Source organism: Lycium barbarum, chromosome 6 (assembly GCF_019175385.1).
Source record: "Lycium barbarum isolate Lr01 chromosome 6, ASM1917538v2, whole genome shotgun sequence".
NCBI lineage: Eukaryota > Viridiplantae > Streptophyta > Magnoliopsida > Solanales > Solanaceae > Lycium > Lycium barbarum.
Genome location: NC_083342.1, coordinates 38,344,289 through 38,488,467, shown reverse-complemented (window position 1 = coordinate 38,488,467; position 144,179 = coordinate 38,344,289).

Sequence of the window (144,179 nt, the reverse complement as noted above, 5' to 3'; positions counted from 1 at the left end):
TGGACCCCTAACCGCGGTATGTCGGGTTTGGGATGCTAACCGCTGGACAGTTGGTCGCGGTATGTGTGATAGTGACCGCTGGACTTTTGGCCGCGGTAATTGTGTGTTTGATTTTCTGTGTGTATGAGACGGAAACGTTTTTCAAAAGAAAGCAAAGTATTTTGGCATTTTGATTGCCGTATTTGTCTTCCGGAACCTTTTATGTATAATTTGTATGTCAGATGCAGCACTTTGGTATTCTGGCTATTGTGCTCACCTTCTGTACATTTTACTTCGGTTATGTCTTCGTTTTCTGTACTTCATGCTTTGCATACTCAGTACATCTTTCGTACAGACCCTCTTTCTTCGGGTGCTGCGTTTCATGCCCGCAGGTACAGATTCACGTTTTGGTGACCCACTGGCGTAGGATTTCCCTTTTGCGGTTCGGAGTGCTCCCTTTGTTCCGGAGCCGACGTTTTGGGTACATACTCTTCCGATGTATATGTTTATGTTTATTCAGGGTACGGCGGGGCCCTGTCCCGCCATCTGATTCTGTTGTTCCGTGTTAGAGGTCTGTAGACATAGACGTGGGTAATGTACAGTTTTGTTTGGGCGCGTTGTGTGAATTGTGTTTGGGCGGCCCATCCGCCGTGGCAGCCCTATCGGCCGCGTGTATGTATGCTTTGGTAAGTTATGTATAGTATGATAGCCTTGCCGGCTTCTGTGCAGTATATATGATTGTAGGCACCAGTGTGGAGCCACGTCTGATATTTATTTGTGTACGAGTCATCTGTATGCTGGATCTGGTAAATGAGCGCATAGGGGTGCCCAGTTCGGGCACTAGCCACGACCTACGGGTATGGGTCGTGACAGCAGCCCCCGAAGAAAGGGGGTCAGTATGAAATAGGTACTGAGTATGTAAAGCATGAAATATACTAATCCAAATCGTAATTGAAGTAAGGAGTATGGAAAATGATTACAGAATCAGTATATCAAAGCCTGTTCTGAAAACATAAGTAATGCAAATAAAAATCATGCATATGGCTCAAGAACGTGGTCGCCACTCCGACGCTGGCGCCACAACACATCATACTCCAGAAGGTTTCAAATCTCCGTACAGCTCCGACACACATCATAACATCATAACACATCATACGCTGTAATACATCATAACACCATATAAAGGTGGTACCCGGCCCTTTAATAAGTGGCTCGGCGAACCGTAACACATCATACTGCCGAATATAACATAGTGCGCACGACAATAAAACCGGCTCGGGACCCGGCGAACGATGTCATAGTAGTATGCACGAGCAGAGTAGTGAGATACCACATGCACATAAATCAAGACTCAATGGATATACATACTTACCGACCCCTGAAGGCTCAGAAACAAGTTTCGGGTCGATCCGACCTAGTATGAGAAAGTTACGAACGTTTGAAGTACAGAACGTTCTATAAGCGTTTCAGAAGCCATTTATAGAAAATCAAAGCCATAATCATGTCAAAAATCTTTTGGATATTGTTATGGATCAAATCAAATAGAACTTTTGGAGTCTTATCTACGTATCGAAACATATCAAAGGCTCGATGGAGCAATCGAATGTGTTAACATTTGGAAGGTCAAAACTATAGTCATATCATTTGTTTCTCAAATGCTATTCAGAATCATATTGGCCAATCTTCGGACATCATAGATACACATCATCGGACATTATGGATACATATCAAAACCATACGGAACAGCTTATGGGAAATCAAGAACGTTAGCCATCCTAGTGGCTCTAAGAATAAGAATCTTTCCGAAATCATACATATTCATCATATACCTATTTCATAAGGATCATGCCAAAGAAGAAAAGGTTCAGCTTCACATACCTCGCTCGCCTCCTAAGCTAATGGCAATTCAATTCTCGGGCTCCCCACGATCTACAATAACGTTATTAATTACCTAACATTAGCTAAAAGTATTTAGAAATTCGATTCTAACTAGCACTTGTCTACAGAAATTTCGGCAGCATCTCCCCTGTAAATACAACAATCCCGAGAATTTAACTCGGCCAAATTTATCAACAACCATACCCACAATCATTCCAACAATACCAACAATCAATTTAAAACATTTTCTAACACTAGTAATCCGCACAACATTTCAAACGATCCAACCAAGCTCTAATCCACCCGAAACTCTACAAATTCAACAAAACTACAACGACGCATTTTCTTCTTTCAAATTCATAAACTACAACAACAATGCACACTTTAGCAACTCCATTTCCACAATTACATAAAACCATATTAAAATCACATTAATTCCTACAACAAATTTCAATGCCGACTTGAACCATTAAACCTTCATTTACATCATAAAGGCCATAACAACACAACTAACATGCTAAATAAAATTAATTCAGCTTTTCTCCACCAAACAACACCACACGACCACCATTCTCCACACACACCCACATGGCCCACACACAACACATAATATTTCCATGCTTTTCATGCATTTCTACATACTACAACATACATAAACCTTGCATAACATATAAAAGAAGAGAAATTCTTACCTTTTTCCTCAATTTTCCACTTGACTAGAATTATTGGACTTGTCACAAAAGTAGTTTTCTTGCTCTAATAATTATATCACGTTGAAGAGGACCTTTCAATTAGCAAGAATACTAGAAAAATATAATTTTTGGATCAAAGATTGAAGGCTTCAATTTTTTTTTCTCTCCTTTCCTCTTGGCCGAAACCCTTGTCTTTCTTGCTCTCAATTTTCTTTTTCTTGAAGGTTCTTGAAATGTGATGACTAAGTAGTGGCCCTCTCTTTTATTACTTGGATTTAAATTCTACTTGGGCCTTGGCCCATTTCTCCTATGGCCGGCCCCCCCTTGGGCCTCTTCTTCTTTTTTTTTTTTGATTTTTTTTCCAAGTCCAATTACTTATGACTAATATTTTGTAATTCATGAAACTATTTTCCAAATTTCCAATTTTGCCCTTAGCCTTCCTCAATATTTCCGCATCAATATTTTTCATGAACAACTTATATATTAAGTAAGATCAAACTATTGCCTTATCTCTTACTAGTCACAGTTATCTCAAATTATCCGAATGTGCAAAATACGGGATATAACATCCTCCCCCCCTTTAGAAAATTCATCCTCGAATGTTAGACTCGTCTTACAGGGTCTTACAAGCATTTCGGGGGAGTTTCTTTTTATGGGCAGCACATAAAATTTATTCACTAATCAATATAACCAATTAACGAATTTAGATTACCTGTAGGAATAGGAAACAAGTGGGGATACTTCTTCGTCATTTCATCCTCCGCTTCCCAGGTCATTTCCTCTCGATTATTGTTCCACCACAAGACCTTAACAGAAGGCACATCTTTGGTACGCAGTCTCCTCACCTGACGATCCAAGATTGCTACAGGCTGTTCTTCGTAGGACAGTTCCTCTGTTACCTGGATATATTCTACGGGAAATATTCTTGAAGGATCGCCAATGCACTTACGGAGCATTGATACATGGAATACCGGATGTACTGCTTCCAGCTCGGATGGTAAGTCTAACTCGTAGGCGACCTTGCCTATCTTTCGAACAATCTGACAAGGCCCAATATATCTCGGACTGAGCTTTCCTTTTCTGCCGAATCTCATTACACCTTTCATAGGTGAAACTTTCGGAAATACCCAATCGCCAATCTGGAATTCTAAAGGTCGACGTCGTTTATCTGCATATGATTTCTGTCGACTCTGGGCTGCTAATAACCGCTCCCGAATGAGTTTCACCTTATCGACTTCTTGGTGGATCATATCTGGACCAATCAATTTAGTTTCACCCACATTGAACCAACCAATCGGAGATCTGCATATTCTACCATATAAGGCCTCATACGGTGCCATCTGGATGCTGGAATGATAACTATTATTATAAGCGAACTCAATAAGCAGAAAATGATCATCCCAGCTACCTCTGAAATCAATAACACAGGCCCGTAGCATATCTTCGAGCGTCTGAATAGTTCGCTCGGCTTGTCCGTCAGACTGAGGATGGAATGTTGTACTAAGACTCACCTGAGTCCCTAATCCGTCCTGAAATGACCTCCAGAAGTTAGCTGTAAACTGTGCACCTCTGTCGGATATAATAGATGTAGGAACTCCGTGAAGCCTTACTATTTAGTTAATATACAACCGGGCATAATCCTCAGCCGAATAGGTGGTCCTGACCGGAAGAAAATGGGCTGATTTTGTCAGCCTATCAACCATAGCCCATATAGAATCATACCTTCGTGGAGTACGTGGTAAACCTATAATGAAATCCATATTAATTATTTCCCATTTCCAAGCTAGAATTTCCATTTCCTGTAACAATCCACCGGGCTTCTGATGCTCGATCTTAACTTGTTGGCAATTTGGGCACTGAGCGCCGAACTCTGCGATGTCTCTTTTCATACCATCCCACCAATATAAAAACCTGAGATCATGGTACATTTTAGTGGATCCAGGATGAACAGAATACCGTGCATAATGTGCCTCTCCCATAATATGTCGCCGCAGCCCTGCAACATCAGGTACACAAAACCTGCCTCTATATAATAATGCTCCGTCAGGTGAAATCTCGAACTGGGTCTTCTCCTTATCAAGGGCCGCATCTCTGTACTGTACCAGAATAGGATCCTTGTACTGTCGTCGTTTTACTTCTTCCATAATAGACGATTCAGCAACTTCTCGAACAGAAACCCCAATATTTTCAGAATCGGCCAAACAGACTCCAAGACTGGCTAGCTGATGAATTTCACGAACTAATTCTTTCCTTTCTAGCTGCACGTCGGTCAAACTGCCCATGGACTTGCGGCCAAGTGCATCGGCTACCACGTTGGCTTTTCCAGGATGATACAAAATGTCAACATCATAATCTTTCAAGAACTCGAGCCATCTCCTCTGCAGCAAATTCAGCTCCTTTTGCTTCAAAATATACTGAAGGCTTTTGTGATCCGTATAAATATCAACATGAACCCCATATAAGTAATGCCGTCATATCTTCAAAGCATGAATTACCGCGGCTAGTTCCAGATCATGAGTAGGATAATTTCTCTCGTGCGGTCTGAGTTGTCGGGAGGCATAGGCTATAACTCGACCATGCTACATCAATACACAACCTATCCCAATACCGGAAGCATCATAATAGATAACATACCCATCTGGCCCCTCGGCAAGAGTTAGAACTGGAGCTGTAATCAATTTTTCTTTCAGCGACTGGAAACTGCGCTCGCAAGCATCAGTCCACTGAAATTTTGCTGTCTTCTCAGTTAGCTTCGTTAATGGTGATGCAATCGAAGCAAAATTCTCCACAAACCTCCTGTAATACCCTGCTAATCCCAGAAAACTGCGTACCTCAGTAGGTGTCGTAGGCCTAGGCCAATTCTTTACAGCTTCGATCTTCTGTGTATCAACCCGAATACCATCTGCTTCGACAATATGCCCCAAGAATGCCACTAAGGTTAACCAGAATTCACACTTGGAGAACTTAGCATATAATTTATGTTGCCGAACTGTGCCAAGTACTGTCCTCAGATGATCTGAATGCTCTTCTTCTGATCGTGAATAAACCAAAATATCATCAATATTCACGATCACAAACATGTCTAGAAACGGCCTGAATACCCGATTCATCAAATCCATAAACACTGCTGGAGCATTAGTTAGCCCAAAAGACATTACTCTGAACTCATAATGCCCATATCGGGTCCTGAAAGCAGTCTTTGGAATATATGCCTCTCGTACCCGCACCTGATGATAACCCGAGCGCAAATCTATCTTCGAAAAATATTTAGTACCCTGCAACTGGTCAAATAAATCGTCAATCCGGGGGAGGGGATATTTATTCTTTATAGTCACCTTATTTAGCTATCTGTAATCAATACACATCCGCAGCGACCCATCCTTCTTCCTGACAAACAGTATCGGCGCTTCCCAAGGTGACGTACTGGGTCTGATGAAGCCTTTTTCTAATAGATCTTTCAGCTTCTCCTTCAATTCCTTCAGTTCTGTAGGTGCCATTCTGTAAGGGGGAATAGATATAGGCTGAGTATCTGGCAGCACATCTATCGTAAACTCGATCTCCCGCTCAGGGGGAAGACCTGGAAGTTCGTCCAGAAATACATCTGGAAATTCATTGACAACCGGGACTGACTGGAGAGTAGGTGTTTCTGCTTTAATATCATGCACACGAACTAGATGATAAATATACCCTTTCTGAATCATCTTCCTGGCCTTGAGGTATGAAATAAAGTTACCCCTCGGCGATGCTGTATTTCCTGCCCATTCTATAACTGGTTCCCCTGGAAAATGGAAGCGAACTACTTTTTTTCTGACAGTCAACATTAGCATAACAAGAGGCTAACTAATCCATGCCCATAATAACATCGAATTCCATCATATCTAATTCTACCAAATCGGCCTTGGTGCAACGGCCACATATAATTACAGAACAATCCTTATATACTTGCCTCGCTATAATAAAATCCCCGACCGGTGTAGCTACCTCGAACGGCTCTATAGGATCAGGTGTTATCCTAGTTTTACTAGCGACGAGGGGAGAAATATATGATAAAGTAGAACCTGGGTCTATCAATGCATATACAGCTCGAGAGAAAACCAATAATGTACCTGTGACTACATTTGGCGACGCCTCCTGATCCTGTCGGCTAGCAAAGGCATATATGCGGTTCGAGGGACCGCTAGAATCAGAAACTCCGCCACGACCTCTACCGCGGCCTGCTTGTGCTGGTATACCCCGCCCCATAGGGCGCATAGCAACAGAAGTGGAGGATGAACCCGCAGCTGATCCCGTCGGCTGAGCTACACTACCGGAACCACCCGCCAAGGGACAATCTCTCATAACATGGCCCTGGCGGCCACAAGAAAAACAGGCACCCGTAGCTCGATAACACTCTCCTGGGTGAGACCTCCCACAATAAGAACATCGAGTCATAGGTGGGCTCGCCTGGCTGGAACCTCTGTTCACCTGCGAACCTGAAGCCCTGGAGCTCTGGCCCGCTCCTGAGTGCCCTGCACCATCAAATCGTCTGCTTGTAGACTGTGGATGTATACTCCGGCCTGACTGAGGAGGATATCTGCTATACTTGTCACGACCCAGCCCCGTAGGCCGTGACTAGTGCCCGATCTGGGCACCCAAACCCATCTATCAAATGCATTCAAGTATATAACAGAAGCCGACAAGGCTATATTCTAAATTTAGATAATTTCCAGAAAAATTTTGGCAGAGTTTCCTTTGTTTTACAAGCTATCCAAAATAACCCTGCGCACAGAAAATACCAACAAAGGCCACACCGGCCAACAAGGCAACATGTAAACATATGCGGACCGGCCGCGGCGGCGAATGGGATCGCCCAAACACATCATATACACACATCCGAACAGAAAGACCCAAACCCACAAACATGTCCACAGACCTCTAAACAGACCGACATAATCATATGACGGGACAGGGCCCCGCCGTACCCAAATATTCAGATATACAGAAATATATACATAACAAAAGATGTATGTACCAAAAGTAGACTCCGGATCAAAAGGGAGTACTCCGAAAATAGGAGGAAGTGGAGCCTACAGTGGTGGATCACCTGTGTCTGTACCTGCGGGCATGAAACGCAGCCCTCGAAGAAAGGGGGTCAGTACGGAAAATGTACCGAGTATGTAAGGCATGAAGTATAGAACGAAGAAACATAGTCAGAAATGGAAACTTTACAGAACCAGTAAAACTGTATAAAAGTATCATTACGTTTTCTCTTAGGTAACGGAGTAATATCTCTCAAGTCATGAATCATATACATATACATATACATACCTGCATATATACGACGTGTTCCGGCCCTTTAGTAAGGGACTCGGTGAATAAGGTCAGACATATCAACATCCCATACCATATATTCGTATAACGTGTCCCGGCCCTTTTGTGAGGGACTCGGTGCATAGGATCATGTATGGCAGAGTCATATATCATATGTATACATAACGTGTCCCGGCCCTTTTCTAAGGGACTCGGTAGATAGAATCATGCATGGTAGAGTCATATGTCATATATATCTACATAACATGTCCCGGCCCTCTATTACGGGTCTCGGTGGATAAAGTCATCACGTGCCATCCTGGCCACCACCCCTGTATCATCATATCATCACATGCATATACATATAACGTGTCCCGACCCGCAAGTGGGAGGGACTCGGTGAATAATGCAAAGAAGTACGCACGATAACATGTCCTGGCCCGGGCTCAGTGAATAGACATATCAAGCTTGCACGAACAGAATAGTACGAAACCATATACTTGTAAATCAAGACCCGAGATACAACATACTTATATACAACATACTTATCGACATATGAAGGTTCAGAACAAGTTTCGGGTCAATCAGAATTAGTATACAAAAGTTACGAGCGTTTGAAGTACAGAACGCTCTACAATCGTTTCAGAAGCTCTTCTTGGAAAATCAAAGCCGTAATTAGGTTGACTACCTTCTAGATATGGTTATGGACCAAACCAAATAGAACTCTTGGAATCGTACGTACGTATCAAAGACTGTCAAAGGCTCGGTAGAATAATCGACGTGCTAGCATTTAATAGTCAAACTTTAGTCATATCAATGTACTGACATCATATATCATATACATATGTAACGGATTCACACATACATACTCATAGGATATCATACAATGTGTTGCTGCGGAACGTACTGCCCGATTCACGGATATAACGTATTAGTGCCGAAATTGTATACAAAAGTTAAAGACATTAGTACTTACAAGATTATCTTAAGGTTATGAATTCTTATACTTAGCTTATTACTCCATTATGCCATAATCTTAACCGTACTACGTATGCTCGTATCTATAGACCAATAGGGATCGTGGACAAGCTCGGAACTTACTAAATAGAACCTTTGAAGTACGGGGCCTCCTAATAACATCTCGTAAGCCGTGTTTGGAAATTCAAGTAACAAACATATTTGGTAACTTTCTGATATCATTATGGGTCAAACCAAATGGAGACTTTAGTACCATACGTCCATATCGAATTGTTTATCCAAGACTTAAGTCATATCGATTTGTTTTCGAACCACGTTCGGGAATATACCAACTGAATGCTTCGAACATCATCGTATATATATACATATCAAACCATATGGAATACGTATGAAAGTCAAAGACGATGGCCATCCTAGTGGCTCTAAGAATGGAATTTTCTTTAGGGACATACATATACGTAAGTTGTTCATTACAAGGATCATGCCGAAGGAAAGAAAGGTAAGCCTTACATACCTCGCCCGCTTCCTACGCAAGTTCGAATTTAGGCCCTTTGCTCCACAAAATCTACAACAACATTAATGCGCACCAAATATTAGTTACAAACACCTAAGAACTCAATTCCAATCAAACACCTTATTTCTACAGAAATTTCGGCAGCATTTCCCCTGTAAATGCGCCATCCCCGAGAATTCAACTCGGCCAGAAATACAACAACAAATCCGAGAATTTAACTCGGCCACAATGTCAGCAACAATACCAACGATTATTCCAATGATACCAACAATCAATTTAATACATATTCTAACATTAGTAGTCTTCATTGCTACATAATCCATTAACATTCAATTCACTACATATTTTCAAGCCAATTCCAACGCTCACATATTCATTACTAATCCATGATCAACCAAACACAATTCATAAGCATTTCATTCAATCCACACAATATTCACACCATTCCACCAACACATACTTCCCCCGAATTTCCCACCAGTGCGACAAAACAACGACGACACATTTCCTTCTTTCAATTTCACAACTAAAACAATACTTTACACATAACAACTTCATTCCCGCAATTAGATAAAATCATATTAAAATCACATTACTTTCCTACAACAACCTTACTACAAATTTCCGCACCAACTAACACCATAAGCCTTCCATTTACATCACAAGGTCACAACAACACAATTAGCATACTAAATAATTTAATTCTTGCTCCTTCACTAATGTGATTCACACGGCCACCACACACAACACCCACAACACACAAATTTTCATACTTTTCATTCATTTACACATACTACAACATATATATAGAATTCTCCCAAAATAAAAGAAGTAGAATTCTTACCTTTTTCCAAACTCTTCACTTGATAAAAAAAAAATACTCTCTTGCTCCCAAATTTGTATCACAATGAAGAGGACCTTGAGATTAGTAGTAATTCCACAAAAGATGATTTTTTTTGAACTCAAGATTTGAGCTCCAATTTTTTTTTCTCTCTTCTTTGGCCGTAGGCCTCTCCTTCTTGTTCTCTCTTCTCTTATTTTTCTTGTTTGTTCTTGAAACTTCTTCAAATGGAAGACTTGGCCTTGAGGTATGAAATAAACTTACCCCTCGGCGATGCTGTATTTCCTGCCCATTCTATAACAGGTTCCCCTGGAAACTGGAAGCGAACTACCTTTTTTCTGACAGTCAGCATTAGCATAACAAGAGGCTAACCAATCCATGCCCATAATAACATCGAATTCCATCATATCTAATTCTACCAAATCGGCCTTGGTGCAACGACCACATATAATTACAGAACAATCCTTATATACCTGCCTCGCTATAATAAAATCCCCGACCGGTGTAGCTACCTCGAACGACTCTATAGGTTCAGGTGTTATCCCAATTTTACTAGCGACGAGGGGAGAAATATATGATAAAGTAGAACCTGGGCCTATAAATGCATATATAGCTCGAGAGAAAACCAATAATGTACCTGTGACTACATTTGGCGACGCCTCCTGATCCTGTCGGCTAGCCAAGGCATATATGCGGTTCGAGGGACCGCTAGAATCAGAAACTCCGCCACGACCTCTATCGCGGCCTGCTGGTGCTGGTATACCCCGCCCCATAGGGCGCATAGCAACAGAAGTGGAGGATGAACCCGCAGCTGATCCCGTCGGCTGAGCTGCACTACCGGAACCACCCGCCAACGGACAATCTCTCATAACATGGCCCTGGCGGCCACAAGAAAAATAGGCACCCATAGCTCGATAACACTCTCCTGGGTGAGACCTCCCATAATAAGAACATCGAGGCATAGGTGGCCTCGCCTGGCTGGAACCTCTGCTCACCTGCGAACCTGAAGCCCTGGAGCTCTGGCCCGCTCCTGAGAGCCCTGCACCATCAAATCGTCTGCCTGTAGACTGTGGATGTATACTCCGGCCTGACTGAGGAAGATATCTGCTATACTGCTGCTGAGGCTGCCCGCCTCGAGACTCCCCAGAATAACCAGCCGACATAGCCCTCTTAGGCTACCTCCTGTCACGGTCTCTATCGGGCTAATGCCATCTATGCCGGTCCTCCATTCGTCTCGCATATGTCTGTAATCGGGCAATGTCCATACCAGTCTGCGATGCCATCGCCATACAGCTATCAACCAAGTAATGATCCAAACCCATCACGTACCAGTGCATCCTGTCGTCCATATCAGTTACAATGGTGGGCGCATATCTGGCCAGAGAATCAAACTCTAAGCTGTACTCTCGGACACTCCTGCCTCAGCTGTAAAAATCTGTCAACTCTCGCTCGCCACAGCTTTGGAGGCAAAACGTGGCTGAGAAAAGCTGCTGTAAACTCATCCCACATGGTTGGAGGAGCATCCTCGCCTCTAGACAGGTCCCAGGACTCATACCAATTAATCGCTACATCACGCAGTCTATGTGAAGCCAGCTCCACAGACTCAGTCTCAGAAGCCCTGACTAATCTCAGCGTACGCTGCATCTGTCGAATAAAATCCTGGGGATCCTCCTCGGGCTTAGACCCGTGTAACTCTGGGGGATTACAGGTCAAGAAATCACGAACCCTCAAACTGTCACGTCTATCCACATCATCACCCCCTAGTCCGCGTCTGCGAGCCTGTCCTGCTACCAATCTCGTCAATAACTGCACAGCATCCCTCATCGCCCTGTCCTCCGCCCCTGGCTGAGGAGCTGGAGGCTCGGGTGCTGGGGCCTTCGGAGCTAATGGTGGAGCCGCCTCCTGATCCATGGTGGCAGCGGCTGCTGCTCCAGGCTCCTCTAATGGTGGGGGTGTAGCAGAACCCGCCGACTGGGGTGCAATATCGGGCATAGTCTGAACTCGAGCCCGAGTGACTCTCTGTACCTGACTGGTCTCTCCTGCCACTGCTTTGCCCTTCTGGGCCGCCGTCGCCTTCTTCGAAAGCATCACTGTAAACATAACAATCGGTCAGAAAGAAATCATCTTAATGGCACAGCTCTATCGCACGATCTAAGATCGAAAGGAAGGTAACACCCTAAATGTCCTGTAGCCTCCTGTTTATAGATATGGTGCCCAACACACCGATAAACAAGACTCTACTAGACACGGCCTGTAGACATTCCGAGGACAAACCGCTCTGATACCACTTTTGTCACGACCCAACCCCGTGGGGCGTGACTAGTGCCCTAGCTGAACACCCATACACACTTACTTACCAAATCGATATATCTAGGACTTATCCATATTTATCATACATTAGGTCGTATAGATACTGAAGTCAGATATCGCTATAAGCGGTCATATATAGCAAATATCATACCGAAGCCGGCAAGGCTGGCGCAAAATACATCGCCCAAATATACACATCCATACACACACATATGGGCCGTTTCGGCCATCACAGTAAATGGGACCGCTTAAGACACCGATCACAGACAGAACCATACAATAATGACCCATGACCCACATATATGTCTACAGGCCTCTACAAACCATAACAGAAACATATGACGAGATAGGGCCCCGCCGTACCCCAAATAGTCAAATATATATATATATATATATATATATATATATATGTACAACGAAAGATATGTACCAAAAATATGGGCTCCGAATCAAAGGGAGCACTCCAAAGTAGTAGAATATGTATCCTACACTGGCGGGTCACCAGAACGAACGTCTGTACCTGCGTGTTATACCCCATAAGAGTCCGTGCTATTTTAATTAAGACAAGAAAGAATGAGTTAAGAAAGTTCAAGGAAAGTTAATCGAGTTAGTAAGAATATCGTTATATATATATGGTTGCCTTAAGTATCCCGAGGTGACATCGTAACCTAAAGGATTTGAAATCGAGTTATGAGCGTATATGAGTATGTATATGTATGTATAAGAGGTTACATGAGGGTCGGAAGAGGATTAGAAGTTAACGAAGCTGAACGAAATGAATCCAAACAACTTCAGAAAATATCTCGGACCAGATTTTAGCCCATATTGTTGGAGGCATATCTCCTAGTATATGAGGAGTTTTAAGGTGTTTCAAAATTCTAAAATGAAGTTCATCGAGTATAGTTTCTAACCCAACAAACCGCTCGTCAAAACGATATCCGGATAAGTAGATATGGACGATGCAAGTTGGGCTGGCGGGGCAGAAAATTGTGACCCGATCCAAACATTCACATTTCGGCCCATGAGGCCCATTAACGTCAAGTATATAAGGAAAAATTATTTGAGGGCTTTTCATTTAACATAAAATCTTCCAAGAACATTAGAGAGAGAGAGAGAGAAAACTTCAAGGCTAAGAAGGTCATTTTGATCAAAATCCGAGCCCCGAATCCCGAAGCTCATGAAGAGAAAAGCATTGTACGTTGAGTTGCCTTCAATTTGAGCTAAATATTGGTCTTGGGGAATGAAATTTTCGTGTTTGAGCTGCTTCTAAGGTATTTATAAGATTCATTTTATGTTATTAAAGTGTTTATTTAGAGTTTTAACGAATTAGAACGGAGAAAACAACATTATAAACTCGTTTGTTGTTTTGTTGAGATTTATGGATTAGGGGTTGTTTTAATTGAAATTGATGGACTGATTTGAATTAATATTTTGGTTGTTGTAATCATAGATTATGTGATGAGAATGAAGGAATTTGAAGGTTAGAGTTGGAGTTAAAAATTGTTGTGGGTTGTTGTAAGGATTATAGAGATAATAATGTGGTTTAGTTGCATATGAATAGATGATGTGGGGTCGTGTGGCTGCTGTTGTATTTCTCAGAAATTTGCTGAAAATATTGCATGGAATAAGGTATAAGAAGTGCATACGGGCTGCTTGGTGTATTGCAAGTGTTCGTTAGAATTTTGGGCATCGTTATGTTATAGTTGGGGGCTGTTTTGATATGTTGTTGTTCTTGTTGAAATAAAAGAATTGAAGATATGGTTGTGTCCATATGTTATTGTTGGTATTTCTGTGTCAACAGGAGAGCAATTGGAAATTCGGATAGGCGAGTTTATAGGGGAAATGCTGCCGAAATTTCGGTAGGCAATTATGTGATTAAGCTTAGATTCTTGAAAAGCTTGAAATTGACAATTGGTAAACATGACCATTTGTAGATTCTGGACGAAATTGGAATTGAAGCCAAGCGAGCATAAGGCGCAATCGAGGTATGTAAAGCCTTCCCCTTTGTTCTTTGGCATGTCCTAGGTGTGCTAGGTGGAGATTTTAGCCTCGGGGGAAATTCTGCTCATCGGAAACCGAGATTGATTTCTTGGTACTATTCATTCAATTCAATTGAACTTCAAAAGCTGCTTTTGTTGAAAAAAAAGTGGTTAAACCTCCATAACTTTCACAAATGTAATCCAATCACTCCGAAACTTTCCTGGATGACTCTGTAGAGTCTAATGGGCGTGATTCATGTCCGCCACCCCGACTTGACCCAAGGTGGGCCCGTTACCCCCGGCGCCCCTCCTATGGTTTTGTTTGTCTCACTTCGGTGCGACAAGTCTAGGGACTTATGGCTATTGTCCCGACTACTAAACGGGAGATATTTTATCTATCCTGAGACAGATTTTAATTATTATTGAACCAACTGCGGGGACTGAAACCCTGATATGTGCTGTATGGCTTTAGCCAATGTACTCTTGTCCGGAGTTCGCAGGTAACTCCTGGTTATTATGTTGTTTACTATACGATAGGTGTTATGACCACCTTCATGAGCGTTATAAAATGTTTTTGACATCTAAAGCGTTTTGAAAACCTTACCCTGATAATTTGGATAAACTACTTATCTTCTGTATTTTCTAATATATGATTTTGGCATACCTGAATCTTGTGTGATGCATGATCCTGGCACGTGTGATTTATGTTTGGTAAGTAGTGATTTGGTATCCTGTATGGTTGTTTTCTGTTTCACTGAGTCCCGGGCCGGTTATGTGAATATGCGCATATGTAATATTGGCCGCTGGACCCTCGACCGCGGCGTGTCCGACATTGACAGCTGGACCCTTGACCGCGTCATGCTGGACGTGTGGCATTGACTGCTGGACCCTTGACCGCGTCTGCCGCACTTGTGATTGTGCCTGACATACACCGCTGGACCCTTGACCGCGGTATGTCAAATGTGTGATTGTGACCGCTGGACCCTCGACCGCGGTATGTGTGATTATAACCGTTGGACCCTTGGCCGCGGTACGTGTGATAGTGACCGCTGGGTACTTGGCCGCGGTATGCGTGGTAGCGACCGCTGGACTTATGGCCGCGGAAATTGTGCGTTGATTCTTTTATATGTGTGAAACAAAAATGTTTTTCAAAAGAAAGTAAAGCATTTTGACATTCTAACTGCCGTATTTGCCTGCTGGAACCTCTTGGGTATGACTTGTGCACTAGAGGCGACCCTGTGGCGACCTGGTTATTCGTGCACACCCCAGTGCACTGTCCATTGCGCCCCTCACTAAAGGGCCGAAACCTGAGGTAAATGTATACTACCTGTGCTTGTGTAATCTTATGATTCTGCATGCATGGTTCTGCCTGTTACATTTCTGGACAGCGGATTCGGAGAATGATTCTGTTGTTGTTGCTTCTGCATGATTGAGCCGGACTATGCTTCAGTCGGCTATAGTTCTACACCCCTAGCTTCGGTTGCGGGTATGTCAGTCGCACTCTGTGCCCCGATCCGCACGATGATCCTGCCAGTTAGGCTTTGTACCTCTGTTTCATATCACGATTCAGACGGCTACACCCCGTGCTTATGATATATATCGTGGTCCTAGCCACACACTCTGTATTTCCGTTTCGGACTCGGATCCGATACTACCTGTTCTATTTCTATACTTCTGGCTCGGTTTTGCTTATATTGTTATATTTCCGCTTTACATACTCGGTACATTCCCGTACTGACCCCCTGTTCTTCGGGGGCTGCGTTTCATGCCGCGCAGGTACTCCCAGTTGAGTTGAGGACAGATGGAAGATGTTCCAGTGCAGATGGCAAGCTCCATTTGTTCCCGGAGTGCTGCCGAGTCAGATTCTGTAAGTTATGCTTTTGGGATCTTACTAGAGACTTTGCAGACAGTGTCGTGGGTATTGGTTGTCGGTCTGTGTACGTAATGAATTTTGTATGATCACAAATTTGTTCGGCTTGAAAGCCACGAGAAAGAATATTTCTGAAAGAAAAGTTTTGCTATGTACTTTATTATTTGTTTGAAAGAAAAAAAAAGAGTTGACGTGATTTTATGTGCAGCGAGAGTCTGAGGGTTCGCTCGGCCCTAAGTAAGGGTCGGGTGCCCATCACACCCCAGCGAGGTCGGGGTGTGACAGAGTGGTATCAGAGCAGGTCTGTCCTAGGGGTTGTCTGCAAAGTCGTGTCTGGTAGAGTCCTGTTTATGGTGTGTTGCGCGCCACATCTATAAACAAGAGACTACGTGGCATCTAGGGATTGCTGATCTTCTTTGAATCCTGGATCGTGCGATAGAGCCAGCTGTAGGAAAGGAATTTCCTTTTTAGTAACCCTTCATTTCAGCTGAAGAACGATATCGACAGAAGAAAGTGGCCGATGATATTGGAAGCTACACTGTACACAGGTAAGCAACGGTGCGAAAGGGGCATGTTGGATAAGGTAAGAATATTGAGATATGATTGAAAAATAAGGTTGAAGAATGAAAGATAAGGTAGATAGGAAAGTAAACCGGAAAGTGTAACAGGTGCAGTTTGAATTGGACATGTGAGGTAAGTCTCGACATCTTTATACTTTTACTTGAAATTGTTAGGCCTGTGTGGCTATGATACGATATGATATATATACGTATATATGTTGGCCCTGTGAGGCATTGTTGGCATTTCCTGCGTGCAAGTTTTGGGATAGTAAGAAGTACAGAAGAACCTCTACCCAAATTTTCCCAGAAATATAAAAAGGGTAAGAATTCAATAACAACAGTGCGGTTGCAATATTTTGGATATGTCAAAGAAAGGTGTAAGGTGGTTTAAGGCAAAACTACAGAGACATCATTAGTACGGAGAGCAAAATCCATAATTAGGCCCCGATACTATTGGAAGGTATGAAGGAAGAATGTAAAGTAAAGCATAAAGACTAGTGAGACAACGCTAAGATATTTTCTGGGCTGATTTGAGTACCTACACATACTCGTGTAAAGCTTGCAATAAGATGCATGATAGGAGAACTAAGAGCAAATCTGAGTAAAGAGGCAATAGAAGAGTTGAGTCAAAAATAGAGAAACGACACGAGATAATATGCTTAAAATGTTATAAGTGGGATTAAGGGAAATTGCAAAATGACTTAAGTGAGATGGTCAGAACGAGCTAGTTACAAGAAGACAGTGAATTTAAAGAGGATGATCAAGAAGAACTCGACTTAAGCTTCAAGTGTAGATGGACATGGTAAGTTGCAGTCGATTACAGAGGTAGCTAAATAGTGTCTACTATATTTGGAAGATCAATATTAACAGATGTCAGGTGGAGAATGGAATTAGGCTAAGTAAAGAAAGGCACAGCATGATAGATGAGTTCAAGTTACAAATGATTCGTTATAACATCACCAGAAGCAGTATACTTATGTAGGACTAATTTGACATTCGGGGACGAATGTTCCTAAGGGGGGAAGGATGTTATATCCCGTAAGAGTCCGTGCTATTTTAATTAAGACAAGAAAGAATGAGTTAAGAAAGTTCAAGGAAAGTTAATCGAGTTAGTAAGAATATCGTTATATATATATGGTTGCCTTAAGTATCCCGAGGTGACATCGTAACCTAAAGGATTTGAAATCGCGTTATGAGCGTATATGAGTATGTATATGTATGTATAAGAGGTTACATGAGGGTCGGAAGAGGATTAGAAGTTAAACGAAGCTGAACGAAATGAATCCAAACAACTTCAGAAAATATCTCGGACCAGATTTTAGCCCATATTGTTGGAGGCATATCTCCTAGTATATGAGGAGGTTTAAGGTGTTTCAAAATTCTAAAATGAAGTTCATCGAGTATAGTTTCTAACCCAACAAACCGCTCGTCAAAACGATATCTGGATAAGCAGATATGGACGATGCAAGTTGGGCTGGCGGGGCAGAAAATTGTGACCCGATCCAAACATTCACATTTCGGCCCATGAGGCCCATTAACGTCAAGTATATAAGGAAAAATTATTTGAGGGCTTTTCATTTAACATAAAATCTTCCAAGAACATTAGAGAGAGAGAGAGAGAAAACTTCAAGGCTAAGAAGGTCAGTTTGATCAAAATCCGAGCCCCGAATCCCGAAGCTCATGAAGAGAAAAGCATTATACATTGAGTTGCCTTCAATTTGAGCTAAATATTGGTCTTGGGGAATGAAATTTTCGTGTTTGAGCTGCTTCTAAGGTATTTATAAGATTCATTTTATGTTATTAAAGTGTTTATTTAGAGTTTTAACGAATTAGAACGGAGAAAACAACATTATAAACTCGTTTGTTGTTTTGTTGAGATTTATGGATTAGGGGTTGTTTTAATTGAAATTGATGGACTGATTTGAATTAATATTTTGGTTGTTGTAATCATATATTATGTGATGAGAATGAAGGAATTTGAAGGTTAGAGTTGGAGTTAAAAATTGTTGTGGGTTGTTGTAAGGATTATAGAGATAATAATGTGGTTTAGTTGCATATGAATAGATGATGTGGTGTCGTGTGGCTGCTGTTGTATTTCTCAGAAATTTGCTGAAAATATTGCATGGAATAAGGTATAAGAAGTGCATACGGGCTGCTTGGTGTATTGCAAGTGTTCGTTAGAATTTCGGGCATCGTTATGTTATAGTTGGGGGCTGTTTTGATATGTTGCTGTTCTTGTTGAAATAAAAGAATTGAAGATATGGTTGTGTCCATATGTTATTGTTGGTATTTCTGTGTCAACAGGAGAGCAATTGGAAATTCGGATAGGCGAGTTTATAGGGGAAATGCTGCCGAAATTTCGGTAGGCAATTATGTGATTAAGCTTAGATTCTTGAAAAGCTTGAAATTGACAATTGGTAAACATGACCATTTGTAGATTCTGGACGAAATTGGAATTGAAGCCAAGCGAGCATAAGGCGCAATCGAGGTATGTAAAGCCTTCCCCTTTGTTCTTTGGCATGTCCAAGGTGTGCTAGGTGGAGATTTTAGCCTCGGGGGATATTCTGCTCATCGGAAACCGAGATTGATTTCTTGGTACTATTCATTCAATTCAATTGAACTTCAAAAGGTGCTTTTGTTGAAAAAAAGTGGTTAAACCTCCATAACTTTCACAAATGTAATCCAATCACTCCGAAACTTTCCTGGATGACTCCGTAGAGTCTAATGGGCGTGATTCATGTCTGCCACCCCGACTTGACCCGAGGTGGGCCCGTTACCCCCGGCGCCCCTCCTATGGTTTTGTTTGTCTCACTTCGGTGCGACAAGTCTAGGGACTTACGGCTATTGTCCTGACTACTAAACGGGAGATATTTTATCTATCCTAAGACGGATTTTAATTATTATTGAACCAACTGCGGGGACAGAAACTCTGATATGTGTTGTATGGCTTTAGCCAATGTACTCTTGTCCGGAGTTCGCAGGTAACTCCTGGTTATTATGTTGTTTACTATACGATAGGTGTTATGACCACCTTCATGAGCGTTATAAAATGTTTTTGACATCTAAAACGTTTTGAAAACCTTACCCTGATAATTTGGATAAACTACTTATCTTCTGTATTTTCTGATATACGATTTTGGCATACCTGAATCTTGTGTGATGCATGATCCTGGCACGTGTGATTTATGTTTGGGAAGTAGTGATTTGGTATCCTGTATGGTTGTTTTCTGTTTCACTGAGTCCCGGGCCGGTTATGTGAATATGCGCATATGTAATATTGGCCGCTGGACCCTCAACCGCGGCGTGTCCGACATTGACAGCTGGACCCTTGACCGCGTCATGCTGGACGTGTGGCATTGACTGCTGGACCCTTGACCGCGTCTGCCGCACTTGTGATTGTGCCTGACATACACCGCTGGACCCTTGACCGCGGTATGTCAAATGTGTGATTGTGACCGCTGGACCCTCGACCGCGGTATGTGTGATTATAACCGCTGGACCCTTGGCCGCGGTACGTGTGATAGTGACCGCTGGGTACTTGGCCGCGGTATGCGTGGTAGCGACCGCTGGACTTATGGCCGCGGAAATTGTGCGTTGATTCTTTTATATGTGTGAAACAAAAATGTTTTTCAAAAGAAAGTAAAGCATTTTGACATTCTAACTGCCGTATTTGCCTGCTGGAACCTCTTGGGTATGACTTGTGCCCTAGAGGCGACCCTGTGGCGACCTGGTTATTCGTGCACACCCCAGTGCACTGTCCATTGCGCCCCTCACTAAAGGGCCGAAACCTGAGGTAAATGTATACTACCTGTGCTTGTGTAAGTTTATGATTCTGCATGCATGGTTCTGCCTGTTACATTTCTGGACAGCGGATTCGGAGAATGATTCTGTTGTTGTTGCTTCTGCATGATTGAGCCGGACTATGCTTCAGTCGGCTATAGTTCTACACCCCTAGCTTCGGTTGCGGGTATGTCAGTCGCACTCTGTGCCCCGATCCGCACGATGATCCTGCCAGTTAGGCTTTGTACCTCTGTTTCATATCACGATTCAGACGGCTACACCCCGTGCTTATGATATATATCGTGGTCCTAGCCACACACTCTGTATTTTTGTTTCGGACTCGGATCCGATACTACCTGTTCTATTTCTATACTTCTGGCTCGGTTTTGCTTATATTGTTATATTTCCGCTTTACATACTCGGTACATTCCCGTACTGACCCCCTGTTCTTCGGGGGCTGCGTTTCATGCCGCGCAGGTACTCCCAGTTGAGTTGAGGACAGATGGAAGATGTTCCAGTGCAGATGGCAAGCTCCATTTGTTCCCGGAGTGCTGCCGAGTCAGATTCTGTATGTTATGCTTTTGGGATCTTACTAGAGACTTTGTAGACAGTGTCGTGGGTATTGGTTGTCGGTCTGTGTACGTAATGAATTTTGTATGATCAGAAATTTGTTCGGCTTGAAAGCCACGAGAAAGAATATTTCTGAAAGAAAAGTTTTGCTATGTACTTTATTATTTGTTTGAAAGAAAAAAAAAAGAGTTGACGTGATTTTATGTGCAGCGAGAGTCTGAGGGTTCGCTCGGCCCTAAGTAAGGGTCGGGTGCCCATCACACCCCAGCGAGGTCGGGGTGTGACACTGCGGGCATGAAACGCAACCCCCGAAGAAAGGGGGTCAGTACGAAATAGGTACTGAGTATGTAAAGCATGAAATATACTAATCCAAATCGTAACTGAAGTAAGGAGTATGGAAAATGATTATAGAATCAGTATATCAAAGCCTGTTCTGAAAACATAAGTAATGCAAATAAAAATCATGCATATGGCTCAGGAATGTGGTCGCCACTCCGACGCTGGCGCCACAACACATCATACTCCAGAAGGTTTCAAATCTCTGTACAGCCCCGACACACATCATAACATCATAACACATCATACGCCGTAACACATCATAACACCATATAAAGGCGGTACCCGACCCTTTAATAAGTGGCTCGGCGAACCGTAACACATCATACTGCCGAATATAACATAGTGCGCACGACAACAAAACCGGCCCGGGACCCGGTGAACGATGTCATAGTAGTATGCACGAGCAGAGTAGTGAAAGAGAGATTGACTACGCCATTGATGTGTTGCCGGATACCAAGCCTATTTCCATTCCTCCTTATCGAATGGCCCCGGCGGAATTAAAAGAGCTAAAGGCGCAGTTGAGAGACTTGCTCGAGAAGGGACTCATTAGACCCAGTTCATCACCGTGGGGAGCACCGGTCTTGTTTGTGAGAAAGAAAGACGGTTCCCTGCGAATGTGCATCGACTATAGGCAATTGAATAAGGTGACGATAAAGAACAAATATCCTCTCCCAAGAATTGATGACTTGTTTGACCAGTAGCAAAGTGCCAAGTGGTTTTTCAAAATAGATTTGAGGTCGGGTTACCACCAAGTGAGAGTTAGAGAAGCAGATATTCCTAAAACAGCCTTCAGAACGAGAAATGGCCACTATGAATTTCAAGTGATGTCGTTCGGGTTGACTAGTGCTCCGGCTGTGTTTATGAATTTGATGAACAACGTATTCCGACCTCTCTTGGATCTATTTGTGATAGTATTTATTGATGATATTCTGGTGTATTCTCGCACGGAATCGGAACATGCAGATCATCTGAGAATTGTTCTTGGTATTCTTCGAGCCCGAGAATTGTATGCAAAATTTTCAAAGTGTGAGTTCTGGCTGAATTCTGTGACAATCCTTGGCCATGTCATTTCAAATGATGGTATTCGAGTCGACACCCAGAAAATTGAAGCTATGAAGACTTGGCCAAGACCTACGATGCCCACAGAAGTCTGTAGTTTTCTGGGTTTGGCAGGTTATTATTGAAGGTTCGTAGAGGGATTTTCGTCTATTTCAGCCCCATTGACGAAGCTAACCTAGAAGTCAGCAAAGTTTCAATGGGATGATGCCTGTGAGCGCAGTTTCCAAGAGTTGAAAAACAGGTTGACCTCAGCCCCAGTTTCCAAGAGTTGTGTATTGTGACGCTTTCGGTGTCGGATTGGGATGCGTATTGATGCAGCATGGTAAGGTTATTGCATATGCTTCGAGACAATTACGGAAACATGAGAAGAATTATCCAACTCATGATCTCGAACTAGCTGCGGTCATTCATGCCTTAAAAATGTGGAGACATTATTTGTACGGTGTGCACGTTGATATCTATACAGATCACAAAAGTCTTCAGTATATATTCAAGCAAAAAGAGTTGAACCTGCGACAGCGGCGGTGGTCAGAATTATTAAAAGATTATGATGTTAACATTTTATACCACCTCGGGAAGGCGAATGTAGTAGCCGACGCACTTAGCGGCCGATCAATGGGCAGTTTATGTGAAGTCCCTCCGGAAAGGAAAGAGATGGTTCAAGAACTTCATCGATTGGCTAATCTTGGAGTGCGTATAATTGATTCGGGCGATGCCGGGATTAGTATAAATGATTCCACAATTTCGTCCTTGGATATGGAAGTTAAAGAACGGCAGTGCGAAGATCTGCAGTTATGTCATTATAGGGACACATCTCATGGGAAAGAAAAGTCTTCGTTTGAAGTTTCCATGAATGGAATTCTTAGGTACCGAGGCAGGTTATGTGTGCCGAATGTGGCGGAAATGCGCCGACGAATTTTAGAAGAAGCACATTGCTCTCGATATTCTATTCACCCAGGTGCAACCAAAATGTATCATGATCTCAAGATGATGTACTGGTGGGATGGCATGAAGAGAGACATAGCAGAATTCGTAGCACAATGTCCAAATTGCCAACAGGTAAAAGCTAAACACTAGAAGCTGGGAGGCTTGTTGAAAGCAATGGAAATCCCTACTTGGAAATGGGAAGTGATCAACATGGATTTCATCATGGGATTACCCCGTTCCCGTGGCTGGTATGACTCTATATGGATGATCGTGGATAGGCTGACGAAAGCAGCCCACTTTCTTCTAGTCAGGACCACGTACTCAGCAGAAGACTATGCAAGGTTGTATCTCAAAGAAATTGTGTGACTCCATGGAATCCCATTATCTATTATTACAGATAGAGGAGCACATTTTACAGCCAAGTTCTGGAAGTCTTTTCAAGAAGGTTTGGGCACGCAAGTGAAGTTTATCACGGAATTTCATCCGCAAACCGATGGGCAAGCCGAGCGCACTATTCAGACCTTGGAAGATATGCTACGAGCGTGTGTGCTAGATTTCGGTGGTAGTTGGGATGATTATTTGCCACTAATTGAGTTTGCATATAACAACGGCTATCATTCTAGTATACAAATGGCCCCATATGAAGATTTATATGAAAGATATGCAGATCTCCAATCGGATGGTTCGAAATAGGAGAAGCACAATTAGTGGGCCTCGAATTGATCCAACAAGTGATAGAAATAGTCCAGGTGATCCAAGATCGGTTGTTGACAGCCCAAAGTCCCCAAAAATCCTACGCGGACAACCGCCGACGAGACTTGGAATTTCAAATTAATGATTGGGTGTTTTTGAAAGTATCACCCATGAAAGGGGTGATGAAATTTGGTAAGAAAGGGAAGCTAAGTCCCAGATACATTGGGCCCTACAAGATCATCCGCAAGGTCGGGCAGGTAGCCAATGAATTGGATTTTCCTTCGGAGGTTGAATCGGTCCATCCAGTCTTTCATGTTTCGATGCTCCGCAAGTGTGTCGGATATCCCACAAAGATTGTCCCGATAGATGATGTGAAAGTAACGGAAAGGCTAACCTATGAAAATGTGCCTATTGCCATCCTAGATAGCAAGTGCGAAAGCTTCGAAATAAAGAAGTAGCGTTAGTCAAAGTATTGTGGCGAAATAACAATCGGGAAGAAATGACTTTGGAAGCGGAAGAGAATATGGAGTCCAAGTACCCACACTTATTCCAACCCCCAGGAGAGATCCAAGATGAAACACCAACAATATAAGGTATGTATCCTTTATCTTTATGCTTTTGGTCGTGTGTGGCCATAGATATGTCGATGTTGTGATGTAGCCCTGTGAGGCAGTGACGTGATATTATGGGTTGTTATGGCAGGATGGTAGTACCATATTATAAAGGAAACTTTGGCGAAATTTTTCTAGAATCCCCGATGATCTAACATTCGAGGACGAATGTTTCCAAAAGGGGGGAAGAAACACCTCGGAAAATTTTCCGTGAGCATACAATGAATAGACCAACGAAGAGTATGAGTGTACGATATTTTACTAAGAAGGGAATGACTGCCAACGAGTTTTGAAAACGCGAAGGTTGCAGATTTGCATTGCGATCCAGTGGTCGTAAAACACAATACGGCCCGTAAAGTGCCATCGTCCTCCAACTATCAAAACTTTAAATTTCTGTCAAATGTTGAAATGGTTAAATACGATTCAGAATACGGACCATAAATCGAAATACGACCCGTAAACTGCGACCGTAAACCACCATGGCCTACAACAAACCTTTCTGTTTCTGATATGCTTAAATACGGTCGTGGAGGACGGACCGTAAACCAGAATACGGCCCGTAAACTGGGTTTACGGCCACTGTGCATCCCGACTATTGTTCACAAAAATCAGATTTTTAAGTTAAGTATAAGGAACCCCAAGCTCATTTCATTTCATTTCTCATCTTCACAATTCAAGAATTCTTTAGAATACTCCAAAACACTTCATCTACAAGAGTTCAACAGAATCAAAGGAAAATCAAGATCAACAACGCCAAATTCATGAAAACAAGAGTGTAATACCTAGCTCAAGTTCATCTTCCTCAAAGAAAATCAAAAGAGGTGAAGTAGGGTTTTGGTGCTAGAGCAGAGACTCCACTCAAGGCTTGTTCTGCCCTCATTCAAGGTATGTTTTATGACCATTTCATGTTGTTTAAGGTATTGGAAAGTTAAGATACCCGAATTGTAGAAAAACATAGCAAATGGGTCATAAATGAGTGAATAGTGCCATGAGTGAATGGTAGTTGAATTGAATCATGAATGTTAGTGTGTTGTGAGTATGAAAGCATTATAAACGAAATGTAGACCATGAGATAAGTGTGATACATTAGAAAATATGATAGCGAACCCAAAACCATAAAGGTGGTAAAAATGAAGAGAAATGGTGGATCATGGTCATTGTATATGAATGATGATTGTTGATTGCTATATTGTAGTTGTTGTTGTGGGTGTTTGAAGTTGATATGGAATATGGGTAAAGTAGTATAAACAAAGGAAGTGCCGCCCAATTGTCTCTAGAAATAGTAGTGCATTCTTATAGTTGATTAACTAACATTAGTACGAATCCTCTTTTGAAGGTAGACACATGACATTGAAGGAGAATAAGCGAACGCTAGATTGCTTAAACGAGAAAGGTATGTGAGGCTTAACTCTTCTTTCAAAAGGCATGAATCCTTCAAGTTTTCTATAATCCTTCTATAAGATGAAGCTTATGAGTCCTTCTATATATTGAATCACCTATAAGCATGATAATAATGACAATGAGCTAGAGTATAGATGTCACACCCCGATCTTACTAGGGTGTGATGGGCACCCGACCCCATATTCGGAGCCGACCGAACCCGCTGACTCTTATTATATACATAATCTTGTTGGACTCTTAAATCAAATAAGAATGAAATACATAGTAAAGCTTTCAGAAACATCCTTTTCATCATTCTCAGATCAAGTGAAATCTGTAATCATATGAAATTTATAACATAAAGTAAAATGACACATCGGCTGACGGAGCCGCTCACAAGACTGACATTCTATACCTACGACTCTGTCTGCAAAGTCTCTAACATTAATCAGAAATCATAACATATGTACTCTGACTCGGCAACACTCCGAAAGGAAGTGGAGCTCGCCAATCCAGCTGAAGCATCTTCTAGCAATGTCCTTTACTCATCTGGGTGCACCTGCGTGGCATGAAACGCAGCCCCCGAAGAAAGGGGGTCAGTACGGAATATGTATTGAGCATGTAAGGCAGGAATCACAGTAAAAGGATCATAACTGATATAAGGAGTGCAGAAACATGTACAATGTCCAGAATACCAAAACTCTTACCTTTAAAACATAAATCATGCATATATTTATCACATACCGTACCCGGCCCGTTATGGGACTCGGTGGATAAAATCATATCATCATACTTTCATATCATCGTGCATGCATATACATATACATATATATACCGTACCCGACCCTCTAGTGAGGGACTCGGTGAGTAGATTCTTGCATGTCAACATCATATATCATATATATATACCGTACCCGGCCCTCTAGTGAGGGACTCGGTGAATAAAGTCATGTCATCATATCAGCATGCTGTCATATCATCATGCATATACATATATACATACCGTACCCGACCCTCTAGTGAGGGACTCGGTGAATCAAATCATCATATGCCCTCCTGGCCGCCATAACACATCATCATCTCATCATGTCATCATATACATATACCGTACCCGGCCCTCTAATGAGGGACTCGGTGAACAATGCAGTGGAGTGCGCACGATAACATACCCGGCCCGGGACTCGGTGAAAGACATATTGAGGCGTGCACGAGCAGAATAGTGAGAAACTATATGCATATAAATCAAGAGTCGATAGATAGGTGCGCAAATCGACACTTGAGGATCATAAACACGTTTCGGGTCAATCCGAGTTAGTATGAAAAAGTTATGGACGTTTTAGCACAGAACCTTCTACGAACGTTTCAGAAGCCATTTTTGGAAAATCAAAGCAACAATCATGTTAGGCACCTTCCGAATATCGTTATGGATCAAATCAAATAGAGCTTTTGGAACCATATGTACGTATCAAAATATATCAAAGACTCCATGGAATAATCAAACGTACTATCATTTGAAATCAAGACATTAGTCAAATCAATTGTCTCTCGAATGCCATTCGGAAACATATCGAACAGAACTTCGGACATCATAGATACGCATCAAAACTATATGAAACAACTTATGGAAGTCAAGAATATTAGCCATCCTAGTGGCTCTAAGAATAGGAATTTCTTTGAAATCATACATATACCTTGTCTGTTCGTTTCACAAAGATCATGCCAAAAGAAAGAAAGGGTAAGCCTAACATACCTGTCCTACGTCCTATTAGCTACGCTTAATTGTCCAGCTCGCTATCGCTAGTCTACATTCAAGAAGATTTGCATAATCATTAGATTCATCATCATATACTTGTCTTAGTCCTTCAAATGAATTCATTTATAATCTGCCGAAATTTCGGCAGCATTTCCCCTGTAAATACACCATCCCCGAGAATCTAACTCGGCCAATTTATCAATGACAATACCAACAATCATACTAAAAACTTCAATCAATCCAAAATATATTCTAACATGGTTCAAGAACTTTCAAACAATTCACATAATGTTCAAACAACCCAACCAACATACCACTTCACCCGAAACCTTCCAAATTCAACAAGAACAGTAACAACACATTTCTTCTCTTCCAAGTTCATGAACTACACCAACAATCTACACACTAACAACTTCATCAATTAATCCAAAATACATTCTAACGTTAGTAACTTCTTTTACATAATCCAACGACATTTTTCTTATATTCAATACAATCACAACAACCTAACTTACAATCTTCCAAACACATCTCTTGCTTCCAAATTCATGACTTGTATCCACAACCCACACATTAACAAATTCATTCATACAAATATAAGGAATCGTACTAATATCACATTAACTTCTTCAATAATCCACAAATGATTTCCAATTCATTTCAAACCATTAAATCTTCATTTAACATCATAGAATCCACAACACAACAACCAAGATACTAAGTAAATTTAATTCATTCCTTCTACACAAAACAGCCCACTCACCGCTACAACATCAACACACCTAGTTTCAAGAATTTCATCCATTTCTACACCCAAAAACATGCATAAACCATCCATAACATATAAAAGAGGATTAAACCTTACCTTTTCTACTTAGCTTTTCAACTTGGCTAGATTTGTACCTTGCAAGAATGAATGGTTTGCTTACTCCAACTACTACTCCACGTTATAGAGGACCTTCCAGTTGGTAGAAAAGCTAGAAGAAAATATTTTTTTGGACCAATTTTGCATGGCTCCAAGTTCGGCCAAAAATGGCCGAACCCCCTCCCCCCCCTCCCCCCTCCCTCTCTTCTTTCTTTTTTTCTTTTCTCTCCAAGCTTCTTAATTTAGAAGATAAATATGCCTTATTTTGTGTCACGACCCAGCCCCGTGGGCCGCGACTGGCACCCTACCTGGGTACCCAGACCGAATCACACATTCATTTTCAAATCCAAGCTCATTCCATAATTTTTCGAAATCATATCGAACATAATTTATATCAAATATGTCTTAAGCGGTCGTGCCAAATCAAAATATCATATCAAATACAAACTGAGCGGCGGAATGGACATCGCCGGTCAAAAGTGCAAATATAAGCATAAGGGCCATTTGGGGCCGGCATAACAAACAGACCGCCTTAAGACCAGAAAACGGAATCAGACAAACATACATAGGACCCTCGCCCCACATATATGACTACAGGCCTCTACGAACTCAAAACAAAGACATATGGCGAGACAGGGCCCCGCCGTACCCAAATAGTCAAATATACCGAATATATACAAAGCAAAAAGAGTCTGTACCAAAAGTGGACTCCGGATCAAATAGGAGTACTCCGAGATAGCAAGAAGTGAAGCCTACTGCGGAGGATCACCGATATCTGCACCTGCGGGCATAAAACGCAGCCCCCGAAGAAAGGGGGTCAGTACGAAATATGTACTGAGTATGTAAAGCACGGAGTACAGAAATATGGATCAAAACCGAAAGCAAATCAAATGTCAAAGTGGAGTACAAATGGGTAGATCAAAATCTATATCGAAATCATATACTTATACATAATGCAATGAATCATGCAAACGCTTAGGAACGTGGTCGCCACTCCGACGCTGGCGCCACACACAGCATAACACCAGAAGGTTTCAAATCTCCGTACATCCCCGAACACAAGCATAATCATAGGTGAGCGTATCGCATCACGAGCCATATCACAGCATAACTCCAAACGGAACCCGGCCCTATGGCGAAGCCTCGGGAACCGTAACACAGCATACGGCCGAATTATCATAAGGCGCACGAATCAAAACCGGCCCGGGAACCGGTGAACGAAGTCATAATAAGGCACGAGCGGAGTCGTGAGCAAACCAATGCAATTCGTACTTCAAAATAGTTTTCCAAAACGAAGTAAACCCATAAGTCATATCATAATGCAAAATAGTCGGATACTTAGCCGATATAAAGTTTCATTTCACAAAACATTTCCAAATAGTACGTATAGCTCAAAACTTAACTTAGCGTACCATAATATTCAAAATACATCTCATAGGAGGGAGTTTCACAATCGAAAGTATCGTATCCAACTTTATTCACAGAGATAGCCCAATAAGGCAAATAGGGCGTTTCAGGGTAGCGGACCCACCTCGAGTCAAAGTGAGGTGGCGAACTTATCTTTACGAACATTTATGTGCCAAAGGTCATACATGGTCGTTTCTAGGTTACCCGACCACATTTCGATAGGTTTCGGACGAGCGGTGGCATTCTAGCCAAAATAGAGCCCTTAGGCTTCAATCGACTTGAATGAATAGTAACTTTTCTGTGGATCGGGTTTCGAGGAGCAGAAATGCTCCGGAAGTTCTCATATTCGTCTAACACACTAAGATATGCCAAATGAAGGAGTGGGAAGCTTTACATACCTCACAGACGTCGTATGCTCTTCCAAAAGTCCAGTCCCGTTTCGTCAAAAATCTGCAAATGGTCAAAGTTACCAATTGAGATTCTTAGGCTTAAAAATGCCTTTAACTTCAATTTTGCCTACCAAAATTTCGGCAGCATTTCCCCTATAAATCTAACATCCCCGAGGCTTAGCTCGGCTCAAAATACATCAACCACAACAGCCCACACGTCAACAAACAACAATCAAACCATTCTAGCTTCAAAGTTCTACTTTGTTATCTAAGTTGGCAACTTTCATTCAAACTTTCAAAACTCCAATTCTAAATCTACAAAATTGTATTCATTTCCACATTCAAACTTATACAATCACATCCTAACTACAATCCAAGCCATACACGAAACTACACCAAAATCCATTATTTTCTAGAATTCTTTAAAATATCAAAATTCACGACGAACATTCTAATTTACGTCGTTTCATTCCGAATTCATTATCATCAACCATAAATCATATTTAGAGTCCTTAATATCATAAATATACTATGATATACACAAATATACCAAAGGCATACACTTTCCGATAACGTCCGAAATCATTTTCTAACACCAAATCAATTCTTCAAACATTCATTTACGATACAAAGGTTACAACGACACCTCAAACGACTAAACGGAATCAACTGCACATGGTCTTGCACTACATACAAGCCACGGCCAAACACACCCTTTCTACACACACACACCATGCACAAACACAACCCCATCCCATAATCTTCATACTAATCCAATCACTAACACATACATGTCCATTTCATAACATCAAAACATAGAAATCTTACCTTGTTCTTAAAATTCCGATTTGCCGCAAACGTCACTCTTTCACCAAACAAATTGTACCCCGTTGAAGAGGGTCGTGAGTACTTCACAATATATGAAGAGCAAGGATTTTTAAGGCTAAGATCAAAGCTTGCCAATTTTTTTTTATTTTTCCCTAACCTCTCGGCCGAGAGCTTGTTGATGCCCCTTCTCTTTTTTTTTTTGTTTTTGATCTTGCTTCTTGATAATTCCAACTCAAGGCTAGTATATATCCATTATTTAGAGGTCATGTGCATAGCACATGACCTTAAAATTTGGGTTTGGGCCTCTACAATGGCCGGCCAACCCCACTCTTTGGGCCTAATTTTATATTCCATTTTCTTGGCCCAATTCATAAAACGTCCCGTTTTGTAATTCCCGAAACTAATTTCCGAAATTCCAAATTTATTCTCGGCCTTTCCCGAGGTCTTAACATTAATAATTCCATAACCAACATAATCATATTCACTAAAATCAAATTATGTCCTTATAACACACAAGTCGTAATTATTTCTCGATTTCCAATTATACGAAAACACGGGACATAACATTCTCCCCCCCCTTAAGAACATTCGTCCCCGAATGTCAAATTAATCTTATAAGGTCTTATGATCAAGGCAGGAGTGTCCCTTTTTAATAATGACATACATAATTCATTTTATCAATCAACACAACAACTGAAAAAGAAATTAGATTACCTGTGGATGTCGGAAACAAGTGGGGATATTTCTTTTTCATCTCGTCCTCCGCCTCCCAAGTCATCTCCTCCCGATTATTGTTGCGCCACAGGACTTTGACGGAGGGCACTTCTTTAGTGCGTAATCTCCGCACCTGTCGATCCAGAATAGATACAGGCTGCTCGTCATAAGATAACTGCTCCGTCACCTGAATGTCATCTACTGGGAATATCCTGGCAGGATCACCAATACATTTCCGCAACATAGACACATGAAATACCGGGTGTACGGCCTCCAAGTCGGATGGTAGGTCTAGCTCATAGGCGACCTCGCCTATCTTTCGCACGATCTGATACGGTCCAATGTACCGGGGGCTCAACTTACCCTTTTTACCGAACCTCATGACACCCTTCATGGGCGACACCTTCAGGAATACCCAGTCGCCAATCCGGAACTCTAACGGTCGACGTCGTCTATCTGCATAAGCTTTCTGTCGACTCTGAGCAGCCAATAATCGTTCTCGAATAAGCTTTACCTTATCTACAGCCTCCTGGATCACATCTGGGCCAATCAACTTAGTCTCGCCCACGTCAAACCAGCCAATAGGAGACCTGCATCTCCTGCTATAAAGGGCCTCGTACGGAGCCATCTGGATGCTGGAGTGATAACTGTTGTTATAGGCAAACTCAATAAGCGGCAAATGATCATCCCAGCTGCCCCTGAAATCAATAACGCAGGCCCGCAACATATCTTCGAGCGTCTGAATAGTGCGCTCGGCCTGGCCGTCGGACTGAGGGTGAAAAGCTGTACTGAGGCTCACCTGAGTCCCTAATCCCTCCTGAAATGACCTCCAGAAATTAGCTGTAAACTGGGTACCTCGGTCAGTAATAATAGATATAGGGACTCCGTGAAGTCTGACTATCTCTCTGATATACAATCTGGCATAGTCCTCAGCCGAATAAGTAGTCCGAACCGGAAGGAAATGGGCTGATTTCGTCAGCCTGTCAACAACAACCCAGATAGAGTCGTACCTGCGTGGAGTGCGCGGTAATCCAACAACGAAATCCATATTAATCATCTCCCATTTCCAGGCTGGAATTTCCATCTCCTGTAATAATCCACTGGGCTTCTGATGCTCGATCTTAACTTGCTGGCAGTTCGGGCACTGACTAACAAACTCAGCAATATCTTTCTTCATGCCGTCCCACCAATACAAACACCTGAGGTCCCGATACATTTTAGTGGAACCAGGATGAACAGAATACCGTGCATTATGGGCCTCGCCCATAATCTGCCGCCGTAAGCCCGCAACGTCCGGTACACAGAATCTGCCGTCATATAATAATACTCCGTCAGGCGAGATCTCAAACTGAGTCTTTGATTTACTAAGGGCCACATCTCTGTACTGAATCAAAAGAGGATCCTCAAACTGGCGCTGCTTTACCTCCTGAATAATAGATGACTCAGCAACTGGACGAACATAAATCCCAGAATCTCCAGAATCTGCCAAACGAACTCCGAGGCTGGCCAGCTGATGAATATCACGAACCAAATCTCTCTTATCAGATGGGACACCGGCCAGACTGCCTACGGACTTGCGGCTCAGCGCATCAGCTACCACGTTAGCTTTCCCTGGATGGTACAGAATATCGACGTCGTAATCCTTTAGTAGCTCAAGCCACCTCCGCTGCCGCAAATTTAGCTCCTTCTGCCTAAAAATATACTGGAGACTCTTATGGTCCGTATAGATATCAACATGGACCCCATATAAATAATGCCGCCAAATCTTCAAAGCATGAATCACCGCGGCCAACTCAAGATCATGAGTGGGCTAGTTCTTCTCGTGCGGTCTGAGCTGCCGGGAAGCATAGGCTATGACTCGACCGTGCTGCATCAATACACATCCTATCCCAATACCAGAGGCGTCACAATAGACAACATACCCGTCAGATCCCTCTGGAAGAGCCAGAACTGGTGCTGTAATCAATCTCTCCTTCAGCATCTGAAAGCTGCGCTCGCAAGCATCCGACCACTGGAATTTTGCTGCTTTCTGGGTAAGCCTCGTCAGTGGTGCTGAAATAGAAGAGTAATCCTCCACGAACCTGCGGTAATACCCAGCCAATCCAAGAAAACTACGCACCTCTGTCGGTGTAGTAGGCCTGGGCCAATTCTGCACGGCCTCAATCTTCTGCGTGTCGACCCGAATACCGTCTGCGCCGACAATATGGCCCAAGAATGCCACAGAAGTCAACCAGAACTCACACTTAGAGAATTTAGCATATAACTTCTGCTGACGGAGGATGCCAAGTACCGTCCTCAAATGATCTGAATGCTCCTCGGCTGATCGCGAGTAAATCAGAATATCATCAATAAACACAATAACAAACATATCCAGGAAAGGCCGAAATACCCGGTTCATCAGATCCATAAATACTGCTGGAGCATTAGTCAGCCCGAAAGACATAACTCTGAACTCATAATGCCCGTACCGAGTCCTGAAAGCAGTCTTCGGGATATCTGACTCCCGTACTCGCACCTGATGATAACCAGAACGCAGATCTATCTTTGAAAAATGTCTAGCACCCTGCAGCTGGTCAAACAAATCATCAATCCGGGGGAGGGGATATTTATTCTTAATAGTCACCTTATTCAGCTGCCGGTAGTCGATACACATCCACAATGACCCATCTTTCTTTCTGACAAACAGTACTGGCGCTCCCCAGGGTGATGTGCTGGGTCTAATAAAGCCCTTATCCAGCAAATCTTTCAGCTGCTCTTTCAACTCCTTCAACTCAGCTGGTGCCATTCTGTACGGAGGAATAGATATAGGCTGCGTATCCGGCATCAACTCAATAGTAAAATCAATCTCCCGCTCAGGCGGAAGGCCAGGAAGCTCGTTAGGAAATACATCTGGAAACTCACTGACGACCGGAACAGACTGAAGGGTAGGTACCTCCGCGGCAGTATCGTGCACACGAACCAAATGATAGATATACCCCTTCTGGATCATCTTCTTAGCCTTGAGGTATGAAATAAACTTACCCCTCGGCGATGCTGTAGATCCGAACCACTCTATGACTGGTTCTCCTGGAAACTGAAAACGGACTACCTTTTTCTGGCAGTCGACATTAGCATAACAGGAAGACAACCAGTCCATGCCCATAATGACGTCAAACTCAAGCATGTCTAACTCTATCAAATCAGCCTTAGTGCTACGATCATAAATGGTCACAGAACAATCCTTATAAATCTGTCTCGCTACAATAAAATCCCCAACTGGCGTAGCTACCTCAAATGGCTCTATAGGCTCAGACACTATCCCAATCTTACTAGCAACGAGCGGGGAAATATATGATAAAGTAGAGCCAGGGTCAATCAATGCATATACAGATCTGGAGAAAACCAGCAATGTACCTGTGACGACATTTGGCGAAGCCTCCTGATCCTGGCGGCTGGCCAAAGCATATATGCGGTTCGAGGGACCGCTAGAACCTGAAGTGCCACCGCGGCCTCGACCGCGTCCTGCCGGTGCTGAAATACCTCGCCCTCCAGGGCGTGCAACTGATGGAGCAGAAGAAGAACCGGCGGCTGACCCTGTCTGCTGAGCAGCACTACCAGAACCGCTAGTCAAAGGCCAATCTCTCATAAAGTGGCCCTGACCACCACACGAAAAGCAAGCTCAAGTTTCTCGATAACACTCCCCGGGATGAGACTTCCCGCAATGAGGACAACGGGGTCTGGGTGGTCTGGCCTGGCTGGGACCCCTGGGTACCTGTGAACCTGCCACTCTGGAGCTCTGACCAGCCCCAGACGGTCCTGTATTATCGGATCTCCGGCTGCCTGACTGAGTAATCCGGCCGGACGAAGGAAAATGCCTATCTGACTGCTGCTGCTGAGGCTGTCCGCCTCGAAAATCTCCAGAATAACCTGCGGACCTAGCCTTCTTGGGTGGCCTCCTATCTCGATCTCTGCCAGCAGGATCAGACCTGCGACGGTCCTCCATACCCATCGCATAGGCCTGAAGTCGGGCAATGTCCATGTCTGCCTGCAATGACACTGCCATACAGCTATCAACCAAATACCAGTCCAATCCCATAACATATCTGTGCATCCGATCGGACATATCTGCTACCACGGCCGGTGCATATCGGGCCAGAGAATCAAACTCAAGGTTATACTCGCGAACACTCCGACCCCTCTGCTGCAGACGTAAGAATCGATCAGCCCGTGCCCGCCGTAACTCTGGTGGCAAAAGGTAGCGGGTGAATGCTGTCACAAACTGATCCCAAGTGGCTGGAGGGGCACCCTCTCCCCTAGACAGCTCCCAAGTCTCGTACCAGTGGGTAGCCACATCTCGAAGCCGATGCGAAGCCAGCTCAACTGACTCGGTCTCTGAAGCCCTGACCAAGTCCAGTGAGCGTCGCATCCCCCGAATAAAGTCATGGGGGTCCTCATCGGGCTTAGACCCGAAGAACTCTGGAGGGCCACATAACAGAAACTCCCAAACTCTCAGGCTGTCCCGCCTGTCATCATCATCATCGTCCCTCCGCCCGCGTCTGCGAGCCTGTCCTGCTACCAGTGTAGTCAGCAACTGTACAGCCTCCCTCAGGGTCCGATCCTCCGCCCCTGGCTGAGGAGCTGGAGTCTCAGGTGTGGGTACACGGACCTCTGGAGCTGCTGAAGGTCCTGCTCCAGGCTGTACTAGTGGGGGTGTAGCAGACCCCTCAGAATGAGGCACATCCTCAGGCAAATCATAGAAACGAGCCCGGGTAGCTCGCTGTGCCTGACTAGTCTCTCCAATCCTCGCCTTGCCCTTCTGGGCCGCCGTTGCCTTCTTCGGAGGCATCACTGCAAACACAAAGGCGAGTCAGGTCAAAATCATCCTAATAGCACAGCTCTATCGCACGATCTAAGATTCCAAAGAAAGTGACATCCGAAATGCCCTGTAGCTTCCCGTTTATAGATGTGGTGCACAACACATCGATAAACAAGACTCTACGAGACACGGCCTGTAGACATTCCGAGGACAAACTGCTCTGATACCACTTTTGTCACGACCCAGCCCCGTGGGCCGCGACTGGCACCCTACCTGGGTACCCAGACCGAATCACACATTCATTTTCAAATCCAAGCTCATTCCATAATTTTTCGAAATCATATCGAACATAATTTATATCAAATATGTCTTAAGCGGTCGTGCCAAATGAAAATATCATATCAAATACAAACTGAGCGGCGGAATGGACATCGCCGGTCAAAAGTGCAAATATAAGCATAAGGGCCATTTGGGGCCGGCATAACAAACAGACCGCCTTAAGACCAGAAAACGGAATCAGACAAACATACATAGGACCCTCGCCCCACATATATGACTACAGGCCTCTACGAACTCAAAACAAAGACATATGGCGAGACAGGGCCCCGCCGTACCCAAATAGTCAAATATACCGAATATATACAAAGCAAAAAGAGTCTGTACCAAAAGTGGACTCCGGATCAAATAGGAGTACTCCGGGATAGCAAGAAGTGAAGCCTACTGCGGAGGATCACCGATATCTGCACCTGCGGGCATAAAACGCAGCCCCCGAAGAAAGGGGGTCAGTACGAAATATGTACTGAGTATGTAAAGCACGGAGTACAGAAATATGGATCAAAACCGAAAGCAAATCAAATGTCAAAGTGGAGTACAAATGGGTAGATCAAAATCTATATCGAAATCATATACTTATACATAATGCAATGAATCATGCAAACGCTTAGGAACGTGGTCGCCACTCCGACGCTGGCGCCACACACAGCATAACACCAGAAGGTTTCAAATCTCCGTACATCCCCGAACACAAGCATAATCATAGGTGAGCGTATCGCATCACGAGCCATATCACAGCATAACTCCAAACGGAACCTGGCCCTATGGCGAAGCCTCGGGAACCGTAACACAGCATACGGCCGAATTATCATAAGGCGCACGAATCAAAACCGGCCCGGGAACCGGTGAACGAAGTCATAATAAGGCACGAGCGGAGTCGTGAGCAAACCAATGCAATTCGTACTTCAAAATAGTTTTCCAAAACGAAGTAAACCCATAAGTCATATCATAATGCAAAATAGTCGGATACTTAGCCGATATAAAGTTTCATTTCACAAAACATTTCCAAATAGTACGTATAGCTCAAAACTTAACTTAGCGTACCATAATATTCAAAATACATCTCATAGGAGGGAGTTTCACAATCGAAAGTATCGTATCCAACTTTATTCACAGAGATAGCCCAATAAGGCAAATAGGGCGTTTCAGGGTAGCGGACCCACCTCGAGTCAAAGTGAGGTGGCGAACTTATCTTTACGAACATTTATGTGCCAAAGGTCATACATGGTCGTTTCTAGGTTACCCGACCACATTTCGATAGGTTTCGGACGAGCGGTGGCATTCTAGCCAAAATAGAGCCCTTAGGCTTCAATCGACTTGAATGAATAGTAACTTTTCTGTGGATCGGGTTTCGAGGAGCAGAAATGCTCCGGAAGTTCTCATATTCGTCTAACACACTAAGATATGCCAAATGAAGGAGTGGGAAGCTTTACATACCTCACAGACGTCGTATGCTCTTCCAAAAGTCCAGTCCCGTTTCGTCAAAAATCTGCAAATGGTCAAAGTTACCAATTGAGATTCTTAGGCTTAAAAATGCCTTTAACTTCAATTTTGCCCACCGAAATTTCGGCAGCATTTCCCCTATAAATCTAACATCCCCGAGGCTTAGCTCGGCTCAAAATACATCAACCACAACAGCCCACACGTCAACAAACAACAATCAAACCATTCTAGCTTCAAAGTTCTACTTTGTTATCTAAGTTGGCAACTTTCATTCAAACTTTCAAAACTCCAATTCTAAATCTACAAAATTGTATTCATTTCCACATTCAAACTTATACAATCACATCCTAACTACAATCCAAGCCATACACGAAATTACACCAAAATCCATTATTTTCTAGAATTCTTTAAAATATCAAAATTCACGACGAACATTCTAATTCACGTCGTTTCATTCCGAATTCATTATCATCAACCATAAATCATATTTAGAGTCCTTAATATCATAAATATACTATGATATACACAAATATACCAAAGGCATACACTTTCCGATAACGTCCGAAATCATTTTCTAACACCAAATCAATTCTTCAAACATTCATTTACGATACAAAGGTTACAACGACACCTCAAACGACTAAACGGAATCAAATGCACATGGTCTTGCACTACATACAAGCCACAGCCAAACACACCCTTTCTACACACACACACCATGCACAAACACAACCCCATCCCATAATCTTCATACTAATCCAATCACTAACACATACATGTCCATTTCATAACATCAAAACATAGAAATCTTACCTTGTTCTTAAAATTCCGATTTGCCGCAAACGTCACTCTTTCACCAAACAAATTGTACCCCGTTGAAGAGGGTCGTGAGTACTTCACAATATATGAAGAGCAAGGATTTTTAAGGCTAAGATCAAAGCTTGCCAATTTTTTTTTATTTTTCCCTAACCTCTCGGCCGAGAGCTTGTTGTTGCCCCTTTTTTTTTTTTTTTTTTTTTTTTGATCTTGCTTCTTGATAATTCCAACTCAAGGCTAGTATATATCCATTATTTAGAGGTCATGTGCATAGCACATGACCTTAAAATTTGGGTTTGGGCCTCTACAATGGTCGGCCAACCCCACTCTTTGGGCCTAATTTTATATTCCATTTTCTTGGCCCAATTCATAAAACGTCCCGTTTTGTAATTCCCGAAACTAATTTACGAAATTCCAAATTTATTCTCGGCCTTTCCCGAGGTCTTAACATTAATAATTCCATAACCAACATAATCATATTCACTAAAATCAAATTATGTCCTTATAACACACAAGTCGTAATTATTTCTCGATTTCCAATTATACGAAAACACGGGACATAACATTTTGTAATCAATTATATATATATGGCTTCTACCAATACAAAGTGGACACATGTCCCCTTCGCCCTTTTTCTTGAACTTTCTCAAAATAGACAAAGATGAATATTTGTCTTGTTATGTAAGCTTTGGTCCATATATATTTATAATTAGCCCCATTAAATAAAAATGTGGACATATGCCACACGACCAACATGGCCCCTTCAAGAACCTTCTTGAATATTTGTGAAATTCCCATTTTGCCCCTAGCCTTCCACAATATTACCATGAACCTTCTTATGAATTTCCCTTTTTACCCTTAGCCTTTCTCAATATTTCCATACTAATAAACAACTTGTATATTAAAATAACTTTGGAAAATAGTCTCGCCCTTAACTTACCACGATTATCTTGGAATATCCGAATGTACAAAATACGGGCTATAACAATAGAGATTCAAGAAATTGTGGCACGATGTTCCTATAATGCTAATGATGTTATTATTGTTACCACTCCCCTTATGCCTTATTTCTTTCAAGGCGAGGCATGATACCCATGAAATGTCCATAATACAATCGGGGGTTCACGACCTTACGTCACCCCAACATTGTGTGGTTGCCTTAAAGCCTAATGTATGCTCCTAACGCTAATGTATGCTATGACAATAAGATGATAAATAATGCTAACTTGTAACACGACCATGGGATGCATGGAATACCAAGAAATGATAACATGATGCTATGGTATGAGATGTGTAAGAGTGATGTGTTATGATTGATTTTGTGATGATATAATTCCACCACGTCACGATTGTCGGGCATGTCACCGCTAAGGCGGGCTGCATATGATTCCACCGTGCCTAGATGGCCGGGCATGTCACCGCTAAGACGGGATGTGATGTTACACCGAGCCTAGAGGGCCGGGCCTGATCACCACTAGTGGGCGGCATATGATGGTTACCCGGACGTGGGTTAACGACGAGGACAATGATGAGATGATTTATATGATGTGATGACATGTATACTATGATTATGTAAAATGCGATATATGTAAGTAATGTGATTGCCTATGACACTTGTGCAGGTTATACCTTTGCCTCTCGACTCATGATTTTCCTATTATGTTTGTTTATTTCATTCCTGCCTTACATACTCAGTACAATACTCGTACTGACGTTCGTTTTCTTTGGACGCTGTGTTCATGCCCACAGGTAGACAGGGAGGAGATCTTGCTCTAGATTCTTAGAGGCTGTTAGCTGACTGAAAGCACCCTATTGTCCTGGAGGTGCCTATGATGATTCTTTTGTGTACAATTGTAAATGTCATCTCATAGAGGCTCGTAGATACTCAATGTGGGTCATGTGGTCTCATGGCGTGGTCATTGTGTAAATATATACATATATATTATTTTTCTAGCCTAAGGGCTCATGTGTATAAAAACATTATGTTCCTAAAGGAAAACGGGTTTTCTTATAAATCGAGCATGAATCCGATAAATGATTGTTAAACAAGCCTAAGGAGTACTAGTAAGAGCGGTGCTCGGCGGTTAGCCCCGGGTACCCGTCGCGGCCCCTAGCTGGGTCGTGACAAGAAGTCCTACTGAGCTGGACCACCTGTCTGTCTACCTGTACCTGCGGGCATGAACGCAACCCCCCGAGCAACGGGGAGCCAGTACGGGTAATGTACTAAGTATGTACGGAATGCGAACAACATATAAGCTGAAATGACTATCTGCATGCACTTGTATAAACTAGTATTTGCCTGTATCTGCATAAATCTGTGTAACTGACAGTGCCACTGTGGGTGCATAATATGCATGCTCATGCCTATCAATGAAGGTCATACATCTATATATGTGTGCGTATATAACGCTTGATATATGTGTGTATATAACGCCTGTCTCTTTTCTCATATTATATCGGCCTCTCTACGGCCATCATCATATACATTGATGCGGTACGTGCAACCCGATCCTTATATCATCATCATAGTGCACCAGCTGATCAGGTGGTAATGAGTATATAACGCTTATCCATTTTCCGATACCCCATATACATATAATACTTGTGTATATAACGCCTTCTGGTCACGGGTCAATATACATATATATGAATGAATGTAATGCATGAATGACTTTATAAATAGAACTGGACCTATGAACAGAAGGAACCATCATAAATGGGGTACATGAACATCAAAGTTGTATTGCATTACGCCCATCATTACGGCCCATAACATGAGTTATGGACCGTCCTTCTGAGCCGTCATATTGACAATCCTTCAGCATATTACTGGAATTTCCCTTCAGGTTACGGTCCATGTTACGGCCCGTAATATGAGTTACAGACCGTCCTTCTGAGCCGTAACGTTGATAATCCTTTAGCACTTCACTGGAAATTCCTCTCAGGTTACGGATCACGTTACGGTCCGTAACACGAGTTACAGACCGTCCTTTAGCTCCAAAGTTGTCTGTTTTTAGCAATTTTCTTCATTTTCGTTCCTTAGTCAACCAACCCTACAAAACATCAAAATAACATAAGAAATGATATGAAAACACTTAAAAACAAGTAAAACTTCTAGTAAAAAGACATCAAATATGCCGTAATTTCATGACACATCAACACCCCCAACTTAAGGCTTTGTTTGTCCTCAAGCAACTAAAACAAGACTCACTACTAACACACGACATCTAGCAAAACAAGAATGCCTACGGTGGTTTTGGCACCCACTTCTAGCACATATTTTTCAATCCAAAACAAAATATTGGGCTCTTATCAACATCCTAATTGTGACACAAGATGTATATTTTAGAACTATTGCCATTCATTATGCAGCCTCAATCAATGACATAATCATAATATGGGAACCTCTATGCATATGAACCTCAATTTCCGGAAAGTCAGTCAATTTCACAACCTACAATCCTTACGCCCTTACATAGACCAAAGAATGTCTCAACACACATATTTACAAGATAATTGGGACAAGAGACTAAAGAGAATAGAACGACACTCACACTCACAAAGAAATTTGTATACCATACTTGCACATACCGTAGGCTTGCCTTTATTTTCAATGCCTTCAACTTTGGACAGTTCGATTATGATCACATTAGGACTTTTGTGGATTGTAATGTAGGCTTAATGCTTTGAAAGACACAAGCCATGGAAAGTACGTAACAACGAAGAAAACGGGTGAATTACGATCTCGTAAGTCGTAATCGGGAAAAAGTACTTTGAAACACGAGAACATGGTCATTATTAGTGTAATAAGTGATAAATACCATGTATGGATAATTTCAGAATATTTCGAGATCGAGCAAATTGAAGAAAATAAGTTCGACGAAAATTTGAGAAACGCGAGACGGGTTTTAGTCAACTTTGGAGGCGCGTACCTCATAGTATATGTGGAGTTTTAAGGTATTTCAAAATCCTAAAATGAAGTTCGTTGAGTCTAGTTTGTAATGCAACAAACCGTTCATTGATAGGACATCAGAATAGGGAATTATAGACGTTACAAACTGAACTGTCGATGCAGAAACAGCATTCCCGCGGTACCGCCACAGTACTGCAACAGTACCGCTACAGTACTGCCACAGTACTGTAGCTACAGTGAACCGACTTCAGCATTCCTTTTTAAGGGACAACAATCTCATTTTTTTTCAGCACAAAAGTTCCCAATATTTCCAGAAAAATTCAGCAGCAAAAGATCATTTTTTTATCTTGTGGATAGAGAATTGAGAGAGATGTTCGGGCCACTGTTCACGGCGAACTGTTCACGGGCTACTATTCACGACGGGGTACGGTTCACGGGGTCACTATTCACGGTGCTACTATTAAGGTAAGGTTTAATATTTTCCTACATATTTTAGAAGATGATTAGTCTTTGTATGAATTGGTGGATGTGGAAGAAATTGCAAGAGTTGTGTATGTTGATATGGAAGTGGAGTTTGAGCCGTATGGGGCCAATTTAAACTAGCTATGGTAAATGAAGTTTAATTAGTAGTGTGGTTGTTATTATCATGGATTATATGCCGAAAAGATTAGAAAGTTAAAGTTGGAATTTTGTTGATGTGAATATGATGTTGTTTTCGTTGAATTGAAGGAATTGAAGATATGATTGTATCCATATGTTGTTGTTGATATTTCTGTGTCAACAGGAGGGCGATTGAAAATTTGGGATAGGCGAATGTATAGGGGAAGTGCTGCCGGATTTTCACTAGATATTTAGATAATAAAAAAACCCTAAATGGGGATATATAAACTAAAATATAGGTTCAATAAGAAATGGGTTATAGAATTGTGGACTAGAAAATATAGTTACTAACGATAACGTTACTTTTATATAAATAGGCTAAAAGGGCGACGAGGCGAAAAGGATCCACGACTAAGTCACTGACAGGTATGTAGAGCCTACCTTTCTTTCTTTTGGCATGACCTTTATGAAATGAACAAATAACGTATATGTATGATTCTAAGGAAAATTCTATTCTTAGCGCCACTAGGATGGCCGATGTCTTTGATTTCCATAAGTACTCCATATGGTTTGATATGTATATACATGACGTTCAAAATTTTTAGTGGGTATATTTCCGAATGTTGTTCGAAAGAAAATTGATATGACTAAAGTCTTTGATGAATATTTTGATACTTAAATATAATCTTAAGGTCCCTATTTGATTTTGTCCAAAACATTATTCAGAAGTTTCCTAATATGAATAATACTTGAATTTCGAAATATGGCTTATGAAATGTTTTTAGAAGGTTCCGTACTTCAAAAGCTCGTAACTTTCGTAGACTAACTCGGATTTACTTGAAACGTGCTTGTGGTTTACTAATGATTTCAAGAAAACTAGTTTTGTACTAAAGGAAACATAAAGTCGATTTTCAAAACCACTCCGAAGGGAGTGCGATATTTTATTATTTAGACTTTCCAAAAACCACTCCGAAGGGGGTGCGAGATTTTCAAGCCTAAGTCACTAGATGACTTCATGACATAGCTAAGTGTGCTATATGATATATGGCCTCAGCTCGTGCCTGAGTGAGCTATGGCCTCAGCTTACGCCTGGGTGCGCTATGGCCTCAGTTTATGTCTGAGTGTGCTATGTGACACGTGGCCTTAGTTTATGTTATGGATTTTCTTTAAAAGAGATTTCCATACATTTGCATATTTGCATTCATGCCCGAAGGGGCCATTGTTGATATAGAGCCGGAAGCGGGTGCCCGAATGGGCCACTATTGATGTTGAGCCGGAAGCAGCTGCCCGAAGGGGCCATTATTGATATAGAGCCGGAAGCGGCTGCCCGAAGGGGCCATTATTGATATAGAGCCGGAAGCGGCTGCCCGAAGGGGCCATCATTAATTTGCCGGAAGCGGCACGTGTGTTGCATTGCATTATTCACTTAAAGGAGTTAGATTACATTACTTATTTTGAAAATGTTAGTTAGATTGCAATTATTTACTTGAAGCCTGCTTGAGATTTGCGTACATAGTTACGTTTCTTCCAGCGAAGGCTGCATGTATTGGGTTGGTTATGATTTCTTCTTTCCTAAATTATTCGATGGTTATCATTTATTCCCGCTTTACATATTCAGTACATATTCCGTACTGACCCCTCTTTCTTCAGGGGCTGCGTTTCATGCCACGCAGGTACACCCAGGTGAGTAGAAGATTTTGCTAGAAGGTATTCCAGCGGGATTGGCGAGCTCCATCTCAGTTCGGAGTATTGCCGAGTCGAGTACCTTTGTTATGGTGTTTTGTATGTGTTAGAGACTTTGCAGACAGTGTCCTGTGGATAAGGCGTCGAGAAGTGCGAATCATTTATAGACGTTAAAAGAGTATGTCTTTTTAGATGATTTCAGTTGGTAAAAAGTACGTAATTGATTGAAAGTTTTTTTATAATTTGTATAAAGATAATGACCTCTATTTGGAAAAGTTTCATGTGTTTAAAAGTTTTTGAAATGACAGGTTTTCGTAAAGCGAATGTTTAAGGGTTCGCTCGACTCTGAAGGGAGTCGGGTGCCCATCATGCCCTATCAAGATGAGGGTGTGACAAAGTGGTATCAGAGCAGGTCGTCCTAGGGGTTGTCTGCAAAGTCGTGTCTAGTAGAGTCTTGTTTATCGGTGTGTTGTTCACGGCGAACTGTTCACGACGGCAAACTGTTCACGGGATACTATTCACGACGGGGTACTGTTCACGGCGTCACTATTCACGGCGCTACTATTAAGGTAAGGTTTAATATTTTCCTACATATTTTAGAAGATGATTAGTCTTTGTATGAATTGGTGGATGTGGAAGAAATTGCAAGAGTTGTGTATGTTGATATGGAAGTGGAGTTTGAGCCGTATGGGGCCAATTTAAACTAGCTATGGTAAATGAAGTTTAATTAGTAGTGTGGTTGTTATTATCATGGATTATATGGCGAAAGATTAGAAAGTTAAAGTTGGAATTTTGTTGATGTGAATATGATGTTGTTTTCATTGAATTGAAGGAATTGAAGATATGATTGTATCCATATGTTGTTGTTGGTATTTCTGTGTCAACAGGAGGGCGATAAGTGCTGCCGGATTTTCGCTAGATTTTTAGATAATAAAAAAACCCTAAATGGGGATATATAAACTAAAATATAGGTTCAATAAGAAACGGGTTATAGAATTGTGGACTAGAAAATATAGTTACTAACGATAACGTTACTTTTATATAAATAGGCTAAAATGGCAACGAGGCGAAAAGGATCCACGACTAAGTCACTGACAGGTATGTAGAGCCTATCTTTCTTTCTTTTGGCATGACCTTTATGAAATGAACAAATAACGTATATGTATGATTCTAAGGAAAATTCTATTCTTAGCGCCACTAGGATGGCCGATGTCTTTGATTTCCATAAGTACTCCATATGGTTTGATATGTATATACATGACGTTCAAATATTTTAGTGGGTATATTTCCGAATGTTGTTCGAAAGAAAATCGATATGACTAAAGTCTTTGATGAATATTTTGATACTTAAATATAATCTTAAGGTCCCTATTTGATTTTGTCCAAAACATTATTCAGAAGTTTCCTAATATGAATAATACTTGAATTTCGAAATATGGCTTATGAAATGTTTTTAGAAGGTTCCGTACTTCAAAAGCTCGTAACTTTCGTAGACTAACTCGGATTTACTTGAAACGTGCTTGTGGTTTACTAATGATTTCAAGAAAACTAGTTTTGTACTAAAGGAAACATAAAGTCAATTTTCGAAACCACTCCGAAGGGAGTGCGATATTTTATTATTTAGACTTTCCAAAAACCACTCCGAAGGGGGTGCGAGATTTTCAAGCCTAAGTCACTAGATGACTTCATGACGTAGCTAAGTGTGCTATATGATATATGGCCTCAGCTCGTGCATGAGTGAGCTATGGCCTCAGCTTACGCCTGGGTGCGCTATGGCCTCAGTTTATGTCTGAGTGTGCTATGTGACACGTGGCCTTAGTTTATGTTATGGATTTTCTTTAAAAGAGATTTCCATACATTTGCATATTTGCATTCATGCCCGAAGGGGCCATTATTGATATAGAGCCGGAAGCGGCTGCCCGAATGGGCCACTATTGATGTTGAGCCGGAAGCAGCTGCCCGAAGGGGCCATTATTGATATACAGCCGGAAGCGGCTGCCCGAAGGGGCCATTATTGATATAGAGCCGGAAGCGGCTACCCGAAGGGGCCATCATTAATTTGCCGGAAGCGGCACGTGTGTTGCATTGCATTATTCACTTAAAGGAGGTGTGTTAGATTACATTACTTATTTTGAAAATGTTAGTTAGATTGCAATTATTTACTTGAAGCCTGCTTGAGATTTGCGTACATAGTTACGTTTCTTCCAGCGAAGGCTGCAGGTATTGGGTTGGTTATGATTTCTTCTTTCCTAAATTATTCGATGGTTATCATTTATTCCCGCTTTACATATTCAGTACATATTCCGTACTGACCCCTCTTTCTTCGGGGGCTGCGTTTCATGCCACGCAGGTACACCCAGGTGAGTAGAAGATTTTGCTAGAAGGTATTCCAGCGGGATTGGCGAGCTCCATCTCAGTTCGGAGTATTGCCGAGTCGAGTACCTTTGTTATGGTGTTTTATATGTGTTAGAGACTTTGCAGACAGTGTCCTGTGGATAAGGCGTCTAGAAGTGCGAATCATTTATAGACGTTAAAAGAGTATGTATTTTTAGATGATTTCAGTTGGTAAAAAGTACGTAATTGATTGAAAGTTTTTTATAATTTGTATAAAGATAATGACCTCTATTTGGAAAAGTTTCATGTGTTTAAAAGTTTTTGAAATGACAGGTTTTCGTAAAGCGAATGTTTAAGGGTTCGCTCGACTCTGAAGGGAGTCGGGTGCCCATCATGCCCTATCAAGATGAGGGTGTGACATGATCTTGGAAGGAGAGCGCTTAGTCGTTAAGGAGAAATAAAGGTATGTAAGGCTAGTCCCCCTTCTTTCAAAGGCGTGACTTCTACATTATTATTTCTTTTCTATATTCCCATGATCTTTGTACATCCCAAAAGATGAAAGCTAAAGATTCTTAAAAGATTTTATGAAATAGAGATGAGATATGTTCTATGATAATGATGATAATGATGCTCTCATGAGTATGATAGGTCTATCACTATGATTTCATTGATGTTACTTCTTATTGTTGTCTCACCTCATGATAGTAGTTCTTCCAAGGTGAGGCATAGAGATGATTATTATTACATTATGTAATGGGAGGTTCCCGACCTTACGTCACTCCGATAGAGTTATAGCTTTTACTTGAGCTCTCATACATGCTTCATATTATATATATGTAAGATTACACCATGCTTATTTGGTCGGGCAGTCACCACTACGATGGGCGTAGTGGGCAGCTATGATGACGATTACACCGTGCCTATATGGCCCGGCAGACACCACTAGTGGGCGGCTTGAGATGTTTACCCCGGGAGGCCTGGACGCGGGCTAATGATGATCACACCGCACCTATATGGTCGGGCAGTTTATATATATGTATGCATGATATGATGTGTGTTGTTAGCATGCATGATTTTGCCTTAGGAGGCATTCAGTTACAAGTTATCTATTCATCTCCTGTTCTCTTACTTCTTTGTTATGTTTATAGACATGCTTTACATACTCAGTACATTGTTCGTACTGACGTCTTTTTATTTTATTTACGTTGTGTTCATGCCCACAGGTAAACAAGGATACGGTGCAGACGCTTAGAAGCTTACTCAGCAGATTTACAGGAGCGCCCCACTACTCCGAAGGTACAGCCTATTCATATATTCTTTTGTGTACATATTAGGGCATGGCGGGGTCCTGTCCCATCCCTATGATTTCAGTACTCTAGTTAGAGGCTCGTAGATACTTAGGTGTGGGTTGTAGATGCTGTGGGACCTCTTCATTTGTATATCCTGTACATCATTTTTGTAGCCTTATGGGCCTATGTTTACATATATGTTTTCGGGAGGTACGTAGTGATTATTCATGGTAAGTCTTGTGAGAATGATATATGCCTAGGTTGAGTATGATGGATAGCGTGATGAGTGGTTCTCGGAAGTCAGCTCCGGGGACCCGTCATGTCCCATTAGTTGGGTCGTGACAGAAGTGGTATCAAAGCAGTTACGTCCTAGGGTGTGTCTACGAGCCGTGTCCAATAGAGTCTTGTTTATGGGTGTGAAGCGCGCCACACTTATAAACAAGAGGCTGCGGGGCATTTAGGAATAATGACTGTCTTTCTTCTTCATATATCGTGCGGTAGAAAAATGTTATAAGATTTCTATTGTCACGACCCACCAGAGGGCCATGACAGGTACCCAGTATTGACTACCGAGCACCCCTTATCATACTATCTATCGTTCAACCTATACTGTCACGACTCAACCAGATAGACATTTATCATACTTGCGTTTAGCATATTAGGGGCTTTTATAGTGCAAGACAAAACGCTGTATAAACTGTCACATATGATATCACATATAAGCCGGTCAGGCTATCGTAATGCATGAAATTGCCAAAACGTAATCCATACTGACATACCTGAACCATGACCACCCATGACCCACATACACGTCTACAGGCCTCTAAGAGTAACAACAATGTCATATGGCGGGACAGGGCCCCACTGTACCCTAATCAGACATATATATATATATATATACAACAGAAGGATCTGTACCAAAAGTATAGGCTCCAGAACAAGGGAGCACTTCAAAGTAGCAGAATGGATGTCCTAGGCTGACGGGTCACCGCAACGAGCGTCTGTACCTGCGGGCATGAAACGCAGCACCCGAAGAAAGGGGGTCAGTACGGAATATGCACTGAGCATGTAAGGCATGAAATACAGTAAAAAGGATCATAACTGTTACATCCGGCATTGTTGCATATTCGGAAAAAAAATTCGAGATAACTTGACTTGTAATGAATGAGGCTATATTTAGACCTTACTTAGTATGAACGTGCCGGCTATGATAATATTGGTGCGGAAATACCGAGGAAGGCTAGGGACAAAATTGGAATTTCGAAAATTTGTTTTGGGAATTACAAAACAAGATTTGTAGCCAATTGGGCTCAAAAAAAAAATATAAGAAAATGAGGCCCAAAAGAGAGAGGGGTGGCCGGCTATGCAATGGCCCAAGCCCATGGATTTTAATTAATTTTCCATGTGCCAAATATGATAAACAGGGCTATATATTTCATCTCTATCCTTAGAATTTTCAAGAACCTTGAAGAGAAAGAAAGACCACTCCAATTTCGGCCATGGAGAGAAAAAATTGGAGCCTCCAAATTTGATCCAAAAAAATTATTTTCTTCTAGTATTCCACTAATTTGAAGGCCCTCTTCAACATGGTATGATTGATGGAAGGAGAGAACTACTCTTTGGAACAAAATTCTAACCCTAGTTAAGTGAAGAAGTTGTGAAGAAAGGTAAGATTTCATTCCCTTTTATATGTTGTGAAGGTTTTGTTTATGTTATGGTGTATAGAAATGGATAGAATTCATGAAAATATGGAAGTTTGCATGGTAGGTATGTATGTGTGCATGAGCCGTGTAGGTGCAAAGTTGTATTGATAATATGAGTTGAATTTTATGTTGTAATATAGTTGAGGCTATGGTGAAATCTATATTGGAAGTGAAAGTTGAAGGAATTTGGTTGAAATAAGTTGTATGTCGTTATGGGGAATTTATGTGATTTTTATATGATTTTTGTATAATTGTGAAAATAAGAATTTAAATGTGGACTTTGGTAGTTGTTGATGAAATTGGAAGATGGAGACATACTATGAATATGAATGTTAAAGATTAGAAGTTTTGGAAGCATTATGGCTTTGGCGGAAAGTTTGTACATTTTGTATATTTTGTGAATATTTTGTAGAAATGGTATGAAATGTTTCCAAATTGTATTGCAATGATTTTGATTAGTCAAGAATATGAAAACATTGAGTTTGGTTTGGAAATGGGAAGTCGGAATGGAAGTTACTACATTATGTTGGAAAAAAAAAAAGGGGACTAGTTGTGTTATGTTGTGTTTTATAGTGGTTGTTGTTACTGTTGATGTTGTGTTGGGTTGTTGTTGATTGTTTTGAGCCGAGTTAAATTCTCGTGGCGTTGTATTTACAGGGGAGGTGCTGCCGAAATTTCGGTAGACAAGTACTAATTAAATATTGAATGCCAAACCCCTATAGTCAACATTTGGCAAAGATGACCAATTGCAGATTTTTGACGAAACGGGAATTGAATTTGGCGAGCGTACAAGGCAAGAAAGGTATGTAAAGCTGTACCCCTCCTTCTTTTGGCATGTCCTAGGTAGGTTAGGTTTGGATTTGAAGCCTCGGGGGTTACTCTACTCGTAGAAATCCGAGTTGGATTTTAGGTACTATTCATTCAATGGCATTGAAGCATAATTGCTACACTTTGTTGGAAACTATTCAAACATCTATAAATTGCGCAAATGTGAGAGAATCGCTTTGAAACTTTTGTGGATGACCTGTTAAGACCAAACAATTATAGTCTGACGTATGTCACCTCGACTTGACCCAAGGTGGGCCCACCACCCCGAGACCTATTTGTATTGTTTTATTTGCCCTACTTCCGTATGATAATTAAGAGAAACCTTGGCTATTGCTCCGAGTTTGCTATAAGTATTTAGTAACTCAGTTATAAGTATTCTGACTCGACTATTTTGATATAAACATCCCGATACGAACGATCCGATTCGAATATTTTGATATAAGCATTCTGATGTAAATATTCAGATATAAGTATTTTGATATAAGTACCCGATATATATATAAATAATTCGATATGAATATTCTGATATAAGTATTCTGAGTTAGGTATACTGATACGAGTGTCTGGTATAAGTGTTCTGATACGGGTATTCCGATATAAGTATTCCGATATAAGTATTCGGCTATGAATATCTGGATATGAGTTTTCTGGTCCGAGTATTCTGATATGAGTATTCTCTGTAAGCCTTAACGTTCATTATGTACGATCTCGGATCGCTTAAAAGTCCGAAGAGGTTTTTGTATTCCAAATGCTCATAACTTCCTGATACTAACTAGGAAGAGCCCGAAACTCGTTTCTGAGTCTTCGAATGTCGGCAAGTGTGCCTATTCATTGAGTCTGGATTTATGTGCATATGGTTTCTCATGACTCTGCTCGTGCATGACTTAATGTCTCTTTCACTGCGTCCCGGGCCAGGTTCTGTTATCGTGCCCTTCTTCTGCTTCATGCATGACTTAATGCCTCTTTCACTGCGTCCCGGGCCAGGTTCTGTTACCGTGCGTTTCCTCTGCATTGTTCACCGCGCCCCTCGGTGGGAGAGCCGGGTTCTGTTATCTGTATATGATGATATGGGGATGGCGGCCAGGATGGCATATGATTATGTTCACCGCGTCTCTTCCCAGAGGGCCGGGCTCTGTTACCGCGTCCCTTATCACAGGGCCGGGATCTGTTACCTGCTATCTGCATATGTATACTTTGACATATGATTTTGACATATGATGATTCTGTTACCGCGTCCCTTATCACAGGGCCGGGATCTGTCATCTGTGAAAAAAATTACATGTTTTTGATATGTATAATTTTGTCCGGAAAATAAGCATTCTGGTATTATGTACGCTCTGTATTCCGTCCGATACATGACATCATCTGAGCATTCTGTACGTTCTGCATTCCGTCCGATATATGACATTGTCTGAGCATTCTGTACGTTCTGTATTTCGTCCGATACAGGACATCATCTGAGCATTCTGTACGTTTTGTATTCCGTCCGATATATGACATCGTCTGAGTATTCTGTACGTTCTGGACCTCGTCTGGCGTGTGACATCACCTTTGTACGTTCCGTACTCCGTTCTGTATTCTGTATCTTCGGCACCTCTTCGGACATGCGATCTGTAATTGTAGAATAAGTATATTGGTACTTTGGTTAATACCCTTACTTTCTGTATATGCTTATGACTCTGCATGCATGACTCTGTCTGTTGCATTTCTGAAAGTCTAATTCGGATATGAATTCGGTCTGTCATACTCTATATCTCTGATTCAAATTTCGACTCTGTCTGTCATACCCTGTACTCACTATATATATTTATATTTTATTTTTCTGATTCAGATTCGGGTTTGATTCTGTCCGCTATATCTCTATACTTATGGTTCAGTTTATGATTATATTTGTTACATTTCCGCTTTACATACTCAGTACATATTCCGTACTGACCCCCTTTCTTCGGGGGCTGCGTTTCATGCCGCGCAGGTACTCCCAGCTGAGTTGAAGACAGTATAGAAGATATTCCAGTGCAGATGGCAAGCTCCTTTTGTTTTCGGAGTGCCGCCGAGTTAGAGTTTGTATGTTATGCTTCTGGACTTATGTTAGAGACTTTGCAGACAGCGTCGTGGGTATTGTTTGTCAGTCTGTCAGCGGCTCCGTCAGCCGATATGCCAGTCTGTGTTATGTATTGAATTTTGTATGACTGTAGATTTGTTCTGCTCGGAAGCTACGAGAAAGAAAAAAAAAATTTACTACGTACTTTATCTTGTTTGATTTAAAAAGTTTGACGTGACTTTTATGTGCAGCAAGACTCTGAGGGTTCGCTCGACCCTAAGTAAGGGTCAGGTGCCCATCACACCCTAGCGGAATTAGGGTGTGACAATAACTAAAACGGAGAATTACCAGAAACAGGTATGACAGTTAAAAACATCAATACACTTGTCTTTTGAAATGAAAATCATGCATGTCAACATCATATATCATATATACATATAACGTGTCCCGGCCCTCTAGTGAGGGACTCGGTGAATAGAGTCATCATATGCCATCCTGGCCGCCACCCCCGTATCATCATATCATCATGTCATCATATCATATATATATATATATATATATATATATATATATATATATATATATATAACGTGCCCCGACCTTCTAGTGAGGGACGCGGTGAACAATGCAGTGGAGTACGCACGAGAACGTGTCCTGGCCCGGGACTCAGTGAAGGACATATTGAGGCATGCACGAGCAGAGTAGTGAGAAACTATATGCAAATAAATCATTTTTTAAGACTCGATAGGTAAGTACACTAATCAACACTTGAAGGATCATAAACACGTTTCGAGTCAATCCGAGTTAGCATAAGAAAGTTATGGACGTTACCCCTTGTAGAACCCTTTTTGGAATAGGGACTCTCTATGCTTTGCTTGTTATTCAATCATACAATAAGCGTGACTGTACTAAGTAGGCTAGTGTCAAGAAGTGAATAAGAATCGTAAACAAGCTCGGAACTAAAGAATAGAGTTACCCCAAGATGCGTGTCATACCTTACTTAGCTCTAGGACATGCCAAAAGAAAGAAAGGGTAAGCCTTACATACCTTGCCCGCTTCCTAAGCTAATCCGAACTTAAGTCTCGGCTTTCCCAAGATCTACAACAACGTCAAAAGATATCAAACATTAGCTATAGGTATTTAGGAATCTGGTTCTAAACTAGCAATCCACCTACAGAAATTTGGGCAGCATTTCCCCTATAAATTCAACCATCCCCGAGAATTCAACTCGGCCAAATCGTCAACAACAATACCAACAACCATATTGACCACTTCAACAATTAGTTCGAATTGCATTCTAACGTTAGTAAACCTTTCTACATGATTCGACGACATTTCATTTACATTCAAATCAACCACAACAAAACAATCCGCAATCTTCCAAGCTCAATAAAAACAACAACAACACATTCCTTGCTCCCAGTTCATGAACTACACCAACAATTTACACGTTACCAACTTCATTCTCATGATTACAAGAAACCATATTAGAATCACATTAATTCCTACAACAACCCACAAAAAATTAGGGTGTGACAATAACTAAAACGGAGAATTACCAGAAACAGGTATGACAGTTAAAAACATCAATACACTTGTCTTTTGAAATGAAAATCATGCATGTCAACATCATATATCATATATACATATAACGTGTCCCGGCCCTCTAGTGAGGGACTCGGTGAATAGAGTCATCATATGCCATCCTGGCCGCCACCCCCGTATCATCATATCATCATGTCATCATATCATCATATATATATATATATATATATATATATATAACGTGCCCCGACCTTCTAGTGAGGGACGCGGTGAACAATGCAGTGGAGTACGCACGAGAACGTGTCCTGGCCCGGGACTCAGTGAAGGACATATTGAGGCATGCACGAGCAGAGTAGTGAGAAACTATATGCAAATAAATCATTTTTTAAGACTCGATAGGTAAGTACACTAATCAACACTTGAAGGATCATAAACACGTTTCGAGTCAATCCGAGTTAGCATAAGAAAGTTATGGACGTTACCCCTTGTAGAACCCTTTTTGGAATAGGGACTCTCTATGCTTTGCTTGTTATTCAATCATACAATAAGCGTGACTGTACTAAGTAGGCTAGTGTCAAGAAGTGAATAAGAATCGTAAACAAGCTCGGAACTAAAGAATAGAGTTACCCCAAGATGCGTGTCATACCTTACTTAGCTCTAGGACATGCCAAAAGAAAGAAAGGGTAAGCCTTACATACCTTGCCCGCTTCCTAAGCTAATCCGAACTTAAGTCTCGGCTTTCCCAAGATCTACAACAACGTCAAAAGATATCAAACATTAGCTATAGGTATTTAGGAATCTGGTTCTAAACTAGCAATCCACCTACAGAAATTTGGGCAGCATTTCCCCTATAAATTCAACCATCCCCGAGAATTCAACTCGGCCAAATCGTCAACAACAATACCAACAACCATATTGACCACTTCAACAATTAGTTCGAATTGCATTCTAACGTTAGTAAACCTTTCTACATGATTCGACGACATTTCATTTACATTCAAATCAACCACAACAAAACAATCCGCAATCTTCCAAGCTCAATAAAAACAACAACAACACATTCCTTGCTCCCAAGTTCATGAACTACACCAACAATTTACACGTTACCAACTTCATTCTCATGATTACAAGAAACCATATTAGAATCACATTAATTCCTACAACAACCCACAAAAAATTACAACGCCAACTTGAACCATTAAACCTTCATTGCATCATAGAATCCACAACAACAACAACTAAAATGCTAAGTAAAATTAATTCATCCCTTCCACACAACACAAACACCTACACGGCTACAACTCAACACACATAGTTTCATGAATTTCATCCATCTCTACACACTACAACATGCACAAATCATCCATGACACACGAAAGAGAAGATTAAACCTTACCTTTTTCCACTTATCTTCTTACTTGGCTAGAGTTGTAAATTGCACAAATGAATGGTTTGATTGCTCCAACAACTACTCCACGTTTGTAAGGACCTTCCAATTGGTTGAATTACTAGAAGAAAATATTTTTTTTGATCAATTTTTCATGGGACCAATTTCAGCTAGCTTTAGCCGAATGGTTCCCCCTTTTTTTTTTCCATGTTTCTTCAAGTTTTTAGAGTTGGAAAATATGAATAATGAGTGTTGCTTGGTCATCACCCATCTATATATATATAATTACATGGCCCATACAAAGTGAACACATGCCCCACCTCATGGCTTGAAGCAATTGGCCAAGACATTGGTGGGAGCCCACACCAAGCCACACGGCCACTTGTGGCTTTTTGTGGTTCATGAAGAATTAATTTCATAATTCCAAATTTGCCCTTAATATTCCATACCAATAATATTCCTAAGTAACTTGTGTGTTAAACCAAATCGAAAGTATCGCCTTGCCCTTAACTTATCGCGATTTTCTTGAAATATCTGAATGTACAAAATACGGGATATAACATCCTCCCCCCATTTAAAACATTCGTCCTCGAATGTTAAACTAGTCTTATGGGGTCTTATAAACACTTCGGGGGAATCTCTTTTATAGCTATCGCATACAGTTGATTCATCCATCAACATAACCAATTTAGGAGTTTAGATTACTTGTAGGTATAGGAAACAAGTGAGGATACTTCTTCTTCATCTGTTCTTCGGCTTCCCAGGTCATGTCCTAGCTGTTATTATTTCGCCACAGTACCTTAATGGAAGCCACGTCTTTCGTACGTAACCTTCTCACCTGACGATCCAGTATGGCTATAGGTTGTTCCTCGTAGGATAGCTCCTCTGTCACCTGGATATCATCTAGGGGAAACACTCTGGAAGGGTCCCCGATGTATTTACGAAGCATAGACACGTGGAAGACTGGATGCACCGCGTTTAAATCAGATGGTAACTCTAATGCATAGGCGACCTTGCCAACCCTACGAACAATTCAATAAGGTCCGATATACCTCGGGCTGAGCTATCCCTTCCTGCCGAATCTCATTATACCTTTCATTGGTGACACTTTCAGAAATACCTAATCGCCAACCTGGAACTCTAAGTGTCGGCGTCGATTATCGGCATATGATTTCTGTCGACTCTGAGCTGCTAGTAATCGTTCCTGAATGAGTTTCACTTTATCAACTGCCTGTTGAACCATGTCCGAGCCAATTAACTTGGTTTCGCCAACGTCGAGCAAACCAATCGGTGACCTGCACTTCCTACCATACAGAGCCTCATATGGTGCCATCTGGATGCTGGAATGATAGCTATTATTATAAGCAAACTCAATAAGTGGAAAATGATCATCCCAGCTACCCTTGAAGTCAATAACACAGGCCCGTAGCATATCTTCTAACGTCTGAATAGTACGCTCGGCCTGTCCGTCAGACTGCGGGTGGAATGCGGTACTAAGACTTACCTGGGTCCCCAATCCTTCTTGAAATGATCTCCCGAAGTTAGCTGTAAACTAAGCACCTCTGTCGAATATAATAGATGTAGGGACTCCGTGAAGTCTTACTATCTCCTTAATATATAACCAGGCATAATCCTCAGCCGAATAGGTGGTCCTGACTGGGAGAAAATGGGCGGATTTCGTCAGTATATCAACAATAACCCATATAGAGTCATACTTCCGTGGAGTGCGCGGTAAACCTGTAATGAAATCCATATTGATTACTGCCCACTTCCGAGTCGAAATCTCCATCTCCTGTAACAACCCACCAGGTTTCTGATGCTCGATCTTAACCTGCTGATAATTTGGGCACTGAGCAACAAACTCTGCCATGTCCCTTTTCATACCATCCCACCAATACAAGCATCTGAGGTCATGATACATCTTTGTTTATCCCGGGTGGACAGAATAACGGGCATAATGTGCTTCTCCCATAACTTGTCGCCGCAGCCCCGCGACTTCAAGTACACATATTCTGCCTTTATGAAGTAGCACCCCATTAGGTGTAATCTCGAATGGAGTCTTCTCCTTTTCAAGGGCTGTGTCTCTATGCTTTGCCAGAACAGGATCCTCATACTGACGTCGCTTTATTTCTTCCATAATAGAGGATTCAGCAACTTCTCAGACAGAAACCCCAGTGTCTCCAAAATCAGCTAAACGGACTCCAAGACTAGCTAGCTGGTAAATCTCACGAACCATGTCATTCTTTCTGGGCTGCACGTCCATCAGGCTGCCCATAGACTTATGACTGAGAGCATCTGCTACTACGTTGGCTTTTCTAGGGTGGTATAGAATATCAACATCGTAGTCCTTCAGCAACTCTAGCCACCTTCTCTGCCGCAAATTCAGCTCATTCTGCTTAAAGATATACTGAATGCTCTTGTGATCCGTATAAATATCGACATGGACACCATACAGATAATGTCTCCATATTTTTAAAGCATGAATTACTGCTGCTAGCTCCAGACCATGAGTAGGATAATTTCTTTCATGCTCTTTGAGCTACCAGGAGGCGTTGGCTATAACCCTGCCATGCTGCATTAATACACAACCTATCCCAACACCGGAAGCATCGCAATAAATGGCATAACCGTCTGGTCCCTCAGGGAGAGTCAGAACTGGAGCTGTAGTCAACTTTTCTTTTAGCAACTAGAAGCTTCGTTCACAAGCATCAGTCCAGTGGAACTTGGCTGCCTTCTGAGTCAGCTTCGTTAATGGCACTGCAATCGAAGCAAACTTCTCCACAAATCTCCTGTAATATCCTGCCAACCCCAGAAAACTACTGTTATATCCCGCATTTTTGCATATTTGGAAAATTTGAAATAATTGTGACTAGTAAGAGATAAGGCAATATTTTGATTCTATTTAATATATATGTTGTTGTTCATGAAAAATATTGATGCGGAAATATGGAGGAAGGCTAAGGGCAAAATTGGAATTTTTGGAAATTAGTTTCATGAATTACAAAATACCAACCAAAAGTAATTGGGCTAGGAAAAAATCAAAAAAAAAAAAAAAAGAGCCCAATAGGGTGGCCGGCCATGAAGCAAAAAAAAAAGGGGGCCCAAGCCCATGTGATAATTTAATCCATATAATAAAAGGAAAAAGGGGCCACAATTATTCATTACACTAGAACATTCAAGAAAACAAAAAAAAAAGTGAGAGCAAGAACAAGAGGGGTTCGGCCAAGAGAGGAGAAGAGAAAAAAAAATTAAGCCATCAATCTTTGATCCAAAAATTATAATTTTCTAATATTCTTACTAAGTTCAAGACGCTGTTCAACGTGATATAATTATTTAAGCAAGAAAACCAATTTGGTGGCAAGTGGAAAATTGAAGAAAAGGTAAGAATTTCTATTCTTTTAAATGTTATGGGAGATTGATATATGTTATAGTGAGTAGAATTGAATGAAAATCATGGAAGTGTTGTGTGTTGTGTGTGGGCCGTGTGGGTGTGTTGTGTGTGTGGCCGTGTGGTTTATATTGGTAGAGGAAGATGAATTAAATTTATGTAGTATGTTAGTTGTGTTGTTGTAAACTCTATGATGCCAAGGAAGGACAAATGGTTCAAGTTGGCAAGGAAATTGGTTGTAGGTTGTTGTAGGAACTTATGTGATTTTAATATGGTTTTTATGTAATTGTGGAAATGGAGTTGCCAAAGTGTGAATTGTTGTTGTTGTTTTTGAATTTGAAGGAAGAAATTGTATTGTTGTGGCTTTTGTTGTATTGTAGAGATTTCGGGTGGAGTATGGTGTTGGAGGAATTGTTTGAATATTTTGTAGATTGTTTGAAATGATTTTGAATTGTATTTGAATGATTTTGGATTAGTAATGAAGATGTGAGCGTTAATATTGGCTTGAATGTACATAGTCAAATTGAATATGATAAGCTACGTAGAGAAGAAAGTTACTAATGTTAGAATGCGTTTAAATTGATTCTTGATGATTATTAGTATGGTTGTTGGTGTTGTTGGTATGGTTGTTGATAAATTTGTCCGAGTTAAATTCTCGGGGATGTTGAATTTACAGAGGAGATGCTGCCGAAATTTCTGTAGACAAGTACTAGTTAGAATTGAATTTCTAAGTACATTAGCTAATGTTTGGTAATTGATAACGTTATTGTAGATATTGGAGAGCCCGAGATTTGAGTCGAGAGTTGTTTAGCGAGCGATCGAGGTATGTAAAGCCTACCTTTCCTTCTTTTGGCATGACCTTATGAAATGAACAAATAACGTATATGTATGCTTCTAAAGAAAATCCTATTCTTAGAGCCACTAGGATGGCTAACATCTTTGACTTCCATAAGCTATTCCATATGGCTTGATACATATTTTATGATGTTCGAAGATTCTAGTTGTTATGTTTCCGAATGTTGTTCGAAATAAAAATCGAGATGACTAAAGTCTTTGATGAATACTTTGATACGTAAATATGGTCTTAAAGTCTCCATTTGATTTGATCCATAATGTTATTCGAAAGTTTCCTGATATGAATAATACTTGAATTTCCAAATATGGCTTATGAAATGTTTTTAGAAGGTTCCGTACTTCAAAAGCTCGCAACTTTCTTATACTAATTCCGATTGACCCGATACTTGTTTCTGAGCTTTTTGATATCGATATATATATTTATTCATCGAGTCTTGGACTTTATTTACTTATATGCATATGGTTTCCTCACTACTCCACTCGTGCATACTACTATTACATCGTTCGCTGGGTCCCGGCCGGTTTTGTGGTCGTGCGCACTATGTTATATTCGGCAGTATGATGTGTTACGGTTCCCGAGTTCCTCGCCATAGGGCCGGGTACCGCTTATATACGGCGTTATTATGTGATATGGCATATGATGTGTTCTGATGTTGTGATATGTCATGATGATACGATATGTTCGGGGATTGTACGGAGATTTTAAACCTTCTGGAGTATGATGTGTTGTGGTGCCAGCGTCGGAGTGGCGACCACGTTCCTGAGCCCTATGCATGATTTTTATTTGCATTATTTATATTTTCAGCACAGGTTTTGATATACTAATTCTGTATCCATTTTTCGTACTTCTCACTTCAGTTATACTTCGAATTACTGTATTTCATGCTTTACATACTCAGTACATATTTCGTACTGACCCCCTTTCTTCGGGGGCTGCGTTTCATGCCCGTAGGTACAGACGTTCGTTCAGGTGACCCGCCAGTGTAGGACACTTATTCTGCTATTTGAAGTACTCCTTTGATCCGGAGCTCATATTTTTGGTACATATCTTTTGTCATTCAGTTTTCTGTATATATGACTATTTGGGGGTACGACGGGGCCCTGTCCCGTCATATGTTACTGTTATGGTTTGTAGAGGCCTGTAGACATATATGTGGGTCATGGGTCATGTTTTTTTTATTTTGTCCGTGACTTATGCCTTAAGCGGTACTGTTTGCTATTATGGCCAAAACGGCCCATATGTTTGTATATATTTGTATATTCGGGCGATGTGTATTCCGCCAGCCTGTCGGCTTTTGTATGATATTTCTGTCACAGGTGACCGCTTAAGATGACGTCCGTTCTCAGTAATTATGCAAATTAACGTATGCTAAATTTGAATAAGTCTTTGATATGTCGATTTGGTAAGCGAATGGGTTTGGGTGTTCAATTAGGAAACCAGTCGCGGCCCACGGGGTTGGGTCGTGACAACTACGTACCTCAATAGGGGTCGTCGATCTCGGCCAAGCCTTCACAGCCTCAATTTTCTGTGTATCCACCCGGAGGCCATCAGCTCCAATGATATGCCCCAAAAATGCCACTGAAGTCAACAAGAATTCACATTTAGAGAATTTAGCATACAATTTCTGGTGCCGGAGTACCCCAAGTACCACCTTCAGATGATCTGCATGCTCCTCTTCTGATCGTGAATAGACTAGGATATCATCAATAAATACAATTACGAACATATCTAGGAACGACTTGAATACTCGGTTCATCAGATCCATAAATATTGCTGGGGCGTTGGTCAACCCAAAAGACATCACCCTAAACTCGTAGTGCCCGTATCGGGTCCTGAATGCGGTCTTTGGAATATCTGCCTCTCTTATCCGCACCTGATGGTAGCCTGACCGCAGGTCTATCTTCGAGAAACACTTAGCGCCCTACAATTGGTCAAATAAATCGTCTATCCTGGGGAGGGGATATTTATTCTTTATAGTCACCTTGTTCAGCTGCCTATAATCAATACACATCCGTAGCGATCCATCTTTCTTCCTCACGAACAATACCGGTGCTCCCCAAGGTGATGTACTGGGCCTGATGAAGCCCTTTTCTAACAAATCCTTCAACTGCTCCTTCAATTCTTTCAGTTCTGCAGGTGCCATTCTGTAGGGATGAATAGATATAGGCTGAGTATCTGGCAGCACATCTATCGTGAACTCTATCTCCCGCTCAGGAGGAAGACCTGGAAGCTCGTCTGGGAATACATCTGGAAATTCATTGACTACTGGGACCGACTGAAGAGTGGGTGCCTCTGCTTTCGTGTCATGCACAAGAACCAAATGATAAATATACCCCTTCTTAATCATCTTTCTAGCCTTGAGGTATGAAATAAACTTACCCCTCGGCGATACTTTACTTCCTGTCCACTCTAAAATGGGTTCTCCTAGAAATTGGAAGCGAACTACTTTCTTCTGACAATCGACATTGGCATAACAAGAAGCTAGCCAGTCCATACCCATAATAACATCAAATTCAGTCATATCTAGCTCTATCAGATCCGCTTTGGTGCAACGGCCACATATATCTACGGAACAATTTCTATATACTCGCCTTGCTATAACGGAATCTCCTACCGGTGTAGCTACCTCGAACGGTTCTATCGGTTCGGGTTCTATTCCAACTCTACTAGCAACCATGGGGGAAATATATGATAAAGTAGAGCCTGGATCTATCAATACATATACATCTCGGGAGAAGATCAATAATATACCTGTAACAATATTTAGTGACGCCTCCTGGTCCTGTCGACTGGCCAAAGCATATATGCGGTTCGAAGGACTGCTAGAACTGGGAGCTCCGCCACGACCTCTACCGCGGCCTACTGGTGTCGGCATACCCTGCTCCGTAGGGCGCATAGCTACAGAGGAGGAAGATGAACCAGCAACTGACCCAGTGGGCTGGGCTGGACCACCTGGACTATCCCCAAATGGACACTCCCTCATGATATGGCCTTGATGGCCACAAGCAAAACAAGCACCGGTAGCAAGACGACATTCCCTCAGATGGCGCCTGCCGCACCGAGGGCACTGAGGCATGGGTGGCCTCGTCTGACTGAACCCTCTACTCAACTGCGAACCCGTAGCCCTGGAGCTCTTACCAGTTCCTGAATATCCTGTGCTATCAAGTCTCTTACCAGTAAACTGTGGGGGTGCACTCCGTGCTGGCTGAGAAAGATGCATAGTATGCTGTTGAGGCTGCCCGCCTAGAAACTCCCCGGAATAACTAGCTGATCTAGCCCTCTTGGGCTGGCCCCTGTCACGATCTCTATCGGGCTGGCGTCCTCTGTGTCGATCCTCCATCTCCTGCGCATACGCCTGTACCCGAGCGATGTCCATCCCTGGCTGGGAAGCCACTGCCATGCAGTTATCAACCAGCTAACGATCGAATCCCATCACATATCGATGCATCCTATCAGTCATGTCAGCTACAATAGTGGGTGCATATCTAGCCAAGGAGTCGAACTCTAGGCTGTACTCCCGAACGATTCTGCCCCTCTGTCTCAACTGTAGGAATTTGTCAACCCTAGCTCGCCGCACCTCGGGAGGAAGAAAGTGGCCGAGAAAGGCCTCGCTAAATTCAGCCCACACTGAAGGGGGAGCACCCTCGCCCCTAGACAACTCCAGGACTCATACCAATTAACAGCCACATCACGCAACCGGTATGAAGCCATCTCGACAGACTCAGTCTCAGAGGCTTTGATTAGCCTCAGCGTATGCTGCTTCTGTCGAATAAACTCCTGGGGATCCTCCTCGGGCTTTGACCCATAGAACTCTGGAGGATTACAAGTCAAGAACTCATAAACCCTTAAGTTGTCATGTCTATCCACATAATCACCTCCTGGCCCAGGCCTGCGAGCCTGCCCCGCTACTAATCTAGTCAGCAACTGTACTGCCTCTCTCATAGCTCTATCCTCCGCCCCTGACAGAGGAGCTGGAGGCCCAGGTGCTGGAACCTCAAGGACCGGCGGTGGAGCCTCCCGCTGACCTGGAGTCGTCGCTGCCCTAGGTTCCTCTGGAAGTGGCGTTGTCGTAGAACTCGCGGACTGGAGCACAACCTCGGGCATGATCTGGCCATGGGCCCTAGTAACTCTCCTAGTCAGGCTAGTGTCCCCTGCTACTGATTTTCCCTTCTGGGCAGCTGTCGCTTTCTTCGAAGGCATCGCTGTAAACATAGCAATTCGTTAGAGAGGAACCATCCTGATAATACAACTCTATCGCACGATCTAGAGTAAGAAGGAAAGATAACATCATAAATGTCCCGTAGCTTCCTGTTTATAGATGTGGTGCACCACACACCGATATACAAGACTCTACTAGACACGGCCTGTAGACATTCCGAGGATGCACCGCTCTGATACAACTTCTGTCACGACCCAACCAGAGGGCCATGACAGGTACCCAGTATTGACTACCGAGCACCCCTTATCATACTATCTATCGTTCAACCTATACTATCACGACTCAACTAGATAGACATTTATCATACTTGCGTTTACCATATTAAGGGCTTTTATAGTGCAAGGCAAAACGCTGTATAAACTGTCACATATGATATCACACACAAACCGGTCAGGCTATCGTAATGCAGGAAATTGCCAAAACGTAATCCACACTGACATAACTGAACGATGACCACCCATGACCCACATACATGTCTACAGGCCTCTAAGAGTAACAACAGTGTCATATATGGCGGGACAGGGCCCCACTGTACCCTAATCAGACATATATATATATATACAAATGAAGGATCTGTACCAAAAGTATAGGCTCCAGAACAAGGGAGCACTTCAAAGTAGTAGAATGGATGTCATAGGCTGACGGGTCACCGCAACGAGCGTCTGTACCTGCGGGCATGAAACGCAGCCCCGAAGAAAGGGGGTCAGTACGGAATATGTACTGAGCATGTAAGGTATTAAATACAGTAAAAAGGATCATAACTAAAACGGAGAATTACCAGAAACAGGTATGACTGTTAAAAACATCAATACACCTTGCCTTTTGAAATGAAAATCATGCATGTCAACATCATATATCATATATACATATAACGTGTCCCGGCCCTCTAGTGAGGGACTCGGTGAATAGAGTCATCATATGCCATCCTGGCCGCCACCCCCGTATCATCATATCATCATGTCATCATATCATATATATATATATATATATATATATATATATATATATATATATAACGTGCCCCGGCCCTCTAGTGAGGGACGCGGTGAACAATGCAGTGGAGTACGCGCGAGAACGTGTCCTGGCCCGGGACTCAGTGAAGGACATATTGAGGCATGCACGAGCAGAGTAGTGAGAAACTATATGCAAATAAATCAATTTTTAAGACTCGATAGGTAAGTACACTAATCGACACTTGAAGGATCATAAACACGTTTCGAGTCAATCCGAGTTAGCATAAGAAAGTTATGGACGTTAGCCCTTGTAGAACCCTTTTTGGAATAGGGACACTCTATGCTTTGCTTTTTATTCAATCATACAATAAGCTTGACTGTACTAAGTAGGCTAGTGTCAAGAAGTGAATAAGAATCGTAAACAAGCTCGGAACTAAAGAATAGAGTTACCCGAAGATGCGTGTCATACCTTACTTAGCTCTAGGACATGCCAAAAGAAAGAAAGGGTAAGCCTTACATACCTTGCCCGCTTCCTAAGCTAATCCGAACTTAAGTCTCGGCTTTCCCAAGATCTACAACAACGTCAAAAGATATCAAACAGTAGCTATAGGTATTTAGGAATCCGGTTCTAAACTAGCAATCCACCTACAGAAATTTGGGCAGCATTTCCCCTATAAATTCAACCATCCCCGAGAATTCAACTCGGCCAAATCGACAACAACAATACCAACAACCATATTGACCACTTCAACAATTAGTTCGAATTGCATTCTAACGTTAGTAAACCTTTCTACATGATTCGACGACATTTCATTTACATTCAAATCAACCACAACAACACAATCCGCAATCTTCCAAGCTCAATAAAAACAACAACAACACATTCCTTGCTCCCAAGTTCATGAACTACACCAACAACTTACACGTTAACAACTTCATTCTCATGATTACAAGAAACCATATTAGAATCACATTAATTCCTACAACAACCCACAAACAATTACAACGCCAACTTGAACCATTAAACCTCCATTGCATCATAGAATCCACAACAACAACAACTAAAATGCTAAGTAAAATTAATTCATCCCTTCCACACAACACAAACACCTACACGGCTACAACTCAACACACATAGTTTCATGACTTTCATCCATCTCTACACACTACAACATTCACAAATCATCCATGACACACGAAAGAGAAGATTAAACCTTACCTTTTTCCACTTATCTTTTTACTTGGCTAGAGTTGTAAATTGCACAAATGAATGGTTTGATTGCTCCAACAACTACTCCACGTTAGTAAGGACCTTCCAATTGGTTGAATTACTATAAGAAAATATTTTTTTTGATCAATTTTTCATGGGAACAATTTCAGCTAGCCTTGGCCGAATTGTTGCTCCTTTTTTTTCCAAGTTTCTTCAAGTTTCTAGAGTTGGAAAAGATGAATAATGAGTCTTGCTTGGTCATCACCCATCTATATATATATATATATATATATATATATATATATATATATATATATATATATATATAACTACATGGCCCATACAAAGTGAACACATGCCCCACCTCATGGCTTGAGGCAATTGGCCAAGGCATTGGTGGGAGCCCACACCAAGCCACACAGCCACTTGTGGCTTTTTGTGGTTCATGAAGAATTAATTTCTAATTCCAAATTTGCCCTTAATATTCCATACCAATAATATTCCTAAGTAACTTGTGTGTTAAACCAAATCGAAAGTATCGCCTTGCCCTTAACTTATCGCGATTTTCTTGAAATATCCGAATGTACAAAATACGGGATATAACATTTATTTTCCTTAATTGTGTTATGATTTCGGCGGTGTCGGTAAAGTGGAAAGAAACATCCACCAAGAAAGGCAAGACTGCGACAGGAAGGCGGAATGAATAGGAGTTCTCGGTAGACATAGAAAAGGGTGAGTCCCACAATGAGGCTCCATCTCGGACTTCTCATACTCCGCATATATTAGAGGGGCATGAAGGGGTTTCCACCCCTGCTCCTGTGCCTCAAGTTCCTCCACTGGGTGTTTCGCGTCAGCAGATGACCGAGGCTATTCAGCCATTGACTCAGCTAGTTGCTGCTCAAGCTCAGCAGCAGAGTGTGGGTCCAGGTGAAAGAGCGGCTAGTGCTAGAGCCAGTGATTTTATGAATTTGAACTCGCCAGAATTTTTCAGATCAAAGCTGGATGAAGACCCGCAGGGTTTTATAGACGAGATGTTGAGGACGCTGAGGATTATACATGTTACACCTCGGAAAATTTTTTCGTTCATGCACAGTGAATAGACTCTCGAAGGGAGCGACGTATACGATGTTTTAATAAAGTAAGAAATAACATTTGATGATTCTAAATGATATTTCAAAGACACTTGAAGTAAGAGAAGAAAGTTTGCCAAGAGGAGGCAAGGCATACGAGATGTATCAGAAAGGATTTATGAGTAATGAGTTAATGATGCTTTGGAGAAGAGTTATAACGTCCCTTAGATTGTTAATGAGGTGATAAACAAGTGTTAAGAAGGTTTCATGAGGATTGGAGATCAAACGAGTCGACGAGAACGAAATCAGAATAGCTGGGCATTATACGGCCCAACATACTGGCCGTATAAATTATACTAGCCGTATGTTAGGCCGTATATTTAGCCCAGATGCGCAACCTTCATTGGACCAAACATACGGCCAGACATACGGCCTGTATAAAAGATACAGACCGTATGTTGGTCCATATGTTCGTGTCGGGTCAGAATTTGTGTATTAATAAGGGATCCAAGTCTTATTTCATTTCATTTCCCTTCACTCCCCTTCTCTCTAAAACATATCTCTACACTTCTCGCATTAGAATTCAAGGGATATTAGTGATCAACTACATCAAACTAAGTGAATGAAGTGTAAGGAACCCATTAAAGTTTATCCAAGGCAAGGAATCCAAGTGAAGGTGAAACTAGGGTTTTGCTCAAGTGAGGTGTTTCCACCCAAGGCTCATTCCTACACCATATAAGGTAAGATTTATGGTATTTCCATGTTGTTCAAGGTATTTGAAAGTTGAAACACTTGGATTGTAGAAGAATATAGAAAAATGGGTCATGAATGTGGGAATAGTGACATTTTGAGTAATAGCTTGAATTGAGTCATGATTCTCGATGTGTTGTGATATGGTTACTTTATAAATGATATTAAGGACATGGGATAAGCATTATATGTGCTAGTATACTATGACCATGATTATGGATGAATTGAAATGGAATTGTGAAATGAGGGTAATGTAGATGAATGAAGATTGTTGGTTATGATATTGTTAACGTTATTATAAATTTTTGGGAGTTGATATTCAATATAGGGAAGGTTGTATAAACAAAGGAAATGCTGCCCAATTTTCTCTAGCTTTAGAAAGCACGTTCATATAATTGATTAGCTAATGTGAATGCGAATTCTCTTGAAGGTAGAAACGTGAGCATTGAAGGAGAACAATCAAGTGATGGAAATTGTTAAACGAAAGAGGTATGTAAGGCTAGTCCTTTCTTTCTAAGGCATTACTCTTACGGTATGAATCCTCCCATCTTTCCATGATCTCCCTACATATCGGGAATTATGAATCTACGAGTATAAAGAGCTTCATACGAGATAAAGAAAAGAGATACGTTACGAGCATGACGATATCGATGATGAATATAAGTCTAGAAGTCCTAAAGCTCGGGATATGACATTCTTATGAAGCTAATGATCCTTATGAAATTTCTATAATATTATTTTCCCAACCTCTCCATGACTTTCTTATATTCCGGAACTAAGAGTCTATGTTCATAAATAGCCACATGAGATAAAGATAAGACACACATTATGAGCACGATAATGAAGATGATGAGCTTAAGTTTATTGATTCTAGAGTTCATGGTATAATGTTTCTACAAAGCTAACGATGTTAACTATGATCTATTGATGTTGTTTGTTGTATACACTCACCTTATATGCTAATTCCTTCAAGGTGAGGCATAATGCTTATGAATGCTCCATAATTTAATCGGGGGTTATCGACCTTATGTCACCCCAATATTGTTATAGATTGTCTATAAGCTCTAATGCATTTCTTATTACCAATGTTCCAAAAATTATGAGTCTATCTTCATAGAGGATTTCATATGAGATAAAAGGTAAGAGATATGCCATAGATGCGAGGATGGTAATGATGAGTCTAAGTCTAGAGATTATAAAGTCTATCATACGATATTTATACGAAGTTCATGTTACGAATATGATATGATTTTCATAGATTGTCTTTAAATTCAAATGTATGCTTTCATGAAAGGTTACGATAAGCTTATGAGATGTATGTGATGGCAATGATGATGATGACATATACCGAGCCTTGTTATGGTCGGGTACGGAAGACATGTATGTGAAATTATGGAGCCACTACGTGGCCGAATACGGATAATGCTTTATGTGTATGAGCAGATACGGTACTACGATGATGAATTATATGACACAATGATGATTATATATATATGATATATGTATGAAATGTATCCATCTTTAAAAAGCACGCAACTTTTGCCTTCACCTTATGACTTATGATTTCTCTATCATCTTCGTTTCATTCATGCCTTACATACTCAGTACAATGTTCGTACTGACGTCCGTTTCTTTGGACGTTGTGTTCATGCCCACAGGTAGACAGGGAGACGGTGCAGACCTATATGAGCTATCAGCAGATTTACAGGAGCACTCCATTATTCCGGAAGTGCTATTTGGTTTATCCTTTTGTGTATATATATGTATATGTATTTTGGACACGACGGGGTCTTGTCCCGTCCATATGTCTAGTACTCTAGTAGAGCCTCGTAGATACGTATGTGTGGGTAGCATGGTCTCACGATGTCATTATTGTACGTATATTATTTTGATAGCCGAAGGGCTTATGTATATAAATGTAATTATGTTTCCAAATGAAAAATGATTTTCCTATGATTGAGTATTATATTAATGAATATACGCTTAATGAGTATGATAAGCAATAGAATGAGTGGTGCTCGGTGGTTAGCCCCAGGTACCGTCATGGCCCCTAGTCGGGTCGTGACAATACATGTTTCAGATACAAAGTCAGTGGAGTTAGTGTCCTATAGGTTGCGGGATGTAGCCATTATTTGGTATAATAACTAGTTTTCTTCAAGAGGGGAAAATGCACCTCCCCCGGTTTGGCGGGAGTTTGTAGACACTTTTATTTTCCATTATTTGCCACCTGAAGTCCGTCGAGTTCGAGCTGATAGGTTTCTGAATTTAAAGCAAGGGAATATGAGTGCTCGGGAGTATAGTCTTCGTTTCAATTCATTGGCCCGGTATGCTCCGACCATGGTGGCCGATATGGGAGACCGGGTGCACCGATTTGTGAGCGGCTTAGGGCCGCATTTGATCAAGGATTGATTGACAGCTTCACTCCAAGAAGGGATGGACATCTCCCATATTCAGGCTCACGCTAAGAATTTAGAAGAGCAACAGCGGCCGCAAAGGGGTGAGCATGATATGGATAGAGGGCAGAGCAAGAGGGTAAGATTTGCCGGTGCTAGTAGTGAGTATAGAGGGGCTCAGTGGCAACCGTACTCTAGATATTCAGGCCAGTCTTCCACTAGTGCACCTCATTGGTTTGCGGGCAGGATATTTGACCGCCCCATTTATTTAGGACAGGGTCAGAGCTCGAGAGTTTCGGGTTCCCAGTTTGGAAGTGACCCCATTCGGAGGATACCACTGTTACCACGATACAGCCAGTGTGGTAGATTACATTCCGATTAGTGTCGCCGAGCTTCAGATGCTTGCTATGCCTGTGGTCAGGTTTGGCATATGATGCGTGATTGTCCATTGATGGGTGGTAGAGTCAGGGCCCAACCTACAGTATCAGCAGCCGATTCTTCTTCGTCCGTGCGCCCCGTAGGGCCTGTTCCCCAGGATTCAGTAGGTCGTGGCAGGGGCAGGGGGTAGTAACCAGTTTAGGTGGCTCCCAGCCCCGTATTTATGCTTTAGTCGGGCGTCAGGATCTCGAGTCCTCCCCTGACGTTGTTAGAGGTATACTATCTATATTCTCTCATGATGTTTATGCATTGATTGATCTGGGTTCTACCTTATCTTATATCACTCCTTACATTGCCTGCCGTATTGGGGTGAAACCCAAGCCAATCAAACCTTTCGAGGTATCTACTCCGGCTGGTGACCCAGTAATAGCTAGACAAGTACACAAATATTGTATGATTGTGGTAGGTGATAATCAGACTATAGCTGATTTGATTGGGCTGGAAATGCTGGATTTTAATGTGATTATGGGCATGGATTGGTTGGCCTCTTGTTATGCTAATGTGGATTGCAGAACAAAGATGGTTCGATTCCAATTCTAGGGGGAACCAGTGCTTGAGTGGAAAGGTAATACAACGTCTCCAACGGGTAGGTTTATTTCCTATCTAAAAGCGAGGGAGATGATTGCAAAGGGCTATATTTATCATTTGGTACGGGTTCATGACATCGAAGCACAACCACCAACTCTTCAATCCATCCCGGTAGTAAATGCGTTTCCAGATGTATTTCCAGATGAACTTCTAGGCCTTTCACCGGAACGAAAAATTTATTTTACTATTGATGTGCTGCCAGACACCGAACCTATATCTATTCCTCCTTACAGAATGGCTCCAGTAGAATTGAAAGAGTTAAAGGCACAACTGAAGGATTTGCTCGAGAAGGGATTTATTAGACCTAATTCATCGCCATGGAGAGCACCTGTCTTGTTTGTAAGAAAGAAATATGGTTCTTTATGAATGTGCATTAACTATAGGCAGTTGAACAAGGTGATGATAAAGATTAAATATCCGCTTCAAAGAATCGACGATTTGTTTGATCAATTACAAGATGCTAAGTGGTTTTCCAAGATTGATCTGAGATCAGGATATCATGAAGTGAGAGTTAAAGAAGAAGATATTCTGAAAACGACTTTCAGAACTAGATATGGCCATTATAATTTCGGGTGATGTCATTTAGGTTGACTAACGCTCCAGCAGTGTTTTATGAATTTGATGAATAATGTATCCAAACCTTTTCTAGATCTATTTGGGATCATGTTTATCGATGATATTCTAGTATATTCTCGGTCAGATGCAGAGCATACAGATCATTCACGTACTATCCTTGGAATTCTTCGGGCTCGAGAATTATACGCAAAATTTTCAAAATGTGAGTTCTGGCTGAATTTGGTAACCTTTCTGGGCCATATTATCTCAGATGATGGCATTCGGGTTGATATTCATAAAATTGAAGTCGTGCAGACTTGGTCAAGGCCTACAATGCCTACAGAGGTCCGTAGCTTTTTGGGGTTAGCGGGCTATTATAGAATATTTGTGGAAGGTTTTTCTTCTATTTCTGCACCATTGACGAAGCTAACTCAGAAATCAGCAAAATTTTGATGGACCGATGCTTGTGAACGCAGTTTCCAGGAATTGAAAAACAGATTGACGTCGGCCCCAGTCCTGACACTTCCAGAAGGATCAGAAGGCGATGTTGTTTATTGTGATGCCTCCAGTGTCGGGTTGGGATGTGTGTTGATGCAGCACTGCAAGGTTATTGCCTATGCTTCCAGGCAGTTACAGAAACACGAAAAGAATTACCCGACCCATGATTTTGAATTAGTTGCGGTTATTCATGTAGTAAAGAGATGGAGACATTATCTGTATGGTGTTCATGTTGATATTTATACTGATCATAAGAGTCTCCGATATATCTTCAAGCAGAAGGGGTTGAATTTACGGCAGAGACGGTGGTTAGAGCTATTGAAAGACTGTGATGTGAGTATTTTATATTATCCCGGAAAGGCAAATGTGGTGGCTGGCTGTTACACCCAAAAATTTTTCCCGTTAAGCGTACAGTGAATAGGCTAACAAGGATATAGTGTATACGATGTTGTGGAACGAGTGGTAACGTTCATTTGATTGGTATCGAGGTGTTAAACAATTGTTAAGAAGGTCCCGTAAGGATCGGAGATTAAACGAAGTGACAAAATAAGACTCAGTGAACTGGCGAATTATACGGTAGGTTATACGGACCATATAATGGTTTTACGGCCGTATAATGTACCATTAAAGTGTCACAGAAAGAAGTTGCGGAAAAGTGGGTTTTACGGTAGATTATACGGACCGTATAAAATTATACGGCCCGTCAAATGAACCGTCAAGTTGACACAGAAAGGGGTGATCACTGATTCAGTTTTACGGTCAATTATACAGACTGTCACGATCCAACCAGAGGGCCATGACAGGTACCCAGTATTGGCTACCGAGCACCCCTTACCACACTATCTATCGTTTAACCCGTACAATTAAAATCCCCAACATACTCGCGATGAAATGGTCGCTAAACATCTTCACAAAACATACATACGTGCATAAGCTCTCGAGATGTCAAAAGCGATATACAAAACTATACACTAAGGTGATCATGAGACGTCTATTACCCACACATATATATAACTACGAGCCTCTATCTGGAATACTGAACATTAGGGCGGGACAGGACCCCGCCGTGCCCCAAAACATGTACACAAAAGGATGTACCAGTATGTGGCGACTCCGGCGTAGTGGAGTGCTTCTACAAAGCTGCTGACAAAGCTCCTAGGGACCCGTACCGTCTCCCCGTCTACCTGTGGGCATGAACATAGCGTCCGCAAGAAGGGACGTCAGTACGAGTAATGTACCGAGTATGTAAGGCATGAACGATAATATAATAATGGATACAAGTATGGATAATAACAAAATGGAAATATAGAGCATATCATAAGATAAAAGAGTAACCTGTACGTATGAGTGCCTCTTAGGGCGGATGCCATGCATGCTTAGCTTTCTTTGAAAAACATCTCTTGTTCATATATATAGAAAATAGAACATATCATGTTGCCGAGGCGTCGGCAGCCGATCCATTTAACCACATATGTCCCGCGTCCTGGCATCCCGCGTCCGGGACGATATCATGTCATATACGGATACATGTACCGTGTGCATTGTTGTATCCCGTAATTTTTGCACATTCAGATACGTTGAAATAATTGTGACTAGTAAGAGATAAGGTAACATTTTGATCTTATTTAATAGATATGTCATTCATGAAAAATATTGGTGCGGGGATATCGAGGAAGACTAAGGGCAAAATCGGAATTTCGGAAATTAGTTTCGTGAATTACGAAATATGAACCCAAAAGAAGTGGGCTTGGAAAAATAAAAATAAAAAAAATAAGATAGGCCCAATATAGGGTGGCCGGCCATGTGGAGAAAAAAGGGGCCCAAGCCCATGAAAAATTTAAACCATGTGTTAAATAAGAAAAGGGGCCATAAACTTCTTCATTATTCAATAAGTTTCAAGACAAAAAAATGGAGAGCAAGAATGAAGGGCCATTCGGCGAAGACCATGGAAAATTAGCCCCTTAAATTCTTGATCAAAAAAATATTTTCTTCTAGTATTCCCACTAATTTGAAGGTCCTCTACGACATGGAGTAGTTGTTGGAGCAAGAGAACCACTATTTGTTGCAGGTTCATAATTCTAGACAAAAGAGAAATCAAAGGAAAAAGGTAAGATTTAATCCTCTTTTATATGTTATGGATAGTTTGTTTATGTTGTAGTATGTGAAAATGGATAAAATTCATGGAAATATGAATTTTGGTGTAGTAGCTATGGGTATGTATGTGTGTGTAGGAATAATGATTCAATTATTTTATTTAAGTGTTTTGGTTATTGTTGTTGCGGATTCTATATTGATAATGAAAATTTGATGCTTCTAGTTGAAATTGTAAGTGTTAGAGAGTGGTGTTAGAAGCTAATGTGATCATAATATCACTTCTTGTAGTTGGGAGAATAATGTTGCTAATGTGTGTGTTGTTGGGATAGTTGATGAACTTGGAAGATAAAAATGTGTTGGTAATGTTCTTGTTGAAATGGGAAATTTCGGGTGAAGTAGTGATTTGGAGGAATTATTTGAAGATTGTGTGCATTGCTTAAAATGTTCTTGAATTATGTTTGAATGATCTCGAATTGGTAAATGGATATGTGAGCGTTGATATCTGCTTGAATGTATGTAGTTGAATTGAATGTTGATGAACTATGTGGAAAGGAAGGTTTCTAATGTTAGAATGCATTTCGAATTGATTGTTGATGTTATTAGTATGGTTGTTGGTATTGTTGTTGATGTTTTGGCCGAGTTAAATTCTCGGGGATGTTGAATTTTGTTATGTCCCGTATTTTATACATTGGGACAATCCGGATTAACTATGATAGGTTAGGGCCAAGACCATTCCGGGACTTTTGAGCTTTGATTTCATTTTGAGACATAGGTTGTACATGAAATTGTTGGCATGGAACACTTAGGAAAAGTTGGGACCAAAAGTTATATATTTGGAAGTTAAAAATCTTGCAAAAGTAGGCCCTTTGGCCGTGTGGCTTGAAATTGGTCCCACACATTTTGTGGCCAATTTTAAGTGGTCCAACACATGTGTGGGCCATGGACACATGGAGAGTTCATTTAGGAGCTTAAAAGATGACCTCTAAGTCATCTTCTAGCATTATACACTAAGAAAAAAATCAAGAAGTTGAAGAACAACAACTCCAACCTCTCGGCCAAACCAAGAAAAAAACCAAGTCCAATTTTAGCCATTCCAAAAATATTTCTATGGAGTAAATCCACTAATTGGAGGTCCCTAAGTAGCGTGGAAGTGTTGTTGGAGCGATCAAGCCATCCGTCTAGTAGATCGCAAACCCTAGCCTATTTGTGGAGTTGAAGAAGAAAGGTAAGATTTGATCTTGTTTTATGCGTTGTGAATGTTTTATGCATGTTGTAGTATGTTAATATGGATGAAATTGGTGAAATATAGTAAGTTGGAGGTGAGCCGTGTATGGTGTGTATGGTCGTGTAGATGTGTGTGTTGTGATTGGGTTGATGAATTGATTCTATGTAGCATATTTAGTTGGGTAGTGTGGAGAAAAGAATAAAAATCATCAATATATGTATATGTGTAGTGTGGCCGAATGTAGGTCATATTTCATGACAAGAATGGGTTATGGTTGTGTTCTCGGGTTTGGGATTGTTTTTCGGGAAAATTGGAGCAATTGTTGGATTGTTGGAAATATTGTGTAAATTGTTTAAAATGTCCTTGAATATTGTTGGTATGGGTTCGGGTTGGTAATTGAATGTATGAGCGGTAATGTGGCTTGAATGTAAGTCGTCGAATTGAATATTATGAATGTTGTTGAATGATGTAAAAGAGAGTTATTAACGTTATATTGCCTTTTGGATTGATCATTGGGGTTTTTAGGTTGGTTATTGTTGTTGTGATTGTTGATTTGGCCGAGTTAAATTCTCGGGGTTGGCCTATTTACTGGGGAAATGCTGCCCAAATTTCTGTAGAATTGAGTGTTAGTTTGGGAGAAATCGCCTAAGTGCCTATATCTAATGTTTGATATTCGTTGACGTATTTGTAGACCTTGAGGAGCCCGAGGCGTAGGTTGGGATTAGCTTGAGTTGGGCTAGCGTGGAGTGCGTACGAGGTATGTAAAGCTCAAACCTTCCTTCTTTTGGCAAGCCTTAGTTATAAATAGATTATGTCACGAGCCTCGAGGAAATTCTAAATTCGCAATCCGAGCACGTTATGACTCTTATATATATTTCTTGGCATTCGTATGTTTGATGTGATGAAATATGAACCCTTATGTCTTCGAAACAATTGATTTCCAAATGTTGCACAAAAAGTTTTGTTTTAAAGAATTCCGTAACTATGGACGCCGTATCTTTCACATAAAGGCTCGGAGTGCTCCGATATTTTCGTAAGAGTTTGCAAGGCGTATGATGAGTATGTTCTCCATAGGCGGGGCCGGCTCGGGTCGATACCCGTCCGTGGGTCCCGCGACTTTCCTTTATGTAATTCGGAAGACTTTTGAAAGAATTTGGTATGACTATTATTTTGATTCTCAAGTATGGTCATTTTACTTATATTTGAGTCCATGATAATGATTTTATGCATATGGTTACTCACGACTCTGCTCGTGCGTTCTGTTATATCTTTCGCCGAGTCCCGGGCCGGTTCTGTTGTCGTGCGCACTTTGATATACTCCGGTGTTATGATGTGTTTATGGTTCACCGAGCCACTCACTAGAGAGTCGGGTTCCACTTATATTGGGTGTTATGTAGTGTTATGATGTGTGACGGGGACACGGATATGTGAAACCTTCTAGTGTTATGCTGTGTTATGGCGCCATCGACGGGCGGGCGACCATATTTTCTGTGCCCTATGCATGACTTATATTTTGAGAGTAAACATTTTGATATTTTGGACTTGCACTTATTTTCTGTACTTCTATTTCATTTATGCCTCGGATTTGTTTCCTGTATCTTCTGCTTTGCATACTCAGTACATATTTCGTACTGACCCCCCTTTCTTTGGGGGGGCTGCGTTTCATGCCCGCAGGTACAAAAGCACAATTTGGTGATCCACCAGTTTAGGATACCCTCTTCTGCTGTTTGGAGTGCTCCTATCATTCCGGAGCCTGCATTTTGGTATATATTCGTTCTTTGCATATGTACATATTTGTTCAGGGGTACGGCGGGGCCCTGTGCCGCCATATGTTTCGGTTGGTCTGTTTAGAGGTCTGTAGACGTATATGTGGGTTTGTGCCTACTTCTGTACTGATGTGTTTGTATGATCCCACTCGCCATGGCAGCCTTGTCGGCGTGCACTTGTATATGTTTTGGGCCGTTGAGCCATTTGATAGCCTTGTCGGCTTCTGATATATATATATATATATATATGGTTGTGTTGAAATGTGTCTGAGACAGTTTGATATAATTTGAGGCAGTGTGTGATATTTGTGCCTGTATACGCTATCTATATGTGATTCGGATTGGATGAGTGTATTCGGGTGCCCAGTTCGGGCACTAGTCACGGCCTACCGGGTTGGGTCGTGACAAATTTATAGGGGAGATGCTGCCCATATTTCTGTAGAAAAGTGTTACTTTAAGATTTAACTCCTAAGGGTTTATGGTTAATGTTCGGTATTTGTGACCAATTGTAGATTTTGGGAAGTTTGGAACTTGAGTTTGGATTAGCGTAAGAAGCGAATAAGGTATGTAAAGCTCTACCTTTCTTTCTTTTGGCATGTCTTAGTCATAATAGGCTAGGGTACGAGTCTCGGGAAAAACTCTATTCCTAAAACATCCGAGCATGATTATGACCCTTATTCATTTCAATGGAATTGAATTATGGACTTTATGTTTCAATATGCTTTGATGGAAAAATGGCTTAGAAACTTTTACTCCTAAAAGAGTCTTGCGTCGTAAAACATTCGTAACTTTCACAAACGGAACCGGATTGCCCTGAAACTTTCGTAGATGATTTCATAAGGCCTAATGTTCGTAATTTATGTACGCCACCTCGACTTGATCCGAGGTGGGCCCATAATTCCCGAAACCTTCTTGTATTGTTCTATTTGACCTATTTCCGTACGATGCTTAAAAGAAATCTTTGGTTATTGTTCCGACTACTAAACGATAATTGTTTTAACTATTCCATTGAATCCTATGATATACTTGATATGTACAAACGATCTCAGAAGTTTTTCTTTGACATAATCCGTCATAACATCCGAAAGGTATGTACTATGACTATCATCTGATTTCTTTTCGAAATGACCTATCGTTCGGACTATTCTATCAAGTCTTTCTAAATATTTTATGATGCATATAGTTTCTCACTACTCTTCTTGTGGATGCCTCAATGCTTCCTTCACTGAGCCCGGGCCAGGATATGTTATCACGCGTAATCCACTGGATTGTTCGCCGTGCCTCGATGTGAGAGGGCAGGTATAGCATGTACATAGGTCTGGAGTATGATGTGCCATGTACATATATTCTGATATTTGATGATATGATATGATATGTGCACATTCTGATATTTAATGATATGATATGATATGGCCATCTGATATGTTACGGAGCTATTCCCTACTCTGGAGTATGATGTGTTATGGCGCCAGTGATGGGGTGGCGACCACGTTCTATTCACCGAGTCCCATAATGGGGCCGGATATGGCATATGTTCTGACATGCATTACCTATGTTTTATGAGTAAGTATTTTTGATACTCCGGTTATTGCACTTATTTTCTGTACCCCCTGTTCAGATCATGATTCTATTTACTGTATCTCATGCTTTACATACTCAGTACATATTCCGTACTGACCCCCTTTCTTCGGGGGTTGCGTTTCATGCCGCGCAGGTACACCCAGATGATGTGAAGTTATTATAAAGGACGTTCCAGCAGAGTTGGCAAGCTCCATTTGCTCCTGGAGTGCTGCCGAGTCAGAGTTTGTATGTTATGCTTTTTTTATGGATTGATGTTAGAGACTTTGCAGACATAGTCTTGGGTATAGTATGTCGGTTGTGTAAGCGGCTTCATCAGCCGATATGTCATTCTGTATTATGTGATAAATTCCATATGATCATAGATTCTGTTTGATTTGGGAAGCATCGAAAAAGAATATTTTGAAAGTTTATTATGTATTTTATCTTTATTTGATTTAAAAGTCTAATAAGATTGTGTGTGCCCTAAAGGTCTGTGGGTTCGCTTGACTCCGGATGTGGGGCCGGGTGCCCATCACACCCTAGTGGAATTAAGGTGTAACAAAGTGGTATCAGAGCAGGTCTGTCCTAGGGGTTGTCTGCAAAGTCGTGTCTAGTAGAGTCCTGTTTATGGTGTGAAGCGCGCCACATTTATAAACAGGAGGCTACGGGGCATCTAGGGATTGTTGAACTTCTTGCTGTCTTAGATCGTGCGATAGAGCTAAGTCATAGGATAATGAAATTCCTTATATGAGCTTTACATACCACGGGAGAAGGTAAGGGATGACATGGAAAGTCATAAAGGTAAGTCTTGATGTATTTATTTTGTGACCTGAAACATAAAGCTCTGGATGGTTGTAATGTGATATATAGCCGTATGTTCTGTGAGATACTGTCGATATTTGCTATGTACAAATTCTGAATAGTAGGAAGGGTAAAGGAGACCCGGTCAGAATTCTTTTCAAAATCAGGATATTTGATCTGGAACACCTAACAGGAAGAGCGTGGAAAGGAAATGATGTAAATAGACGATAAGTGGGATGTGATATTTTAGAAAAGCTATGAATTTGGGCATGGCGTGAAAAATGATTGTGAGAAAGATGAGTAGCATTCTGAAGGATTAAAATGGATGACATTCGAGGCTCAGTAGGACCAAGATCCGTTAGAGGATTCAGGGAAAGTCGACAATTGGTTTTGTTGTAGATTGTTATGTAAGGATGGTGAGTGGAAGTCTGGACTGGCTAATAAGCGAGTATGCATAAATGACGGCGACGAAGGTATGTTCGCTGCCATCGGGAATCTGGAAGTCGAGGACAGGAGATAATCATACACATAAGTGAAAAGTGAACAGTGGGAATTGAAAAGGGTAAAATAGTAAAGGTATAAAGAAGGACGTGTTACGAGAACGTCTCCGAATTTGTAAGACCTCGACTAGCTCTGAATCAAGTAATGAAGGCCACATGAGAAAGTGGACGCGATTATATCGGTATTAAGGTACCGGATTCCCCCAAAGTTTCGAGGTTAAGCATGCTAAGGTGGGAGCAATTTTAGGATGGGTGACCCCCTGGGAAGTATGCAAGAAATTCTAAAAATTTAGCCGTAAGAGACAAATGAAAAGCTAGAGTAACCTAAAGGGAAATTAGAGTATACGGGATAGTTGGAGATTATAAGAAGCCACATAGCACGCGACAGGCTAAACTAGAGAAGAGACAGAAGGTACGCCACAGCTTTGGAATTAAGATAGGCTTGAATGACGGACGAAAGTATTTTGTGGGCTAGTTGATAATAATTATATATATATATATATATATATAGATATGAATGCGTATGATATCTCCTCTGTGATCGTATCAGTGGACACGTGTGTCCCAGCGACCGGTGCTACGATATGGAATGTACCAATTGAGTAAGGATACCGAAGTTCAAGTAACAACAAAGGTAAATGGTACAAGTGTTACAAGATAAGATGCTATTATTTTTACTGCAGGTCAAGATTAGAAATTTTGATATAATGATATTTGGAAAGGAAAGTGAGTGAGTAGATGGGAAATAAGGAGATCAAAATGTCGGAAGAAGGTAAAAGGTAAGAAACCTTACTGAGTGCAACCCCGGGAGGAATTACCGGTAAAGTACGATACTATTTGGATAAAGATTCAAAGGTAGACATGTGAAAAGGATAAAGTGTGGTAGTATGGAACAGAAGAGGAATGTGTGAGGTTCGAGGACCAAATTTTAATATGTGAGACTGAAGGAATAGTGATTATGACGAGGGATGTAAAGCAAAAATGATGAATGATAAAACCTTGAAACAATGTTAGGAGATTTAAATCCTCAAAAGGTATATGAAGAAATAAATGTGCAGCTACATTAATATGATTTGCATCGGGAATGGAAGTGTTTTCTTGAGAGGATGACTTAGAATTGTAATGGATTTGTGATCCTAAAGTAATATTTCACTAACTTCAGAATTCGTATGGCAAATAATCAGAAGAGAAAAATGTTCGAGAGGGATGGAACCCAAATAGTTAAGGATGATAATAGGAAAAATGTACTGACAAGTTAGTCGAAGGAGAAAGAGAACGTATGAGAATAAAGTAATAGGAACCTGATTACGTATTGGGGGGGGGGGGGGGGGGGAGAATAAGGATAATGGGCCAACACCGTTAATTTGGGAACTAAAAGCGTGGAGCGAGAATTCATGTGAAGTCTGAAAGATTTGATCCTAGAGAAATGGAATGAAATATAAAGAATGTGCATGAAAGACCGCTCGGTCATAGTACCATAAATATGGTTAAAGGGTTGATGAATGAGGATAGAGAGAGTGTAGGCCGCAAGGATTTGGTGTTGTGAGCAAAAGTAGCGAGATGTTCGCGAATGTGGACACATAGCTGCGATGTGGACGTTGTTATGTCCCGTGTTTTCGTATAAGTGGAAATCGAGAAATAATTAAGATTTGTGCCTTATGAGGAAATATTTTGATTTTAGTGAATATGGCTATGTTGGTTATGAAATCATTGATGGTAGGACATTGGGGAAGGCCGAGGGTAAATTTGGAATTTCGGAAATTAGTTTCGGGAATTACAAAACGGGACGTTTTATGAATTGGGCCAAGAAAATATAAAACAAAATGAGGCCCAAAGTTTGATGGGGTGGCCGGCCATAGCCAAGGCCCAAGCCCCTTCTTAATGATCATGTGCTATGCACATGACCAATAATTGGATATATATCCTTATGCTCCTTTTGAATTTTCAAGAAAACCAAGATAAACACAAAGAAAAATTGAAGAACACCCAAGAAGGGGTTCTCGGCCGAATAGGAGAAAAGGAAAAAAAAAAATTCCCAAGCCTTTGATTCTAATCCAAAAATCTTAGTTTCTACATAGTTGTGAAGTACTCAAGACCCTCTTCAACGGGGTACAATTTGTTTGGCACAAGAACCACGTTTGCGGCAAATCGGAATTTCAAGAAAAAGGTGAGAAATCTATGTTTTGTGTTATGAAATGGGTTTATATGTTATAGTGATTGATGTTGCATGAAGATTAAGGAATGGTGTTGTGTTTGTGCATGGCGTGTGTGTGTGAGAAGGGTGTGTTTGGCCGTGAGCCATATTAGTTGGAAGGGAAGGCGAATTGCATTCTATTTAGTTTGTTAGTTGCGTCGTTGTGACCTTTATAACGTAAATGATTGATTAATGAATTGAATTGGCGTTGGAAAAGGATTTCGGAACATTATCGGAAAGTATACACCTTTGGTATATTTGTGTATATCATTGTATATTTATGATACTAAAGACTTTAAATATGACTTATGGTTGATGTTAGTGAATTCGGAATGAAACGACGCAAGTTAGAACGTTCGTTGTAAGTTTTGATGTTTAGAAAGAAATATGGAAAGTAATGAATTTTGGGAAATTTTGTATATGGTTTGGAATATATTTGGGATGTGATTGCATAATCTTGAATGAGTGAATGAATACAATAATGTGGATATAGATTTGGAATTGTGAAGTTTGAATGAAAGATTGTCAACTTGTGTAGTAAGGTAGAACTTTGAATTTAGAATGATTTGATTGTGATTTATGTTGTTTGTGATGCTTGGGTTGTTGTTGTTGGTGTATTTGGAGCCGAGCTAAGTCTCGGGGATGTTAGAATTATAGGGGAAATGCTGCCGAAATTTCGGTAGACAAAAATCAAGTTAATGGAACTTTAAGCCTAAGAATCTCAAATTGGTAACTTTGACCATTTGCAGATTTCGGACGAAACGGGATTTGATTTTTGGGAGAGCATAAGACGTCTATAAGGTATGTAAAGCTTCCCACTTCTTCGTTCGGCATATCTTAGTATGTTAGGTGAATATCGGAACTTCCGGAGCAATTCTGCTCCTCGAAATCCGATCTATAAAACGACTACTATTCATTCAATTCGATTGAAGCCTAAAGGCTCTATTTTGGCTAGAATGCGACCCAATGCCCGAAACCTATCGAAATGTGATCGGGTTACTTTGAAAATCATTATGTATGACCATTTTGACTCTAAATGTTCGTAAATTATGTTCGCCACCTCGATTTGACCCGAGGTGGGCCCGCTAACCCCGAGACGCCCTATTTGTCCTATCGGGCTCTCCTTTTGAATGAAGTTTGATATGAACCCTTTGATCTCGAAACGTTCCTCTATGGGATATGCTTCGATTACTATGATATGTTAAATTACGCTTTTGAGCTATATGCACCACTTTGGAAACGTTTTGTGAAATGAACATTCGTAGCAACTAACGATTTGACTATTTTTGGTTATGAAAGGATATATGAACTCATTATGTTTTGAAAGGCTATTTTGAAATATGAATTGCATTTGTTCGCTCACGACTCCGCTCGTGCCCTATTATGACTTCGTTCACCGGTTCCCGGGCCGGTTATGATTCGTGCGCCCTATGATAATTCGGCCGTATGCTGTGTTCCGGTTCCCGAGACCTCGCCATAGGGTCGGGATTCCGCTTGGAGTTATGCTGTGATATGGCTGGTGATGCGATACGCTCCCATATGTTTGTGTTCGGGGATGTACGGAGATTTGAAACCTTCTGGTGTTATGCTGTGTGTGGCGCCAGCGTCGGAGTGGCGACCACGTTCTTGAGCGTTTGCATGATTTTGTCTGCATTATGTATATGTATATGATTTGATACGGATTTTGACATACCGATTTGTACTCCACTTTGTTATCTGATTTGCTTTTAGTATGGCCCATGTTTCTGTACTCCGTGTTTTACATACTCAGTACATATTTCGTACTGACCCCCTTTCTTCGGGGGCTGCGTTTCATGCCCGCAGGTACAGACATTGGTGATCCTCCACTGTAGGCTTCACTTTCTGCTATCTTGGAGTACTCCCTCTGATCCAGAGTCCACTTTTGGTACAGACTTCTTGTGCTATGTATATACTCTGTACATTTGACTATTTGGGTACGGCGGGGCCCTGTCTCGCCATATGTCTTTGTTTTGAATTCGTAGAGGCCTGTAGTCATATATGTGGGGCGAGGGTCCTATATATGTTTGTTTGATTTTGTTTTCTGGTCTTAAAGCGGTCCGTTTGTTATGATGGCCCTAAATGGCCCTTATGCTTATATTTGCACTTTTGACCGGCGATGTCTATTCCGCCGCTCAGTTTGGATTCGATATGACATTTTGATTTGTGCGACCGCTTAAGACATATTTTGATATAAATTCTGTTTGATATGACTTTTATGAATTTTTGGAATATGCTCGGATTTGGTAAATGAATATGTGGTTTGGTCTGGGTACCCAGGTAGGGTGCCAGTCGCGGCCCACGGGGCTGGGTCGTGACAAAAGTGGTATCAGAGCAGTTTGTCCTCGGAATGTCTACAGGCCGTGTCTCGTAGAGTCTTGTTTATCGATGTGTTGTGCACCACACCTATAAACAGGGAACTACAGGGCAATTAGGATGTTACTTTCTTTGGTATCTTAGATCGTGCGATAGAGCTGTGCTATTAGGGTGATTTTGATCTGACCCGTTCTTGTGCTTGCAGTGATGCCTCCGAAAAAGGTAACGGCGGCCCAGAAGGGCAAAGCGAGGATGGGAGAGACTAGTCAGGCACAGCGAGCTACCCGGGCTCGTGTCTATGATTTTCCTGAGGTTGCGCCTCATTCTGAGGGGTCTGCTACACCCCCACTAGTACAGCTTGGAGCAGGACCTTCAGCAGCTCCAGAGGTCCGTGTACCCGCTCCTGAGACTCCAGCTCCTCAGCCTGGGGCGGAGGACAGGACCCTGAGGGAGACTGTACAGTTGCTGACTACACTGGTAGCAGGACAGGCTCGCAGACGCGGGCGGAGGGACGATGATGATGATGACAGGCGGGACAACCTGAGAGTTCAGGAGTTTTTGTTATGTGGCCCTCCAGAGTTCTTCGGGTCTAAGCCCGATGAGGACCCCCATGACTTTATTCGGGGGATGCGGCGCTCACTGGACTTGGTCAGGGCTTCAGAGACCGAGTCGGTCGAGCTGGCTTCGCACAGACTTCGAGATGTTGCCACTCATTGGTACGAGACTTGGGAGCTGTCTAAGGGAGAGGGTGCCCCTCCAGCCACTTGGGATCAGTTTGTGACCGCTTTCACCCGCCACTTTTTGCCCCCGGATTTACGGCGGGCGCGGGCTGATCGATTCTTACATCTGCAGCAGAGGGGTCAGAGTGTTCGAGAGTATAACCTTGAGTTTGATTCCCTGGCCCGATATGCCCCGGCCGTGGTAGCAGATATGTCCGATCGGATGCACAGATATGTTATTGGATTGGATCGGTATTTGATCGACGACTGTATGGCAGTGTCATTGCAGACAGATATGGACATTGCCCGACTTCAGGCCTACGCGATGGGTATGGAGGATCGTCACAGGTCTGATCATCCCGGTAGAGATCGGGATAGGAGGCCGCCCAAGAGGGCTAGGTCCGCAGGTTATTCCGGGGATTCTCGAGGCGGACAACCTCAGCAGCAGCAGTCAGGCAGACAGCTACCTCCGTCCGGCCGGAGTACTCAGTCAGGTAGCTGGAGATTTGACAGTGCAGGACCGTCTGGGGCCGGTCAGAGCTCCAGAGCGGCAAGTTCACAGGTATCCAGAGGTCCCAGCCAGGCCAGACCACCCAGACCCCGTTGTCCTCATTGCGGGAAGTCTCATCCTGGGGAGTGTTATCGAGCTACTGGAGCTTGCTTCTCGTGCGGTGGTCAGGGCCATTTTATGAGAGACTGTCCGTTGGCGAGCGGTTCTAGTAGTGTGGCTCAGCCGACAGGGTCAGCCGCCGGTTCATCATCTGCTCCATCTGTTGCACGCCCTGGAGGGCGAGGTATGCCAGCACCGGCAGGACGCGGTCGAGGCCGCGGTGGCGTTTCAGGTTCTAGCGGTCCCTCGAACCGCATATATGCTTTGGCCAGCCGCCAGGATCAGGAGGCTTCGCCAAACGTCGTCACAGGTATATTACTGGTTTTCTCCAGATCTGTGTATGCATTGATTGACCCTGGCTCTACTTTATCATATATTTCCCCGCTCATTGCTAGTAAAATTGGGATAGTGTCTGAGCCTATAGAGCCATTTGAGGTAGCCACGCCAGTTGGGGATTTTATCGTAGCGAGACAGATCTATAGGGATTGTTCTGTGACCATTTATGATCGTTGCACTAAGGCTGATTTGATAGAGTTAGATATGCTTGAGTTTGATGTCATTATGGGTATGGACTGGTTGTCTTCCTGTTATGCTAATGTCGACTGCCAGAAAAAGGTAGTCCGTTTTCAGTTTCCAGGGGAACCAGCTATAGAGTGGTTCGGATCTATTGCATCGCCGAGGGGTAAGTTTATTTCATACCTCAAGGCTAAGAAGATGATCCAGAAGGGTTATATCTATCATTTGGTTCGTGTGCACGATACTGCAGCGGAGATACCTACCCTTCAGTCTGTTCCGGTCGTCAGTGAGTTTCCAGATGTATTCTCTGACGAGCTTCCTGGCCTTCCGCCTGAGCGGGAGATTGATTTCACTATAGAGTTGATGCCGGATACGCAACCTATATCTATTCCTCCGTACAGGATGGCACCAGCCGAGTTGAAAGAGTTGAAGGAGCAGCTGAAAGATTTGTTGGATAAGGGCTTTATTAGACCCAGCACATCACCCTGGGGAGCGCCGGTATTATTTGTGAGAAAGAAGGATGGGTCACTGCGGATGTGTATCGATTACCGGCAGCTTAATAAGGTGACTATAAAGAATAAATATCCCCTTCCCCGGATTGATGATTTGTTTGATCAGCTGCAGGGTGCTAAACATTTTTCAAAGATAGATCTGCGCTCAGGTTATCATCAGGTGCGAGTGCGGGAGTCAGATATCCCGAAGACTGCTTTCAGGACCCGGTATGGGCATTATGAGTTCGGAGTTATGTCTTTCAGGCTGACTAATGCTCCAGCGGTATTTATGGATCTGATGAACCGGGTATTTCTGCCTTTTCTGGACATGTTTGTTATTGTATTTATTGATGACATCCTGATTTACTCGCGATCAGCCGAGGAGGATTCAGATCATTTGAGGACGGTACTTGGCATTCTCCGTCAGTAGAAGTTATATGCTAAATTCTCTAAATGTGAATTCTTGTTGACTTCTGTGGCATTCTTGGGCCATATTATCGGCGCAGACGGTATTCGGGTTGATACGCAGAAGATTGAGGCTGTGCAGAATTGGCCCAGGCCTACTACACCGACAGAGGTGCGCAATTTTTTTGGGATTGGCCGGATATTATCGCAGGTTCGTGGAGGATTTTTCTTCTATTGCAGCACCACTGACGCGGCTTACCCAGAAAGCAGCAAAATTCCAGTGGACCGATGCCTGCGAGCGCAGCTTTCAGATGCTGAAGGAGAGATTGGTTACAGCACCAGTTCTGGCTCTTCCAGAGGGATCTGACGGGTATATTGTCTATTGTGACGCCTCTGGTATTGGGATAGGTTGTGTATTGATGCAGCACGGTCGAGTCATAGCCTATGCTTCCCGGCAGCTCAGACCGCACGAGAAGAACTATCCCACTCATGATCTTGAGTTGGCCGCGGTAATTCATGCTTTGAAGATTTGGCGGCATTATTTGTATGGGGTCCATGTTGATATCTATACGGACCATAAGAGTCTCCAGTATATTTTTAAGCAGAAAGAGCTAAATTTACGGCAGCGGAGATGGCTTGAATTACTAAAGGATTACGACGTTGATATTCTGTACCATCCAGGGAAAGCCAATGTGGTAGCTGACGCGCTTAGCCACAAGTCCGTGGGCAGTCTGGCTGATGTACCATCTGATAAGAGAGATTTGGTTCGTGATATTCATCAGCTGGCCAGCCTCGGAGTTCGTTTGGTGGATTCTGGAGATTCTGGGATTTCTGTTCGTCCAGTTGCTGAGTCATCTATTATTCAGGAGGTAAAGCAGCGCCAGTTTGAAGATCCTCTCCTGACTCAGTATAGAGATATGGCCCTTAATAAAGCAAAGACTCAGTTTGAGATCTCGCCTGAAGGAGTATTATTATATGACGGCAGATTCTGTGTACCGGACATTGCGGGCTTACGGCGGCAGATTATGGGCGAGGCACATAATGCACGGTATTCTGTTCATCCTGGTTCCACTAAGATGTATCGTGATCTCAGGTGTTTGTATTGGTGGGACGGCATGAAGAAAGATATTGCTGAGTTTGTTAGTCAGTGCCCGAACTGCCAGCAAGTTAAGATCGAGCATCAGAAGCCCGGTGGATTATTACAGGAGATGGAAATTCCAGCCTGGAAATGGGAGATGATTAATATGGACTTCATTGTTGGGTTGCCGCGTACTCTACGCAGGTACGACTCTATTTGGGTTATTGTTGACAGGCTGACGAAATCAGCCCATTTCCTTCCGGTCCGGACTACTTATTCGGCTGAGGACTATGCCAGATTGTATATCAGAGAGATAGTCAGACTTCACGGGGTCCCTATATCTATTATTACTGACCGAGGTGCCCAGTTTACAGCAAATTTCTGGAGGTCATTTCAGGAGGGATTAGGGACTCAGGTGAGCCTCAGTACAGCTTTTCATCCTCAGACTGACGGGCAGGCCGAGCGCACTATTCAGACGCTCGAGGATATGTTGCGGGCCTGCGTTATTGATTTCAGGGGCAGCTGGGATGATCATTTGCCGCTTATCGAGTTTCCCTATAATAACAGTTATCACTCCAGCATTCAGATGGCTCCGTACGAGGCCCTTTATGGCAGGAGATGCAGATCTCCTATTGGCTGGTTTGAAGTCGGCGAGACTAAGTTGATTGGGCCAGATGTGATCCAGGAAGCTGTAGATAAGGTAAAGCTTATTCGGGAACGGCTATTGGCTGCTCAGTGTCGACAGAAAGCTTATGCTGATAGACGACGTCGACCGTTGGAGTTCCAGATTGGCGACTGGGTATTCCTGAAGGTGTCGCCCATGAAGGGTGTTATGAGATTTGGTAAGAAGGGTAAGTTGAGCCCGCGGTACATTGGGCCATATCAGATTGTTCGGAGAATAGGCGCAGTCGCCTACGAGCTAGACTTGCCGTCCGACTTGGAGGCCGTACACCCGGTATTTCATGTGTCTATGTTGCGGAAGTGCATTGGTGACCCTTCCAGGATATTTCCAGTGGATGACCTTCAGGTAACAGAGCAGTTATCTTATGACGAGCAGCCTGTATCTATTCTGGATCGTCAGGTAAGGAGATTGCGCACTAAGGAGGTGCCTTCTAACAAAGTTCTGTGGCGCAACAGTAACCGAGAAGTGATGACTTGGGAGGCGGAGGATGAGATGAAGAAGAAATACCCCCATTTATTCCCAACGCCTCTTGTAATCTAGACTTTTGAAATTGTTGTATTAATGAACGGATGGACCATGTGTGTTATTTATAAAAATGGTTTTCCCGTTATGTTTGTGAGCCTTCATAAGATTTACTTAACATTCGGGGACGAATGTTCTTAAGGGGGGGAGAATGTTATGTCCCGTGTTTTCGTATAAGTGGAAATCGAGAAATAATTAAGATTTGTGCCTTATGAGGAAATATTTTGATTTTAGTGAATATGGCTATGTTGGTTATGAAATCATTGATGGTAGGACATTGGGGAAGGCCGAGGGTAAATTTGGAATTTCGGAAATTAGTTTCGGGAATTACAAAACGGGACGTTTTATGAATTGGGCCAAGAAAATATAAAACAAAATGAGGCCCAAAGTTTGATGGGGTGGCCGGCCATAGCCAAGGCCCAAGCCCCTTCTTAATGATCATGTGCTATGCACATGACCAATAATTGGATATATATCCTTATGCTCCTTTTGAATTTTCAAGAAAACCAAAATAAACACAAAGAAAAATTGAAGAACACCCAAGAAGGGGTTCTCGGCCGAATAGGAGAAAAGGAAAAAAAAAAATTCCCAAGCCTTTGACTCTAATCCAAAAATCTTAGTTTCTACATAGTTGTGAAGTACTCAAGACCCTCTTCAACGGGGTACAATTTGTTTGGCACAAGAACAACGTTTGCGGCAAATCGGAATTTCAAGAAAAAGGTGAGAAATCTATGTTTTGTGTTATGAAATGGGTTTATATGTTATAGTGATTGATGTTGCATGAAGATTAAGGAATGGTGTTGTGTTTGTGCATGGCGTGTGTGTGTGAGAAGGGTGTGTTTGGCCGTGAGCCATATTAGTTGGAAGGGAAGGCGAATTGCATTCTATTTAGTTTGTTAGTTGCGTCGTTGTGACCTTTATAACGTAAATGATTGATTAATGAATTGAATTGGCGTTGGAAAAGGATTTCGGAACATTATCGGAAAGTATACACCTTTGGTATATTTGTGTATATCATTGTATATTTATGATACTAAACTTTAAATATGACTTATGGTTGGTGTTAGTGAATTCGGAATGAAACGACGCAAGTTAGAACGTTCGTTGTAAGTTTTGATGTTTAGAAAGAAATATGGAAAGTAATGAATTTTGGGAAATTTTGTATATGGTTTGGAATATATTTGGGATGTGATTGCATAATCTTGAATGAGTGAATGAATACAATAATGTGGATATAGATTTGGAATTGTGAATGAAAGATTGTCAACTTGTGTAGTAAGGTAGAACTTTGAAGTTAGAATGATTTGATTGTGATTTATGTTGTTTGTGATGCTTGGGTTGTTGTTGTTGGTGTATTTGGAGTCGAGCTAAGTCTCGTGGATGTTAGAATTATAGGGGAAATGCTGCCGAAATTTCGGTAGACAAAAATCAAGTTAATGGAACTTTAAGCCTAAGAATCTCAAATTGGTAACTTTGACCATTTGCAGATTTCGGACGAAACGGGATTTGATTTTTGGGAGAGCATAAGACGTCTATAAGGTATGTAAAGCTTCCCACTTCTTCGTTCGGCATATCTTAGTATGTTAGGTGAATATCGGAACTTCCGGAGCAATTCTGCTCCTCGAAACCCGATCTATAAAATGACTACTATTCATTCAATTCGATTGAAGCCTAAAGGCTCTATTTTGGCTAGAATGCGACCCAATGCCCGAAACCTATCGAAATGTGACCGGGTTACTTTGAAAATCATTATGTATGACCATTTTGCCTCTAAATGTTCGTAAATTATGTTCGCCACCTCGATTTGACCCGAGGTGGGTCCGCTAACCCCGAGACGCCCTATTTGTCCTATCGGGCTCTCCTTTTGAATGAAGTTTGATATGAACCCTTTGATCTCGATACGTTCCTCTATGAGATATGCTTCGATTACTATGATAAGTTAAATTACGCTTTTGAGCTATATGCACCACTTTGGAAACGTTTTGTGAAATGAACATTCGTACCAACTAACGATTTGACTATTTTTGGTTATGAAAGGATATATGAACTCATTATGTTTTGAAATGCTATTTTGAAATATGAATTGCATTTGTTTGCTCACGACTCCGCTCGTGCCCTATTATGACTTCGTTCACCGGTTCCCAGGCCGGTTATGATTTGTGCGCCCTATGATAATTCGGCCGTATGCTGTGTTCCGGTTCCCGAGACCTCGCCATAGGGTCGGGATTCCGCTTGGAGTTATGCTGTGATATGGCTGGTGATGCGATACGCTCCCATATGTTTGTGTTCGGGGATGTACGGAGATTTGAAACCTTCTGGTGTTATGCTGTGTGTGGCGCCAGCGTCGGAGTGGCGACCACGTTCTTGAGCGTTTGCATGATTTCGTCTACATTATGTATATGTATATGATTTGATACGGATTTTGACATACCGATTTGTACTCCACTTTGTTATCTGATTTGCTTTTAGTTTGGCCCATGTTTCTGTACTCCGTGTTTTACATACTCAGTGCATATTTCGTACTGACCCCCTTTTTTCGGGGGCTGCGTTTCATGCCCGCAGGTACAGACATTGGTGATCCTCCACTGTAGGCTTCACTTTCTGCTATCTTGGAGTACTCCCTCTGATCCGGAGTCCACTTTTGGTACAGACTTCTTGTGCTATTTATATACTCTGTACATTTGACTATTTGGGTACGGCGGGGCCCTCTCTCGCCATATGTCTTTGTTTTGAATTCGTAGAGCCCTGTAGTCATATATGTGGGGCGAGGGTCCTATATATGTTTGTTTGATTTTGTTTTCTGGTCTTAAAGCGGTCCGTTTGTTATGATGGCCCTAAATGGACCTTATGCTTATATTTGCACTTTTGACCGGCGATGTCTATTCCGCCGCTCAGTTTGGATTCGATATGACATTTTGATTTGTGCGACCGCTTAAGACATATTTTGATATAAATTCTGTTTGATATGACTTTTATGAATTTTTGGAATATGCTCGGATTTGGTAAATGAATATGTGGTTTGGTCTGGGTACCCAGGTAGGGTGCCAGTCGCGGCCCACGGGGCTGGGTCGTGACAGACGTGTAGTTAAGAAAAATTACGAGTAAGTAAGTTAAAATAAGTGAAAGGATTAAAAGTGGATGGAAAAGCATGAGAATTTTGACAAGAATAATATTGTAGACAGAAAATGAAAAGGAGAACTTATGGTAAGAAGTTTCGACATGTTATGCTCAGGGTTGGAAAGGATCTCACAAAAGGACTATTGGCCTATAAAGAGCCCCTTAAAGGGGGGGGGGGGGGGGGGAGGGAGACCATATTAGGCTTACAAGGAATTCCTTAGCTTGGGACCAGAGTTCGAAACATGTCGGCACATCCAAAGGATACACGGAAGAAGTAGAAACGAATTAATAAGGAGTGAACCGTAAGGCCGACATAAAGGGAAGGTAGGAGAATACCTTAAGCGAATGCTTCATGCTAACATGAATTATGCTATGTTTATGCCATGATTCGAATCCCCCTTATCGGGCAGTTTGCGCCGTACCTAAGGACGCAGCGACGTGCTGTAAGAGTGATAAGATAGTAAGAAAATAGCTATAAGTCGAATGCAAAAAGGAGAAAGGAGAGAATGATAAGATCTAAAATATGTTTCGGACGGAAACGGATATTATAATGGAAGTATCAACAATTGGTTGTCACACCCCGACTTTACTAGGGTGTGATGGGCACCCGACCCCATATCTGGAGCCGAGCGAACCCGCTGACTTTTGTTACATACTTAACTTCCTTAGACTCTTATATCAATAAAAAAATAGAAAACATAGTAAAACTTTCAAGAGATATTTTTTTCCATCGTACTGAAGTCAAACAGAATCTGCAATCACATGGACTTTATGATATAGTATATTATCGACACTCTATACCCACGACTCTGCCTGCAAAGTCTCTAACATTAAACAAACATCATGGCTGAGATACTCTGACTCGGCAGCACTCCTGAACAAGTGGAACCTGCCAACTCCGCTGGAACATCTTCTATAACGGCTTTAATACGTCTGGGTGTACCTGCGCGGCATGAACGCAACCCCCGAATAAGAGGGGTCAGTACGAGTAATGTACTGAGTATGTAAGGCATGAATAGTGACAAAATAAAGGAATATACAGTATGAATAATAACGGAATAGACATATGGAGCTTATCTTGGGACAGAAGTAACCTGTACATATGAATACCGTTCAGGCAGGTGCCATGCATGCTTAGTCCCTTTTTCAGAAAAACAGTACTTCTTATTTACATGTACAGGAAACAGAACATTTCAGAAAACGGTGTCCTTTATTTACATCCACAGACGCCGAGTACATCGGCTCTCCCACCCCCTCCCCAACAGTGTCCCAACATATTATATATATATCACATATACAGACGTCGTATACGGCTCTCCCATATCCCGCATCCGGGCATCCTGCGTCCGGGACGAAATCCAGCTGAATCAGGTGGTGATATAACAGTGGCCCTTCCCCTTTTTCCCCATATACATATACATATACATATACATATTCACATTCATATACATATGTCATACCATTGGCATGCATGAGAGCTCAAAGAAAGTTATGTGTCCATCGGAGTGACGGAAGGTCGGTAGCCTCCGATTACATTATGGAACAACCATAGTCGCTTTGTCTCACCTTGAAGGAACGAGTATTGTGAGGCGAGACTACCAATGAAAAGTGTCATTATGAGGAAAACATCAAATAGGGTCATAGGGTACAGTTTCATATACCTAGGACCTATAGAGTAGTCATTACCTGTAATAGAGTTGAGATATCAAGAATTAATTTAACGTTTCCATATTTTCCTTTTCATAGCAGAACATTTTGCCAACACATCTACCGTAGGCATTTTTTCGTCTTGGACTACATCGTTATCATTATAAGATCATATTCATCGTCTTAGTCATGGAATCATCTTTGTCATACTTATCATAGGCATATTCCCTTTCTTAACATCATCATTATCATTGTCATCATAGAAGTATCCTCGTTAGCATAGTTACAGTACTTGTCACTCGGTGAACGGGATAAGGATCAAAAGTTTTCTTTGGATTCTGCTTCAAAATAGATCAAACGGAACAATAAGGAAAATCCGGGGACCATGGGCCCACCTCGGGTCAAATGAGGCGGCGTACCAAATTTACATATGTTACATGTCATGGCGTTACTTGTGAGTGTTTTAGGGTAGTCGGGTCCTATTTATGCGGGTTCTAGAGGTTTAGGAAATTCTTCCAACATTTTGCACACTTTTTAGTTCAATTCTACTGATTGAAAAAAATAAAACTTTAGGCGCGGATTCCGGAGGGTAGAGTTATTCCCGAGGCTCATATCCAACATATTCCGTCTAAGACATGCCATAGAAAGAAGGGTGAAGCGTTACATACCTTTTCTGCTTCTTATGCGACTCCAAATTCACGTTCCAAATCCGCCAAAATCTACAAATTGGTCATGTTTACCAAAACTTGATTAGAGCCTTTAGAAGTTGATTCTTTAAAGTAACACTTTGTCTGCCGAAATTTCGGCAGCATTTCTCGTGTAAATGCACCATCCCCGAGAATACGGCTCGGCCCCAAATCAACAACAACAATCCGGGAATTTGACCCGGCCACAATATCAACAACAATATTACCCATCATAATAGCAATATCGACAAGTAATTCAAAACGTCCAAACCAACACCCAACCTTACCCGAAACCTTTCAACTTAATGAATACAACAACAATGCCAACAATTATTCTAGCAATACTTCGATATCAAATTCAATTCACACAATATTTCGAGCAACTCAAACAAGGCTCCAACTCACCCGAAATTGCCTCCCAACCCGAGAGCTACACCAAACACATTCTTTTCCTCAAAATTCATAACTTACACCATCACCCCACACCTTAACAATACAATTCTCCTAAATACAAAAATTTTATAAAATTCACATAAATTTCCAAATCATCCCATAACCAACATAACATTATTTTAAGTCATTAAACTTACACTTCTCGTTATAGAATCCATAACGACGGCATCTAAAATGTCAAACAACATCAAGTTACCATAACTTTCCAAACCCTATTCCATTCGGCCACAACACAATCCATAGGTTTTCATGAATTTCCATTCTTTTCTACACATTACAACACATTACAACAACACATAATCATGCTAAATACATTAAATTCGCTATTCCTACACATTACACCCAACACACGGCCAAACTTGAACATGCAATACTTCATGAATTTCCATCATTTCCACATTCAAAAACAAGCACAAACCATTTATAACATATAAAAGAGATGATACCTTACCTTTTTTTTCTTCAACTTCCCACTTGGTTTAGGGTTGGTATATGACATCAAAAAGTCTTCTACTTGCTTCAACAATTACTCTATGTTGATGAGGACCTTCCATTTGGGGGAAATACTAGAAGAAAATAATTTATTTTGATCAATTTCCATGGCTCCATTTGGCTACCCTTGGCCGAAATCCCCCCTCTCTTCATCCCTTCTTCATTCATTTTTTCCAAGTCTTCTTTTCTTGTGAGAATATGACTAATGATCATATATATATATATATATATATATATATATATATATATATATATATCATGTGAGGGGCACATGCCCTCTTTCTCTAGAATTCTCTAGGAATTTCTTCCTTTTTTCTTGAATTTTTCCCATATTGGTCAAAGAAGACTAATTGTCTTCTTATGAAAGCTTTGGCCCCATGTGTTTTTATTATTTACAATTAGCCCCCACTTAATATGAAATAACCACATGCCTCCCTTTCTTTCTTTGCCTAGAGTTTTCCTCCATTTTCTTGAAATTTTCTTAAATAAAAGGATGACCACTTAGCTTATCTCATAAGCTTTATCCATATGTCTTATTTTTATTTTGTCCACCATTTACCTATGTATATACACTTAAGCCCCTCGACTTTCCTCAATATTACCATTTACCATTTTGCAATTTCTCCTTTTTGCCCTTAACCTTTCTCAATATTTCCATACTACCAATGTTCATAAATAATATTTATAACCAACTTGTGCATTAAAATAATTTTCGAAAATGGTCTCGCCCTTAACTTTCCACGACGACTTTGGAATTTCCAAACGTACAATATACGGGCTATAACATCCTCCCCCCCTTTAGAACATTCGTCCTCGAATGTTCAACTGATCTTATGGGGTGTCACAATACTTCGGGAGGATCCCTTTTGTAGTCGTCCTTTATTTCATGCTCACTCTTTATCCTTTACCTTATTTCTTTTATACTCAAACTTTTCAGTTTTTACCTGAATCTTCTTCCCGTGTCATGGGTTTTCTAATTTGTTGGGCCCACGTATTAGCCTTGTCTTTCTCAGATCATCTCTTTTCTATTACTGTTTCGTGACCATATCTTAGCAAAAGCCACACCTTCAGATTCTTACTACAACTATTCTTTAGTCTCTTTTCGTATCTCTCGATACAGGTACACTTGTCTTTGACTTCATGTGTTGTGCTCGTTTCGTTTTATCGTCATTCCTTGTAAGCCCAATATGGCCTCCCCCCTTTTAAAGGGGTTCCTTATATGCTCATAGTCCTTGATGAAGTCTTCGCTTATACCTTTATCCCTCACCTTCTTTTCCAGCTTTGTGCCTACATATCGAAAACGTCTTATCTTAAGCTCTTCTTTTACTTCCTGTCTAGGTCCTCATTTGTCCACATTTTCATGCCTTTCTATCCTTTATTCGTCCTTTCACTTGCTCAGCTCTCTTGCTCGTAATTCTTTCTTAACTACGTGTTCGTATTGTAGCTGTGCGCCCATATTTCTTTAGCGTTCCGTTACTTTCTTAAACCTCTAAGCCTATTACTATAGCTACATACTTGTCCTTTTACAGATCTTTCACCTTAACACCATCACCATCCTGAGCATTCCTTCTCTTACTTCACATTCCTCTACCCTGGTCACCATTCTCTTACACCTACTTGTTGAAATCAACTCTCAACCTCTCCACATTTCTCCTTGTTTCCTTTTACCTCACTCTATCTCGTCTCACATGCCTACTTGAATTTTCATCCTAGTGGTCTCGTACTTTTACCATTAATTTCTCGCGGGGGTTTCACTTACTAAGGTTTTCTTAACTTTCCCCTTTTCCGACATTTAAGCTTCCTATCTTCCATTTACTCACACTCTCTTTCTTTTCGAGTATCGTTATACTGGAATTTCTGACCTCAACCTATAGTAAAATAATAATAGTTCACTCGCCGCACTTGTACCATTTATTCTTGTTGTCACTCGTACTTTGGCACCTTTGCGTGATCAATACCTTTCTCCCCGTAGTTTCGGTTGCTGGGGCTCGCACGCCACCGATACAATCACATGCGGGATATCTTACACATTCATATATACATACATATTCACTATCAACTGGTTCACAAAATACTTCCAACCGCTGTTCAAGCCTATCCTAATTCCAGGGCTATGATGCATTTTCTGTCTCTTTACCGAGCTTGTCTGCCTTGTTTCACGCGTCTTCTTATGGTCTCCCGTCATCTCATATACCGTAGTTTCACTTAGGCTATTCTAGTTTTCCATTTGTCTTTTATGTCAGAATATGTAAATTTCCTTATAAACTTTCCAGGGGGTCACCCATCATGGAACTGCTCCCACCTGAGCACGCTTAACCCAAAAGCTTCACTGAAATTCGGTGCCTTAATGCCGATATTTTCGCGTCAGCTTCCTCACATGACCTTTATTGCATGCTCTGGAGCAAGTCAAAGTCTTACAGTTCCCAAAACCTTTTTCGTAACACGTCCCTTCTTTTGTAATTACCGTTTTACCCTTTTGGTTCCCGATGTTCACCTTCCGCCTGTGTGTATGATTACCTCCTGTCTTGGGCTTCCAGATTCCTGATGGTAGCGACCTTACCTTTGTTGCCACGGCCAAATCCATAATCTTTCTGAACCAACGCATTTCACTTATTACCTATTCACAGTATTTCTTTCCCATACTTCTTCTTCCTGTGGGGCGTACCCGTTCTGGCAGAACCTTCTTTACTGTTCCTATTATTCAAAACTTGTATGCGGCCAATGTCATCAAGGCCTCACAGAACGTATGACTATATGGCACATCCCGCCATCCAATACTTCCAGTTCAGGTAACAAAACAATCACGTCGGGACTTACCTTTATAAGCTTCCGTAGCCTTGCTCGTTTTCTTTCGTCATACATATAGCTCATATAGGGAAATCTTATTCCTTATAACTTGGCTCTATCGCACGATCTAAGACAGAAAGAAGGTCAATATTTCCTAGATGCCCCGCAGCCTCCTGTTTATAAATGTGGCCGGCTTCACACTCATAAACAGGACTCTACCGGACACGACTTTGCAGACAACCCCTTAGACCGACCTGCTCTGATACCACTTTGTCACACCCCGACTTTACTAGGGTGTGATGGGCACCCGACCCCATATCTGGAACCGAGCGAACCCGCTGACTTTTGTTACATACTTAACTTCCTTAGACTCTTATATCAATAAAAAAATGGAAAACATAGTAAAACTTTCAAGAGATTTTTTTTTCCATCGTACTCAAGTCAAACAGAATCTGCAATCACATGGACTTTATGATATAGCATATTATCGACACTTTATACCCACGACTCTGCCTGCAAAGTCTCTAACATCAAACGAACATCATGGCTCAGATACTCTGACTCGGCAGCACTCCTGAACAAGTGGAGCCTGCCAACTCCGCTGGAACATCTTCTATAACGGCTTTAATACGTCTGGGTGTACCTGCGCGGCATGAACGCAGCCCCCGAATAAGAGGGGTCAGTACGAGTAATGTACTGAGTATGTAAGGCATGAATAGTGACATAATAAAGGAATATACTGTATGAATAATAACAGAATAGACATATGGAGCTTATCTTGGGACAGAAGTAACCTGTACATATGAATGCCGTTCAGGCAGGTGCAATGCATGCTTAGTCCCTTTTTCAGAAAAACAGTACTTCTTATTTACATGTACAAGAAACAGAACATTTCAGAAAACGGTGTCCTTTATTTACATCCACAGACGTCGAGTACATCGGCTCTCCCACCCCCTCCCCAACAGTGTCCCAACACATTATATATATGTATATATATATATATATCACATATACAGATGCCGTATCCGGCTCTCCCATATCCCGCGTCCGGGCATCCCGCGTCTGGGACGAAATCCAGCTGAATCAGGTGGTGATATAACAGTGGCCCTTCCCCTTTTTCCCCATATACATATACATATACATATTCACATTCATATACATATGTCTTACCATTGGCATGCATGAGAGCTCAAAGAAAGTCATGTGTCCATCGGAGTGACGGAAGGTCGGTAGCCTCCGATTACATTATGGAACAACCATAGTCGCTTTGTCTCACCTTGAAGGAACGAGTATTGTGAGGCGAGACTACCAATGAAAAGTGTCATTATGAGGAAAACATCAAATAGGGTCATAGGGTACAGTTTCATATACCTAGGACCTTTAGAGTAGTCATTACCTGTAATGGAGTTGAGATATCAAGAATTAATTTAACGTTTCCATATTTTCCTTTTCATAGCAGAACATTTTGCCAACACATCTACCGTAGGCATTTTCTCGTCTTGGACTACATCGTTATCATTATAAGATCATATTCATCGTCTTAGTCATGGAATCATCTTTGTCATACTTATCATAGGCATATTCCCTTTCTTAACATCATCATTATCATTATCATCATAGAAGTATCCTCGTTAGCATAGTTACAGTACTTGTCACTCGGTGAACGGGATAAGGATCAAAAGTTTTCTTTGGATTCTGCTTCAAAATAGATCAAACGGAACAATAAGGAAAATTCGGGGACCATGGGCCCACCTCGGGTCAAATGAGGCGGCGTACCAAATTTACATATGTTACATGTCATGGCGTTACTTGTGAGGGTTTTAGGGTAGTCGGGTCCTATTTATGCGGGTTCTAGAGGTTTAGGAAATTCTTCCAACATTTTGCACACTTTTTAGTTCAATTCTACTGATTGAAAAATAGAAAAATTTAGGCGCGGATTCCGGAGGGTAGAGTTATTCCCGAGGCTCATATCCAACATATTCCGTCTAAGACATGCCATAGAAAGAAGGGTGAAGCCTTACATACCTTTTCTGCTTCTTATGCGACTCCAAATTCACGTTCCAAATCCGCCAAAATCTACAAATTGGTCATGTTTACCAAAACTTGATTAGAGCCTTTAGAAGTTGATTATTTAAAGTAACACTTTGTCTGCCGAAATTTCGGCAGCATTTCCCCTGTAAATGCACCATCCCCGAGAATACGGCTCGACCCCAAATCAACAACAACAATCCGGGAATTTGACCCGGCCACAATATCAACAACAATATTACCCATCATAATAGCAATATCGACAAGTAATTCAAAACGTCCAAACCAACACCCAACCTTACCCGAAACCTTTCAACATAATGAATACAACAACAATGCCAACAATTATTCTAGCAATACTTCGATATCAAATTCAATTCACACAATATTTCGAGCAACTCAAACAAGGCTCCAACTCACCCGAAATTGCCTCCCAACCCGAGAGCTACACCAAACACATTCTTTTCCTCAAAATTCATAACTTACACCATCACCCCACACCTTAACAATACAATTCTCCTAAATACAAAAATTTTATAAAATTCACATAAATTTCCAAATCATCCCATAACCAACATAACATTATTTTAAGTCATTAAACTTACACTTCTCGTTATAGAATCCATAACGACGGCATCTAAAATGTCAAACAACATCAAGTTACCATAACTTTCCAAACCCTATTCCATTTGGCCACAACACAATCCATAGGTTTTCATGAATTTCCATTCTTTTCTACACATTACAACACATTACAACAACACATAATCATGCTAAATACATTAAATACGCTATTCCTACTGTCACGACCCATCCCCGTGGGCCGCGACTGGCGCCCTACTTGGGCACCCCAAACGGACATACGAGCCAAATCGTCAAATCAAAGCTTAACTCAGATTTCATAATAGTTATTTTAAACATAATTTAAAACAAAACTTGTCTTAAGTGGTCGCATACCAAAATATCATACCGGAACAAATAGAAGCGGCGGAATGCACATCGCCGATCATATGTATAAATATAAACATAAGAGCCATTCTGGCCACCTTAACAGAAGGACCGCATTAAGACACAGATCTTAACCCAACAGACACATATAGGACCCTCGACCCACAAACATGACTACAGGCCTCTACAAATACAAAACGAAAACATATGACGGGACAGGGCCCCGCCGTACCCCAAATAGTCAAATATACAGATACATATACCTCACAAAATATGTATACCGACATATGGGCTCCGAATCAAAAGGAGCACTCTGTAATAGCAGGACGTGTGGCCTATGCTGGCAGATCACGGATCTCTGTACCTGCGGGCATGAAACGCAGCTCCCGAAGAAAGGGGGTCAGTACGAAAGATGTACTGAGTATGTAAAGCATAGAGTGCAGAAGTGTAAACCGTAACTGAAACCAAACAGGATACAAAAAAAAAGAATACTGACCAGTATATCAAAATCTGTACCAAAACGTATGTACATAATGCAGTTAAAAATCATGCAAAGCTCAGGAACGTGGTCACCCCTCCGACGCAGGTGCCACACACAGCATAACACCAGAAGGTTCAAATCTCTGTACATCCCCGAACACACATATCATCATAACATATCACCAGCCATATCACAGCATAACTCCAAACGGAACCCGGCCCTATGGCGAGGTCTCGGGAACCGTAACACAGCATACGGCCGAATTAATCATAGGGCGCACGAATCATAACCGGCCCGGGAACCGGTGAACGAAATCATAATAAGGGCACGAACGGAGTCGTGAGCAAACAATGCAATTCATATATCAAAATACTTTTGCAAACTTGATAAAATCACATGTTGACTCATTAGTCAAAATAGTTCGAACAATTAATCAAAACGGAGTTCATTTCACAAAAGTATTTCCAAAACGGTAATTATAGCTCAAAATATAATTTAGGACATCGTGGCAATCCAAACATTATTTTACAATAGCCAAGTTCATAAACAAAAGTCTTTTGCCGACGTTATACAAAAATGAGCTTTATAGGGCAAACAAAAGAGTTTCAGAGTTAGCGGGCCCACCTCGGGTCAAGTCGAGGTGGCGGACATGAGTTACGGACATTTGGGGTCTATGAGATCATACGGGGAAGTTTCGAAGCGATTCGAATACATTTACAAACGTTTCAGGCATTAGATCACTTTTTAACACAAATGAGAGTTTTATGCTTCAATTGAATTGAATGAATAGTACCCAATTTCTAGTTCGGATTTCCAAGAACAGAATGGCCTCCAAGGCTCCGATATCGACCTAGTATACCTAGGACATGCCAAAATAAGGAATGGGGTAGCCTTACATACCTTTCTCACTTCGTACGCTCGTTCAAACTCGATTCCCGTTTCGTCCAAAATCTGCAATTGGTCATTGTTACCAATTAGGAGTTTCAAGACTTCAGAATGCACTTAACTTCAGTTTTGTCTACCGAAATTTCGGCAGCACCTCCCCTATAAATATAGCGCCCCCGAGAATCATCTCGGCTCAAATAGTAGCAACAACAACCCAACAACATCAACAATGTCAACAATCATCGCAATATAAGGCAACTAGTTCTACTTTCCGACATAATGCAATAACGTTCATTCCGACTTCACACTTCCAAACTAAGCTCAATATTTTCATATTCATCACTACTCAAGATCATTACAATACAATTTAGAAGCATTTCATATCATTTCTACAAAATATTCACAAGATATACATAATATACAAACTTTCCGCCCGAGTCATAATTCATTCAAAACTTCTAATCTTTAACATACTTATTCATAACATGCTTCCATATCCCAAATTCATCAACAATTATCATAATTTGCACCTTAACAACTCCATTTTCATAATGTCATAAAATCATACTAAACGACACAAACTTCTACATTCCATTTCAATGCAAACTTATATCATTTTATCTTCATTTACATTGCAAGCATCACAACAACACAACTAACATATTAAACAAAAGTGATTCATTCCCATTCCAATTCCAATACACCTCACGGCCACATATCATCTTTCCAACTCCAACCAAATTCATTCAACTTTCATTTCCAATATACATTCCACCCTACACACAACTAGAATACAACATAAAATTCAACACATCTTAACTACACAACCAAGCACGTACACGGCCACATATATACATACACACCCACTTTGTAAACTTTCATGTTTTCATGAATTCTACTCATTTTCATACACTACAACACAAACAAACCTTCATAACATAATAACATGGAATGAATTCTTACCTTTTTCTTCAATCTCCTTCACTCAATCATGTTGTCATATTGGAGGAATTAGTGCTCTTTCTTCCCAAACAATTGCACCATGTTGTAGAGGGCCTTTAATATAGTAGGAAAATCATAAAACAATAATTTTAGAGGCAAGATTTTGAGGGGTGAAATTCCCCTTGCCTTGGCCGAATTGGCCCTTATCTCCTTGCTCTTCATCTTTTGTTTTTCTCTCTCTTCCTTTTGCTTCTTGAGTCTTCTAATAGATGAAGACTCTTATATTAATTATGTCACATGGAAAAATATTCATTAATTTTGTGGTTGGGCCAAGGCACATGGCCGGCCACCCCACCTCATTTTGCTCTTTTATTTGAGCCCAATTAATGATAATTCTCGTTTTGTAATTCTCGAAACTAATTTTCAAAATTTCAATTTTTGCCCTTGGCCTTCCTCCGTGTTTCCACACCAATATCTTTCATGAACAACACACACACATATACTAATTCAAATCAACATATGGCCTTATTCCTTACAAATCAAAATTATCTCAATTTTTTCTAAATACGCGAAAGTACGGGATATAACACCTACACATTACACCCAACACACGGCCAAACTTGAACATGCAATACTTCATGAATTTCCATCATTTCCACATTCAACAACATGCATAAACCATTTATAACATATAAAAGAGATGAAACCTTACCTTTTTTTTCTTCAACTTCCCACTTGGTTTAGGGTTGGTATATGACATCAAAAAGTCTTCTACTTGCTTCAACAATTACTCCATGTTGATGAGGACCTTCCATTTGGGGCAAATACTAGAAGAAAATAATTTATTTTGATCAATTTCCATGGCTCCATTTGGCCACCCTTGGCCGAAATCCCCCCTCTCTTCATCCCTTCTTCATTCATTTTTTCCAAGTCTTCTTTTCTTGTGAGAATATGACTAATGATCATATATATATATATATATATCATGTGAGGGGCACATGCCCTCTTTCTCTAGAATTCTCTAGGAATTTCTTCCTTTTTTCTTGAATTTTTCCCATATTGGTCAAAGAAGACTAATTGTCTTCTTATGAAAGCTTTGGCCCCATGTGTTTTTATTATTTACAATTAGCCCCCACTTAATATGAAATAACCACATGCCTCCCTTTCTTTCTTTGCCTAGAGTTTTCCTCCATTTTCTTGAAATTTTCTTAAATAAAAGGATGACCACTTAGCTTATCTCATAAGCTTTATCCATATGTCTTATTTTTATTTTGTCCACCATTTACCTATGTATATACACTTAAGCCCCTCGACTTTCCTCAATATTACCATTTACCATTTTGCAATTTCTCCTTTTTTCCCTTAACCTTTCTCAATATTTCCATACTACCAATGTTCATAAATAATATTTATAACCAACTTGTGCATTAAAATAATTTTCGAAAATGGTCTCGCCCTTAACTTTCCACGACGACATTGGAATTTCCAAACGTACAATATAAGGGCTATAACATTGGTGGCCTGAAATTTTGATGGAAGAGAAGAACGTCGTGCCTATGATTAAAATAAATCGTCGGATACTAGAAATAGTATAAGGACTATTAATTATACGGGATATGAGGATATACGCCATGAAACTATACGAACTGTCGATGTGAAATGACGCACGATCATGTTTGTAAGGAAACCACACCGGAAGGCTAACAAGGAATAATGACGAACGAAACGAGCCCTAATACAAACAAATCAAAACAACAAGTATACTTGGGTCGAGAAATGTGAGGGAAGGAAGTAAGGGAAAGAGTTGTGGTAAGAACTCAAAGATGTTGTGAACTAAGAAGTTAAGTGAATTTGGATCATAAGTTACCATAAGTGTAACTGGACTGCGAAGAATAATAAATAAGGAAATATTTCGTATATATGTTTTGGATGAATAATTAGAATGAAAGATTAAGAAGAGATAGTGACAAAGGCATAAAGAAACAGGGAGCGGTGAAAAGAGGGCACCAAAGGCCGACGAACATCTATAACATAATAAGCGAGACTGCAATACTGTAGATTAGATAAAAACAAGAAAAAGCCTGTGGCCATATCAGATCATTAAGTGAAGCTTACGTACCAAAGATGTCACTCTTATTAAAGCATTTTGACGAAGCAGTAACAGAGAAGAGATGAAGGAAGAGTATCCCCACTTGTTTCCTATGTCTATAGGTGGTTTAAATTCCTTAAACTGGTTATATTGATTGGTGAATAAATTGTATGAGCTGTCCGTAAAAAAAAAAAAAAAAAAAAAACTCCCCCGAAATGCTTGCGAGACCCTATGAGGCTAGTTTAACATTCGAGGATGAATGTTCTAAAGGGGGGGGGGGGGGAGGATGTTATATCCCGCAATTTTGCACATTTAGATACGTTGAAATAATTGTGACTAGTAAGAGATAAGGTAACATTTTGATCTTATTTAATATATATGTCATTCATGAAAAGTATTGGTGCGGAGATATCGAGGAAGACTAAGGGCAAAATTGGAATTTCGGAAATTAGTTTCGTGAATTACGAAATATGAACCCAAAAGAAGTGGGCTTGGAAAAAAAAAAGAATAAGAGAGGCCCAATATAGGGTGGCCAGCCACGTGGAGAAAAAAGGGGCCCAAGCCCATGAAAAATTTAAACCATGTGTTAAATAAGAAAAGGGGCCATAAACTTCTTCATTATTCAAGAAGTTTCAAGACAAAAAAATGGAGAGCAAGAATGAAGGGCCACTCGGCCAAGACCATGGAAAATTATCCCCTTATATTCTTGATCAAAAAAATATTTTCTTCTAGTATTCCCACTAATTTGAAGGTCCTCTACGACATGGAGTAGTTGTTGGAGCAAGAGAACTACTATTTGTTGCAAGTTCATAATTCTAGACAAAAGAGAAATCAAAGGAAAAAGGTAAGATTTAATCCTCTTTTATATGTTATGGATAGTTTGTTTATGTTGTAGTATGTGAAAATGGATAAAATTCATGGAAATATGAATGTTGGTGTAGTAGCCGTGGGTATGTATGTGTGTGTAGGAATAATGATTCAATTATTTTATTTAAGTGTTTTGGTTATTGTTGTTGCGGATTCTATATTGATAATGAAAATTTGATGATTCTAGTTGAAGTTGTAAGTGTTAGAGAGTGGTGTTAGAAGCTAATGTGATCATAATATCACTTCTTGTAGTTGGGAGAATAATGTTGCTAATGTGTGTGTTGTTGGGATAGTTGATGAACTTGGAAGATAAAAATGTGTTGGTAATGTTCTTGTTGAAATGGGAAATTTCGGGTGAAGTAGTGATTTGGAGGAATTATTTGAAGATTGTGTGCATTGCTTAAAATGTTCTTGAATTATGTTTGAATGATCTCGAATTGGTAAATGGATATGTGAGCGTTGATATCGGCTTGAATGTATGTAGTTGAATTGAATGTTGATGAACTATGTGGAAAGGAAGGTTGCTAATGTTAGAATGCATTTCGAATTGATTGTTGATGTTATTAGTATGGTTGTTGGTATTGTTGTTGATGTTTTGGCCGAGTTAAATTCTCGGGGATGTTGAATTTATAGGAGAGATGCTGCCCAATTTCTGTAGAAAAGTGTTACTTTAAGATTTATCTCCTAAGGGTTTATGGTTAATATTCGGTATTTGTGACCAATTGTAGATTTTGGGAAGTTTGGAACTTGAGTTTGGATTAGCGTAAGAAGCGAATAAGGTATGTAAAGCTCTACCTTTCTTTCTTTTGGCATGTCTTAGTCATAATACGCTATGGTGCGAGTCTCGGGAAAAACTCTATTCCTAAAAAGTCCGAGCATGATTATGACCCTTATTCATTTCAATGGAATTGAATTATGGACTTTATGTTTCAATATGCTTTGATGGAAAAATGGCTTAGACACTTTTACTCCTAAAAGAGTCTTGCGTCGTAAAACATCCGTAACTTTCACAAACGGAACCGGATTGCCCTGAAACTTTCGTAGATGATTTCATAAGGCCTAATGTTCATAATTTATGTACGCCACCTCGACTTGATCCGAGGTGGGCCCACAATTCCCGAAACCTTCTTGTATTGTTCTATTTCACCTATTTCCGTACGATGATTAAAAGAAATCTTTGGTTATTGTTCCGACTACTAAACGATAACTGTTTTAACTATTCCATTGAATCCTATGATATACTTGATATGTACAAACGATCTCAGAAGTTTTTCTTTGACATAATCCGTCGTAACATCCGAAAGGTACGTACTATGACTATCGTCTGATTTCTTTTCTAAATGACCTATCGTTCGGACTATTCTATCGAGTCTTTCTAAATATTTTATGATGCATATAGTTTCTCACTACTCTACTCGTGGATGACTCAATGCTTCCTTCACTGAGCCCGGGCCAGGATATGTTATCAGGCGTAATCCACTGCATTGTTCGCCGTGCCTCGATGTGAGGGGGCAGGTATAGCATGTACATGGGTCTGGAGTATGATGTGCCATGTACATATATTCTGATATTTGATGATATGATATGATATGTGCACATTCTGATATTTGATGATATGATATGATATGGCCATCTGATATGTTATGATATGTTACGGAGCTATTCCCTACTCTGGAGTATGATGTGTTGTGGCACCAGTGATGGGGTGGCGACTACGTTCTGTTCACCGAGTCCCATAATGGGGCCGGATATGGCATATGTTCTGACATGCATTACCTATGTTTTATGAGTAAGTATTTTTGATACTCCGGTTATTGCACTTATTTTCTGTACCCCCTGTTCAGATCATGATTCTGTTTACTGTATCTCATGCTTTACATACTCAGAACATATTCCGTACTGACCCCCTTTCTTCGGGGGCTGCGTTTCATGCCGCGCAGGTACACCCAGATGATGTGAAGTTATTATAAAGGACGTTCCAGCAGAGTTGGCAAGCTCCATTTGCTCCTGGAGTGCTGTCGAGTCAGAGTTTGTATGTTATGATTTTTTATGGATTGATGTTAGAGACTTTACAGACAGAGTCTTGGGTATAGTATGTCGGTTGTGTAAGCGGCTTCATCAGCCGATATGTCATTCTGTATTATGTGATAAACTATATGATCATAGATTCTGTTTGATTTGGGAAGCATCGAAAAAGAATATTTTGAAAGTTTATTATGTATTTTATCTTTATTTGATTTAAAAGTCTAATAAGATTGTGTGTGCCCTAAAGGTCTGTGGGTTCGCTTGGCTTCGGATGTGGGGCCGGGTGCCCATCACACCCTAGTGGAATTAGGGTGTGACAAAGTGGTATCAGAGCAGGTCTGCCCTAGGGGTTGTCTGCAAAGTCGTGTCTAGTAGAGTCCTGTTTATGGTGTGAAGCGCGCCACATTTATAAACAGGAGGCTACGGGGCATCTAGGGATTGTTGACCTTCTTGCTGTCTTAGATCGTGCGATAGAGCTAAGTCATAGGAAAATGAAATTCCTTATATGAGCTTTACATACGACGGGAGAAGGTAAGGGATGACATGGAAAGTCATAAAGGTAAGTCTTGATGTATTTATTCTGTGACCTGAAACATAAAGCTCTGGATGGTTGTAATGTGATATATAGCCGTATGTTCTGTGAGATATTGTCGATATTTTCTATGTACAAATTCTGAATAGTAGGAAGGATAAAGGAGACCCAGTCAGAATGCTTTTCAAAATCAGGATATTTGATCTGGAACACCTAACAGGAAGAGCGTGGAAAGGAAATGATGTAAATAGACGATAAGTGGGATGTGATATTTTAGAAAAGCTACGAATTTGGGCATGGCGTGAAAACTGATTGTGAGAAAGACGAGTAGCAGTCTGAAGGATTAAAATGGATGACCTTCGAGGCTCAGTAGGACCAAGATCCGTTAGAGGATTCAGGGAAAGTCGACAATTGGTTTTGTTGTAGATTGTTATGTAAGGATGGTGAGTGGAAGTCCAGACTGGCTAATAATCGAGTATGCATAAATGACGGCGACGAAGGTATGTTCGCTGCCATCGGGAATCTAGAAGTCCAGGACAGGAGATAATCATACACATAAGTGAAAAGTGAACAGTGGGAATTGAAAAGTGTAAAATAGTAAAGGTATAAAGAAGGACATGTTACGAGAATGTCTCGGAATCTGTAAGACCTCGACTAGCTCCGAATCAAGTAATGAAGGCCACATGAGAAAGTGGACGCGATTATATCGGTATTAAGGTACCGGATTCCCCTAAAGTTTTGAGGTTAAGCATGCTAAGGTGGGAGTAATTTTAGGATGGGTGACCCCCTGGGAAGTATGCAAGAAATTCTAAAAATTTAGCCGTAAGAGACAAATGAAAAGCTAGAGTAACCTAAAGGGAAATTAGAGTATACGGGATGGTTGGAGATTATAAGAAGCCACATAGCACGCGACAGGCTAAACTAGAGAAGAGACAGAAGGTACGCCACAACTTTGGAATTAAGATAGGCTTGAATGACGGACGAAAGTATTTTGTGGGCTAGTTGATAATAATTATATATATATATATATATATATATATGAATGCGTATGATATCTCCTCTGTGATCGTATCAGTGGACACGTGTGTCCCAGCGACCGGTGCTACGATATGGAAGGTACCAATTGAGTAAGGATACCGAAGTTCAAGTGACAACAAAGGTAAATGGTACAAGTGTTACAAGATAAGATGCTATTATTTTTACTGCAGGTCAAGATTAGAAATTTTGATATAATGATATTTGGAAAGGAAAGTGAGTGAGTAGATAGGAAATAAGGAGATTAAAATGTCGGAAGAAGGTAAAAGGTAAGAAACCTTAGTGAGTGCAACCCCGGGAGGAATTACCGGTAAATACGAGACTATTTGGATAAAGATTCAAAGGTAGACATGTGAAAAGGATAAAGTGTGGTAGTATGGAACAGAAGAGGAATGTGTGAGGTTCGAGGACCAAATTTTAATATGTGAGAGTGAAGGAATAGTGATTATGACGAGAGATTTAAAGCAAAAATGATGAATGATAAAACCTTGAAACAATGTTAGTAGATTTAGATCCTCAAAAGGTATATGAAGAAATAAATGTGTAGCTACATTAATAGGATTTGCATCGGGAATGGAAGTGTTTTCTTGAGAGGATGACTTAGAATTGTAATGGATTTGTGATCCTAAAGTAATATTACACTAACTTCAGAATTCGTATGGCAAATAATCAGAAGAGAAAAATGTTCGAGAGGGAAGGAACCCAAATAGTTAAGGATGGAAATAGGAAAAATGTACTGACAAGTTAGTCGAAGGAGAAAGAGAACGTCTGGGAATAAAGTAATAGGAACCTGATTACGTATTGGGGGGAAGAATAAGGATAATGGGCCAACACCGTTAATTTGGGAACTAAAAGCGTGGAGCGAGAATTCATGTGAAGTCTGAAAGATTTGATCCTAGAGAAATGGAATGAAATATAAAGAATGTGCATGAAAGACCGCTCGGTCATAGTACCATAAATATAGTTAAAGGGTTGATGAACGAGGATAGAGAGAGTGTAGGCCGCAAGGATTTGGTGTTGTGAGCAAAAGTAGCGAGATGTTCGAGAATGTGGACACATAGCTGCGATGCGGACGTGTAGTTAAGAAAAATTACGAGTAAGTAAGTTAAAATAAGTGAAAGGATTAAGAGTGGATGGAAAAGCATGAGAATGTTGACAAGAATAATAATGTAGACAGAAAATGAAAAAGAGAACTTATGGTAAGAAGTTTCGACATGTTATGCTCAGGGTTGGAAAGGATCTCACAAAAGGACTATTGGCCTATAAAGAGCCCCTTAAAGGGGGGGGGGGGGATACCATATTAGGCTTACAAGGTGTCACGACCCAACCCCGTAGGCCATGGCTAGTGCCCAATCTGGGCACTCAAACGCATTCTAGTATATGGCAGAAGCCGACAAGGCTTTATTTCGAATTTAGATAATTTCCAGAAAAATTTCGGCAGGGTTTCCTTTGTTTTACGGACTATCCCATATACCCTGCACGCAGAAAATACCAACAAAGGCCACACAGGGCCAACAAAGCAAAATTTAAATATATGCGGACCGGCCGCGGCGGCGAATGGGATCGCCCAAACACAACATAAGTACACATCTGTACAGAAAGACCCCAACCCACAAACATGTCCACAGACCTCTAAACAGACCGACAGAATCATATGACGGGACAGGGCCCCGCCGTACCCATGAACGAGAATATACATAAATAGAAGTGGCAGACTGTACCAAAAGATGGCTCTGAATAAAAGAGCGCTCCAAATGGCAGAAAAGATATCCTAGACGGACGGATCCGCAAACCTGTCGTCGGTACCTGCGCGGCATGAAAATGTAGCCCCCGAAGAAAGGGGGTCAGTACGAAATATGTACTGAATATGTAAAGCCTGAATTACAGAAACAGAATCATAACTGGTACAGAACGTACATAAAGCGAGCAGAAAATCCAAAGTATCAAATACATACTTTCAAAACATGCAGAGTGTATACAGAAACATATGTCATATCAAATCCAGCCCCTGCCAAGGGACTCGACAGACAGAACGTGGCCACCCTCCCGACGCTGGTGCCACAACACAGAAGAATCAGAATGGGGCATAACCCCGTCACATAATATATCATATTAGATGGCCATAGCAAATCATATCAGAACAAGCGTACATGGCACAACATACTCCACAAACCCATGTACGCGTATACCTGCCCCCTCACATCGAGGCACGGCGAACAATGCAAAGGATCACGCTTTACAACATATCCTGGCCCGGGCTCAGTGTGGGAAACATTGGGGCATCCACGAATGGAATAGTGAGAGACTAATGCAATTTAAAATATCATAAATGTTTTAATAAACCCGATGAGGCATATCAAAGACAAACCGATCCAATGAAATCGAACGGGAACATAATAAACGAGTTTCGGATATCATAATGAATTACAGAAGTATAACCTTTCTGAAATCGTTCCGAGTGTCAAAACAATTTATTGGACTCAATGGAATATTTAAAACAATGTTTGTTAGGTAATTAGAATAGTAGTCAAAGCATTTCTTTTAAGAACTATTCGACAAGAAGGCTTAAGTACATTAAGGGCAAAACCGGGAATAGCGGGCCTACCTCGGGACAAACAAGGCGGCGGGCTCAAATTATGCCCTTTTAAGCTTATGGGGTCACCTAAAAAGGTTCTACGGACATTCTATAGTTTCCCAAGTAATTTAGAGAAAGTTTGCATAATTTCAGGGAAAGCACACCAAATGGGCTCAATCTTACTGAAGGAAAAAACGAGATTTTCAATTGCGGATTCCGAGGGGCAGAAAGTCTTCCGAGGCCCGAATCCGATTCTACTACACTTAGGCATGCCAAAAGAAGGATCGGGTTAGCTTTACATACCTTTTGAGCTTTTTAAGTCTATCCAAGCTCACTTCCCGTTTCGTCAAAAATCTGCAAATGGTCACATTTACCAATTGTGAGTTATGGATGCCATGATTTCAACTTAATGCATGTTTGTCTACCGAAATTTCGGCAGCACCTCCCCTATACATATAGCACCCCCGAGAATTTAACTCGGCTCAAAATCATTAACAACAACCCAAACAACAACATTAACATCTACAACGAACATTAGAAACACAATATGGCACAACTAGTTCTACTTGCCGACAATTGCCATAACCTTCATTCCAACCCAAACTTTCAAACTAATATCAATGATTTCACATTCATTAACAATCAAGATCATCACAATATAGTTTTAGAAACATTTCATATCGTTTTCCTTAAGTTATACACTCGATATACATAATATACAACTTTCCGTCAAAGTCATAACTTGTGCAAAACATCAAACCTTTGGCATACAACTTCATAACATGCTTCCAACTTCTAAACTCATCAATGATCATCACAATTACACACTAAACAACTTAATTCATTTCTATCCCAAGCCAAACACACCCTACGGCCATATGCCTATTTTATCAATATCAATTAAATTCATCCAACTCTCAATTCCCATATGCATTTCATCACAATCACAACTAGAATATAACATGAATTCAACACATTATAACCACACCATACACACATGCCCACGGCTACAAGCCATATTCCAAACCCACTTTGCAAACTTCCATTTTTCCATACAATCAACACATTTCTATATACTACAACACAAACAAGCCTTCATAACACAAAGATAAGGGAGAAATTCTTACCTTTTCCTCAAGTCTTCTTCACTTGGAGGTATGATCACTTTGATGATTCTAATGCTTCTCCCTCCAAACCAACTATACCAAGTTACAAAGGGACCTTGAATTAGTGGAAATCCAACAAGAGAAAAAATTTTAGAACAATATTTTTGGTAGCCAATTTTTCCTCCCAAACCCGAGACCTTCTTTCTCTTCTTCTATTTTTGCTCTTGTTTATCTTGTTTCATACTTATCATAAGTCTTCTAATGTATATATTATAAAGACTTGGTCACATGACCAAGCAAATGACCAAGAAATGGTCTTGGACCAAGGCCATTATAGCCGGCCAAGCAACCCTCTTTGGGCCTCAATTCATTTCAATTTGTTGAGCCCGATAACTTGTAAATCACATTTTGTAATTCCCGAAACTAATTTCCAAAATTCCAAAATTTACCCTTAGCCTTATCCCACACTTTCACAACAATATTTTTTTCATGCACAACTCCTATGTCAAATAAAAATTAATTATGATCTTATTTCTTACAAGCCAAGAATGTTTCCAAATTTTTCCAACGTGTTAAAACACGGGATATAACATCCTCCCCCCCCTTTAGAACATTCGTCCTCGAATGTTAAATTAATCTTATAGGGTCTGAGAATACTTTGGGGGAGTTTATGTTTATAGACAGCACATATGACGCACATTCATTATTGAAACAGAATTAAGTAAGGATACAGGATTATTTGTGGCCGTAGGGAACAAATGAGGATATTTCTTCTTCATCTCCTCTTCGGCCTCCCAGGTCATTTCCTCCCTATTATCGTTCCGCCACAGCACCTTAACAGAGGCTACATCTTTGTTCCAGAGCTTTCTTACCTGGCGGTCCAAAATAGCTACGGGCTGCTCCTCATAAGATAACTGCTCCGTCACCTGAATATCATCCGCAGGAAATATTCTGGAGGGATCACCAATGCATTTGCAGAGCATAGATACATGGAATACCGCATGTACCACCTCCAAATCAGATGGCAGATCTAGCTCATAGGCAACATTTCCAATTTTCTGAATAATCTGATAAGGCCCAATGTAACGCGGATTGAGCTTACCCTTTTTGCCGAACCGCATCACGCCCTTCATAGGCGATACCTTCAGAAATACCCAATCACCAACCTAGAATTTCAAAGGTCGACGCCGTTTATCCGCATATGACTTTTGTCGGCTCTGGGCTGCCAATAGTCGCTCTCGGATAAGTTTCACCTTATCTACTGCCTGCTGGATCAGATCTGGGCCAACTAATTCTGTCTCGCCAATATCAAACCAGCCGATCGGTGACCTACATTTTTTGCCATATAAATCCTAGTACGGAGCCATCTGGATGCTGGAATGGTAACTGTTATTATAAGCAAATTCAATTAATGGCAAGTGATCCTCCCAGCTACCTCTGAAATCAATAACACAGGCCCGCAACATATCTTCAAGCGTCTGGATAGTGCGCTCGGCCTGTCCGTCACTCTGAGGATGAAAAGCTGTGCTCAGGCTCAGCTAAGTCCCTAATCCTTCCTAAAAAGATCTCCAGAAGTTCGCTGTGAACTGAGCACCTCTGTCAGTGATAATAGATATAGGAACTCCATGAAACTTCACTATTTCTTTAATATAAAGCCTGGCATAATCCTCGGCGGAATAAGTAGTTCTGACGGGGAGAAAATGGGCTGATTTTGTCAGCCTATCAACAATCACCCAGATGGAATCATACTTCCGTGGAGTGCGAGGCAAACCTGTAATGAAGTCCATATTAATGATCTCCCACTTCCACATCGGAATTTCCATTTCTTGCAACAGTCCACCCGGTTTCTGATGTTCAATCTTGACCTGCTGACAATTGGGACACTGGGCGACGAACTCTGCGATATCCCGTTTCATGCCATCCCACCAGTATAGGCATCTAAGATCATGGTACATCTTCGTAGACCCAGGATGAACAGAATAGCGAGCATAATGTGCCTCGCCCATAACCTGCTGCCGTAGCCCTGCAATAGCAGGCACACACAACCTGCCTCTGTATAGTAAGGTTCCGTCTGGTGTAAACTCGAACGGAGTCTTCTCCTTATCATAGGCTGTGTCTCTGTACCGAGCTAAAACAGGATCTTCATATTGACGCCGCTTGATATCTTCCTTAATAGATGATTTAGAAACCCCTCGGACAGAAATCCGTGTACCTCCAGAATCGGCCAGACGAACCCCAAGATTAGCCAACTGATGAATATCACGTACTATCTCTCTCCTGTCTGGCTGTAAATCTGCCAAGCTGCCCATAGATTACCGGCTAAGCGCATCTGCAACAACATTAGCCTTGCCCGAATGATACAGAATATCCACATCATAGTCTTTCAGGAGCTCCAGCCACCTCCGCTGCCGCAAATTAAGCTCTTTCTGCTTGAAAATATACTGGAGACTCTTATTATCTGTATAGATATCAACATGAACGCCATATACATAATGTCTCCATATCTTCAGGGCATGGATCACCGCTGCAAGCTCCAGATCGTGAGTAGGATAATTCTTTTCATGCTTTTTCAATTGCCGAGAAGCATAAGCTATAACTCTGCCGTGCTGCATCAATACACAACCCAATCCCACGCCAGAAGCGTCACAATAAATAACATATCCGTCGGGTCCCTCTGGAAGAGTCAGAACTGGAGCTGAAGTCAACTTCTCTTTCAGCAACTGGAAGCTTCGTTCACATGCATCGGTCCAGTGGAACATAGCTCCCTTCTGAGTTAGCCTTGTCAAAGGCGCTGAAATCGAACCAAACTTTTCCACAAATCTCCTGTAATAGCCTGCTAACTCCAGAAAACTACGTACCTCCGTGGGCGTCGTGGGTCTGGGCCAATTCTTCACAGCCTCAATCTTCTGTGTATCCACCCGGACACCATCAGCTGCAATAATATGTCCCAAGAATGCCACTGAAGCCAGCCAGAATTCACATTTAGAAAATTTTGCATATAATTTCTGATGCCGAAGTACCCCTAATACCGCTCTCAGATGATCTGCGTGCTCTGCATTGGACCGAGAATAGACCAGAATGTCATCGATAAATACAATTACGAACATATCCAAGAATGTCCTGAATACCCGGTTCATTAGATCCATGAATACCGCAGGAGCATTAGTTAACCCAAATGACATAACTCTAAATTCATAATGCCCATATCTGGTCCGGAATGTTGTCTTAGGAATATCGGCCTCTCGTACCCGTACCTGATGATAGCCAGACCGAAGATCTATCTTCAAAAAATATTTGGCGCCCTGCAACTGATCAAACAAATCGTCAATTCTGGGGAGGGGGTATTTATTCTTTATGGTTACCTTATTCAGCTGCCGATAATCAATACACATACGCAGCGACCCGTCTTTCTTACGCACAAATAATACCGGAGCTCCCCAGGGCGAAGTACTGGGTCTAATGAAGCCTTTTTCTAACAGATCTCTTAGCTGCTCTTTCAATTCTTTTAATTCTGCCGGTGCCATTCTATACGGGGGAATGGATATAGGCTGAGTATCTGGAAGCAAATCAATAGTAAAATCTATCTCCTGCTCTGGAGGAATGCCTGGAAGCTCATCCGGGAATACATCTGGAAATTCATTAACCACGGGAACTGACTAAAGAGTCGGCGTTTCTGCTGTCAAGTCTTGTACCCGAACCAGATGATAAATATAACCTTTTCTGATCATTTTGTTCGCCTTACCTTTCGGCGATGCTGTATTACCGGCCCACTCTATAACTGGCTCCCCAGGAAACTAGAAACTAACTACCTTATTTTGGCAGTCAACATTAGCATAACAGGAGGCTAGCCAGTCCATTCCCATAATAACATCGAACTCGATCATATCTAACTCCACCAGATCTGCCTTAGTGTCACGGCCACATACAATTACAGAACAGTCTTTATATACCTGTTTTGCTACAATAAAGTCCCCAATCGGTGTGGCTACCTCAAACGGCTCTATAGGTTCAGACGTTATACCAATTTTTCCCGCAACAAGAGGTGAAATATATGACAAAGTCGAACCTGGATCAATTAATGCATACACAGACCGAGAGAAAACCAATAATGTACCTTTAACGACATTAGGCGATGCCTCCTGGTCCTGGCGGCTGGCCAAAGCATAAAAGCGGTTCGAAGGACCGCTAGTACCAGAAGCTCCACAACGGCCTCTGCCGCGACCCGCCGGTGCTGATGTACCCGGCCCTGTAGGGCGCATAGCCACTGACGAAGATGATTACCCGGCGGCTGATCCGGTAGGCTGCGTTGCACCACCTGAACTACCCTTATACGGGCAATCTCTCACAGAATGGCCCTGACGGCCATAAGATAAACATGCACCGGTGGCTCTGTAGCACTCCCCAGGATGGTATCTTCCACAATAAGAACACTGAGGCCTAGGGGGCCTCGTCTGACCTGAACCCCTATCTGTCCACGAACCTGAAGCCCTGGAGCTCTGACCTGCTCCTGAATACCCTGGGCCATCAAATATGCGACCTGTAGGCTGTGGAGGTGCGCTCTGTGCCGGCTGGGATAGATGTCTGCTAGGCTGCTGAGGCTGTCTGCCCCGAAAATCTCCAGAATACCCAGATGATCTGGCCCTCTTGGGTTGTCTCCGATCCTGACTCCTATCAGGCTGACGCTCCCTATGCCGGTCCTCCATGCCCTGGGCGTGCGCCTGAATCTGGGCAATATCCATGCCGGGCTGAGCAGCCAATACCAAACAGCCGTCGACAAAATAACGGTCCAGCCCCATAATATACCTGTGCATCCTGTCAGCCATAGTAGCTACCACAGCAGGCGCATATCGGGCCAATGAGTCGAACTCCATACTGTACTCTCGGACGCTGCGGCCCCTCTGTCTCAGCAATAAGAATCTGTCAGCTCTGGCCCGCCGGAACTCCGGAGGCAGAAAATGGCTAAGAAAAGCCTCAGAAAACTCATCCCAGACTGCTGGGGGAGCGCCGTCGCCTCTGGCAAACTCCCAAGACTCGTACCAATTAGCTGCTACATCATACAACCGGTACGAAGCCAACTCGACTGACTCTGTCGCAGAAGCCTTAATCAAATGTAAGGTGCGCCGCATCTTCCTGATAAACTCCTCAGGATCCTCCTCGGGCTTTGTCCCGAAGAACTCTGGAGGGCCACAAGTCAAGAACTCACGAGCTCTCGAACTATCACGCCTATATGCTCGGTCATCTCCCAATCCGTGCCCCTGAACCTGTCCCGCCACAAGTCTAGTCAATAGCTGGACTGCCTCTCTCATAGTCTGATCCTCAGTCCCTGGCCGTGGGGCTGGAGGCTCAGGTACTGGAATCTCGGGAGCTGGCGGTGGATCCGCCCCTCGTCCTGCAGCTGCTGCTGCTCCAATCTCCTCTACATGTGGCGGTGTGGAAGAGCCCTCTGCCGGGGGCAAAATATCAGGAGCAATATGTGCATGGACCCTGGTAACCCTCTGGGCCCGGCTAGTCTTCCCGCGGCCGCTGCCTTGGCCTTTTTGGCCGCTGTCACTTTTTTTGGAGGCATAACTGCAAATGTAACAATTCGTTAGGGAAGAGTCATCCTGATAACACAGCTCTATCGCACGATCTAAGACAGAAAGAACGGTAGTATCCTAAATGCCCTGTAGCCTCCTGTTTATAGGTGTGGTGCACAACACACCGATAAACAAGACTCTACTAGACATGGTCTGTAGACATTCCGAGGATGAACCGCTCTGATACCACTTTTGTCACGACCCAACCCCGTAGGCCGTGGCTAGTGTCCGATCTGGGCACTCAAACGCATTCTAGTATATGGCAGAAGCCGACAAGGCTTTATTTCGAATTTAGATAATTTCCAGAAAAATTTCGGTAGGGTTTCCTTTGTTTTACGGACTATCCCATATACCCTGCACGCAGAAAATACCAACAAAGGCCACACAGGGCCAATAAAGCAATATTTAAATATATGCGGACCGGCCGCGGCGGCGAATGGGATCGCCCAAACACAACATAAGTACACATCTGTACAGAAAGACCCCAACCCACAAACATGTCCACAGACCTCTAAACAGACCGACAGAATCATATGACGGGACAGGGCCCCGCCGTACCCATGAACGAGAATATACATATATAGAAGTGGCAGACTGTACCAAAAGATGGCTCTGAATAAAAGAGCGCTCCAAATGGCAGAAAAGATATCCTAGACGGACGGATCCGCAAACCTGTCGTCAGTACCTGCGCGGCATGAAAACGCAGCCCCCGAAGAAAGGGGGTCAGTACGAAATATGTAAAGCCTGAATTACAGAAACAGAATCATAACTGGTACAGAACGTACAGAAAGCGAGCAGAAAATCCAAAGTATCAAATACATACTTTCAAAACATGCAGAGTGTATACAGAAACATATGTCATATCAAATCCGGCCCCTGCCAAGGGACTCGACAGACAGACACAACACAGAAGAATCAGAATGGGGCATAACCCCGTCACATAATATATCATATTAGATGGCCATAGCAAATCATATCAGAACAAGCGTACATGGTACATCATACTCCACAGACCCATGTACGCGTATACCTGCCCTCTCACATCAAGGCACGGCGAATTATGCAAAGGATCACGCTTGACAACATATCCTGGCCCGAGCTTAGTGTGGGAAACATTAGGGCATCCACGAATGGAATAGTGAGAGACTAATGCAATTTAAAATATCATAAATGTTTTAATAAACTCGATGAGGCATATCAAAGACAAACCGATCCAATGAAATCGAATGGGAACATAATAAACGAGTTTCGGATATCATAATGAATTACAGAAGTATAACCTTTCTGAAATCGTTCCGAGTGTCAAAACAATTTATTGGACTCAATGGAATATTTAAAACAATGTTTGTTAGGTAATTAGAATAGTAATCAAAGCGTTTCTTTTAAGAACTATTCGACAAGAAGGCTTAAGTACATTAAGGGCAAAACCGGGAATAGCGGGCCCACCTCGGGACAAACAAGGCGGCGGGCTCAAATTATGCCCTTTTAAGCTTATGGGGTCACCTAAAAAGGTTCTACGGATAGAAGCTTCCCAAGTAATTTAGAGAAAGTTTGCATAATTTCAGGGAAAGCACACCAAATGGGCTCAATCTTACTGAAGGAAAAAACGAGATTTTCAATTGCGGATTCCGAGGGGCAGAAAGTCTTCCGAGGCCCGAATCCGATTCTACTACACTTAGGCATGCCAAAAGAAGGATCGGGTTAGCTTTACATACCTTTTGAGCTTTTTAAGTCTATCCAAGCTCACTTCCCGTTTCGTCAAAAATCTGCAAATGGTCACATTTACCAGTTGTGAGTTATGGATGCCATGATTTCAACTTAATGCATGTTTGTCTACCGAAATTTCGGCAGCACCTCCCCTATACATATAGCACCCCCGAGAATTTAACTCGGCTCAAAATCATTAACAACAACCCAAACAACAACATTAACATCTACAACGAACATTAGAAACACAATATGGCACAACTAGTTCTACTTGCCGACAATTGCCATAACCTTCATTCCAACCCAAACTTTCAAACTAATATCAATGATTTCACATTCATTAACAATCAAGATCATCACAATATAGTTTTAGAAACATTTCATATCGTTTTCCTTAAGTTATACAATCGATATACATAATATACAACTTTCCGTCAAAGTCATAACTTGTGCAAAACATCAAACCTTTGGCATACAACTTCATAACATGCTTCCAACTTCTAAACTCATCAATGATCATCACAATTACACACTAAACAACTTAATTCATTTCTATCCCAAGCCAAACACACCCTACGGCCATATGCCTATTTTGTCAATATCAATTAAATTCATCCAACTCTCAATTCCCATATGCATTTCATCACAATTACAACTAGAATATAACATGAATTCAACACATTATAACCACACCATACACACATGCCCACGGCTACAAGCCATATTCCAAACCCACTTTGCAAACTTCCATTTTTCCATACAATCAACACATTTCTATATACTACAACACAAACAAGCCTTCATAACACAAAGATAAGGGAGAAATTCTTACCTTTTCCTCAAGTCTTCTTCACTTGGAGGTATGATCACTTTGATGATTCTAATGATTCTCCCTCCAAACCAACTATACCAAGTTACAAAGGGACCTTGAATTAGTGGAAATCCAACAAGAGAAAAAGTTTTAGAATAATATTTTTGGTAGCCAATTTTTCCTCCCAAACCCGAGACCTTCTTTCTCTTCTTCTATTTTTGCTCTTGTTTATCTTGTTTCATACTTATCATAAGTCTTCTAATGTATATATTATAAAGACTTGGTCACATGACCAAGCACATGACCAAGAAATGGGCTTGGACCAAGGCCATTATAGCCGGCCAAGCAACCCTCTTTGGGCCTCAATTCATTTCAATTTGTTGAGCCCAATAACTTGTAAATCACATTTTGTAATTCCCGAAACTAATTTCCAAAATTCCAAAATTTACCCTTAGCCTTATCCCACACTTTCACAACAATATTTTTTTCATGCACAACTCCTATGTCAAATAAAAATTAATTATGACCTTATTTCTTACAAGCCAAAAATGATTCCAATTTTTTCTAACGTGTTAAAACACGGGATATAACACAAGGAATTCCTTAGCTTGGGACCAGAGTTCGAAACATGTCGGTACATCAAAAGGATACACGGAAGAAGTAGAAACGAATTAATAAGGAGTGAACCGTAAGGCCGACATAAAGGGAAGGTAGGAGAATACCTTAAGCGAATGCTTCATGATAACATGAATTATGCTATGTTTATGCCATGATTCGAATCCCCCTTATCGGGCAATTTGCGCCGTACCTAAGGATGCAGCGACGTGCTGTAAGAGTGATAAGATAGCAAGAAAATAGCTATAAGTCGAATGCAAAAAGGAGAAAGGAGAGAATGATAAGATCTAAAATATGTTTCGGACGGAAACGGCTATTATAATGGAAGTATCAACAATTGGTGGCCTGAAATTTTGATGGAAGAGAAGAACGTCGTGCCTATGAGTAAAATAAATCGTCAGATACTAGAAATAGTATATGGACTATTAATTATACGGGATATGAGGATATACGTGTTATATCCCGTAATTTCGAACATTCGGAAAATTCGAAATAATTTGTGGCTTGTAAGAAATGAGGCCATATTTTGATTCTAGCCAATATGCATATGTTACTCAGGAAAATGTTGATGTGGAAATACGAGAGGAGGCCATGGGCAAAAATTGGAATTTTGGAAAACTTGCCTCATGAAATACAAAATCTAGCCAATTGGGCTCAAAAAAAAAAAAAAAAGCGAGGCCCAAATTCAAGAGGCCCAACCGGCCATATAGTCCCCAAGACCATGGAATTAACTAATTCCCATGTGAAAAAATTATTATATAAGTTGTCTTGATCCTATAGAAGCTTCAAGAAAAATCAAGGAAAATAAAGCAAGAAAAAAAAAAGGTTTCGGGTAAGAGAAAGAGAGAAGAGAAAAAGAAAGAAAAATTCTTGGAGCCAATTCCTTTGGTTCAAAAATTCATTTCTTGTGGGGTTATTACCAAGCTCAAGATTCTCTACAACTTGGTATAATTATTTTGGCCAAAAGGTGGCTAGTGGAGAACTTGAGGAAAAGGTATGAATTAATTCATTTTCTTATGTTATGAAGTTTGGTTTATATTGTAATATGTAGAATTGAGTAGAGTGTATGAAAATATGGAAGTTTGTAAAGTGGGTATGTTGTTTGGAAGTTGGCTGTGTGTATGCATATGTTGCATGTATATAATGACTTGAATTCATGTTGGAATCTAGTTGTGATTATGGTAGAAATTGTATTGGAAGTGAAAGTTGAATGAATTAGTGGAAGTTGGAAAAAATAGGTTATGGCTGTGTGATGCTATGGTGATGATGGAATGTGAATTAAATTCCGTTAGTATGTTAATTGTGTTATTGTGAAATGAATGGAAAAAAATGGCTCTTGTTGGTATGGAAAAATGGTTGTTAAGTTGTTGTAGGAAAACATGCAAGTTTATTGTAATTATGTAAATGTGGAAATGAAAGTAGGAAGATGCAAATTATGATTATCATTGATGAAGTTGGAAGATAGAAATATGTCATGAACATGTTTGCTAAAAGATTGGAAGTTGTGGGCGAATTATGCCCTTGGTAGGAAACTTGTATATCGTGTATACTTTATGTATATTTGGTGAAAACGATATGATATGTCTCCGAATTATGTTGTAATGATCTTGATGAGTGATAAATATGAAAATGGTAAGATTGGTTTGGAAATGTAAGGTCGGAATGAAAGATGGCTAGTTATGCCATATTATGTGTTTTGTAATGCTTGTTGTTGTTATTGATGTTGTTGATTGGTTGCTGTGTTGATATATTAAGCCGAGCTAAGTCTCGGGGATGTCATATATATAGGGGAAATGCTGCCGAAATTTCGGTAGGCAATTATGTGATTAAGTATGGAATCTTAAAGGCTTGAATTGACAATTGGTAAACTTGACCATTTGTAGATTCTGGACAAAATTGGAAGTGAAGCTAAGCGAGTATAAGGCGCAATTGAGGTATGTAAAGCCTACCCCTTCATTCTTAGGCATGTTCTGAACGTAATAGGCTCGGCCGCGAGCCTTAAATACGACTCCGTTCCTCGGAATTCGAGATGGAAATCCGCTCCAATTCCTTCAGTAAGATTGAATCACTTTTCTTATAACTTGTCCCTAAAGTGAGCTTTTGCATGAAACCTTCCTAAACGGAGTCGGAATACTTCCAAATGATTATAGATGACCTCATAAGGTCTATTATCAGTAATTTACGTATGTCGCCTCAAGTTGGTCCGAGGTGGGCCCACAAGGCCCCGGCACTTTTTGTATAACCTAAATTGCCTTATTTCTGTCCGTTTTTCACAAGCAACATCTGGACTATTATTCTGATCACGATATGACTACTTTTTATATAAATCTTACAAAAGGGTTTTGACATCTGGAAATCTGTTTCTGGTAAAAATCTGCCGTGCCTTCCCAAATAGGATATAGGCGCATATTATGAACACTGTCCGAATACTCTGATTTGACTCGCCATTTGTCCTACTTCAGTTTGATTGAGTCTGTATAATGATTTGTATGTATGTGGTTTCTCATTAATTTGTTCGTGGATGTCTCAATGCTTCCTTTCACCGGATCCCGGGCCGGTTTATATCGCGCGGATGGGCCGCCGAGTCCCTTGTCGGGGGCCGGGTCCCATGTATGAATTCCGAAGTATGATGTGCCCGGTTCCGGGGTACTGTGGTATATGTCCGTCCTCGGTTACCGTGTATATGTTACGAAGTATGATGTGTCCGGTTTCCCGGCGTGTGATCTGTGCCCGGGGTTACCGTGGTTATGATATGATGTGTTATATGACGGAGATGTTCGAAGATATGAAATCTTCTGAAATATGATATATTGTGGCGCCAAAGGCAGGAGTGGCGACCACGTTCCTGTGCCCTATTATGATTCGGTCTGTCTGATTGGATTCTGTTTCTGTCTATCCGTATGGATTCTGATTCTGTCTGTCCGTATGGATTCTGATTCTGTCTGTCCGTATGGATTCTGATTCTGTCTGTCCGTATGGATTCTGATGCTGTCGGTCCGTATGGATTATTATTCTGTCTGTCCGTATGGATTATGATTCCGTCTGTCCGTATGGATTGTGATTCTGCCCGTCCGTCTGGACCATACTTCTGTCTGTCCATCTGGACTATGCTTCTGTCCGGTATACTTCCGTCTGTCTGTTGGGTTATAATTCCGTTCGCTACATTTCTGTGCTTCTGATTCAGACTATGATTATGTTTGTTATATTTTCGCTTTACATACTCGGTACATCTTTCGTACTGACCCCCGGTTCTTCGGGGGCTGCGTTACATGCCCGCAGGTACAGACGCACCCGGTGATACGCCGCCAGTCTAGGGTACCGATTCTGCTATTTTGGAGAGCTCCTTTGGTCCGGAGCGTGTACTTTTGGTATATATCTTCTGACATCTGTATAGTCTGTATGTATGGTAATTCTGGGTACGGCGGGGCCCTGTCCCGTCATATGATTCTGTATGTCTGTTAGAGGCCTGTAGATATGTATGTGGGTTACGGGTTGTCACTGTTCAGGTAGGTACGTACGATTTTATGACTCTGTCTGTTACGTTAGCCTCATCGGCTTATGTGAAAGTTTCAGTATGCATATGTACATATATATTTTCGCGCGCGCCGTATCAGTATTGGCTTGGATCTGTAAACACTTATTTTGAACTTTCTGTTTGGTTCGCCAACACTGATAGGTAGGTACGTATGGGTACCCAGTTAGGGTACCAGTCGCGGCCCACGGGGTTGGGTCGTGATAATACGCCATGAAACTATACGAACTGTCGATGTGAAATGACGCACGATCATGTTTGTAAGGAAACCACACTGGAAGGCCAACAAGGAATAATGACGAACGAAACGAGCCCCAATACAAACAAATCAAAACAACACGTATACTTGGGTCGAGAAATGTGAGGGAAGGAAGTAAGGGAAAGAGTTGTGGTAAGAACTCAAAGATATTGTGAACTAAGAAGTTAAGTGAATTTGGATCATAAGTTACCATAAGTGTAACTGGACTGCGAAGAATAATAAATAAGGAAATATTTCGTATATATGTTTTGGATGAATAATTAGAATGAAAGATTAAGAAGAGATAGTGACAAAGGCATAAAGAAACAGGGAGCGGTGAAAAGAGGGCACCAAAGGCCGACGAACATCTATAACATAATAAGCGAGACTGCAATACTGTAGATTAGATAAAAACAAGAAAAAGCCTGTGGCCATATCGGATCATCAAGTGAAGCTTACGTACAAAAGATGTCACTCTTATTAAGGCATTGTGACGAAGCAGTAACAGAGAAGAGATGAAGGTAGAGTATCCCCACTTGTTTCCTATGTCTACAGGTGGTTTAAATTCCTTAAACTGGTTATATTGATTGGTGAATAAATTGTATGAGCTATCCGTAAAAAAAAAAAAAAAAAAAAAAAAAACTCCTCCGAAATGCTTGCGAGACCCTATGAGGCTAGTTTAACTTTCGAGGACGAATGTTCTAAAGGGGGGGAGGATGTTATATCCCGTAATTTTGCACATTTAGATACGTTGAAATAATTGTGACTAGTAAGAGATAAGGTAACATTTTGATCTTATTTAATATATATGTCATTCATGAAAAGTATTGGTGCGGAGATATCGAGGAAGACTAAGGGAAAAATTGGAATTTCGGAAATTAGTTTCGTGAATTACGAAATATGAACCCAAAATAAGTGGGATTGGAAAAATCAAAAAAAAAAAAGAATAAGAGAGGCCCAATATAGGGTGGCCGGCCATGTGGAGAAAAAAGGGGCCCAAGCCCATGAAAAATTTAAACCATGTGTTAAATAAGAAAAGGGGCCATAAACTTCTTCATTATTCAAGAAGTTTCAAGACAAAAAAATGGAGAGCAAGAATGAAGGGCCATTCGGCCAAGACCATGGAAAATTATCCCCTTAAATTCTTGATCAAAAAAATAGTTTCTTCTAGTATTCCCACTAATTTGAAGGTCCTCTATGACATGGAGTAGTTGTTGGAGCAAGAGAACCACTATTTGTTGCAAGTTCATAATTCTAGACAAAAGAGAAATCAAAGGAAAAAGGTAAGATTTAATCCTCTTTTATATGTTATGGATAGTTTGTTTATGTTGTAGTATGTGAAAATGGATAAAATTCATGGAAATATGAATGTTGGTGTAGTAGCCGTGGGTATGTATGTGTGTGTAGGAATAATGATTCAATTATTTTATTTAAGTGTTGGTTATTGTTGTTGCGGATTCTATATTGATAATGAAAATTTGATGATTCTAGTTGAAGTTGTAAGTGTTAGAGAGTGGTGTTAGAAGCTAATGTGATCATAATATCACTTCTTGTAGTTGGGAGAATAATGTTGCTAATGTGTGTGTTGTTGGGATAGTTGATGAACTTGGAAGATAAAAATGTGTTGGTAATGTTCTTGTTGAAATGGGAAATTTCAGGTGAAGTAGTGATTTGGAGGAATTATTTGAAGATTGTGTGCATTGCTTAAAATGTTCTTGAATTATGTTTGAATGATCTCGAATTGGTAAATGGATATGTGAGCGTTGATATCGGCTTGAATGTATGTAGTTGAATTGAATGTTGATGAACTATGTGGAAAGGAAGGTTGCTAATGTTAGAATGCGTTTCGAATTGATTATTGATGTTATTGGTATGGTTGTGGGTATTGTTGTTGATGTTTTGGCCGAGTTAAATTCTTGGGGATGTTGAATTTATAGGAGAGATGCTGCCCAATTTCTATATAAAAGTGTTCCTTTAAGATTTAACTCCTAAGGGTTTATGGTTAATGTTCGGTATTTGTGACCAATTGTAGATTTTGGGAAGTTTGGAACTTGAGTTTGGATTAGCGTAAGAAGCGAATAAGGTATGTAAAGCTCTACCTTTCTTTCTTTTGGCATGTCTTAGTCATAAAACGTTATGGTACGAGTCTCGGGAAAAACTCTATTCCAAAAAAATCCGAGCATGATTATGACCCTTATTCATTTCAATGGAATTGAATTATCGACTTTATGTTTCAATATGCTTTGATGGAAAAATGGCTTAGACACTTTTACTCCTAAAAGAGTCTTGCGTCGTAAAACATCCGTAACTTTCACAAACGGAACCGGATTGCCCTGAAACTTTCGTAGATGATTTCATAAGGCCTAATGTTCGTAATTTATGTACGCCACCTCGACTTGATCCGAGGTGGGCCCACAATTCCCGAAACCTTCTTGTATTGTTCTATTTGACCTATTTCCGTACGATGATTAAAAGAAATCTTTGGTTATTGTTCCGACTACTAAACGATAACTGTTTTAACTATTCCATTGAATCCTATGATATACTTGATATGTACAAACGATCTTAGAAGTTTTTCTTTGACATAATCCGTCGTAACATCCGAAAGGTACGTACTATGACTATCGTCTGATTTCTTTTCTAAATGACCTATCGTTCGGACTATTCTATCGAGTCTTTTTAAATATTTTATGATGCATATAGTTTCTCACTACTCTACTCGTGGATGCCTCAATGCTTCCTTCACTGAGCCCGGGCCAGGATATGTTATCACGCGTAATCCACTGCATTGTTCGCCGTGCCTCGATGTGAGGGGGCAGGTATAGCATGTACATGGGTCTGGAGTATGATGTGCCATGTACATATATTCTGATATTTGATGATGTGATATGATATGTGCACATTCTGATATTTGATGATATGATATGATATGGCCATCTGATATGTTATGATATGTTACGGAGCTATTCCTTACTCTGGAGTATGATGTGTTGTGGCGCCAGTGATGGGGTGGCGACCACGTTCTGTTCACTGAGTCCCATAATGGGGCCGGATATGGCATATGTTCTGACATGCATTACCTATGGTTTATGAGTATGTATTTTTGATACTCCGGTTATTGCACATATTTTCTGTACCCCCTGTTCAGATCATGATTCTGTTTACTGTATCTCATGCTTTACATACTCAGTACATATTCCGTACTGACCCCCTTTTTTCGGGGGCTGCGTTTCATGCCACGCAGGTACACCCAGATGATGTGAAGTTATTATAAAGGACGTTCCAGCAGTGTTGGCAAGCTCCATTTGCTCCCGGAGTGCTGCCGAGTCAGAGTTTGTATGTTATGCTTTTTTCTGGATTGATGTTAGAGACTTTGCAGACAGAGTCGTGGGTATAGTATGTCGGTTGTGTAAGCGGCTTCATCAGCCGATATGTCATTATGTATTATGTGATAAATTCTATATGATCATAGATTCTGTTTGATTTGGGAAGCATCAAAAAAGAATATTTTGAAAGTTTATTATGTATTTTATCTTTATTTGATTTAAAAGTCTAATAAGATTGTGTGTGCCCTAAAGGTCTGTGGGTTCGCTTGGCTCCGGATGTGGGGCCGGGTGCCCATCACACCCTAGTGGAATTAGGGTGTGACAAAGTGGTATCAGAGCAGGTGTGTCCTTGGGGTTGTCTGCAAAGTCGTGTCTAGTAGAGTCCTGTTTATGGTGTGAAGCGCGCCACATTTATAAACAGGAGGCTACGGGGCATCTAGGGATTGTTGACCTTCTTGCTGTCTTAGATCGTGCGATAGAGCTAAGTCATAGGAAAATGAAATTTCTTATATGAGCTTTACATACGACGGGAGAAGGTAAGGGATGACATGGAAAGTCATAAAGGTAAGTCTTGATGTATTTATTCTGTGACCTGAAACATAAAGCTCTGGATGGTTGTAATGTGATATATAGCCGTATGTTCTGTGAGATATTGTCGATATTTTCTATGTACAAATTCTGAATAGTAGGAAGGGTAAAGGAGACCGAGTCAGAATTCTTTTCAAAATCAGGATATTTGATCTGGAACACCTAACAGGATGAGCGTGGAAAGGAAATGATGTAAATAGACGATAAGTGGGATGTGATATTTTAGAAAAGCTACGAATTTGGGCATGGCGTGAAAAATGATTGTGAGAAAGATGAGTAGCAGTCTGAAGGATTAAAATGGATGACATTCGAGGCTCAGTAGGACCAAGATCCGTTAGAGGATTCAGGGAAAGTCGACAATTGGTTTTGTTGTAGATTGTCATGTAAGGATGGTGAGTGGAAGTCCGGACTGGCTAATAATCGAGTATGCATAAATGACGGCGACGAAGGTATGTTCGCTGCCATCGGGAATCTGGAAGTCCAAGACAGGAGATAATCATACACATAAGTGAAAAGTGAACAGTGGGAATTGAAAAGGGTAAAATAGTAAAGGTATAAAGAAGGACGTGTTACGAGAATGTCTCAGAATCTGTAAGACCTCGACTAGCTCCGAATCAAGTAATGAAGGCCACATGAGAAAGTGGACGCGATTATATCGGTATTAAGGTACCGGATTCCCCCAAAGTTTCGAGGTTAAGCATGCTAAGGTGGGAGCAATTTTAGGATGGGTGACCCCCTGGGAAGTATGCAAGAAATTCTAAAAATTTAGCCGTAAGAGACAAATGAAAAGCTAGAGTAACCTAAAGGGAAATTAGAGTATACGGGATGGTTGGAGATTACAAGAAGCCACATAGCACGCGACAGGATAAACTAGAGAAGAGACAGAAGGTACGCCACAGCTTTGGAATTAAGATAGGCTTGAATGACGGACGGAAGTATTTTGTTGGCTAGTTGATAATAATTATATGTATATATATGAATGCGTATGATATCTCCGCTGTGATCGTATCAGTGGACACGTGTGTCCCAGCGACCGGTGCTACGATATGGAAGGTACCAATTGAGTAAGGATATCGAAGTTCAAGTAACAACAAAGGTAAATGGTACAAGTGTTACAAGATAAGATGCTATTATTTTTACTGCAGGTCAAGATTAGAAATTTTGATATAATGATATTTGGAAAGGAAAGTGAGTGAGTAGATGGGAAATAAGGAGATCAAAATGTCGGAAGAAGGTAAAAGGTAAGAAACCTTAGTGAGTACAACCCCGGGAGGAATTACCGGTAAAGTACGAGACTATTTGGATAAAGATTCAAAGGTAGACATGTGAAAAGGATAAAGTGTGGTAGTATGGAACAGAAGAGGAATGTGTGAGGTTCGAGGACCAAATTTTAATAAGTGAGACTGAAGGAATAGTGATTATGACGAGGGATGTAAAGCAAAAATGATGAATGATAAAACCTTGAAACAATGTTAGGAGATTTAGATCCTCAAAAGGTATATGAAGAAATAAATATGCAGCTACATTAATATGATTTGCATCGGGAATGGAAGTGTTTTCTTGAGAGGATGACTTAGAATTGTAATGGATTTGTGAGCCTAAAGTAATATTTCACTAACTTCAGAATTCGTATGGCAAATAATCAGAAGAGAAAAATGTTCGAGAGGGAAGGAACCCAAATAGTTAAGGATGGAAATAGGAAAAATGTACTGACAAGTTAGTCGAAGGAGAAAGAGAACGTCTGGGAATAAAGTAATAGGAACCTGATTACGTATTGGGGGGAGAAGAATAAGGATAATGGGCCAACACCGTTAATTTGGGAACTAAAAGCGTGGAGCGAGAATTCATGTGAAGTTTGAAAGATTTGATCCTAGAGAAATGGAATGAAATATAAAGAATGTGCATGAAAGACCGCTCGGTCATAGTACTATAAATATAGTTAAAGGGTTTATGAATGAGGATAGAGAGAGTGTAGGCCGCAAGGATTTGGTGTTGTGAGCAAAAGTAGCGAGATGTTCGAGAATGTGGACACATAGCTGCGATGCGGACGTGTAGTTAAGAAAAATTACAAGTAAGTAAGTTAAAATAAGTGAAAGGATTAAGAGTGGATGGAAAAGCATGAGAATGTTGACAAGAATAATAATGTAGACAGAAAATGAAAAGGAGAACTTATGGTAAGAAGTTTTGACATGTTATGCTCAGGGTTGGAAAGGATCTCACAAAAGGACTATTGGCTTACAAGGAATTCCTTAGCTTGGGACCAGAGTTCGAAACATGTCGGCACATCAAAAGGATACACGGAAGAAGTAGAAACGAATTAATAAGGAGTGAACCGTAAGGCCGACATAAAGGGAAGGTACGAGAATACCTTAAGCGAATGCTTCATGCTAACATGAATTATGCTATGTTTATGCCATGATTCGAATCCCCCTTATCGGGCAATTTGCGTCGTACCTAAGGACGCAGCGACGTGTTGTAAGAGTGATAAGATAGCAAGAAAATAGCTATAAGCCGAATGCAAAAAGGAGAAAGGAGAGAATGATAAGATCTAAAATATGTTTCGGACGGAAACGGCTATTATAATGGAAGTATCAACAATTGGTGGCCTGAAATTTTGACGGAAGAGAAGAACGCCGTGCCTATGAGTAAAATAAATCGTCGAATACTAGAAATAGTATATGGACTATTAATTATATGGGATATGAGGATATACGCCATGAATCTATACGAACTGTCGATGTGAAATGATGCATGATCATGTTTGTAAGGAAACCACACCGGAAGGCCAACAAGGAATAATGACGAACGAAACGAGCCCCGATACAAACAAATCAAAACAACACGTATACTTGGGTCGAGAAATGTGAGGGAAGGAAGTAAGGGAAAGAGTTGTGGTAAGAACTAAAAGATGTTGTGAACTAAGAAGTTAAGTGAATTTGGATCATAAGTTACCATAAGTGTAACTGGATTGCGAAGAATAATAAATAAAGAAATATTTCGTATATATGTTTTGGATGAATAATTAGAATGAAAGATTAAGAAGAGATAGTGACAAAGGCATAAAGAAACAGGGAGCAGTGAAAAGGGGGCACCAAAGGCCGATGAACATCTATAACATAATAAGCGAGACTGCAATACTGTAGATTAGATAAAAACAAGAAAACGCCTGTGGCCATATCGGATCATCAAGTGAAGCTTACGTACCAAAGATGTCACTCTTATTAAGGCATAGTGACGAAGCAGTAACAGAGAAGAGATGAAGGAAGAGTATCCCCACTTGTTTCCGATGTCTACAGGTGGTTTAAATTCCTTAAACTGGTTATATTGATTGGTGAATAAATTGTATGAGTTGTCCGTAAAAAAAAAAAAAAAAAAAAAAAAAAAAACTCCCCCGAAATGCTTGCGAGAGACCCTATGAGGCTAGTTTAACATTCGAGGACGAATGTTCTAAAGGGGGGGAGGATGTTATATCCCATAATTTTGCACATTCAGATACGTTGAAATAATTGTGACTAGTAAGAGATAAGGTAACATTTTGATCTTATTTAATATATATGTCATTCATGAAAAGTATTGGTGCGGAGATATCGAGGAAGACTAAGGGCAAAATTGGAATTTCGGAAATTAGTTTCGTGAATTACGAAATATGAACCCAAAAGAAGTGGGCTTGGAAAAATCAAAAAAAAAAAAGAATAAGAGAGGCCCAATATAGGGTGGCCGGCCACGTGGAGAAAAAAGGGGCCCAAGCCCATGAAAAATTTAAACCATGTGTTAAATAAGAAAAGGGGCCATAAACTTCTTCATTATTCAAGAAGTTTCAAGACAAAAAAATGGAGAGCAAGAATGAAGGGCCATTCGGCCAAGACCATGGAAAATTATCCCCTTAAATTCTTGATCCAAAAAATATTTTCTTCTAGTATTCCCACTAATTTGAAGGTCCTCTACGACATGGAGTAGTTGTTGGAGCAAGAGAACCACTATTTGTTGCAAGTTCATAATTCTAGTCAAAAGAGAAATCAAAGGAAAAAGGTAAGATTTAATCCTCTTTTATATGTTATGGATAGTTTGTTTATGTTGTAGTATGTGAAAATGGATAAAATTCATGGAAATATGAATGTTGGTGTAGTAGCCGTGGGTATGTATGTGTGTGTAGGAATAATGATTCAATTATTTTATTTAAGTGTTTTGGTTATTGTTGTTGCGGATTCTATATTGATAATGAAAATTTGATGATTCTAGTTGAAGTTGTAAGTGTTAGAGAGTGGTGTTAGAAGCTAATGTGATCATAATATAACTTCTTGTAGTTGGGAGAATAATGTTGCTAATGTGTGTGTTGTTGGGATAGTTGATGAACTTGGAAGATAAAAATGTGTTGGTAATGTTCTTGTTGAAATGGGAAATTTCGGGTGAAGTAGTGATTTGGAGGAATTACTTGAAGATTGTGTGCATTGCTTAAAATGTTCTTGAATTATGTTTGAATGATCTCGAATTGGTAAATGGATATGTGAGCGTTGATATGGGCTTGAATGTATGTAGTTGAATTGAATGTTGATGAACTATGTGGAAAGGAAGGTTGCTAATGTTAGAATGCGTTTCGAATTGATTGTTGATGTTATTAGTATGGTTGTTGGTATTGTTGTTGATGTTTTGGCCGAGTTAAATTCTCGGGGATGTTGAATTTATAGGAGAGATGCTGTCCAATTTCTGTAGAAAAGTGTTACTTTAAGATTTAACTCCTAAGGGTTTATGGTTAATGTTCGGTATTTGTGACCAATTGTAGATTTTGGGAAGTTTGGAACTTGAGTTTGGATTAGCGTAAGAAGCGAATAAGGTATGTAAAGCTCTACCTTTCTTTCTTTTGGCATGTCTTAGTCATAATACGCTATGGTACGAGTCTCGGGAAAAACTCTATTCCTAAAAAATCCGAGCATGATTATGACCCTTATTCATTTCAATGGAATTGAATTATGGACTTTATGTTTCAATATGCTTTGATGGAAAAATGGCTTAGACACTTTTACTCCTAAAAGAGTCTTGCGTCGTAAAACATCTGTAACTTTCACAAACGGAACCGGATTGCCCTGATACTTTCGTAGATGATTTCATAAGGCCTAATGTTCGTAATTTATGTACGCCACCTCGACTTGATCCGAGGTGGGCCCACAATTCCCGAAACCTTCTTGTATTGTTCTATTTGACCTATTTCCGTACGATAATTAAAAGAAATCTTTGGTTATTGTTCCGACTACTAAACGATAACTGGTTTAACTATTCCATTGAATCCTATGATATACTTGATATGTACAAACGATCTCAGAAGTTTTTCTTTGACATAATCCGTCGTAACATCCGAAAGGTACGTACTATGACTATCGTCTGATTTCTTTTCTAAATGACCTATCCTTCGGACTATTCTATCGAGTCTTTCTAAATATTTTATGATGCATATAGTTTCTCACTACTCTACTCGTGGATGCCTCAATGCTTCCTTCACTGAGCCCGGGCCAGGATATGTTATCACGCGTAATCCACTGCATTGTTCGCCGTGCCTCGATGTGAGGGGGCAGGTATAGCATGTACATGGGTCTGGAGTATGATGTGCCATGTACATATATTCTGATATTTGATGATTTGATATGATATGTGCACATTTTGATATTTGATGATATGATATGATATGGCCATCTGATATGTTATGATATGTTACGGAGCTATTCCCTACTCTGGAGTATGATGTGTTGTGGCGCCAGTGATGGGGTGGCGACCACGTTCTGTTCACCGAGTCCCATAATGGGGCCGGATATGGCATATGTTCTGACATGCATTACCTATGGTTTATGAGTAAGTATTTTTGATACTCCTGTTATTGCACATATTTTCTGTACCCCCTGTTCAGATCATGATTCTGTTTACTGTATCTCATGCTTTACATATTCAGTACATATTCCGTACTGACCCCCTTTCTTCGGGGGCTGCATTTCATGCCGCGCAGGTACACCCAAATGATGTGAAGTTATTATAAAGGACGTTCCAGCAGAGTTGGCAAGCTCCATTTGCTCCCGGAGTGCTGCCGAGTCAGAGTTTGTATGTTATGCTTTTTTCTGGATTGATGTTAGAGACTTTGCAGACAGAGTCGTGGGTATAGTATGTCGGTTGTGTAAGCGGCTTCATCAGACGATATGTCATTCTGTATTATGTGATAAATTCTATATGATCATAGATTCTGTTTGATTTGGGAAGCATCGAAAAAGAATATTTTGAAAGTTTATTATGTATTTTATCTTTATTTGATTTAAAAGTCTAATAAGATTGTGTGTTCCCTAAAGGTCTGTGGGTTCGCTTGGCTCCGGATGTGGGGCCGGGTGCCCATCACACCCTAGTGGAATTAGGGTGTGACATGCATATCCCATCGTCTATAGCGCTCTGGCCCTTTTTCCCATCTTCCCCATATACATATAAATATATCATATAAGCAGCATGCAGGAGAGCCCAAAGAATGTTATGTCTCTATCGGAGTGACGTAAGGTCTCTAACCTCCGAATATATTATGGAAGACTCAATGGATAAGTATACTTACCGTCACCTGAGGGCTCAGAAACAAGTTTCGGGTCAATCCGACTTAAAATAAGAAAGTTATGAGCGTTTGAAGTACAGAACCGTCTACGAACGTTACAGAAGCTATTTTTGGAAAAATCAAAGCAATAATCGTATCAAGTGCCTTTAAACATGAAATAATTCTTGTCATAGTCATCATAGAATTATTCTCATCCTCGACATCATCAATGTCATTGTAAAACATATCCATCGTTATTGTCATAAGATCTTACAAAATCATAAACCTCTATTTTGGTAGAATACGGACACTTTGGGAAAGGCATTTACGAGTTATCGGGAAGAGAATCATGCCTTGGGATCATAAACATCTAACTTCGAAAACAAGGAAGATATTGAAACAATTATGAAGTCATAACATCGGAATCATGCCTTTGAAAGAAAAGGGACGAGCCTTAACATACCTTGTCCGCTTTCTTAGTCAATCCAACTTAACTCTTGGCCTTCCCAAAATCTATAACAATGTTAATGAATACAAACATTAGCTATAGATATCCAAGAATCGCATCCTAAACTAACACTTTGTCTACCGAAATTTCGGCAGCATTTCCCCTGTAAATACACCATCCCCGAGAATCTAACTCGGCCAATTTTTATCAACAACAATCCGAGAATTTAACTTGGCCAAACTATCAACAACAATACCAACAATCATACTAACAACTTCAACAATCAATCCAAAACATATTCTAACATTAGCAACCTTCGTCACACAATTCAACGGCATTTCATTTATATTCAATTCAATCACATATAATCCAACTAACACCAATGATCCCACATTCAAGTATTAATCCAAAATCTTTCTAACATGATTCAAGAATACTTCAAACAATTCACATAACATTCAAAACAACCCGATCAACATACTACTTCACCCGAGACCTTCCAACATCAATAAGAACAATAACAACCTAATTCCTTCTTTCAAGTGCATAAACCATACCAATAATTTACACACTAACAACATCATTTTCCATGAATATAAGAAATGATTTTTAACATCACATTGGCTTCCAAACAACTCTCCAACACTTACAACTTTAACTAGAATCATTAAACTTTCATTCCCCTCATAGATTCCATTACAACAACAACCAAAATACTAAGTAAAATTGATTCATTTTCTTCCACACCAAACCATATCCACACGGCCACATACTACATATACACGGCCACATATAGCATCCCTATTTTCATGAATTTCATCCACTTTTACATACTACAACATATATAATCATCCATAACATATAAGAAAAGGATTAAACCTTACCTTTTTCCCTTGACTTCTCACTTGGCTAAGATTTGTAACTTGCAAGAATATGTGTTTTACTTGCTCCAATGACCACTTCATTTGCTAGGGACATTTCAATGGGTTGTTTAGCTAGAAGAAAACAATTTTTGATAAATTGTTTCTCCAAGGTTCTTGTTTGGTTAGAGGTGGCCGAATGGCCTCTTGCCTTTCTCCTTCTCTTTTGTTCTTTAAGTTTCTTGAAATTTCTAGGAATAAGATGAAACTTATGATGACTTAGTCATCTTTGGACTTATTTATTTTTGCTACCATATGGGCCTTGGCCCATTTATTTGGGACGGCCAAATGGCCCCTTTAACTCAAGCCCACCCTTTTTTTTTGTTTTGTAATTCATGAAAATTTATTTTCCAAATTCAAATTTTTCACTTAGCCTTCCTCCATATTTCTATGAGCCATCTGGCAAATTTCCCCTTTTGCCCCTAGCTTTTCTTAATATTCCCACTTCAAAATTTTTATACACAACTTGTGTGTTAAACAAAATAAAAAATATAGCCTTGCTCTTAACTCCCCGCAATTGTCTTCAATTATCCAAATGTACAAAATGCGGGATATAACACGGACCGTATAAATTTATACGGACCGTATAATGGCATCGGGACGGGTTTTGTATTTATAAGAATATGATCCAAGTTCATTTTTATTGTTTCCCCTTCTCACTACACGACCCGATATCTCTCTAGAAACTTCCAAACACTTCCAAACCAAGAATTCAAGTGAAAATCAAGATCAATAACACCCAAATTCATGAAATCAAGAGTGTGAAACTCCTCATAGTTCATCTAAGTCAAGGAATTCCAAAGAAGGTGGAACTAGGGTTTTGTCTAAGTGAAGTATTTCAACTCAAGACTTGTTCAACCATCATCCAAGGTAAGTTCCATGATCATTTCGTGTTGTTTAAGGTATTGGAAGGCTTAGATACTTGAAATGTCGAAGAACATAGAAAGTGGGTTATTACTGAGTGAATAGTGACATAATTGAATGATAGTGGAATTGAATCATGAAAGTTGAAGAGTTGTGATTATGAATACGTTATAATGATGTTTATATCATGAAACAAGTATTAAATGCGTGAAAACACAAAGATGAGTTATAAGGAGAAATATGGGAAAATTGGAGGAAAATGGTGGATTTTGCTAAATATACATAAATGATGATTGTTGATTGTGATATTGTCAGTAGTATTGTGAATGTTGGGAGTTGATATAGAACATGGGAAAAGTAGTATAAACAAAGGAAGTGCTGCCAAATATTTCCTAGAATTAACGATGTGTTCTTGTAGTCAATTAACTAATGTTAATTCGAATTTTATCATGAAGGTAACGACGTGATATCGAAGGAGAACAAGTGAGCGATAGCTTAGTTAAACGACCAAGGTATGTGAGGCTAGTCCTTTCCTTCTAATGGCATGAATCCTATAGTGTAAACTCTTTATCCTCTCCATGAGTTCCCATTTTCCGGAAAAGTTAAAAGCCTATATTCATAAATGTCTATATAAGATAAGAGATACGGTATGATGATGCTATAATGATAATGATGTTATTTATTGCCTACACTCACCTTATGTGCTAGTTCCTTCAAGGTGAGACAGAATTTCAGTAATTGCTCCATAATGGGATCGGGGGATCACGACCTTATGTCACCCCGATAGAGTAAAGCTAATCTTAAGCCTTATGCACGTACTATGATAAGATAAGAATATGATAATAAGCATATTACTATAAGTATTTTATGATGAGCATGACATGAGCATTTCACACCGTGCCTAGTTGGCCGGGCAGTCACCGCCAAGGTGGGCAGCTATATGGATACACCATGACCTTTTGGCATGGGCAGACACCACTAGTAGGCGGCATGAGATGGTACCATGGACGCGGGAGGCCTGGACGCGGGCTAATGTTATTGATTATCACACCGTTCCGACTTGGACGGGCAGTTTGCATATTATGCATATATGACATGATGATGAGTATGAGTAAGACAACATGCATTACTTCCCTTATGATTGTCATTCAGATCCAGATATTTCATATTGATGTTCTCATTATATTATTGATGTCTTTCTTCATTTTTTATGCCTCTCATACTCAGTACAATATTCGTACTGACGTCCGTTTTCTTTGGACACTGTGTTCATGCCCACAGGTAGACAGGGAGGTGAGCTTGGCCCAGATCCTCAGTAGCTGTCAGCTGATAGAGAGCACTCCATTGTTCGGAGGTGCTTATGGTTATTCTTTTGGTACATATGCATATTTTGGGCACAACGGAGTCTTGTTCCGTCTATATATACAGTATGTCAGTAGAGGCTCGTAGATACACAGTGTGGGTTAGATGGTCTCACAAGATGTTATTTTATATATATATATATATATATATATATATATATATATATATATATATATATATATTTTTATGGCCAAGAGGCAAATGAATATAAAGCATTTATGTTTCTATACAAAATATGTTTTCTTATACTTTCATGTATAAAATTTGCAAAAGAGCATTAAATGAGTAAGATGAGTAGTAGAGTGAGCGATGCTCGGTAGCTAGCTTCGGGTACCCGTCGCGGCCCCTAGTTGGGTCATGACAGAAGTGGTATCAGAGCAGTTCGTCCTAGGAAGTGTCTACGAACCGTGTCTAGTAGAGTCTTGTTTATGGTGTGTTGCGCGCCGCACTAATAAACAAGAGGCTACAGGGCATTTAGGAAAATGACCGTCCTTCTTCTCATGAGATCGTGCGATAGAGCAATGCCTAAGATTACATCCTTCCTAAAAGTGTGTTATGGTTTCAGAAAAATGCCACCAAAGGGAAAAGCTACCGCCGCCCAGAAGGGCAAGGCTACGACAAAAAGGCGGGCAGAACGAGAGCTTCCGATGAATGTAGAGGAAGGTGTATCGCAAAATGAGGTCGTGCCCGATGTAGAAGAGCAAGGAGGAGCCTCAACTCCGATTCGTCCACCGGGTGCTTCGAGTCAACAAGTATCCGAGGCTATACATTTATTGACACAATTGGTTGCCACTCAGGCACAACGACAGAATGCCGGCCCAAGTGATCGTTCAGCTAGTACGAGAGCCCGTGATTTTATGACCTTAAATCCCCCTGAATTCTTTGGGTCGAAGCCGGATGAAGATCCGCAAAACTTCATTGATGAAATGTTGAGGACCTTAAAGATTATTCATGCCTCCGAGACCGAATCCGTGGAGTTGTCCTCTTATAGACTCCGCGATGTGGCGGTATTATGGTACAAAAATTAGATGGCATCACGAGGAGAGAATGCACCACCTCCCGTTTGGCAAGAATTTGTGGATGCCTTTATTCGTCATTACTTGCCACCCGAGGTCCGCCGAGCTAGAGCAGACAGGTTCTTGAATTTAAAGCAAGGAAGCATGAGTGCCCGACAGTATAGTAAGCAATTCAATTCTTTGGCTAGGTATGCTCCAACTATGGTGGCCGACATGGGAGACCGGGTCTATAGATTTGTGAGCAGTCTGGGGCCACACTTGTTTAGAGATTGTTTGACGGCCTCTTTGCAAGACAAGATGGATATTTCCCGGATACAGGCTCATGCTCAGAATCTTGAGGAACGACAACAGTAGCAGAGGAGTGATCGTGATAATGATCGAAGACAAGGTAAGAGGGCTAGATCTATGGGAACGATCAGTGAGTATAGAGGGGGACCGAGACAGATGCATTCTAGGCACTCAGGTCAGTCAGCGACCAGTGCGCCTCCCAGATTCTCAGATAGGAGATTTGACCGTTCTTTTCAGTCAGGACAGGGCCAGATTTCGAGGGCCCCAAATTCTCAGTTTAGGGGAGATTCTAGTCAGAGGAGACCTCCAG